General features: G+C 38.2%; 1 protein-coding gene and 1 pseudogene across 7 annotated transcripts; both read right to left on the bottom strand.

Moving 5' to 3' along the window:
* Nucleotides 1-7,139: 7,139 nt before the first annotated feature.
* On the bottom strand, nt 7,140-24,783 carry LOC109254665 (DNA-directed RNA polymerases I and III subunit RPAC2-like; annotated as a pseudogene).
* A 54,692-nt stretch (nt 24,784-79,475) lies between these two features.
* LRRN1 (leucine rich repeat neuronal 1) lies at nt 79,476-116,890 on the bottom strand. Of its 7 annotated transcripts, none has more exons than XM_019428750.2 (5): nt 116,417-116,890; nt 104,608-104,707; nt 103,619-103,692; nt 86,544-86,619; nt 79,476-84,509 (listed from the first exon to the last, which is right to left on the bottom strand). In XM_019428750.2, exon 5 carries the CDS (start codon nt 84,230-84,232, stop codon nt 82,082-82,084), a length of 2,151 nt encoding a protein of 716 aa, XP_019284295.1. In that variant the 5' UTR covers nt 84,233-84,509; nt 86,544-86,619; nt 103,619-103,692; nt 104,608-104,707; nt 116,417-116,890; the 3' UTR covers nt 79,476-82,081. The 7 variants fall into 7 exon arrangements, with proteins under 7 accessions (XP_019284295.1, XP_019284296.1, XP_019284297.1 ...); XM_019428751.2 differs by having other exon boundaries at nt 104,608-104,691; XM_019428752.2 differs by lacking the exon at nt 103,619-103,692.
* Between the last annotated feature and the right edge of the window lie 27,289 nt (nt 116,891-144,179).

Here is a 144,179-nt window from a genome sequence, read left to right as displayed (position 1 = left end):
ACTTATGACCTCCCAGACGCTAAGTCACTCTTGCTGTCGGAACACAGTCCGTCAGGCCCCTCTGCTTTTGCCAGCCAGACTCGGGGGCTCTGCTTGGCCCGCAAGCCGCCCCTCCGCCCCGGCTCCCTCCCGCCAGTCCGTGGAGCACGCACTTCCTTGCCGCCCTTCCTACCCTCTTCCGTGGGCCTCTGGTCTGCGCTTGGCTCGGGAGACTCCGTTCTGCTAATCCTCTGGCGGTTTTCTGGGTTATTTAGGCAGGTGTAGGTGGAATCTAAGTGATCAGCAGGACGCTCGGTGAGCCCAGCGTCCTCCTACGCCGCCCTCTTCCCTCTCCCTCTCCTTACTGTGCTTTTTATGAAATGTGGTTTACATATATCCTTATATGTATGTACACACACATATATATCTTTATATATAGATGCATATAAATATATAGTTAGACATAAATTGGTATGTATATATATATAAGGCATATATAAAGGTGTATATATTTATATATAAGGTATATATATAATATATAAGGTATATATACACATATATGTATTTCTATGTATATGTATAAACACACATACCCTTTTATAGCTTTTTATATGTATATACCTTTTTATGTGTTACTCCTTTTTTTATTTATTTAAAAAAAATTTTTTTTAACGTTTATTATTTTTGAGACAGAGAGAGACAGAGCATGAACGGGGGAGGGTCAGAGAGAGGGAGACACAGAATCTGAAACAGGCTTCAGGCTCTGAGCTGTCAGCACAGAGCCCGACGCGAGGCTCAAACTCACGGACCGTGAGATCATGACCTGAGCCGAAGTCGGCCGCTCAACCGACTGAGCCACCCAGGCGCCCCTGTGTTACTCTTTTAGATAGGGTTTGTTATGTGACCTTGCCTGCCTATATGCAATAATACAAAGAAAGTATCTTCAGTAATAGATGTGTCTCTCTTTTGTCTATTTATCTTTTGCCTACTGACCACTTGGAGGTCAAAACTACTGAGCATTTCCTATTATTAGTAACAGGTCCTTGTCCTGTTTTTTTTTTTTTTTTTTTTTTTCACTATCTGGCTATGTGAACTTGGATGAGGCACTTTACTTACCTGGGTATTTGCTGCAAAGATATTTTCAACCCTAAATATTTTACACTCTCAGAATTTTTTACGTCATTCTAATATGAACACCAGAAATATTTTGGGCTGGAAAGTGTTAGCATTCATATTACTTCAGTTTCTTTAACATAGTGCTTTTGCTTAATTATCTAATGTTGTTCTCTATACCTTTGGGGAGCTGGGTGCACCAACATTAACATAGACACTCTAACTAGAGAGAAAACTGAGTAATGAATCTATCATTCTGTGTGTTTACAAGGGATCAGAGCCTCTTCTGAGACATTTTGTTTACTTTTGACAGTTGTCCTTCATATAACTCCCACCTTGAATTCTCTTGCCTTGGTAAGATCCAAATTTGAATAGTAACAGGGTCTTTTAATGTTGCCACTTGTTATAGAGAGAGACCGTTTCCTGACAATAATTTGTACAGATTGGTGACATGTTTGAAAATAACATAGCATTTCCTAGAAGAGTTGTATTTTCTGATTGTGTCATTGATTTTTTTTTCTTCCTCTCATTCTGTTTCTTATCAAGTATACTGTGAATTTCTTATCAATATTATAGGGATGTATGAGAAACCTAGCATTCCTCTGGGAATATTATTTGTGTTGTCTCTCTCTGAAAACACAATGGAAAAAGAGGTTCTAAGGCAGAGTTAGAATCCTAAAGAGTTTTAGCACAATTATATGTACTAGCTATAAAACAACCACTTGATAATTTTAACATTAATTAATAATCTTAAATATTAAAATAAAGGAGAGACACTTTCAAAATTAGTATCACGAAGTTGGCATCATAAATTAGTAATTGTGACTTCAAGGTTTGAAATGATACATATTTGAGGACAATTAATGGACAAAATCTGTGTATTCTATGCAAGAGTTAATATTAGTAAAGATAATTCAATCGCTGAAGTAGGAGCTTTACTTTCATCAACATTTGGTTTATATTTAGAATGCTAAGGGGGTTCCTGGGTGGTTCAGTTGGTTAAGTGTCTGAATTTGGCTCAGGTCATGATCTCACTGTTTGTGAGTTCAAGCCCCGCATCAGGCTCTGTGCTGACAGCTACCTCAGAGCCTGGAGGCTGTCTTTGGATTCTGTGTCTCCCTCTCTCTCTGCCCCTCCCCTGCTAGTGTGTGCTCTTTCTCTCTCGCATGCGCTCAAAAATAATAAATATAAAACATTAAAAAAATAAAAAATAAATGCTAAGACTAAATAAGGACCTTATCTAATTTCTGTGTTTTGTAGATGAAACTGACCAAGGAATAAATGATTTGGCTAAAGTGAAATAGTAATGGAGGTAGATAAGCTCACGATCTCATAATAATCACTTGTTTATTAAAAATAACTCACAAATGAAAAAAACAATTCTTCCCATTCTTGTAACATTTTAAATTATGTGTCTTTGGAAGTCTACTTTATTTAATATTGTAGTGATAATTTCAAAACAATAATGTTTAATTCAAAGCTAAACAAAATTAGTTGGTAACTAAGCTAGCATAGACACCAATCTAGGCCAGGTATTACTTTTTTTATATGCCTAGAGCTCATGTGTTCAAAAAGGAAAGCAAGAAGTCTTTGGCACTTTTTTCCTCCTTAAGTTTATTTATTTATTTTGAGAGAGTGAGAGAGTGAGAGAGCGAATCCCAAGCAGGCGCTGCACTGTCAGCAGAGTGAACCGTGAACCGTGAGATGGTGACCTGAGCTGAAATCAGGAGTCAGGTGCTTAATGGACTAAGCCACCCAGGCGCCCCTATAGCACTATAAATTTCTTTTCCCTATATCTAGGAAGGTTGGTCATATTTCTTTAGGTCTATAAGTGCTGACATATATTTTAGTGATTTGGTTCAATATGAAATAACAAGGAACGAGGCAGTGGATCCTAAAGAAGGGCAATTTATAATATATAGACATAAAAATTACTATTTAATAAAGGCATCTTTAAATGTTCATTTGTTTATATTGTGGATATTGTTAATTAGTGCTTTATTTTTTAGCTTGTTAATTTGGTATAGTATTTAAAATCATTTTCTGTCTTTTTGGATTATCTGTGCATAGATGTGTTTTTATGTAGGATCTAACTGTAGGAAACAAAATAGCATATACTTCAAAAGTACAAAAGTAGCCTAAATATTTTTCTAAAGTGCAAATGAATTTTGACAAAGTGAATACACCCATTTCATTACCATCCAGATGAGAATAAAACATTATTACCATTCTTAAACCTCTCCTCATGCACCCTCCCATGCCCAGAATCAACAATTATTTTGACTGCTATAATCATTAATTAGTTCTTTCTGGTTTTGGCCATTAAATGAATGGAATATTACCCTAAGTACTCTTTTGTGAAAATATAATTTATATTATATGTGTGAAATTCATTCATATTGTCACATATGGTTGTAACTTGTTCATTCTTATTGTTGTATAGTATTCTGTTGCATGAATACACAATGATTTATTTCTCTTCTACTGCTGATGGACATTTAAGTTATCTGTTTATGTAAACAGTCCTGCTATGACCATCATCTACAGGTCTTTTGGTGCGCAAATATGTATGCGCATTTGTTGAGTAAATACAAAGAAGTGAAATTATTGGGTCATAAGGATAGGTGTATGTTCAGTTTTGTAAACACTGCTGAATAGTTTTCTAAATTTATACTTCCCAACAGCAATATGAAAACTGTGGTTATTTCTCAGCATCATCAAACCTTGGCATTATCAGTCTTTTAAATATTGCCATTCTGGCAGTTATATAATAATATTTCATTGTGGTTTGAATTTTCATTTCTTGGTAGGTAAAAAAAAAAACACCTTTGTAAACATTTATTAACCATTCATAATGCTCTTTGGGAAAGTGCGTGTTAAAGTTTTGTGCCCATTTTTTCTATTATCTTATTATTATTCTTTGTAGAGATAATCTTACACGTATTGTTTACAATTATATATATGATATATATGTGATATATTATATATATGAGATATATATATATATATATATATATATATATATATATATATCAGGCAAATAACTTTTTCTGCTCTGTGGTTTGCTTTTTAAATATCTCTTTGATGGGGGCACCTGGGTGGCTCAGTTGGTTAAGCGTCTGACTTCGGTTCAGGTCATGATCTCATGGTTTGTGAGTTTGAGCCCTGCATCAGGCTTTGTATTGACAGCTTGCTCAGAGCCTGGAGCCTGCTTCAGATTTGTTTCCCTTTCCCTCTGCCCCTTCCCTCGCTCACACTCTGTCTCTCTCAAAAATAGGTAAACATTGGTGCAGCCACTCTGGAAAACAGTGTGGAGGTTCCTCAAAAAATTAAAAATAGATCTACCCTATGACCCAGCAATAGAACTGCTAGGAATTTACCCAAGGGATACAGGAGTGCTGATGCATAGGGACACTTGTACCCCAATGTTTATAGCAGCGCTTTCAACAATAGCCAAATTATGGCCTATCGTAGCCTAATCATAGCCAAATCATAGCCTAAATGTCCATCAACTGATGAATGGATAAAGAAATTGTGGTTTATATACACAATGGAATACTACTTGGCAGTAAGAAGGAATGAAATATGGCCTTTTCTAGCATTGTGGATGGAACTGGAGAGTGTTATGCTAACTGAAATAAGTCATACAGAGAAAGACAGATACCATATGTTTTCACTCTTATGTGGATCCTGAGAAACTTAACAGAAGACCACAGGGGACGGGAAGGAAAAAAAAAGAGAGGGAAGGAGGCAAACCATAAGAGACTCTTAAAAACTGAGAATAAACTGAGGGTTGATGGGGGGTAGGAGGGATGGGAAAGTGGGTGATGGGCATTGAGGAGGGCACCTGTTGGGATGAGCACTGGGTATTGTATGGAAACCAATATGACAATAAATTTCATATTAAAAAATAGGTAAACATTGATTTTTTTAATATCTCTTTTGGTGAACAGAGATGTGTAATTTTAATATAGTCCAATTCATCAATCTTCTTCCTTATGGTTACTGCTTCCTTTATATTTAAATTTATATTAAATCTTTGTGTACTACAAGATCATGAAAGTATTTTCCTATGATATATTCTATACCTTTATTGTATTACTTTTATAATTAGATCTACAGTGAAATCAAGTGGTCACACAAGTGTGAGACTGTTTCTATTCTCTTCCATTGGTGTATTTGTTTATCCTTAGGTCAAAGAACACTATTTTAATTACCATACTTTTTCATAGGTCTTAATGTCTGGCAATATAGATCTTCAAGCTTTGTTTTTCTTCAAGATATTCCTGAAAGGAGCATTCTGGGATGATGGCAGAGTAGCTAAACATCAGGAATCTGTCTCCTTGTCTAGATAACAGTTGTACTGGTGGAATCTGATGTAACTGCAGACATATCTTGTTTTATTATGCTTTGCTTTATTGTGCTTTGCAGGTACTGTGTTTTTAACAAAATGAAGGTTTGTAGCAACCCTGAGTCAAGCAAGTCTATTGGCATAAATTTTCCAGCAATATTCTGTCACTTCATGTCTCTGTGTCACATTTTGGTAGTTCTCACAATATTTCAAACTTTTTCATTATGATTATATTTATTATGGGGATCTGTCATGTGAGATTACAACTCACTAAAAACTCAGATGTTGGTTAGCATTTTTTAGCAATAAAGTATTTTAAAAATAGGATATGTACATTTTTTTTAGTTTTAATGCTAATACACACTTAATAGATTACAGTATAGTGTAAACATATTTTTATGCATTGGGAAGCCAAAGAATTCATTTAATTTACTTTTTTTGGTAATAGTTGCCTTATTTCAATGGTCTGGAACTGAACTAGCAATATCTCTGAGCTATGCCTATATTTTGGAACTCTATAGTGTGTTGAAGGCTTGCAACCTCCAAGCTAAGTCTAAGATGGTAAATTGGGGTTAGTTTGATTCATTTTAGCTCTCACCACAGTACCAGCTACCCATCATTCATTCCTAGTCATGTGGTAGGCAGCTGTGCGTGTGTTCCTGGAGCAACCTGCACATGGCCCACAGGAGCCAGGGTTGGCAAAAAGGACACTGTCCTCCAAATGTTAGGCATCTGTACTCTGATCGTGACCACTGTTTGTGATTATAGATGTGCCAAGAGTCAGGTGGCCGTTGTTGCACCTCTCCTCATTGTTATAAGCCCTTCCTCCTCTGGATATAGTGACTTCCAGGGGATTTCAAGGACCCTTCTCCTGCTTTCATTTTTCACTTTTTCTGTGTTTAGGAGCCAGACCCTAAATATTAAGACATTTAAAAGCATATGTGAGGAAAATTAGGAAGTGATTTCACATGCTCAGGGAAAGATGCTCCTTCATGAAAGATTTAAGAAGACTTTAAGTTTGCAGTTCAGGCTGATCCTTGGCACAGAAGCAGCCTACAACAATAAAAACACAAACACAAATATGCAAAAAAAAACAGCAAAACTTGGAAAGGGGAAGAATATGATTTCTGGAGTTACCACATTGATAGATTCAAATGTCCAGTTTTCAACAAAAATATCACAAGGCATACAAAAAAAATAAGGAAGTATGGCCCATTCAAAGGAAAATAGCAAATCAACAGCAACTGTCCCTAAAGAAGATACACCTGGATATTCTTGGCTTTTTGAATTTCCATATATAATTCACAAGCAACTTATCCATTTATGTTTTTAAAACACTTGCTGAGATTTTGATTAGGATTGCACTGAATCTATAGACTAACTTAAAGATAATTAATATTTTACTATATTAAGTCTTCCAGTCCATGAGCATTGTATAGTTCTTCATTTAATAAGATATTCTCTTTTTCTTCTTCTTTTTTTTTTTTTTTTTGAGTTTAAATAAAAGAGGGAATTGTATTTAGATGAATACAAATGTTCTTGCAGGGCTTCTAACAGCTGTAATGGGTTAATAGCCAGAAGCACATCTTTCTGAAGGACAAACCATGTTGTGATCACAAACTTCCACATCTGGGTTTTGCAAGATCATGAAGAGAATACCCTAGAGGATAGTCCTCCCTGCATAGTGCATAAGGGACTAGAATGTGGATTCATTTCTGCTTGCTTTTTGATCTTTATGTTCATTTATGCTGGCCTCACATTTGTCTGGCACATTTCGGCAGATATTCCTGAGCTCACTCAGGCCTCTGAAATGGCTCAACAGCTGGAAGAGCACCTCGAATCTGAATGTATAAATTAATTTTTCTGTCTGAAGGATGGGTTGTAGTGTAATCCCAAAATTCCACTTCCAAATTCTTCATGATCATGTAACCAAGAGAATTTCCTAGAGTATCATCCCCCTCATGCGTACAAATGTCATAGTGTCTCTCTGTTCCAGCTGCCTGAACCATTTCCAGGGCTGTCTTCCTCTTGCCTTCAGCCACTGAGGTCTTCAATCCCAAGTATTTTTCTCTCCAACTCCTGGTCCTCTTCTTTTGTGGGGAGAGGCTTCTGGGATCTTCTGGTGGTGCTTGCTGATCAGAGGCTCTAACCCATATCACAAAACATTCCAGCAAAGCAACTAATCAGATTTTATCTCACCTATTTTTAATAGGATTTATTTTAGAATATCTTTAGATTCACAGCAAAATTAAGTGGAAAGTACAGAGAGCTCTCATGAATCCTCTGCCTCCACACTCACAACCTCTCCCATTATCAACACTTTCAGCCAGAGTGGTATATTTGTTATAACGGATGAACCTACATTGACCATCATTATCACCCAAAGTCCATAGTTTACATTAGAGTTCACTCTTGATATTGTACATTTTGCAGGTTTTAACAAATGTACAGTACGTGTGTCCGCCATTATCCCGTCCTACAGAAAAGTTTCCCTGTCCTAAAAATCTTTTGTGCTCTGCTTGTATCACTCTCTCCCTTCTAACCATTGGCAACAACTGATCTTTTTACTATTTCATTGGTTTTGCCTTTTCCATTATGTCATATAGTTAGAATCATAACCTTTTCATCTAGCTTCCTTCATTTAGTAATGTGCATTTACATTTCCTCCATGTCTTTTCATGGCTTGATAGCTCTTTTTTTTTTTTTAAGTGCTGAATAGCATTCCATTGTTTGGTTGTACCATAGTTAATTTATCTATTCATCTACTGAAGGATATCTTGATTGCTTCCAATTTTTGGTGATTATAAAGAAAGCTGATATAAACATTCATGTGCAGGTTTTGTGTGGATGTAAGTTTTCAACTAATTTAAGTAAATATCAAAGAGCATGATTGCTGGATCATATGGTAAGAGTATGTTTAGTTTTGTAAAAAACTGCCAAACTGTCTTCCAAAGTGTCTCTACCATTTTGCATTCCACTCATAACAATGAATAAGAGTTCCTGTTATTCTACATCCTCATCAGCATTTGGTGTTCTTGTTTTTTTTTTCCCCATTGCATTTATAGTGTATTACAGTGTTGTTTTAATTTGCAATTCCCCAGTAAAATATGATGTTAAGCATCTTTTTGTATGCTTGTTTGCCATTTCTGTATCTTCTTTGGTGAGATGTCTATTGGTTTATTTTTTAATTAGGTTGTTTGTTTTCTTATTGTTGAATTTTAAGAGGTCTCTGTATATTTTGCATAACAGTCCTTTTTCAGGTATGTTTTTGTAAATATTTTCTCCCATTCTGGGCCTTGTCTTCTCATCTTTTCACAGTGTCCTTCTTACAGTGCAAGTTTTTTATTTTAATGAAATTCAACTAATCAATTATTTCTTCCATGGATCCAGCTTTTGGTATTGAATCTACAATGTCACCACCATACCCAAAGTCATCTAGATTTTCTCCTATGTTATCTTCTAGGAGATTTATAGTTTTGCATTTTACATTTAGGTCTGTGATACATTTTGAGTTAATATTTGTGAGAACTGTTAAGATCTGTGTCTAGATTTTTGGGGGGACATGTGATTTTCAGTTGTTTCAGCACCATTTGTTGAAAAAATTATCTTTTCTCTGTTGTATAAATTTTGTTGAAGTTAAGTTGACTATATTTATATTTGCCTATTTATGGGCTCTCTATTCTGTTCCAGTGATGTATTTGTCTATTCTTTTGTTAATACCACACTGTCTTGATTATTTTAGTGTAATAAAAGATCTTGAGATTGGGTAATTTCAGTTCTCTGACTTTGTTATTCTTCTTTAGTGCTATATTGACTCTGTTGAATCTTTTGCCTCTCCATATAAATTTTAGAATCAGTTTGTCAAAATCCAAAAACTTGTTGAAATTTTGGTTGGGATTGCTGTGAGCCTATGGACCAATTTAGGAAGAACTGGTATCTTAGCAATATTGTCTTCCTTTCTATAAACCTGGAATATTTCTCCATTTACTTAGTACTTTAATTTCTTTCACCAGAATTGTGTAGAATATCTCTCATAGATCTTGTATATATTTTGTTATATTTATACCTAAGTATTTTATTTGAGGGGATGCTAATGTAAATGGTATTGGTTTTCATTTCAGAGTTCACTTGTCCAATGCAGTTATATAGGAAAATGATTAACTTTTATGTGTTAATGTTAAATCCTGCAACCTTGCTAACATAGCTGTTTAGTTGCAGGAAATTTTTTGGTGTTTTTAGTCTACTTATGAGCCCATCAAAGGCATTCTTCATTTCTGTTACAGTGTTTTTGATCTCTAGCATTTTTAAATTTTTTCTTTGAATTTCCATCTCTCTGCTTAAATTATCCATCTGTTCTTGAATGTTGTCTGCTTTTTCCATTTATAGTTTTTAATATGGTAATCATAGGTATTTTAAATTTTGCAGTCTAATAATTCCAACATGTCTGTCATATCAAGTCTGGTTCTGATGCTTGCTCTGTCTCTTCATACTGTGCTTTTTGCCATTAGTAGGCCTTCTGATGTTTTGTGGAAAGCCAGACATGGTGTATGGGTAAAAGGAACTTAGGTAAATAGATGTTTAGTGATGTGGTGGTAAGGTGTGGCAAAGGGGAAGTGTTCTTTAGTCTCATGTTCAAGTCTCAGTTTTTCAGCCAGCCTGTGTTGCTGGGCTGTGGACTTCACAAGTTCTTCTCAGTTTCTCCCAGTTAGGTGAAACAGGATGGCTAACGGGGTTTGGAGTTGGGTATTTTCCTTCCTCCACAATAATAATGTTATGTAGTTTTTGGTTTGGCACAATTGCTCATTTTTAATAGATTTATTTCTAAATAGTTGATTTGGGGGGGCTGCTATTTTAAGTGGTCTTCTTTTTATAATTTATTTCTCTGTTATTTTTCTATGGATAAAAGTGCAACAAATTTTTTTCACTAATGTTGTTTCCAGTGAACTTTCTAAAGTCATAAAGTAATATAAAAATTTCACAAACTTACTTGGATTTTCTATGTACATGATCATATATCATCTGCATATAACAATTTTTATTTCTTCTGATCAATTATTATACCTTTTACCTCTGCCTTAATGCAGTGGTTCGGACATCAGAAGTGATGATAGCGAAAATTCTATCTCATTGTTGATTTCAGAGAAAAATCTTTCAGTATTTTACCATTAAGTATAATATTAATTGTAGTCCCCCCCCCCAACAGTTTTTGGTAGATAATATTTATCAGATTAAGGTTATTTCTTTTTATTCCTTGTCTATTGAGTTTTTGTCTTAAATAGGTATTGAATTTTATAAAAGGTTTATCTGTATCTCCTGAGATGATCATATGATTTTGTTTTTCTTTTTAATACGGTAAATTTTATGGATTAATATCTTGAAAGGTAAACCATATTTGCGTTTCTGGGAGAAATTCAACTTGATCATGATGCAGTAGCCTTTTTATGAATGGCTGGATTTAATTTGTTAATATTTCTTAGAATATATGCATTTATGTTCTTAACAGAGATTGACTTGTGTTTCTTTTTGGGTCACATTTTGGGATAATATTATGTTGGCCTAATATACTGAGTTGCTATTTGTTTCACACTGTTTCTAATATCTTCAAGTTTGCTAAGATTGATGGGGTTCTTGAGTAAACAGCTAAGGAAGAATTCTTGAGACGTCTTTGGTGCAAAAAGGTGATTTTATTAAAGCATGGGGACAGGACCTGTAGGTAGAAAAAGCTGCACTGGGCTTGTGAGGAGTGACTGATTTTATACTTTTAAGTTAGTGGGGGTTAGGGATAGCATAAGTCTCTAAAAAATTTGGAAGCAAGGCTTTCAGGACCTTGAGGGGCTAGCTGCTGTTAAGATAAGGTTACTTTTAGTCTTTAATAACACAAAAACATGAAGGAAGTAAGACAGCCATGAGTTCCTTGAACAAGGTCATGCTCTGCATGTTTCAGACATCTATCAGTGGGCTTCAAGCTGTAATCAGATTTAATTTAAACTACATTGCTCCTGCCTTTGTTTCCCTCATCAAGATCAGTATTATTTCTTTATTAAATGGTTATAAAAATTCAACAGGGCCTGGAGATCTCCTTGTAGGAAGATTATAAACTATGGATTCAATTTTTGAAAATATAAAAAGGGAAACATTTACATTTTTCATTTCTTCTTGAGCAGGCTTTTTTCCAAGTTACTTTTGTTTTTTACTTTTTTCTTAATTTTTATTTATTTTTTAGAGAGAAAGACAAAGTGTGAGAGGGGGAGGAACAGAGAGAGAGGGTGAGACAGAATCTGAAGCAGGTTCCAGGCTTCCAGCTATCAGCACAGAGCCTGATGGGGGGGCTTGAACTCACAAACCGTGAGATCATAACCTAAGCTGAGGTGGACACTCAACCGACTGAGCCACCCAGGTGCCCCCGTTACTTTTTTTAAAGATAAATATTATTGAAATATAGTAGCCTATTCATTTCATGTGTGTATCATAGTGATTCAATATTTTTTATCCACTACAAAATGATCCTTTTAGTGTATATACTAAGCTGAAATCAAGAGTCAGACGCTCAGTGAACTGAGCCACCCTGGTGCCCCTGAACCTTGGTTTTAAATATAATCTATATGACAGTGACAATGACTTTCTAGCTCTAACCTCTCAATTTAGCTCAAAATTCACCTATCCAGCTATTTACTTGACATCCTCATCTGTGTGTCTACAGGTTTTTTGATATGAACTTGGCCAAAAGACTATTGGTTTTCTCCACCCTGTAGATCTTTCCTTCTCACAATTTTTCCTATTTCAGTAAGTGGCATCACTGTTATAGAATGAATTCCCCCTTCCCCAAATTCATATGTTGAAATGCCAACTGCCAATGTAATGATGATAGGAGGTGGGGCCTTTGGGAGGTGATTAGGTCAAAACAGTGGAGCCCCCCTTGAATGAGATTAATGCTCTTATAGAAGGAGACACAAGAGAGCTTACTTTCGCTCCGTCCTCTCTGCCATATGAGGATACCAGGAAAAGACAGACATCTGAACACAAAGAAGAGTGTCTTCACCAGGCACTGGCTCTGATGGTGCTTTGATCTTGGATTTCCCAGCCGTTAGAACTGTGAGAAATAAATGTATGTTTTTGAAACTATTCAGTCTATGGTATTTTTGTTACAGCAGCCCTGAATGACTAAAACAACCAATATGTGCATAGTTGATGAAGACAAAAACTGAGATCAGGATAATATGTCTACAAGCCAAGGGTGCTGAAGATTGCAAGTAAACCACCAGAAGCTAGGGAAGAAGCGTGGAACAAATTCTTTTTAACAGCACTTAGAAGGAACCAACTCTGCTGACACTTTCATCATGGACTTCCAGCCTCCAGAACTATGAGACCATAAATTACTGTTGTTTACGCCATCCAGTTTGTAGTATTTCATTACAGCAGTCTTAGCAAACTAATGCAAGTCTTCATCCTGCCAAGTTATCAGGAGGTTCAACCTCAACCGTTAGAGGCATTCTCTCTGCTCCCACCCCCTACTCTAGAAGTCTTTTCAGGTTCCAATGTAAAGGCCAAGCCAAGATAAAGAGCTGACTCTGGGGAAAGTGAGTCTAGGTAAAAGGTCATCCTCTGACCAGCCTACCTGCAGATTCCACAGTCTGGACACACCACCAATCCCTTCTGAGATCCCACCACCTGGCACACAACTAAACTTTAGGGTGCTGGTTTCTGATGTACTTGGATCCACCATCCTCCACCCCATTCTCGCTCTAGGGAAGTTCACATCTCTCTCTTGCTTCTGCTTCCTCTTCCTCAACAGTCACAAAAGCTAAGTGAAACACTGCCTTCAAACAACTTCTATGTTTGCCCTAGGAAATGCCCTTGAGACAGAGAACACAAAAGACTAGGCTACATTGTGAAAAAAGAGACCATCATTTGTAAATATCACACATCTAGCTCCCAGTCATACCAATTCTTTCACATCAGCCATAATAAAACAAATTAATGTCTCACAAATTTATCCTGCCAGAGCAGAGATGTCCAGGCAAGACTTATTTAACCAGATAACAGCTTTGTGATACAGGTAATATACCAAGATGATCACCCTGTGATGAGCTCACAGCTAGCATCCAACCATCTCATAATCAGAATACCAACCAAACCATGCAGGAAATCCTTGAAAGGATTCAACAAGCTGCAAAGCAGAAACAATTCAAGTTATTTCTGTCTCCTTTTCTTTCATCATTTCTTCTGTCTCCTTCCATACTATTTCCTCCTCCCTTATCGTCTCATTTTGAACTTTTAGCAAATAGAATACAATTATAAGAGGTCCAATGGCATGCTTTACATCACTAAGTTCCTTCAGCTGTTTTTATTCTCTGCTAACAGAAACATTCTACTTACTATACACTGCAAAGCTCCTGTGTTTCAGGAAATAAATCTGGTTGCTGCTTGATGGCACATCCATTATAATGGATAAAGGGGCTCCACGGTAATTAAATAAAAGCTGGGTAGTTTTCTACTGAAACAGAAATATACAGCCCACTGTTTCTCTATCAATAGAAGAAATTTTTCTTAATAAAATGATTTTGTAGGGATGCTGTGAGTTGGGACCTTGTCATGCTCATCAGTAATCTTCAGAATGGAGATGATTATTTCCTTTCCGCATGTAGGTACTTGGTATTCAGTGTTACATAAGAAGTTAAGATGTATGTGGTGTTCTCACACAGAAAAAAATATCTTTCACACACACAAAAAAAATGCGGTTAGTAGTTTTACCTATAAATGTACTATAACTACAAAGAAGCGGGTAGCCTCTTATATTTTATGAGTCTTCTTTCTACTTCTGATAAGGAACCGTGTAATACCTGTAAAGTATATATTGTATTATTTCACTTAAAAGGAATTATTAATTGATAGATGAGGAAGGGAAGATTACTGGAAACTTGCATGTTTTCCTACACTAACTTTTCGTAGTAGCCAAAAGTAATCTGCATCTCAATCCCCCAGCCTGCAGGAATGAGCTGCAGGAAATCTAAATATTATTCCTACTACATGGAAATAAAAGGAGGAATAAATTTTGTTGATTTGATAATAGGCAGAGCTGAAAAGTTGCAGTATTTTAAATTTAAGTGGTCCTCATATTAGGCCAAAACTGTCACAGAAGTTTTAAGAATTTCAAACTCCATCATCCGCAGAGTTAAGATGAATTTTCAAATGCCCTTGGTTGGAGACTGATCACATAATACTAGAAAGATGGGGAGTCATGTGTCTAGAGAAGAATTTAAAAGCCTTTTAATAAAAAATCAGGGATTATATTAGCAGGTTTTCTTTTAATCATCAAATCATCTCCGAGGTATAAAGAGCACATTGTGGAATGATGAATTTCCAGCATCAACTAAAAATATATCCTTAGATGTTTTACTCTTTGCTATGGTTGAAGCTTTACATTTAACAAATCAATGAGAATACAACAAAATTAATAAGATTTTTTGACATTAGCATGAGTGTTAATAATAAACATGGGTTTCACTTCAGACTATTCTCATCAAAATAGTGTTTTCAGTTATTTCAGACTGTTTCTGTGTGAACACAGCCCACATGCTGCACAGCAGTGATCCATAACCATGCTTTTGCTTTTCATGTGTCTGGATCCGAGTCCATCTTCAAAGTGATATTGATGAGATCTGTGATGCATCACCACTTTGGGAAAATGTTGCAAGCTCTAATGGTATCAACACTGGTTGCCGTCTTTGAAATGACACAGCATTGAGCAATAATAATGTAACTTAACTGTTGGTGTAATTACCAAAGCATTAGCACGCCCAGTGACTCCCTCCATCTTTCACATTAGTACCCTGCAGATAGAAGAACTCTATCATCTTCTGTAACTAGAGAGACACACAATGTCATTCAGAGGACAAAATTGTCTTATAAAACTTTATAATCTTCCTCCCGGTGAGTATTTCCTCCTGACCATCACTTCCCAGGATAGTTGACACCCCATAATGAACGTATTATTATCCTCAGTTTATTGGTGTATAAACTGAGGCTCAGGACTGTGAGATAACTTACGGTGACCACATATAAGTGACAGAGTCAGGATTAGAACCTAGGTCTGTCTTTCAATAAAAGTTATTAATTTTAGACTATTCTAAGCCTCCTACTATATTTTATGTCATTTCATGCATTGTTGCAGATGGGATGGTAATAAGCATGAGAGGTAAAACTTGTAAAGAAACACATTTCATCCTTTCTCTATCCATGGCCACTTTCGGATTCTCTAAGCCTGGATACTCACCTCTCCTCATCTGATCCACTCTAAGAAAAAAAAAATATCTGCCATTTAAATATTAGCATTATTTTCCATCAATAATCCAGATTTTAGAGCTGCAAAGGATGACAGAAATCACTGTTTCTAATCCCACTCATTTTAGAGATGTGGAGACCCAACCAGAGAAAGGTTATGTGACCTCCCTGATTTCACAAAATTAATTATCTGCAGAGCAAAGACAAAAATTCTGCTTCCTGACTCCCAACTCAGGACTCTTTGCACTATATCTCTACAAGGGTGTTTTCCCTTGGAGTTTTTCTTTACTTAGCAAAGAAAGGGCTCTGACCTCAAAGGAATTTCAAACGCCAAGCACTAAATGGAGAAAGCGAAAACCCATCGAAAGAAACTCTGCATGAGTCCCTTTTTTTGTTTGTTTTGTATTTTGTTATATTTTATTAGTATTGAAACTTATTTTTGTTATTTTTTTCTGGCATGAAAAATCCATAAATAAAGCATAAGTAGTAACTTTCTTCATTTAATTAAATTTACAATTTTGCACACAAAAATCATCCATGATGTAGCCACATAACTGGACCGTAACTAATATCCATTTGTGGAGTTTTTTTTTAAATATGAAATTTATTGTCATATTGGTTTCCATACAACACTCAGTGCTCCTCCCAACAGGTGCCCTCCTCATTGTCCATCACCCACTTTCCCGTCCCTCCCACTCCCCATCAACCCTCAGTTTATTCTGTTTTTAAGAGTCTCTTATGGTTTGCCTCCTTCCCTCTCTGTAACTTTTTTTCCCCCTTTCCCTCCCCCATGGTCTTCTGTTAAGTTTCTCAGGATCCACATAAGAGTGAAAACATATGGTATCTGTCTTTCTCTGTATGACTTATTTCACTTAGCATAACACTCTTCAGTTCCATCCACGTTGCTACAAAAGGCCAGAATTCATTCTTTCTCATTGCCAAGTAGTATTCCATTGTATATATAAACCACAACTTCTTTATACGTTCATCAGTTGATGGACATTTATTGTTTCCATAATTTGGCTCTTGTTGAAAGTGCTGCTATAAACAGTGGGGTACAAGTGCCCCTATGCATCAGTACTCCTGTATCCCTTGGGTAAATTCCTAGCAGTGCTACTGCTGGGTCATAGGGTAGGTCTATTTTTAATTTTTTGAGGGACCTCCACACTGTTTTCCAAAGTGGCTGCACCAGTTTGCATTCCCACCATCAGTGCAAGAGGGTTCCCGTTTCTCCACATCCTCTCCAGCATCATTAGTCTCTTGATTTGTTCATTTTATGAATCCCTTAAACAACCTCTGCAGGTGGTTGCTAACCCTCTTGTGTTAAGAGCAGCCCAATGGAAGTCCTTGGAGAGTGTGGGGGGAATCTCTCGCCTGACAACTGTATGCAGGAATGTCCTCTGTGTCACAGCCTCCACAGTCCTCCTGCTTCCTTTTAAAACAGAACACATCTCTTCCATCTCTTCTTTTCCCAACAGCAATCAACATAATCATTGTGTTAAGGCCCCATTGGAAGCCACCACCGTGTGAAACAACAACAACAATGTAGTTTAAAATTGATCATTTCTAGTTGCTAAAGGAAGAAGAGAACAGACTTTCCCTTCCTAATTGTGTTCATTATCATAGATTTCAATTTGTCTCAAGTTACAAGGAAAAGTAGATTGAAATCTATAGCTGGATCCCCAGGTGTAACATTCCATTTTTTTTAATCAATATGAAATTGAAGCCATTTTTTGTTGAGTATTTTTGGCTCCAGCCCTAAAGTACTAAGTCTATTATGCTGTGTTTAGCCAACCAGATAGTTGATTGTATTTGGTCTATACTTGTTTTTACTCTCAATCTTTATGTCCTACATACACATGAGGCTCTGAATATCAGTGGTTTTGAGAGCTTCTGGCATGTCAAAATAGCCCTGTGTAGTCTGCTCAGGGCTGGGTATATCTCCTTGTTTTTCTGGGTCCACATCTACAAGGACCAACCAAGGAGAAATGTGAGACAAGTCATCTGGAGGAAAAATATGGAGAAAAATGAATAAAGGTGTTTAGGAAAGAGGGAAAAACCACAAGGGCCTGTATGTTCAGAGTGGCCATCCTCATCATTCTCATTTCATGTGTAATTATTCACAAATATTCTGAAACAGTATGAAGAATTACATAAAAGTGAGAAGGAACCTGATAATTCAGAGTTAAAATAAACTAAGTAAGCAGTTAGTTCAATGTCCTTGTTTTACAAATGATGCATCTAAGGCCTGGAGAAAGGAAATGATTAAGCCTATTTCATAAGTTAACTCTAACACCCAGTTTTATACTTTATAACATTGGTGTCTTAGTTTAGGTTTTCTCAAAAGCAGAATCAGAGAAAAGGACTGGGTATAGGTGGCTTATTTTGGAAGTAATCACACACACACACACACACACACACACACACACACAGGCTATAAGGAAGGGAAAAAAAGAAAAAGAAGATATAGCAATGATCTTGTTACTTCCATGGGTCCCTAGAGCCCAATCCCACTGGAGATCCTCTGGAATTATAGAAAATGTGTCTAAGAAATGTGCTTCCACAGGATGTAACACCAGGACACTTTTGTACCCATCCCTCTAGAAGCTTGACCTCAAAAGCATGAACTTCTATGAAACCTAGTGTCTTGAGAGAAATCCCAGTGACAGACAAGCAGAGACACACAGCAGGATGCTTGAGTTGGGCAACCTTAATCAACTTTACATCACAGCTGCAACTGAAATCAGGCAGAAGAAGTTATGTCATAATCTACCCAAAAGGTTTTAATCTATGTTGCCTAGAACTTTAGGGTTGTTCTGAGAAAAGTCTCCAGGAGTTGCTGAGGGAGGCCTGGGAAAAGCCACATGGTAAGATTCAAAGTTTTCTATCTCTGTTCCATTCAGAGAAGACCTATAATTATCTATTTTATATGTTAGGGGCACTGCATGAGATTATCGTTTGGAAGAGGAAGTGGAAGTTTTCTTGTGTATTAGTCAGGATTCTTTAGTTCTAAGTGCAGAAACTAAATCAAACTAGCTTGAGGGAAAAAAAAGTTCACATAACTAAAAAGTTAAGGACTAATCTGAAGCTTTAGGCACAATTGGATTCAGGGTTCTTACAAAGTTGTCTGGGCTCTATCTTAACCTTGTGTCAGTCTCATTCTGTCCCACTCCATAGGGACTTTTTTTCTACGAAGTAAAATACAATGGCTGTCAACAGCTTCAGGGTTATATCATACAACCTTAGCAATGCCACTAGGAGAAGAGAGCTTCCTCCTTCTAGGGTTCATACAATCATAGAGAAGAAATCAAATGTCCTCCTTAGTTCATCTGATCATCTCTTGGACCAATGACCATTGCCTAGACAGTTATTCTAAAACTTTATCATGCATCAAAATCACCCAGGGAATTTGCCACAAAACACTCACAGTTCCCTATCATCTCGGTTTCTAATTTAGTAGATTTGGAATAAGGCCAAAAATATGCATTTTTAACAAGTTCAAGATGATGTTTTTATGGCTGGTCCAGGGACCATACACTGTGTACCTGCTGCAGAAATGAAGCACTCATAATTAAATCACATCACAGGGCCAGTCCAGATTACAAGAAGGTAAGGTCATAGGAAAAATAGATTCTGCTCCTTGATGGGAAGAGGGGCAAATAACCTGGCCATCTTTAGTATGCTATAAGGGACATGATGAAGAGGTCTGATATAAGGGTAATTGTATCTCAGAAGGGTAGAGGAAAGAGAATAAAGTCCCAATGTAAAGAGATGATGGCTGAGAATTTTCCAAAAGTAATGGAAGACATTAATCCATAGATTTGAAAAGTGTTATAAACTCCCAGATAGATAAGTATGAAGAAAATCTCACCTAGGCAGCAACACAATAAAACTGTTAATAAAAGAGAAAAAGCAAGGAGAAAATCTTAAGAGCTTCTAGAGAAAAATATTACCTTCACAGAAACAACAATAACATTGAAAAGTGACTTCACAAAGTAAGTGATAAAATCCAAGAAAAAATGGGATGACATACTTGAAATGCTAAAGCAAAAGAACTTACAACCTCAAAATCAATTCAGAGCAAAAACATCCTTCAAAAATGAAAGCAAATTAAAAACATTTCCAGACAAATAAAAATTATGTAGAATAAAGCTGTATTCAGAAGAAAACTTTTTAACCTTAGAATGCATTTATTTGAGAAGAATAGTAAGATTCTCTCTCCCTCTCTCCTTCTGCCCTCCTCCCCAGCTCATGCATGTGCTCTGTCTCTAAAATAAAATAAAATACAGTAAAATAAAACAAAACAAAAACTAACAAATAAATAACCAATGTCCAGATGAGATCATTTGGGAGAATGTATAAACAGAAAAGAAGACCAAAGACACATTTTGGTGTACTCACATTTCAGTGATTGAAAAGAGGAAGGAGAACTAGCAAAAGTGTCTGAGAAGGAATGGCCAGTGAAATGGAAGGTAAATCTGAAGAAATGAAGAGATGGGAATATTTCAAAAAGGAGGGAGTGGACAACCATGCCAAATGCCATTGAGAGGTCAAGCCAGAGAAGGATAGAGAAACTATCATTGGTGTTGGAGATAAGCAAAACACCTTGCTAAGTGTGATTTCAGTGGAATTGGGGGGTGAGGTGCAAAGCCTGATTGTAGAGGATTAATAGAAAGATAGAAAGTGAAGAAATAGAAATATATTCAAATAGACAGTTTTTTCAAGAATTTTGCTAGGAAGTAGAGCAGAGTAATATGGATGGGGAGAGGTTAAAGGGGTTATACTGCAATGAAAACAATGAATGCAATGAAAAAAAACAATCAAAATCATTTTTTAAAAAATTGATTACATTAATTCAGTAGCTAGAGGTCAGCTATGGCCATATACCCCGAGTCTTCTGATTTCTGGACACAAGCTGACAGTGTTGTCCCAAACTTGGGCATGCTCCTTTGATGGAAGAAGGAGGGAGCAAGTGACAGAACTCTACTATGCACTGTCTCAAATCTTCTGCTTGGATTTGCCATAGTTGATGTTTGTTCACATCCCATTGGCCAAAGCCAATTACATGGCTAAGCCCAATGACAATGAGATAGACAAGTACACTTCTCCAGAAGGCCCTGTACCTCACATGGTAAAAGGTAAATATGTGTACTTAACATTCTAATGAAGACGTAGTGAATACTTAGAAGCGGTAATGTAATCCAGCCCCTGAATCCTGCATTACATACCCATTTTTTCCATAGGTAACATAAAGCATGTTTGTATGCTATTGAAAATAATGCAAGAGAGGGACACATTGATTCTAGAAAAAAAGTCTATGAGAAGGTGAGGAAATAGGTTGTTTGTTTTTAGGAATGAGGACGCTTTCTTATTAACAGGAGGAAAGGCATACAGAGAGTACAGATATTAAAATGTTGATAGTTTTTCTTTCTAAACTTTGGTTCTATTCTGACCTCCCAATAACTTCTAATATCAGGATACCTGGGAGGTGTATTTTGTGAAACGTGAATGTTCAGAAATCTTCCTTTGTTGCCTTCAACAAAAACAAATAGATTGGTCTAGAATTATTTTTCAATCTCCAAATGTCTTACAGCCATTGTTACATTGTTTTAGTAATTAGTACTAGAGAGGAGTTTAGGACTAAGATCTCATTATCTCCAGGACATGCCTCCTGCACGTTATAGCAGCTTAGTACTCACTTATTAATGAGTGCATGCATGAACCTCACCCATCACATTTTTCGGGCAACTTGTTAATGACTAATTCTTTAATATTTTAAATTATATCATCTCTTTTAGCTCTGGGAGAATGAAACCTAATTCCCTTTGATGAATACAAGGTATGAAAGGAAAAGATAAATCTTGTAAGCATATGACTTGAGAGTGAAGTCCTTTAAATGTAGATAGATCAAGTACAATTAAAAACACTTATATGGAACTTGTAGCCTCAGTTGCGAGACCACAGGAAGAAAAGTTACATATCTATTAGGGAGATACCGTAGCAGGGCTTTAAGAGTGAAACTTGGATCTTGTATAAAATGTATGTATAAAGAACATTGATCTTAGTAATAACTTCTACTAGATGAACAAATATGAAGGATTTCATCTACCTAGAGTTAATAAATGAACTCATTTCCTTCTCATAAAATATTCTTTTCTCCATATCAGCGGTATGAGTAGTAACTCAAGTAATTATCACTGAAGAATGAGAACACCTACTTAAAGTGCTCTTGTGTAGATAGTTTTCTTGCTCTCTTCACTAAGCAAAGCCTTTGGGATTGGAGAAATGAGTAAGAATGCTCAAGTGTGTGGGCACTTCAATATGCAGTAGAATTTTCAGCAGATTTTGAACTATTGAGTTGCCACTTGTCTCCTCTGAGAATCATGCTTCTTAATTATGAGAAATCCATTTTGACAAAGATTGAGAGTGGCAGAGACTTACGTGAGAAAGTTAGCTGTCAGAGTATCATCTGTCCCCCATTTTTCTGAGTTTGGGAGAGTATTTGGGAACAAAGTCCCAATTTCATAGCTATTGCTCCTTAGCAGATAAATTGGCAGTGATTTGGGAGAGAGGCCCATGACATTTCTGCCTGATATTTTTTTAATCGTTCTTTAAACAACAACAACAACAACAACACTTGGTTCATTTTTGAAACGTAGGCATTTGCTCAATCAATAGCAAGCTCAGAGATTTTTCTAGGAGACAGCAAATCTTTTGCTACAGTTTGGACATAAATTGACCCAAGTTTGAAAACCAGTTCTGTCATTTACTAGCTGATGAACACTGGGCACATTATTTTACTTTGCTGAAGCAGGTTTAACTCATCTATAAACAAGAATACTAGTATTTGTCTTCCTAATTTATTATTTTATTCTTTTAATAACATGAATGACTTATATTCTCATTCCTGGGTTGTGGATACTAGGGGTGCAAATAATAATAACTAATATTTGGTGAGTATTAACCAAACCACTCTAAATATATCTCCTTTATTCTTCCAATCAGTTTTATGAGAGAAATAGATACTCTCATGCTCACTTATCAGATAAGGAAACTGCACTTAGAGTTTCAGTAACCTATCCAACTTACATAAAGTACAAAGCATGAAGACTAAGTTCAAACTAAGAGAGCTTTCAGTTGAAAATATATTCTTAATCACTAGGCTGTAACCACTGGAAAGATGCAAAGATACAATCCCTGCTGCTAGTGTGAACCCATACAAGAAAGTGAGAAGTTAGGGGTGCCTGGTTGGCTCACCCTGTAAAGCGTCAGACTCTTGATTTTGGCTCAGGTCATGATCTCAAGGTTCTGGTTTGTGAGTTTGAGCCCCCTCACATCAGGCTCTGCACTGAGAATGTGGAGCCTGCTTGAGATTCTCTTTGTCTGCCCCTTCTCCACTCTCACTTTGTCTCTCAAAATAAACAAATAAACTTAAAAAAAAGTGAGCAGTTATAGTAACTGGACATGCACAGTATTCAGATATTGTGGAAGAACAAGCACTTCATTCCCTGGGATCAACCTTGGTTTGAAATCTAAGATCATGATGATGCTACAAAAGTTTTATCTGTTTTGTTTGGATTATTGCTGATTTCAGAGCCACTGGTATTTTAGAAATGTCAATATTTATCATTTAAAAGTCAGTCTCTCTATAAAAATTCATGATGTCCCAGTGGTAAAGTACCACAAGTTTTACTGAATGTCTGCTGTCTAGGAAATACTTAGCCTAGGCACCATTTACACTAAGAGGATGATGGGACTATTTAAGAGATTCTGATTTTGTTAATAATGGATACTATTAAGAATTTGCTTTATGGAAAATATGCTAATATTATTTTCATTAATCAAGTGCATATTTTAATAATAACTGAAAAGTGATTTTTATGAGCATATTATAGGATGATGTGATGTGTGAACTGTACTGTAAAGCCACCAATAAATCAGAACAGAATAAAATGAAAATGGTACATTTTTAATGATTGAAGTTTGGGGCAGATAAAATGAAATTGGGCAGTTTTGAATTAATAGCATACCATAAGCTTGGAGACTTGCATGCAATCCAGTGTTTGTATATATATATGCTGTGTGCTATTAACTTGAAAGCAAAAATGGCTTCTGTAAAACATTGGTTTTTGTTAATTAGACAACTTTGAGCCTTTGAACATGAATCATTAACTGCTGATATTGCCCAAAGGACAAATGTTTGTGATCTCCTGGGGCTGTTAGAGATAAAGAAGAGGAAAAAACAATGAGGAAAGGAAAGTGCTTATTTCTCAGTTTTAGATTATCTAATTATTTCAAGTAGAGAAATATCATTAATAGCATCACTTAAAATAGAATTAAGTGGGAAAAAAGGAAGAAAGCACAACACTTGCAGGCATGGAATTTTATGACAATTAGAAAAAAATAAAATATATTGAAGAATAGCTATTAATCATTTTAATGGTGACAGGAATCTAATGCATTGCAAGTTTATATATGTGAGGAAAATGTGACATGCACCAGTAACATCTATATTAATACAGACTATGGGACTCTGTTTGCAAGCAAACCCATCAGCCATTATTAAAGAATCCTGTGATGTTCTTGGCAGAGACTAAGTAGACTGAAAGGGAAATTACATTATATCTTTAAACATTTAAATATTTGGATTTATAGTTTACTGATCTTAAGCAGCCTGTCATTTTGATTCAGGTTTCTTTTGTTCCTTGGGTCTTTGTTGATGGTGACTTTTATATTTATTACCTCACATGGAGGGGCTTTTTTTCTCCCTGCATATACATAGATCTGCTTCCCATGTAGTGTTTTCATCAGTGATGCTGAATGCTTTATTCAACAACCCAGACTATGTGGCAGATTTCCTAGGAACATTCGCAGGATTAACTATTTGAAGCCATGGTGTCACTCTCCACTGCACACATGGTGGGGAAAGGGACACTTTCCCACTTTATTCTGCAAAACTATATATAACCAGGCCTTGCCTTCCTCCCTCTTCTCTTACATCTCCTCTGTGGGCCTCTGCTGGTGTAGAGACGGTAGGTGGGAACCAAGGTGTTGGCCATTCGCTGGTATTAAGAGATATCAGCCCTCAGTGACTATAGGGAGTACCTAAGGAGAAGCAGAGTAGGGAGGTCACATCAGGGAAAAATGGCTCTTAAACACTTTGTAATTTGTAAAATGCTTCATTTAAAGATTACAAATATTATTATTGTTTATTGCTTTGACAGCTTAAATTCCCTGAGGTTTCTCTGAGATTATTGGAGAGACTAGGCTACATTTTTCATTCTAATACTTTTCTCCTCCCTTTCTTTCCTTCTCTGGCCTCTTATTGCTGTACCTCCTATTCTGGGTTGGTAAGTGGCGTTTCAGAGGTCTGGGCAGAGCTACTCCCTGCCCTCTCTTTCTGTTCCCCCTCACCTTCAAGCCATGAGGAAACTAATGGCAGCATGTTTTGTATCACAAGAAAGGAAATACATTGCAAGCAGAATGCAGATGCCCAGGCATGTGAATGAAGCCATCAATCAGAGGCCACATCTCCAGTAGAAAAGGTGAATAAATGCATAAAGTGAGTTTTGCTTTGTCTTTGTGACTTCTCTGTGCCTCAGTTTCTTCACTAGTAAAATAAAGTGTCTGAATTAGATCAATATTTTAAACTTCATCTGTGCATGATAATCCCTTGTTGAAGTATAATGTCTGGACTCTATCACCAGGAATCTGATCTGGGGGTTCTGGGTGGATATTAGGAGTCTGGCCCATAGGTGATTCTGAGGCAGGGGGTCCATGGATGATGTGTAAGCCCTTATTTACCTTAGAAACTTTCCTTCTACTTGTCCCAAGGTGTTGACATCTGGTAGAAGTCCTTGGTGTCTTCATGAAATCATCATTATGGTGTTGCTCACAACTCATTACTCCCCCTACAAACTCAGAAGTTCCAATCTTCAGCATCTCTATTGAGCAGAGATTTTCATGTTGAGCTACCTCCAGAAATCAATGGCTGGTCTGAGAGTTGACTGCCCTTCGGTCAAGTTCAAAAAGTTGTAGCTAGAGTGAGACCAGAGTTCTCTGTACAGAAGATGGCCTTCTCTGCTCAAGAAACTACTTCCATCCAAAGGGGCTGTGCATGTAGGAAGCATTGTGAATGATCTAGTCAGGACAGTGCTATCCAGCTTTGCTCCCATGTGCTCATGTCTTTTTGGAGACTGCCCTGCTCAAGGTCACTGAGATATTTCTGGTAGAGTTGAAGCTACAATGAATTTAGCTGCTCCTTGTTCCAGTGAGGAACATCAGCTTTCAAAATGCTATGCTTATGTTAGCATAGCTGACACACTTTATGTGAACCTTTGCTGATGTCATTGTTGAAAAATTGGTACCTGTTTTCTTCTCTCCTAAATCCCTTTTAGTGAGAAATATTCTTTAGCCAGGTTTATATAATGTGGCACTCCTGACTTGAGCTCCAGTATATATGCCTTGAGTAAAATGACATTTATTTCCCTTCTGTTTCATTTTTACATGATTTTTATAGGAATACATTTTATAGTTTTTAGCAAGAAAAAGTGAATAAGCACAGGTAAACCTGTTAAATATCTCTCTCCTCTAAGTGCAGTGGAATTTCTTTTAAATCTGGTAAGTCTTTCCCACCAGCTTGACATCTCTTCAATCTCTTCCTTAGGTCACTCTTACTTTCTGGTTGGTAAAGAGTGTCTGTAGCATTCTACAAAATAGCTCTCTCATAATAGGACCTCGTGAAACACATATTATTGTCCTTTGGCTCAAATTACAAATATTGTCATAAGAATTCATTTCCATCATACATATTGGAAACTAGTATGATGCGGAAGCAGTGCTTGGCACATAGTAGATCCCATAAATGCTGTTGAATGAATGGATTAATGCTTGGATGCTGGGTGTCAAGAAGTTTAAGGTTCTTGTTCCTACTATGCTACTTATGCGTTCTGTTTTCTCAGGCAACTCTCTCAGTCTTTGTGAGCCTCAATTTCCTAGTCTCTGATTAAGGAACGCAGTCAGAATAGATGGCTTTTTTCTTTTTTTTCTTTTTTTTTAATATATGAAATTTATTGTCAGGTTGGTTTCCATGCAACACCCAGTGCTCATCCCAAAAGATGCCCTCTTCAATACCCATCACCTACCCTCCCCTCCCTCCCACCCCCCATCAACCTTGTTTGTTCTCAGTTTTTTTTTTATTTTTTAATATATGAAATTTACTGTCAAATTGGTTTCCATACAACACCCAGTGCTCATCCCAAAAGGTGCCCTCCTCAATACCCATCACCCACCCTGCCCTCCCTCCCACCCCCCATCAACCCTCAGTTTGTTCTCAGTTTTTAACAGTCTCTTATGCTTTGGCTCTCTCCCACTCTAACCTCTTTTTTTTTTTCTTCCCCTCCCCCATGGGTTTCTGTTACGTTTCTCAGGATCCACCTAAGAGTGAAACATATGGTATCTGTCTTTCTCTGTATGACTTATTTCAGTTAGCATAACACTCTCCAGTTCTATCCACGTTGCTACAAAGGGCCATATTTCATTCTTGCTCATTGCCACATAGTACTCCATTGTGTATTTAAACCATAATTTCTTTATCCATTCATCAGTTGATGGACATTTAGGCTCTTTCCATAATTTGGCTATTGTTGAGAGTGCTGCTATAAACATTGGGGTACAAGTGCCCCTATGCATCAGTACTCCTGTATCCCTTGGGTAAATTCCTAGCAGTGCTACTGCTGGGTCATAGGGTAGGTCTATTTTTAATTTTTTGAGGAACCTCCACACTGTTTTCCAGAGCGGCTGCACCAGTTTGCATTCCCACCAACGTGCAAGAGGGTTCCCGTTTCTCCACATCCTCTCCAGTAGATGGCTTTTTTCTAATGTAGCCCAGAGCATAAAAGACACCCTGGGTAGGTGTGGTTGTATATTGAATATTTCTTGCCCCTCAGGATATTTTCACTTGCAGATTCAAAATAATAAAATCTCAGATTCAAATGGCTTAAACAATAAGGACATTTATTCTCTCATATAACAGGAAGACAAGAGGTGGTGCAGGCTTTGCATTTCACTGATTCAACAACTGAACAATGTCATAAGGAACCTAGGAGCTTTCAGTCTGCTCAGTGATTTCCCATGGCACTGGTTTTCCTGGCAGCTGTATGTAAATTGAAGCATCATGCTTCCTTTTTTACATCCATTGGGAGAGAGAAGGAAATCTCCTAAACAACACAGCATTATGATTCCTTTTATCCAATCTGTTTGGACCAAGTGAAGACCTGTGTCCAATTTTGGACCATCTAAGTCCTAGGGGACTTGAGTGGAGTGATTGGATTGGAATGGTTATCTGGGTTGGAATGGACATTGGTGCACCAATGACAATGTCTACAGCATGTTATTAACCATTATTCGTTTGGTCTTGCAGTGCTGAGTAGAAGGCAAAATCAACTTTGAAGTCTTTATACATCTACATATGCAGTGCAGTGTTACACCTGTGACACATCAAGAACCCAGTTTCAAGTTGGCCATTATAGAGTGGGCACCTTTGGTATATTTCAATCCAACTTTGGCACCTTATAAAAGATTCAGGTGTAGTAAACAAAACACAATCCCTGCTGTTCTCATGGGAGATGTAAGAAATAAATACCTGAAAAATTAAAATAGAATACAAAGGAAGTGTATGTCAAGTGTCATAGGAACCATAAGAATAAACAGGCAATTGTTAGACACATAGTGTGCAGCAGGCATTGTGTTAGGTGCTTTGCATATGTAATTACATTTAATTCTTGCAACAACCTTATTAGATAGATGGTGTTATCACCACTTGATAAAGGAGAAAACTGAGGCTCAGATTAAATACCATGCCCCAAGTCACTTAGCTAGTTGATGCCAGGGAATTTGAACCCCAAACTGTTTATCTGCAAAGCCTGTACTTTTTATATTAAGTCATGCTTTGGACAATAAATGAAAATTGGGCCACAGGCTTTCAGCTAATTAAGCCATCTTATTATACCATCCAATCAACTATACTATCTTATTTTGGGATGACAGGCTAAAAGAGGGTATAATTAAGAGGACTAAAGTCACAGAACAAAAAGAGGTAGTTGTCACTGGTTGGGTTCTTCAGAAGATGCTAATATGGAGTTTGAGTACAAGATATTTACTGGAGATCAATGCTTGTAAAGGCTAAGAGCAAACAAAATTGGGTAGGGAAAGAAGTCAAACTGTGACACAGACACCACAAAACTGTGACTAACCCTGAGGGGAGTGCTGGAGTAAGTACTGTCCTGCATAGTGTCCTGCTCCGAGCTGAAGAGGAAGGGCAGGGCTTTCTACCTTCACTTTGCTTAGCCACTGGATACAGGCCAATCTGGGAAAAGCATGACCTCACTGAGTAGACTCTCTGGAGCTGAGGCAGGTCCTGGATAGGCTGACAGCTGGAGGCTGTCTGCTAACCTCACACCTTGTAGCTTTTCTGTGTCTGTCACAGCATCGCCAAGGGCAAATTGCATGTGTATCCAATTCTGCCCATATTCTGGTTTGTGTCCAGTGAGTGTTCCTAAAAGTGGTAACTGGGGGCCTATTTGACTAGGAGACTGGGTAGGAGACTGGGTATGATAAGACCAGAGATGCCATTTCATGCTTTTTAAAATGCTTCCAGAAGGACATCTTTCAATTTGGCCTCATTTCTTTCAAAGCAGGGTTTCATTTTACTCCCCAAAGATGCAATTTCACAAATGGGCCACATCATATCAAAAGACAGGAGCTATGTTTTCTCATCACAGAAATACATGTCACCAAATTTCATTGTTTTTCTGAAGCTGGTACATTTCTAGGATTAGGCTCTACTAAGGCAATTGCAGGATATTCCCATGCTTTTACAGGTCAAAAATTTGCTCTTCTCATATAATATGTTAATTAGAATGGTTGTAGAAAGCATTTCACTCTGTATATTTATATCAAATCATCATATTAAAGGCTGTGAATATATTTGGTTTTTACTATTTAAAAAAAGAAGACAAATATGGGCTCAAATATGGGCCATTCTTGGTGTGACTAAGAAAACAAATACACATTATGCAGTAGAGCATGGGACAGATGAGTGCAAATTTGAATTCTGCATTATCATTTACCAGTTATATGACCTTGGGAAAGTTTCTCTCCAAACCCGTGTCTTCCTCTGTAGAATGGAGTAGCTATTGCTGTTGCTGATGTTATTATATTGGTTTCCAAACATTTAATCCTATTGGTTGTTCTCTGCCTGCATTCTAGACCTTGCCTCTTAAAATGTGGAGTTCAGATGTGAATATAATATACTAGACCTAGTATGACCAAGGTGGCATATAGTGAGACTCAACTTTCCTTGTCCTAGACATTACACATCTGTGAATGCAGCACAGGTTTAAGGTAGCACAGGTGATAACCACACACATTATTGGTTCCATTATTATTGACACCTACAGACTTTTTTCTTATAAACTGCAGGTAAGTCTTGTGTCCCTATGCCCAACCCTGACTCCCATCTATCAAATACAAATGAATTAATAAAAAGTATGAGTTTATGTTTGTTTCAGCTAAAGTCTGTGCTATTTGAAAAACAAGGGAGATATTTCTCACCTATCACATATCCCCTCTACCAGTTGTCTATGGTTTACTAGTCTGTGCAAAGCAGAAAAAGAAAAGTTTATTCCTTTCATGTGAGAACCTTGGCTGACCTCCTGACTCATCTGCAGTGGCCTTAGTTAGCCAGATGACCTAAAGATGTTTTCATTCCCATACTGCCGACCTGCACTTTGGTGTCACAATTAAGAGATATAAAAAAGTCTATAACACATTAATATCCTTATAGAACAGGGCTGGAGGAGAGGTACGGACTCCACGTTCTCACTCAGATATTATATGAAATAATGTTCCAACTTGCTTTGCAATGGCCAGATGACTCTGGACTAGTCCTTCCTGGCTCTCTAAGATGCTTGGCTAACTTGAACAGGAGGCCAATCCTGCACAAATTAGTGGGGATATTTGCAAACAAGCAGCTTGTACCTATGAAACAATCCTTCCACAAAGGCTTTGAGGCTGCCAATGGATTTAAAAAAAAAAAAACCCTCCCCCTTTCCTGCCCAGAATGTGGTATTTTCCTTCAAAGGCCTTATCAAGCTCCTGGGCTTGCTGGGTGGGCATGAGAGGCCTTGATCTACCCTGTCTGGTCTCCCAAACATCAAGCCCCACAGTGACCACAGCCAGTGGAGGAGCCTGGCGTTTGGCAGGTTTCCACGTCAGCTCTATTGGAGTGGTAATTGGAGGGGCTGTCATTAGGTACCTTTTAATGGCTTTCTTGAATGTGCTGACTTAAATTTATTTAGTTCCAGGGGTTCTCTGAGCAGTCATAACTATATTTCAAATAGTGATTTCTATAAATTAGAAATGCCATTTTTCTTCAGCCTAAGAATTTCAATGAACCAATTATTCAAAACCAAATTTAATCAAGTACATTTTTTTCTCTTTCCTTCTGCAAATGTATGTTCCTTGGGCCTGTAAAGAAATGTGATGTTGCCATCAGATTGGCTGTACAGAGCTGATAGATTGGACTGTCAGAATTTATTGCTAATTTGGCTGTTAGGCCTTGGAAGGACTTGACAGCGCTGGTGCCTTCCATAATGATATTTAATGTCTGGTCTTGGGTTTGAACTTCACTGTGCCAACTATTGGTAAACACACAGCTTTGCTCTGTTTTGTAATATATACTTTCATGCTTAGTCCATTTCCCTTGGTGGAGAACAATTTGAAGGTATGTCAACAGTTCTAGTACATTCTGTCTTTGTCCTAATTATGCCCATGTGCTGACTTATATTGGGTGTGTTTATGCACATGTGTTTCAAGTGACCACCTCTGACTGTGGCATTGAAAGCCTAGGATATGGAAAAAACAAAACATGCTTGAAAAGCTAGATTATGGAAAAAGTAAAACATGCAATATCCTACTTTTACTCCCTTGGCTAAGAGTAAGAGTTCTAGGCAAAGGAAAAGAACTGTGACAGTTCGCCAGAGTAGTTTAGTATAGTAAAAATTAGAAATTCGTTTGTTACATTTAGAGACCCAAAATGTATTTAGAACATAAGATTGAGTGTTAAGAGTCTATTGCCTGGACCTGAATCCTGGCATCATTACTTACTACTCATGTGATCTTGAGTGAATTACTTTAACTGTCTAAGCCTCAGTGTTCCAATCTGTAAAGTGAGGATAATAATGGGAATAATAATAATATTTTTTTCCTCCAGAGTTGGTATGAGGAGATAATGTTGAGTGGTTGCCCATTGCCTAGAATGGCTAGACTAGAAAGTGATGACTAGAAAGTGCTCACTTCATGTTGGCTTTTGTTACCATCAATTCAATGGTAGAAGGTACTGTTGAATGATTGTTTCACAGAATTCTTGGATAAAGGTAACCTCATGTGACCAAAACATGCCATAAAGGCCAGTAAATGATTCCCTTCCCATTTTCCACAAATATTCATTGAGTTTGATAGGTGCATAGTACTGTAATGGAATTTCTGGCCCTCCAAAAGCTAACAATAATAAGGGAGCAAGGCCTTGTTTGAGGATTCTATAATCAAGATATAATTAGAATAAAGATATATAAGGTGTTTTTCAGTGTAAAAGTGTCTGCTTGGGCGTCTTTTCACATTCAAAAAGGGTGATTATTATCTTCTAACACCTCCAGGGAATGCTAGGATGAATCTAATAGTAAAGTGTTTGGTTTGGGGTTTGAGAGTGTATTTGGAGGAGTTTTGGAAATGCAGCCAGAACCTACCCCTCATCTCTACCTCAGGCCTTCAGGACAAATCTCTGTCCTGGAGCTAAATTGAATGAGAGAAGGATTTCCCCAGGTAATATGGCTAACTTCTCAGCGACCTGATAGGATTTGTGTTTCAGGGTGTCTGTCTACCATGGATAATCATTCCAATAGCTAATATTTATTGGGCACTTACTATGTGCCAAGCATTGTGCTAAGTACTTTATGTGCATGGCTTATTTAATGCTTGCACTCGCCTCACAATATAGGCATTTTTAGAATCCTTATAATTGCCTAGCAGGAAATTGAAGCTAAGTGGGATGAAATCAGTGGCTGAATTGGAACATCAGTCCAGATTGCCTGACTCCACATCTCATGCTCTTAACCATTGTGTACCATGCTTTTGGTCTTGGCTCTGCCTGGTACCATCATGGTGGCATGGACTCATCCTTTCCTTGCTCTTGTTTTTACCCTTCTCATCTGGGAACTGAATGTACTGGGCTCTAACATTCTTCCATTTGTAACATTTTATGACTTTGGATGTTTTGAATGCTTTGTATCAAATAAAATATTGATAGCATCCACAAGCATGTAACTCATTTTCCTCGTTCTTCTCTCCTTTGACTTTCCCTCAAATCACCTGAAGATGGATTGCAGAAAAGTATTATATATCTGCATTTCCTTTCCTTTCCTTTCTTTTTCTTTTCTTTTTTCTTTTCTTATCTTTTCTTTTCTTTTCTCTTTTTTTCTTTTCCTTTACTTTCTCTTTCTTTCTTTCTTTCTTTCTTTCTTTCTTTCTTTCTTTCTTTCTCACTTTCTTCCCTTCTTTCTTTCTTTCTTTCTTTCTTTTTAATTAAAACTGACTTGGGTCACCTGGGTGGCTCAGTTGGCTAAGCAACCAACTTCGGCTCAGGTCATGATCTCACAGTTTGTGGGTTTGAGCCTCGCATCGGGCTCTGTGCTAACAGCTCAGAGCCTGGAGCCTGCTTCAGATTCTGTGTCTCCCTCAGTCTCTGCCCTTCCCCCGCTCATGCTCTGTCTCTCTCAAATATAAATGAACATTAAAAAAAATTTTAAAAACTGACTCAAATAGGTTTCCAACACATTTTGGACATTGCTGGTCTCTGTTTCTGGTTCTAGCCCTGAGAGACATCCATTCTTGCCTATAGTGATATTTGAGAGCAGGTCTCTGGGGACATTTGACAAGTCTTGGATGAAGCAACGTAGTGGTTCTATTTGATAGAATGTTTTCAGCCAAGTTAGAGCTGAGACATGAGGAGAACAAATGACAGCTGACCTTCTATCAAATAGAAAGATTTGAGAATTTGGGAGTACTTGGGAATGTGTGATAATAAATATATGATATAATTTTACTCAGATGTAGCCTATTGCCCCTTCAGCTTTGGTTATTAATGAGGAGACTCTGAACGCTGGAGAAAGATAAAGGTATCCCTGCTCTCTAATAAATGAAATGTGGAATTGAATAAAGTGTAAAGACACAGCGAAGAGAAAGGGAAGGTGAGCTAGAGAAGCTTCTGCTCTAGTCCTTAGAAATATTTAGTGTAAACCTTTAACTTCTCAGAGATTTTTGTCTCTTCCTTAAAGCAATAGATAATATAAATGTAAACTTAATGACCATGTTTATGACTAAAACAGCATTACATTTTTTTACCTTTACCCAAGAATTAGTGGCTTAAAATGGGTGATAAGAACAATTCATCTTTAGTTTATAAACTTAGCTGTACATTCAGTAATTTTAACAAATTATCTGAAGCTCAGCTCCTCTACCCTATTACCACCTAGATAATTCCTCCCTTTGGTCTGTTTTCAGTTTAATTGTTTCTACTTGGTTCCAAACTGTATTGGTGCCTGTGTCAGGTGTTCTCAAAGGTATTCAGCACTTCTCTTATAATAGCACTTTGTAGGGGCACCTGGGTGGCTCAGCCGGTTGGGTGTCCGACTTTGGTTCAGGGCATGATCTTGCAGTCTATGAGTTAGAGCCCCGTGTCAGGCTCTGTGTTGACAGCTCAGAGCCTGGAGCCTACTTTTGATTCTGTGTCTCCTTCTCTCTCTGTCCCTCCCCTTCTCACTCTCTCTCTGTCTCTCTCTCTCTCAAAAATAAATAAAGAATAAAAAATATTTATAATAGCACTTAACACATTTAGTTGAAATTGTTTATTTCTCAGCTTTTGGCATTTTGCTCAGGACAATTATTCATTGTGTTAAATCATCCCATATGTTGCTCAGTAAATGCCAGATTATCCCAGTCATTGGACAACCCAAGATGCTGCCAATTATATGCAAAGGCCCTATAGTGGGTGAATGTTTTTTCTACTTGAGAACCAATGGAAGAATATAAATTGTAAGAAGGCAAGCATCATACACGTCTTGCTCAATATTGAATTCCTTGTACCTAGCATGGTACACGGGACACAAACAGTGCTCAATAAAAGAACATTTTATTGAATGAGTACATGTTGAGACTGGTGTGGAAAGAGGGAAAGTTGATAAAGTTGTCTGAATTGCTGATTGAAAGGATGCTGTACAATGCTGTCTGCCAACCAGTTACTGCTAATTTTGTGTTTCTAAATCTTTCTTTGATTAGGTGATAGAGGAGGAAGAGTGGTAGAGAATAATGAGGTAAATGCTATATTTTGAATTAAGATAGAATAGGGGGCTTCTGTGTATATATTTACTCTCCTACCAATTTCATTGCATCTACCCTTTGGAAATCTGAAGGTAAAATTTATGAAATATTGAAACATAGGGAATTTTTAGGAGTCATACTAAAATTTCCCTGTTGACCACTACTTGTCCCACTTAAGAGAGTAACATCTCTACTTCAGCCTTTGAAACACAGACACAATGCCTGATGGATTTTTCAGCTCTCCATCTGTGTGTGGGGTCAGAATTGTTCATGTCGGATTGTGTCTGAACTTTGGACAGCTGTTTGGTACTTTTACTTCAATTGTTTCTTCATGAGATAAATTAGAAATTCCTAAAACCCTAAGACCTTGACATTTGAAGGCCACCATAAAAATATTTGAGAAGGCAGATTTTAGGAGACTCTGCTAAGCTGGATGTATTTGTTTCTTGGCTGCCTGACTTCAAAGACTGAACAACCCATTTCAGGCACCTTCTGAAACTTATACACAGGACATTTAAAAATAAGGATGGAGAACCAGCAGAATTCTAACCATTAGAATTATCATAACTGCTAAACATTAAGATTTGGCTAAGACCTTCCTGGTCACCTGGACAAAAATGGCAACTCTGAAAATTCTAAGGTTCTCTTTTTTAATCAGTTTTCTTGGATAGAAAAAAAGAGAAACATCCATGTTTATTTTACCTCAGGTGATAAAGACTTTAGTATTAGAATATTCTAGAAGGTAAGGAAAGAGTAGAAATCCTGTCAGTAACTGTATATCCATGCCTCACTCATAGCTCAAATGTTCATAATAGCAGTTTTAATGACCTAAAAACAAACTTGAAGTGAGCTGCCTTCATGGCTCAGATTTTTTCTTTCCCTGTTTATTTCTACTTCCTTATTGAGTGGATTGCCAGTTCTGTATGTATATCTTGCACTCCATTTCCCAGGAAAGAAAAACTGATTGGGACAGTTGGTTATTCGCAATATGGAGAATCCCTATCAGGAAGATTTCTCAAGTCAAGTCACCCCAAGAGATCACTTCCCACTATATAGAACTCCATTTCAACTAGTCATGGCTAATTTGGCCTGGGCTAATGGAGAGAGTATGCCAACCTCTGGGTAAGCATCTACCAGTAATAGTTTTCTCAGAAGAAACCAGTGTAACTGGCAGAAACTCTTAGGCTTCATGACCATTTGATGCACTCTCCTTGTTAGAAAGGAATAAGTCTGTGTTAACCCTCTACTCTATGTCTGGGTTAGAGACACTGTCCAGTCCTGGGACATGGTAAGACTAGGCTGTACAGTTGTTCCACTTCATCCAACTCATTCAGGGTGCCCGGAGAGTCAATCCTGAGCTCCTGGGCCTTTGTTTCAAGCAGTCGTGCTAAAAAGTAGAATGGGTCAGAGAATTTGAATAAGCAACTCTGTTATTTTTTGCCACAAGGATCTAAATAGCACCAGTGATAGAAACAGCAGGCCTATAGAATGTAGAGATCCACTTGATGGTTTTAGTTCAGGTTAACTTTTTTGTTCCTAACTTAAGTCTTCTCCTTCCTAATATTGAAGTTTGGTTTATCTTCCAAAATCCTTCCTAGACCTTTTCTTAAGATGGAGGCAATAAATAACTTGTGGCTCCACTTCTAATTACTTGTTGCTTCATGTTATGGACTGAATGTTTGTGTTCCCCTAAAATTCATATGTTGAAACACTACTCCACAATGTGCTGATATTAGGAGGTAGGGCTTTGGGGAGGTGATTAGATTAGATGAGGGTAAAGCCCTCATGAATGGGATGAGTACCCTTATAAAAGTCATGAGAGAGCTTGCTTTCTCTCTCCGCTCTCCATCATGTAAGGGTACAAGGAGAAATCAGCAATCTGCAACTTGGAAGAGAGCCCTGACCAAACCCAATGATGCTGGCACTCTAATCTTGGACTCCAGAACTATGAAAAATAAATTTGTTGTTTACAAACCATGCAGTCTATGGTACATTATTATAGCCGCCTGAACTAAGACACTCACCTATATGTGAATTTTATTATTTTAGTGCCAGGACAAATAGCAGTGAGATATCCACAGTGAAATATTTAGCAAGACACATTTCCACTTGTTTGACTTCCTACTATGTTTTTGGTTCCTCCTTACTCAAAAGAATGCAAACAATTTCAAAGTTTCTCTTGATTTCCTTTACTATATTATTTCCCTTTTTTCATCATAATTTTTGCTTGTGACCTGAATTTATTTACTTTTTGTTTTTACTAACCAGCTTTCATATTTTTCTCTCCCCTGCTATAACTAGTTCCCCCTCCATTGATAATATTGTCCACTCAATATGTAACACTTTTACAGAGAAACAAAGGTTTTCTTGGAATCAGTTTTGAAAATAAGGTTCTGATTTGGACTCTTTATGGGGGTTCGGTAGTGCAGTTGAACAAATGGTGATGAGATATGTAATAACAACATTAACACAGTTTAGCTTTGGGCAGCACCCAGTATTCCTGGGCAGAGAGCTAAGGAGTCATACATGAGATTCCCAAGAGTAGAAATATAAGAGTTCCACTTTTTGCAATTCTTTTTTGGTTTTGGTCCTACATTTCCTGCCTGTGACAGATTTATCACAATATCTCCCCTTTTGTTGTTGTTATCCAGGATAGTTTCTCAACAGTGTGACACGAGATGATTGAGTCAACTCTTGACCACCAATGGCATTGTCAGCCATGGCTGCTGAATTAATGAGGAAAATTAAAACTCATTTGTCAGAGGTCAAGAGAAGCTCACTTTTGTAATTTGACTTCGCATGATTGATGACCATTTTTCCACCCTGTATTTTAACATCTTTGATATTGAAAACTACCTGCAACAGAACACCATTTAAGATCAATGACCAGTGTCAGCAACACTGTTCAAGTTTGAGAGGTGGCAGCTTAGAAGGAACTGGGTTTCAAACAATCTATGTCAGAATCCCAGCTGTGTAACCTTGGGTATATCATTGAAATTTTTAAAGCCCTTTTTTTAATCTATAAAAGTCAAGTCGTAATCTTTTTATTTCACTGATCAAATAACACAATCAATGTGAAAACTTGCAGTATATATGCCACATTGCAAATCTGTATATGACAATGTACTTAGTTTTTTTGTTTGTTTTGCTTGAAATTGTCTATAAAAACATTATTGATCTAATTTTTCCTAAAGATCTCAGTCCTATATTTGATCTGCTTTTGGCAGGAAAGTGCTATTAAGGTGTATTTCATTAGAAATAGGATACTTACAAACAAAAGACAAGAAAATTTTCCTTTAAACATAAGGATTCACTAAATGCCAGAACGATTGTCCAGAACTCTGAATAGATGTACATCTACTTAAGTGATATGACTGTATTAATTATCTTTGCTACATAACAAATTAGTACAAACCTAGAAGCTTAATACAACAAATGTATATCATCTCATAGTAGCTCTGGGTCAGAAATTCTACTTAGTTGGGTGGCTCTGGCTCAGGATCTCATGAGGTTGTAGTCAAGAAGTCAGTTGGGGTTAGAGTAATCATCTAAAGGCTTGAATGTGGCTGTTCGCAGGAAGCATTCCTTCCTTGCTGGTTGTTTTCTAAAGGCCTCAGGTTTTTCACTTTATAGGCCCATAATTAAGGTTGTTTGAAGGTCTTCACAAAATGGCAACTGGCACTCCCAGAGAGAGTGATACAAAAGAGAAAGAAGTAACAATGCATTTTATGACCTAGTCTCTCAGACCACACATACTGCTAGTTCCATTGGTGTTGCCAGCTACAATACAATTCAAATTAATTCAAATTAAGATGTGATTTTCAGGTAAACAACAAATAAAAGTTTTAGTATAGCCCATGTAACATTTGTCATATATGTATACTAAAAAATTCGTTATTTATCTAAAATTCAGATTTACTGGGCATCCTTTATTTTTTCCCCAGTTCATAGTACTTTTATTTTAGATAACATATTGAATTAGACCTATTCCTTCCTTGCTCTGTGTATTTCTGTCCTCCACTTGAAAAAACATATAGCTAAATCTATCTTTTGCACTCTGTCAATGAGGTAATAAGCAAAAAGTATCACTGGTTGCTTCAAAAAAGAAAACGATTTAGAGTCAAAATCCAGGAATCTTAGTACTATTTCCATTTTTTGCCCCTCCTTGCTTCACTTGGTATGTCAAACTCTAGCTTTTCTCCTATGCAGATTCTAAATCATTAGCTATCAATCTGAGGAATTCTTTCTTCTGCTGCCACCTACCAGTTTGTTTCTCTGCTGCAAGTAGGCTGGGGCTGTGCCTGAATCCAAACCACTACATTTACCATTCTCATGGGAATGCTGTATTATTAGAGAGGGAGAGTTTATAGGGGCACTGACCCCAAAAGTTGTCAGTACTTCTTACTCATCATCAGGAAATGGGAAGAAGGGAAGGTTTTTCTCTGGGTATTATTTGGTTTGGTTTTGTTTTTATTGGCCCCTGAAAAGGGATTTTCTGAGAATCATGTCAAACTAGCCATATAGGCCATCAACCTCAAAAAGAGTAAGCCAGGAGAAAAATAGGATACCAGATTTGATTTCACAGTGTCCCTAAGCTTCCCAGACTCCAAATTGCAGATTCACTGAATAAAGAGAATTTGCTTTTTCAAACAGAGAAAGAAGAGATGATTTTAAAAGTCAATGACTTCTTTCAGTGCCTTTGATAACTTCTCAAAATCTGATAAACTGATGAAAACAAGTCTCTTGTTGGGTTTTTCTAATGTTCCAGGGTAGTTTTCTTACTAATAGGATATAGAGAAAGATTTCAAAGGTCAGCAGAATAAAAGCCGGAAAAAATGACCAATTAGAGGCACCAAAAAAGAAAAAAAATTGATTAAAAATTTAAATAGAATTGTTCATACTTGTGTGTCTATATGTGTGTGTATCCCAGTTTTCATTATGGGTAGCATAAAAACAATATCAGTATTACTTTTATAATACAATTCAGAATTGCAATTTTAACAATACACAAAAATTTTTACAATAATTCAGATTTTGGCATGATAATGACTATACATATTTGATAAATACATTTTTATTTCTCAGGAAGATTATATGAAAGTTATTAAACATTTGTGAAAGCATATTTAGCTTTCACTTAAATATCTGGGCCGTTCATTTAGTTTCTTTCAAAATTATTTGTTCCTATTCTTTACCTTAATTCATGAGGGAATTTAAGAAGGTATCCATGTTTTTGAAGTTTAAGGTGACCATTCCTGCCCTTTCCATATGATGCATCCTATTTTTATTTGTTTAATCTGTCACCCTAACTTTCATTTTACATTATCTGTTAGAAATTAGTCACCAACTCAAGAGAAGGGGAATTAAGTTCCACCTCTCAGGAGTGAGAACTAAACAAAGAATTGCGAATACATTTTTTAAGCCACCATAATGGCATAGTGGAAAGAATGTGGACTCTTAAGGCTGAGAGACATTGGGTTCAAATCCTGTTTCTTCTACTCATTAGCTCTGTCACCCTAGGCAAGCCATCTCTCTTTTCAGAGCCTCTGTTTCCTAATGTGTATATTGGAAATAGTAATACCTTCCTGCTCAAGTGTTACACAAAAGCTATTCCCAACATCCTCTCTTTCTAGATCCCACCACAAAGACTAAAAAGGTTAATTCTCACATCTCTAGCATTTTTGCAGGTATGGATGGCTATATGCCTCAGCTGTCGTCCATGGAAAATAATAGATGTGTGCTAAGATGGGGGCTTCTTCAGGAAAGCTTTCACTTTTCTCATATAAAGGGACAGACCTCTTTTGGCACCAGCATCTAATTGGCAGACTCAAGGCTGCATCCCAGTGCCCTAGTGAGGATATCGACAAAGGTATCTTTTGTTAATAAGGTGACTTTTTAGAAAGCCCCTGACCTAAAAATGGGGGCTGATTGCCAGGGAGAACCAACCAGGTGATTAGAGGGTTGGCACTTTCAGTCCCACCCTCTCCACTTTACCTTTCCCACATCCTGATCTCTGGGGAGGGAAGAGGTGCTAGAGACTGAGTTCAGCCACCAATGGCCAGTGATGTAATCAATAATGCCTATGTAATGAAGTGTCCATAAAAATCCAAAAAGGTTTGGTTCAGAGAGCTTCTGGGTTTTTGAGCATGTGGCTTTTCAGGGATAGTGGTGTGCCTGAAGAGGGCAGGGAATCTCCTTGCCTTTTTCCCATACCCTACCCTGTGCATCTCTTTCATATGCCTCCTGCTGAGTTATATCCTTTTCAAAAAATTGGTAGTCTAGTAGGTAAAATGTTTCTTTGAGTTCTAAGAGCTACTCTAACAAATTAATCAACCAGAGGAGGGGTTGTTGGAACCTCCAGTCTATAGCCAGTTAGTTAGTTAGAAGCACAGGTAGCATCCTGCACTTGCATCTGAAGTGGTTGGGGTACGGGGAACCTTGTAGGACTGAGCCCTTAGCTTGTGCGATCTGACACAGTCTTCAGATGGATAGTTAGAATTGAGCTCAACTGTGGGATACCCAGCTGGTGTTGGAGAATTGTTAGGTGTGGGGAAAAGCCCATAGTGGAATTGGGTGCAGAATCATTAATATAAAATTAATTTATGTTTTTAGACTTTATAGACACTCTGTAGTTAAATGTCAGACAATGTAAAGAAAGAATAAAGACAATCAAGATATAGAGATAATTAACACTAGAAGAAAAAGCAATTTTCTTTGAATAAGTGATGCACATTTCTGCCAAATTAGCCAATATGAGTAGTTTGCCTTGATCACAAAAATGAAGTCAAGGTGGAGGTATAGTATAGCATAGTAGTTAAGGGGATAGCCTCTGTGGTTCCCATTCTGGTTATGTGACTTTGTACATTATTTATCTCTTAGGACCTTGATTTCTTTATCTGTAAAATGGGGTTTTCTTTTCTTAGCGTCAAATTTTCTATATAGTAAGAGCTAAAAAACTGTTAGTTGTAATTATATAGGAATGAATGAAATATACAAGTAAGAATTGTTCCCAGTAGAGGAAAAGTCTGTGTTTAAGTAGATAACCACAAAGAACCATTGACTTCTATATCTATATGTCTGGATTTGATGTGCTGTACATGTGAGGGATGTAATTTGTCTTCCATGAAGCCCTGGCAGGTCATCAACACTACCCTCTGTCCTACATGTGGTAAGTTATCAGAAGTCCAGTGATGAACCACACATTAGAAAACTTGGATTTGGGTGTCTCAGGCAGCTATTGCTATAACAGCGCAGTATGACAAGCCACCCCAAAGTCAGTGGCTCCAATAATTAGCATTAATTTTTGATTTACACATGTCTAGGTTAGCTGGATTCAGATCTGCTCCATGAGTTTCTCATTTTCCTTGGGTCAGAAACTTATTACTAGTGACTATGGTATTTTCTTCTCATGGCAAAAGCCAGAAGCATAAGAGGACAAACCCAAACAAACAAACAAACAAACCACGCAAGCACATTTCAAGCCACTGATGGTTTCATGTCTGTGAACATCTTGTTGGGTGAAGCAAGGTTCATGGCCAAGTCCAAAGTCCAGGGACAGAGGCATTACACTCTCTTGCTACAAGGCCATAACAAGGTTGTGGATGTGCAATACAAGTATAGAGTAGTGAAGAATCGAGTTCAGTGATGGGATTTATCGTAGAATCAAAGCTCTGTTTTGAGATTTTGGTTGTGTATTCATGGATAAGTCACCATACCTATCTGGGCCTTAGTTTCTGTATTTGTAAAGTGAAGAGGATCAATTTGATCAGCCCTTATCAGCCTAAATTAGAATCACCTGGGAAGCTTTAAAAAAAAAATCACCACTTGCCTGGGCGCCACCCAAGACTAAAGAAGTCAAAATCCTTAGGAGGGAAGGCTCAAGCATTGACATGTTTATAAAGCCTCCTAGGTGATCCTACTGTACCACCAGGATCAGGAACTACTTTCTAATGTTTTTTCCCTTCTAAAACTAGTTTAGGTTCTCCTAGGATTAGTTTATTGGCCATCATGATTTGTTCAAGATTGACATGTTGACTGGTAGAGTAAAAATGTTTGTATCCTTTAATAATTGCTGAGTTTTCTTATAAATAGCAGCAACTATATTTTCTCTCAGTTTTTGCTTGAACACATACCTGCTTTCCCCAAATGTCTTCTTCCTTCTCCTCTTTTCCCACCTATTGCAGCAGCTGGAAACTTTTCTGAAATAAATGAGAGCTCTTCTTCCTCTTCTCTGTCATTTATTTTCCAGATATTGCTTAAATTATACTTCAAATGCTACTTTCCCCCTTTGCCACTTAGAACTAGTAAGTGTCACCCACCTTCCTGTCAAGGTTGGCAGTGATGATTAGAACACCCCCACATGCTGCCACTCTTTATCCACCTACCCTAATGTCAGCCTGTGCAAGAGAATTTACATTTCTACAAGAGCAACTCTAAGACCTGTTGAAAGGGGCTCTGGAATGAAATGCAACAACTGTGCGTTTCAGAGTTGCTTTAAAAGAGATACTTGTGATGGGTGGGAGAGGGGAAAAGTGACCAAGTAGTTTTCATTCCCTGCAAGGACTCTGTGAATATTGTGGGAGATAGGTGGTGATTAACCATGATGATATTTTATGATTCTTTATTGGTTCTCTTTGGCAAATTCCTCATTTTCCTCCTCACTAATAAGAATTATAATTTGGGGTATGTAAGTCAGTAAGTCAATCAGAAATTCACAGATAGGTCTGAGGTCCCTGAAAAATTAATTTAATGAGAATTTTCTTTTTTTCCTTTTCCTCTTCTCCCTCATATTTTTTCTAAAAATTTTTAAATATTTATTTTAGAGAGAGAGAGCGTGAGAAGGGGAGGGGCAGAGAGAGAGAATCCAAAGCAGGCTCCAGGCTCTGAGCTGTCAGCACAGATCCTGACGCAGGGCTCGAACCCACAAACCACGAGATTGTGACCTGAGCCGAAGTTGGACACAACCTACTGAGCCACCCAGGCAGCCCTCCCTCATATTTTATCATTGTACTATTTATTTGAAACTATTATATGTCATCAATTTTAAGGTGCATTTTCCCCCCTGGATTTTATCTCTGCAATATGGATGTCTCATGGTTAATGGAGTCTTACAAATGATTGGTAAATTTTTTTCCTTCTTGGAGGCACGTGCAATAATGGTGCATCTTATAATAGGTGATGTCTTAAAAATAATGAAATAAGGCATTGTCTAGACTTTGTGCTAAGTCCCTTGCATACATATTCTCATTTACTCCTTATAATAATCAATTAATTTATCAGTATATTTCTTCCTATCAAAAATATTTATTGAGCTAATGTAATTAATAATTAACATGTATTGAATAGGCATTATGTAAGATATTTATAATACTCTATGTACTTAGTACTTACGATGACCCTGCAAGGTAGGTATTGATGTTATTTGCATTTTATATACCAATAAACAGAGGCATTCAGAGGTTAGGAAACTTGCCAAAGTCATAGAGTTGGTAGAAAGTAAGGCAAGACTCAAACCCGTTGCTTTGCCTTCAAAGCCTGTGCTATTAACCACCACCCTACATTGCTTCAAATGTTTATTACTATTATAATTATCATTGGTGAAGTACTTTGCCATTTACAGTAAGCTTCTCAAGTACCCAGTTTTATCTTAGCCTAATAACTTGTCAAATGCAAATTCTTACATATATTTTTCATTTAAAGATTTAAAACACTGCTGAAATACATTCTTAAAAGCCTATTTAGAAAGGTATTAGCTAATCAAAGAAACAGCAAAGGAAGCCAAAAAGATGAAACTCTTCACTTCATTAGGGCCAAATAAATAAAAGTTGGGTCAGAGTTCATGCTCATTAGTATCTGAAGGACAGTTGTCTACTTGGTTATGGAAAGGCAAATTATCATGAAATATGAACTTTTAGTCTGAGATGTAATTCTGCATTTCTAACTAAGTAAGGAAAATACTATCCAAACCAAATGGATGAAATAAATAGATAAAAACAATGGATAACAATAGTTTGTAAAATGGATCACTAAAGTTGATAAATATGATAATTGAGCTTAGGCTGATAACTCTTCCATATAGCTTCAATTTTATAGGGAATGACCTGAAAATTCAGAACATTAATGTACTTGAGTTAGGTCTATTGTTTTGTTACTCTAGTGATTTATGGCTGATGAAGAAGTCTTCAAAAAAGGGACTGTGTCTGAATAGACAGAGGAATTAGATTGACGTTGCTTTTAAATTCTACCCCTTTCATCTATTAAATAACCTAGAAATATCATAGCCACAGAATCATTGGTTTCTAGAGGTAGAAGGCCCACAGGGGGTTAAATATTTCCCACTTACACAAATAGAAGCATGAACTTGATAAGACAACAATCACTGTTTCACTTCATTTCCTCTTTGCTGGATGGCTTCTTTAATATATTTTGTTCTGTTGTGTAAGTCTTCATAGGTATCTGACCTGTGTTTATTAGTTTTGTAAACTCTTATTTTTTTGAGACTACCACCTTCTAATCTCCTTCTGGCTAGTGAGGGTAAAAATGTGATATCTAGCTTTAACAAAGGGCTAGAAATCTCGCTGTTTCGAAAACTGGACATCATTTCCAAAAGTACCCCATGATTTATGCCAGAAATGATCTATGCTTGACCCTAGATGATTACCTTTTAGTCAAAGATCTCAGGGGTGAATGAAGTACCAAAGGGTTAGTAACCAAAATGAGTAAATTAAGTTTTCCTTTTATCCAATCCCAAACTTTTCCTTCTTCCTGTCCTTCTTTTCTGTGGTTTAAAAACTGATCCCCACAAAAAGCCTTTATCTCACAAGACAGACAGTAATTATTTATTTTTGCTTTGTACAATACCAACATTTCATTGGAGTTCACTGTAAAATATTTTGCTTTTTAAAAAAATAACAATATATTTGTCAAGGAATTACCATAGCTCTAAGGCTGGAATGTACCTCAGAGATCATTCATTCCAATTCTCATATTTGCAAATGGGAATTTTTGTTCCTAGAGTGATTTAATGCTTTGTCCAAGAGTGTATAGCCAATTAGTGGCAGACATAACTAGAACCCTGGTCTCCTGACTCTCAGCTTAATCCCTCCCCGCCCCCAAATTTTCCAATTAATATTGGTAACTTCCTGCAAATGAGAGCAATGTCCATGAAACTTTTGGAGGTGGGGGGAGGAAAATAGCAAAAGACCCTGACAGGTTGCAAGAGATTTCTCTTTAAGACAAGGCTTCAGAAATGACCTTTGAGGGCATTTCCCGTTTTTCTGATTAGTAGGTGAAATAACCTTTAGCTGAAGAAAAGGGCACCCAAAGAGCAGAGTAATAATAGAGGAATTACTTTAGCAATTACTATTACAATTACAAGTGCACCTTTGAAAATAAATGGAGAAACCAGTAACTCAAAGAACATCACAGCCCATGAGAACAGAAATATCAATATCAAACATCTAGGCCATTCCTTTGACTTCTCTGGTGGAAATATAATCAAACCAAACAAACAATGCCCTTTTTCCCTAATAAATGCTATTTTCTACATAGTTACATGCTATTAAACCTGAAGAATTACTTGGTTTCTTTTCATTACTATGAACCAGAGCCTCATCTCCTCTAAAATAGAAGTGATATAACCTAACCAGCCTACTTCATGTGATAAACATAAGTTCAATAAGTGATCAGACTGAGAAACCATTCTGGCTTTGAGTGAAATGTCTGCACTCTGTTGGGGCTTTCTCATAATGAGAGTAGCTTTTATTTGCAACTTTTTAGACATATTATTTAAGTGTTGGCCCCAGCCTCCCAGGGCTCTGTAGGATATGGAGGAAGACAAGAGTACATTGCCTGAGATCAGAAAAACCTTAAGGTCACCTTTGTGTAACCTATTCAGTTTAGGATAACTGGGTGAGAGTAATTAGCAGATGTCCATACGAGAATGCCTTTGACACTTCCTAGAACACAGCCTTTGCTCTGCTCATGATGGCATCATAAACAAAGCCCATCTTAGCATAGCAGAACACTGACTGGACCTATTCAACTCTTCATTGGAGCAAGTGAAATTTGCTTTCACTTCCTTTATCTTTCTTAAGAATGCATTGAGAAGAAATTTTTTAAACATCTTCTCAGATATCCACTTTACTAGATACTCAAGTACCTGATTTTATATATATATTTTTCCAGAATTAAGAATTTTGGGGAGTGCCTGGAGGCTCAGTTGGTTGAGCATCTGACTTCAGCTCAGGTTATTATCTCATGGTTCGTGGGTTTGAGCCCCACGTCGGGTACAGTGCTGACAGCTTAGAACCTGGAGCCTGCTTCCAATTCTGTGTCTCCCTCTCTCTCTGCCCCTCCCCTGCTCATGCTCTGTCTCTCTCTTTCTCAAAAACAAACATAAAAAAAAAAAGAATTTGGTTTGGGTGGCATGGAATATCAGTGGGTAAAAAAGGTCTTCACAACTCTGCCCACTGTCATTCACAAACCCACTCAGGACCATGACAGTTTTCTTGTGCTCCTTCTGTATTTCCTCCTTGGTGGAGAAAAGCCGTGTCTTTTAACAGTTTACCCATTACGGATATCCTGAGAATAAATGAAGCTATTCCATTATGCGTCACGATAATCCTTTAAACAAAGAACCTAGATAATGCTCAAAATTTTAATACCTAGTCACAGAGTCCAAATTTCCTCACTCTCACTGAGGTTTTTGAACCTACAAAGGTTTTACTCTGAGTTCTGTCATTGGTTCAGCCATAGGGCCAGCTGAACACCATTTCTCAGCTCTGTAACAGGCCTTTCCTATCTCTAAAGTAGGTATTATCTTTGACGTCTTAAGCAGAGCTTCTAAGTAATTCCCACATCCAATTTAGAATAGGATTCTACCTACACAGATGATTTTATAAGTCATATCAAATAAAACTATTTATGCCTGTGTAGCATCTTTTTAAATATAAACAGATTTCCTCATTCATTGACAGAAAATTAAGCTAAGATTTAGAGGATATGCTTTCTCCAAATTTGAAGTATTCTTCATGAACCAACTAATAAGGCATCAGCCCAGCTCTGTTCCTTGACTTAAAGTTTCTGTTTCAGTTTTCCCCTCTGGGGTGAGGACTAGAGATTTTATGAGAATAATGAAGGCACCACTGGATTAAGATAATCCCCTGGACCAAAAATTTCCTTCCAAATAACATTAGTTATTCTGTGGACTTTGTGTGTTGCTGTTCATGTATTTATGCATGAGCATTTTTATCTCTGTTTCCCTGGGCACTCCTTCATTAAATTAAATTGTTTTCATGTTTGTTTGTTGGTTTTTCTTTTAGTTCCCCTTGACCACATCAAGATTCTTGATTTCATGCTAAGGCTTTGGGATTTTGAGAATGAGTTTCGCTACCTGGTATAAATGGGGGTTCCAGTTCAATCTAAGAATTTCAGAAATTGCCTTCAGCTGTAATCAGAGCAAAGGAGCCAGTGTCAGAATATTTCTGTCTGTAATGGAAATAACCAGAGAAATGAAGAAAATCTTTCTCTACTCTGTTTTAACCAATTCTATTTTAGATTCCAAGGCAACTGTCTATTTAATATCAGGGCCCCTTTAAGCAGAAGTTTTGACTTGCAATGAATTTAACAGGCTGCGGGCTATTAAATGACTGACTCTTCTTATAACAGCTCCCTCTCTCCTTTGTTTAAAGAGTTGAAAATGGAAATCACATAGTCTAAAGTTTCTGATTATTTTACCTTTCTAACCTCACCCCTTTAACCCATTAGGAGAGAAACAGTGTTTCAGGAAGAATGTCTCAATTTTGGTTTCCCTAGAAGCAGACCCTGAGAAAATAATTTATGTGCAAGTAGTTCTTTTGGGGGAGGTAATCCCAGGAAATACCAGTCCAGGTGTGAGGAAGTAAGACCAGGAAGGAGTCAACAAAGGCTATATGATTAAGTAAATCACTACTGTGGGTAACTGGAGCTTATTCCCACTGGGCACCTCTTGCAACTGGTATAGAACCCATAGCTCCAAGCTATCTTGGGGGAGGATGAGAGAACTAGGTATTTATATAACAACTCCAACAACTGCCACTGGATTTTGGTTGAGAGCTTCTGGTGGGAAGAGTGTGCAACTTACTAGTAGTATGTCCTTGATGATGTCATTTAAGTCATCTGAACTTCATTGCCTCATGTGCAAGTTGGAAATGAATCTTGCTTCACAAGATTGTGCTAAGACTTCCACACACTAGTATATTAAAGGGCTTTTTAAGTTACACAGTTACTATACAAATGTTATTTTACAGATAACAGATTACTGTTATTAATATAAGTAAATGCATGTTCTGTTTCCTCAAGGAGTATTAAACTTTATGAAGAAGTTAAGCCATATCACAGATAAATATCAAAAGCAGTTCATGATGAATGCCATTAAAGAAAAGAAGTCTTCCATGATAGCACAATGAGTTAGGTGTCCAACCTTGGCTCTGCTGCTTATTAGCTCTAGGACCTTGGAAAATTTACATACCTTCCCTGAGTCTCATTGTTCTTTTTTTTTCTTTTTAATTTTTTGTTTTTAATGTTTATTTATTTTTGAGAGACAGAGAGACAGAGTGAGAGCAGGGGAGGGGCAGAGAGAGAGGAAGGCACAGAATTTGAAGCATGCTTCAGGCTCTGGGCTGTCAGCACAGAGCCCGACACGGAGCTGGAACCCACAAACTGTGAGATCATGGCCTAAGCCGAAGTTGGACCCCGAGTCTCATTGTTCTTATCTATGAAATAGAATCACAAAATTATTCATGGAGTTTTTACAAAGGTTAAATTAGATAATGCATATAAGGTGTTTAGTACTTATTAAATGATGGTATTATCATCATTACTGTCACTATTATTATTTTGGCTACTGTTCCTTAATGGGGTTCAGAGGAGGGAGGGTCACAAGTAATTTGGAATGTGATAGGCTCCAGAAGAGTGTTGTTAAAAAAGATAGTGGATGTGAAGGCCCTTAGTTAATTCTTCCTATCATCAATTTTAAGGAGTGATTATTTATGGGTAAGGTTGTGACTTGGGCATTACAGTGGGCAGAATTATGCCAGGCAGAGATGAGAGCAGAAAGGCATTCTAAGTGTTAAGAAACAGCATGTAGAAATGAGTATGGACAGGGATGTGATGAGCAGGTTTTGCCAACACTGAGCATTGTGGTTGAGTAAAAACGTGGGCCATGATCAGAAGAGGAAAAAGAGCTAAGTGGGGGATGGAATCAGAGCATGTAAGACTGTGAGAGTCAAGCTAAAGAACTGGAGACACAATGAATGTTTTGAATACTTGAGTGACTGGGAATCATTCCTTGCTGGGTTGTGCTCCTGAGCCTTCAATCCACTCACATGCTGCCTCTTCAGTCCTGAATCCAGGGCTGGCATTGTCTTGCTTGGTTTTAATTTCCTACTTCTTACTCTGTCCTTCATGCTCTTCTTCCCACTCTTCCACATCATACTCTTCTCTTTTTTCATCTTTTTTTATGCTGAACCTATCACCTGGAGTCCCTTTTCCCTATTCCTTTTATCCTTAATCAACTCTGTCCCAGCCTGTCATGTGTTGACCAACCTGCCTATAGTGATCCCTTCTGCCTTAGCACCTTTAACACTTTTTTTTTTTTGTCTCTACCACCCAACTGATCCATCACTCTATAAGAGTAAGGCCTTGGATAGCAGAATATGTGCTTTCTTTTTTAATCTTCCACACATTGCTGAATGTGCAGAAAATGCTCAGCAAGTACTTGGCTGATGAGATAAGTAGCCATAAGATACTCAAGGGTCTCAGATTGTGTCCATAATGTCAATGGTGTCTTTCTCTAATATGCCTAGTTACAGTTGATGGAGCAAACTATGACAGGCCTGTAATAGCCTCTTCTCGGCAGTGTCTGGTGATGTTGACGTTACATGGCTGCTCTGTGAAATGGGAACTGTGAGTTTCCAGGTAGCAATTTGGGAAGAAAATCTGATTTATTCTATAATGCTTCAGATATAGTTGACTTGTGTGCCATTAAATTGAGTTGCTTATGAGTTGAGTTCTGCTGAGCTATAAGTCAAGAGACTTAATTTTAATTCCAGCATTGTCATTAATTAGCTGTGTGACTTTGGGCAAGTGTTTTTTTCTCTCTATTAATAACAACCATCATTTATTGGACACTAAGTGCTAGGTACTCTGTGAGGTACTATACATCCATTATTTCATTTAATCTTTACATCAACCCTGTGAGGTGGGACCATGACTATTCCTATTTTCAAATGAGGCTTAGTTCAGTGATGTATTTTGCCGAGAGATACAGAGCTAATAAGTGACAGAATCAGAACTCCAAATAGGGATTGTCTGATTCCAACACTTATGAGCATAACCATTATGTTTTACTTCAGTTTAAGTCTCAGCCTTAAATGAAGAGATGAAATTGGTATCACTAGAACGCTTTTCAAGTTTATTACTTTTCTGTAAGGATGCTTTTCAAGTTTATTACTTTTCTGTAAGAACACATGTTATTTTAGGTGTGAAATTGACACCTGTTAATTTGTAATCTAGCCACAATCAACCCAGTTTCTGGCTAATATTACTCTAGTTTCCTTGAAGAAACTCTCACTTCCACTCATACCTGGCATAGTTTTCAGGGTTTGGTGGAGGAGGATACCAGCTTATGACCCAGACTAGGCAGGTTTCACATTTCATCCTTGGGTTGGTGCTTGGTTCAAATGTTGTTATGTGACTTAATTCAAGCTAGCAATAACCAAGCTTGGGACTTATACTCTGACTTTTAGGGGAAAAGAAGTATTCAGTAGCATTGAAATTGAACTTGGTTGGCAATCATCCATGTTGGTGGCAGTCACCCATGTTGTGACTTAGAGAACCTGAGGATTAGCCAACATTGGGCAGAGCAAATAGCGCAAAGATAACATTGTGTTATTCCCTGAACCTAGCCTCACCTGAAGCCAGGCCTAAGCCTGTACTCACCAGATAATTGAGTTACTGTTTTCCCTTTTGGAGGTTCAGTTTTCTGTTACTTCTATCAAAAGATAATATGCGACTTTGGCTCTTCTTTTTTTTCACACAAACCTACCAAAATCTTATTGAACAAGTAATTTCTTCAGGATCAGGCCCTGCCATAGTGCATCAGGCTTTGAATCATCTTTAATTATTTTAGGAAATATATTATTTCAGTGGATGTAAAGGTACCTAATTTATCATGTGATAAAATATCTGTTAAGTGGTACAATGAAACTTTATGACTCCCTTTTGCCAAAAGACTTCCAGATCATTTGCTTGTTTCCAGAAGATGTTAATTGCTAATTGTCAATGTGCATTTCAGGAAAGTGAGCTATTGCCTGTGATGTCTGTTAACTTTAACTGGCAACTCATTTTTGTCCCTTCCATTTCTTTGTAATTACATTTGAACTTTGCAACCAAAAATCATTTAGGTTAAGGCAATATGACTTGATTGAATGAATTATTTCTGCACTTTTACGTAAGTCATTGTATTTCATTGAAGAAAAGTCACAGAGTTTTAGGGTTAGAGCAGACTTTTAGAGAAGAGCTTTTTCAGCCCCCCTCCCCCCCCCCCCCCAATTTAGTAGAAGAGGGTAATGGCAGGCAGACATTGGCACAGAGTCATGTAGTAGTTGGAGGTTGTCACGAGCTAGAATCAAGGTCCCTTGACCTCAAGCCAGGATGATTTTCACCACATGACACCACTTCTCCACCCTGTCCTCACATATTATGTGAATATAAACTACAAAAACTTGAGAGATATGGCAAGTAGGTACAAGTCTGCCAAATGAGAATTCACCTCATTCAGTTTCCACATTTTTTATTCCAACCACCTTTATTCTTTTTTGAGACAGGCTAAAGGGAGCAGCAATGCCACCTGAGTGTCCAATCAGGAAGGTTACCAGGAAGTTAATGTACAGTATGGTACATGTTTTGTTTTGTTTTGTTTTATGAGAGAGAGAGAGAGAGAGAGAGAGAGAGTGCATGCACATGCATGTACGCAAGTGGAAGGAGGGCAGAAGGATAGAGGGAGAATCTTAAGCAGGCTCCACTCTCAGCACAGAGTCTGATGTGTGGCTTGATCCCACAACCCTGAGATCATGACCCGAGCCAAAATCAAGAATCAGACGTTCAACCGATTGAGCCATGCTGGTGCCCCAAAGTATGTTACAATCTTGGGCATTTTCCCCCAGAAATTAAAGAATTTGTAAGGGGTATTGTGCTTGGAAAAGAAAATAATTTTCTAGAAAACCACTTATAAATACAGAAAATTCTTCAGTTTTAATTAGTGGAGATTTGATCTATAATTCTGCTTGGCAGTACTGTTAGAATTTCAATTAGTTAAATATCCTTAAAAATAAGAATATCGCAAATATTCATTACACTCTGTAAGTTTATTTCTCCATTTCAAATTCACTCTGTCCATCAAGATTTGAACCATGTAAGGTTTATTGCCAACAAGAGAGAATATTGAATTTATTTTAGTATTACTGAGTTCACTATAGATTAAAGCCACTTGGCAGTTAGTAGAGAGGCAGGAATATTATCCTAAGTTTTCACCCTAAGGGCTTTTATTTCTTTATTTTTTCCCCCAGTAGAAAGTTAACTTGTATATTGCTGTCAAAGATTTGTCAGAAATAAGAAAGCAGAGGGGAATTGTAAGGGAGACCAATAGGAGACTTGGAAGCCCAGATAACTTATTTGGACTATAGGGACACGTTTTTAAAGGTGGCTTTCACTCTAGTGACAGTAAACAACTAGAAGTCCCTGAGGTTGGTTAACCAAGTCATGGGCTATCACACAGTCTTTTGGAGTGAGAAGGGACAGTTGCAGAAATTGCCTTTTGAAAATGGGTAATGTAAGTGATGGCCCTTTTCTATTGTCTCCGAAAACTGACTTACATTGCAAGTCATCAGTAGAGCACTAAAGACACAGTTTAGGATCTCTGAAATTTCCAGCTTTTAATAGATTGACTTAACAATAGAAAGTGAGAGCCTCAGTTCAGAATTAGAAACAAATTAAAGGTTTATAAAGTAAACTTTGATTTTGACACCAAAAACATATCAAAAATATGTGTTCAATTATTGCTTATTGTTAGTAGCATTAAGATAAAAATAAGGAAGAAAAGTAACTTCGGGACATATGAAAATAAGACCCTGTATAATTTTTCCTATAGTAAGATGATTTGGAGGTGGCTTTACATTTCTCTTAAACAAAAAGCAAGTAGTACTATTGATCCCAATAAGTTGGATTTTTAAATGAAGATAATAATCTTAGGATCCAGTTTTATCTTATTTAAAAATTGTTTGGAGCTTAGTGAATGCCTTTTAGAAAATGTTGAATCCCTGTAAACAATTCTGGCAAGCAAAGAGGAAAAGTCCCCACTCTCTGCTAGTAGTAAAGGATACTTTATGGACTCAAAATGTTAAAGGTGAATGGACAAGTTTACTGCTGATATAGTGTCCTGTCTCTGTTATTTTCTAAAGCTGCACATAGTAAAGAAAAGAAGGCCTGTTAACAGGAACTGCCCCCTTGGAGATGTGAAGCAGGAGACCGGGCGAAGGGATGGCCATTTAACAGAGTTGGCAGATGTTATGAAGGTGACTGTGTTAAAAATGTGAAAAGGGCCTCCAGAGCCTCTTCACAAAACCACTACAACAAAACAACTACCACCACAACCTCTCAGGATAGTGAAAGAGGAGAGAAGAACCAGATGGTAGGTCCTTATCACATCTGATAGGCAGGAATAATGTCAGCTCTCCCTGAGCACCCTAACACCCCCAGGGCCTCATAGGGTCCACAGTCCTACAAAACCAAGTCACACAAGAGTTGGCCTTTATCTGATGTCTGTGCAGTTATGTGGATCCATATATGAACCCTTTTTTAAGAACTGAGAATGCCTAAGTTTGAAGAGATCTACCATTCCAATTAATTTTGAAGATTAAATAATTAATGCAGTCTTCAATAGATACTTACTGAAACTTTATTGAATGTCAGACTTAATTGGTCATAACTCAGAAAGGCTATCTATTTATTGAGCAGCAACTATGTTCCAAGCATGATGCTAATTTGATAAGATGGACATAGGCTCTAACCTTTGGGAGTTTTTAGTCTAGTGAGGAGATAGGCAGCAAGCAAATAAATGAAGAATGTATAAATTGTTGTAATTACAAAGAAGAAAACAAACAAGAACAGTGTAAGATAATACTAGGAAGAAGAAAAAACCTGAGCACAAGAGGTGGATCATGACTTGTTCTAGGTCACTCAAGAAGTTAATGGCTGACACTCAAGAAGTTAATGTTGAATTGATTAAGTAATTATTGAACTTTTGCTATGTACCAGGTACTATTCTAGGCACCAGTGATATAACAGTGAAAACAAAACAGACGGAAGTCTCTAACTTGATGGACCTTAAATTTTATTTGAGGAGATAGACAACAAATAAATGAGTATATGAAACATAGTATTTTTGAAAATGGAGAAATTAAGAAAAACAAAGCAGGAAAGGGGGGGTAACTGGATGTGGAGTGACTATATTAAGTATCTTGATCAAAGAGGCCTCACTGATAAAGTGACATTTGGGCAGGTACCTGAAAGAGGTAATGGAAGGAGCCATGTGAGAATGTCAGAGAAGAACACATTAGACAAACTCTAAAAGTAGGCACTAACTACAGGTGGCTGTTTACATTTAAATTGATTAAAATAAATATAATTAAAAGCTCAGTTTCTCAATTGTCCTGGCCACATCTCCAGTGCTCAGTAGCTACATTTGTCCAGTGGCTACCATAGTGGAAAACAGAGGTTTAGAACATTTCCATCGTCACAGAAAGTTTTATTGGGTAGACAGAGGGATTCATTTGAGTGTATAGACTTTCAGAAGAAAGAGAGGGTCTGGAGTGTTTGAACATAAGCAAAAAGACTGGTGTGGCAGAAGCAGAAGATTGAGTATGAGTGTAGGAGTTGGGGGAGGTCATGGTGGTAGTTGGCAGTGATAGGAGCTCATGTTGAGTCTTAATGGTAATTGTCAGCTTTTCACTCTGAGTGAAATTGAGGAAGCCATTGGAGGAAATGGAGCCAAGGAATTAGGTGCTCAGTTTTATATTTTGAGAGATCATTCTAGCTATTCTCTCAAGAATAGCTAGAGCAATTCTTGAGCAGGGAGGCTGATGGGCAGATTCTTGCAGTCAACCAAGGAAGAGATGATAGCTATTTGATTCAGGTGAGAACCAGTCAGACTTTAAATATCTTTAAGATAGACCTCATAGGACTCACCAATAATTCATGTGAGAGGTGATGGTGATGTGGATTGGGTTTGTATTATTAGAGGTAGCAAAAGTAATTGCATTCTGATTTTATATTAAAGGTAAAACCGACAGGATTTTCCAGTAGAACATGTAAGTGGTGTGAGAGGAAAAGAGGAGTTTGGGGTGATTGAAGTTTTGAGGTTTGAATGAATGGAAGATGGAGTTGCTCTGAACTGATATAGAGAGGATTTGGGGTACACCATGTTTAGGGGAAAGATCAAGAGTTCAGTTTTGAACAAGTTAACTTTAAAATGCCTGTTAGGCATCAGTATAAAGATGTCAAGTAAATAGTTGCATCTTAAAGACTGGAATTCAGGACAGAGGTCTGAACAGGAGATGAAATTTTATAGCCATGAACATACAGATGACAATTTAAGCCCTGAGACTAGAGTGGGGACGTAAAGGGGTGTGAGAAATGAGCCGTTGGGAAGTCTACTGTGAAGAGGTCAGGGAGATAAGGAGACACCATCAGGAGAGACTGAGAAGGACCTGGGGACTTGTGGAAAACCAAGAGGGTTGGTGCTATGGAAGCCAAGGAGGAAATGATTTCCAGGAAGAGGAGGTGACTATTAGAAGGTGGAGGGAGAGGGACTGTAAAGAATCTTCCAAACTGAGGAGCTATTTTGAGATAGGAAAATGAAGCAGGCAGCTCCATACAGTTTACACAGTTCTTTTCAGGGTAGCTTACTGACAGAGAGGGTCAGGCACATGATGATCCAGACAGCTGTGCAGTTGTTCTCTGCAAAGCCTAGACCTTGGTCTACAGATTTTATCCAGCAAGAAGATGTACAGGAAGTTGTTGTGGTGAGGTCAAAGGATCTTCATACACTTAATTAATAGCTCACACTTATGGACCTTGTAGTGCGTCTGTGTGTCAGGAGGGCAAGAAGCAGAAACTACATTATCTCTACTAGTTATCTGAGCAAATTTAGGGAAGACTTAAGAGCAAGCCACCCTGCATTCCAGTCAGGGCATACACTAACCTCCAAGGGAGCTGGAACACGTAGTCCTAAGGGAGGTCATCGTGCGGTCATCATGTGGACATCATGTGGCACCAGGCCAAAGATGGCGTCCCTATTGTCAGAATTCTGATAGTGATCGACTGTGTCAAATGCCTCTCACCGTTCAGGTAAGATGAGGTGTTAAAAGCAACCATCTGATTTAGCAGCATGGAGGCCATTGGTGTCTTTGTCAGGACTGATTTCAGGGAGGTGGATTCCAAAGAGAATGAGAGGAGAGAAAGTGGATAGGAGTTTTGCTATAAAGGACAGCTGAGTCAGAAATGAGGCTGTTGGTTCTCAGGGGGAGAAGTGGGTCAAGATTGTTTTATTTTGTTGAGATGGAAGAAATTATAGCAATGATAATTCAGTAGAGAGGGAATTCTCATCATGAACAAAAGAGGGAGCAATTACAAGGAAAATATCTAAAAGTAGGCAAGAGGGGATTTAGTGTATGTTAAGGGGAATGAATATAGGTAGGAGCAAGGACAGTTATTCCAGGAAGCAAGCAGGAGAAACAGGAGAGAAAATAGGGCATCTGGACAGAGATGCAGATGAATATGTAGGTGTGGTAATGAGAACATATGGAGATTCTCTTCTGATTGGATCTGATATCCCAGCAAAATAGCGAGCAAGAACATTAGCTGAGAGAGAGAGAGAGAGAGAGAGAGAGAGAGAGAGAGAAAAGAAGAAGAAGAAGAAGAAGAAGAAGAAGAAGAAGAAGAAGAAGAAGAAGAAGAAGAAGAAGAAGGAGTTGTTGTTGTTGTTGTTGTTGTTTGGGAGTGGGGGAAAGAGATGACCACCAAGGCCTTTTTAAGATTAGTAGTTTTTCTGTGAAAGGGAGGTATAATATGCAAATGACTTCCAAAGTCCTATGGAGCCATCAGACTGATGAAAAAAGCTGACAAGTCCAGCTTGACAAGAAATGGCTTATTAAAGTGATGTCCAGAAAGACACGTATCTTGGGTGGCTGCAAGACCAATAGATCTCCATGACCTCACCTCCCATTAGACCTACTTTTATAGCCCTAGATGCTGGGGAGTAAATTTCAGGGAACTATTCACAAGGAAATGTTTGAGAATCAGTCATATATCCAGAGCAGACCAAGGACATTATGTCCCAAGGGTGTACTTAAGGGTGAGGTTAAACAAAAGAAAGAATGTTGGTTTCAGGGTGTGCTCAAGAAGGCTTTAGGTCACAGAGTGGTCATCAGGGAGGGTATGTCCAAGATGGTATTAGTCTGGTTCAGACAGTGGTCATGAACTTAAAGGCAGAGGATTTCTACAAGTTAGTTTTTTCCCCAGATGTGTTCAGCTACACAGGTATAAATTCAGGTTGTAAATAGTTGGACTTAGCTAGGGTAGAGTTTAGGTAGAAAGTATGAAAATAAGAAGAAGGGACAAGGAGATGGGTGTTGTGTGTACCTCAAAGAATGTAATGATATATCATGAATGCAAACTGGGTACGGAGGAAATGACAACATGGGAGCTGTAGGGGATAGGAGAACAGCATTAGGATTAATGGATTGCTTGTCCTGGTTGTGGACAAAGAATAATCAGAGTGAGCTGGAATGATAAGAGGTGGTAGGTGGGGAGAGGGATATTTGAAATTGAGAGGATGGAGATTGTTAGGAATGACAAGATCCAGAGTATGCCTGTGGGGGTGAATGGCTGAGGTCATGTGGGGCACAAAGGCATTGGACGAGAGGAAGGAAGTCAAGGAATTAAGATGCTATGCGATTGAAAGAGTTATCTACATGGATATTAAAGTCTTCAGGAATTATGAGAGGAGTTGTATTGGAGAAAGTGACGAGTGAGTCAGGACCTAAAGTCTCCAAGAATAATAGAGTTACCTAGGGGTTTGTAGAAGCATTTAACAAGGAGAAATAGTAAGCAGTATAGCCATCAGAGGAAGTGAGGGCCTGTTAGATTTCCCAGATAGACCTTCTCCCCAGGCTGGCCTAGCTGATTATATGTCCTGTATTCAAGATTCAAGAATTTACTTGTGACTTTGACCAAACCACTTAATCTACTGTACCTTAGTCTTTGTGTCTGTAAATTGAGGTAATAACATTTCTTTTACCTGATACAGGGTCATATGAAGAAACAAATAACAAGTGTGAATTACAATGTAAACCATATTGTTTATGTAATTATAAAAGCTTTGTGTTACTCTTATTACTAACACTAGTTTTTCACTCATTTTTCATGAATTTCCCCCCAAATATCTACCTAAACTCATGTTTTTCTAACTTGGGCTCATCAAATTTTGCCCTTGTCCTCTTGTGAAAGTTTTCTCTTGTGAAAGAGATCTCAAATAGACAAAATCTCTGATGGCAACCTTGTAACTAACAGTTCACTAGAAGGCAAGTGCCATGACAACAGAGACAATGTCTGTCTTATTCCTCATTTTATTCTTAGTGCTCAGCATAATATCTGACACATAGTAGGTACTTAATAAATATTTGTTAAATCGATCAGTCACTAAACCAATCAGTCATTTGGTCAGTACTTGAAGAAAACCTACCTCCTTTCAGCCTGCCTCCTTTCTAACTGTTCCTCATTTGCAAATTCATGCTCTTGTCAGGCCAGACTATTTGCATTTCCAAGAACATATCATTTACTTTTACACTTCTGTACTTTGCTTACATTGCTCTGTCAACTGGAATTTTACCCCTGCTTTTCCAAATGGCAAAATTCTACTTTGCTTCAAGGACCAATCACAAAATAACATTTTTTTATGTATTATGGAATGAGATGGGTTTATTCAGACACTTCAAGACTTAACAACAGCAACAAAAACTATGTATAGTTTCCATTGTATACAAAAAGCTACAGAGGGAAATGAGGTGTAAAATAATATCTCTATGTGGTTAGCAGGTTAGTCTTTCAGGATTATTGATTATTCCACTAAGTGGGGAATGAAAATTAAAACCAAAGAACTAAATATCTAACAAACATGTTTATTTGAAACTTTATAAAGCAAAGATATTAAAACATCTTCTATTCTTTAGAATTTCTTTGAAGGGAAACTTGGTACATTGACCTCTTCAAATTTATAGACAAACACTCACTGCCCCTGGAGAGGAAAGTAACGGGCAGGAAGAAATAAGACAAATGTCATCAGATCCAAATTGTGGGGCCTGATTGTTGCTCAGAATCGTTAAGAGATTGGCTTGTTATTTTATTGCAACTATCACAGTTAAAGAATTTATGTTGAAATTGTGCAGTCCCTAATGGAAGAAAAAATTAAAGAATTTCCTAATTAAATAATGGGTAAAGGTGGGGACTATGGTATTTAGAACAAGAAATGGTAGTCATAGGATTAATCTTCATTTTGAAACATTCTCCACTGTCTTTATTAAAAGTTGTTCACTCCTTACTTTCTCTCTCCAAGGTATTCTGAACATGCAGTTAGGCTTATATTAACCATATGTCATATCATAGAGGGGGGCAGGGAATAAGCATTTTCATTGTTCTTTATGGGCAAAGATGAATCTTGTTATAATTATATTCCCAATGGCTACTGCAGCCTCAAAAGTATTCAAAAGTAGTATATGCCTGAGAAATAGTTGCTAGGTATATAGGTTGCAAGTAGGCTCTGTGTTGACTATTTTAAATGTATTTCTTTTCTTTTTTTTTTTTACATTTTTACAGTAGTTTCCTGTGGGGGTAATTACTATTATTATCTTCATTTTAAAAATGAATGAAAAAACTCGAAGAGGTTAAGTTCTTGTCCAAGGTCTCGGTTAGTAAGTGGCAGAGCCTGTATTTGACCTTAGACAGTTTGACTCTGGAGCCTCTACTTCTGAGAACTTTGCAATTAAAATAAGGGTTTTAAATACAGCACTCTCGTCTTGAGCATCTCAAGTTCATGTTTCAACTGCCAACTTTACACATCATTTTTGTGAAGAACAGGATTTGCCGAAACCGTATAGCACAGAAGGCTGCTGTCTTCTCTTACATGGCACAGTTATTGCGGCCTCTCAACTTTATTTCTATTGACAAAATTAAGTCACTTGTTTTAATCTCTTCTTGAAAACTTAATTTTCAACTCCCAGAAGTTCTGTGTTTCTGGAGAGTCAGGAAAAAAGAGCAACGTATGAAAGAGGAACTAGAAGAATAGGGTAATTAAACCGAGTGATGTGTGGCTGGGCCTATTTCTATGGGCGCAGTTTGGTATGGAGCAGATCTTAGTGGGTCATAGATCTTGATTTTTTTTTTGCCTTTCTGAGAAATTTTCTCATCCATTCTCTCCTTCTTTGAACTCCTGATGTAGGAATCTAGATTATGCAATTTAGTATTTGACTTTGTATTGTGTAGATGTTTCTTAACTGCAAAATGTTCTAAAATTCTAAGATTTTCCAGAGTCTCAGAGAATGTAAATGACTTGCCTAAGGTCACAAAGCAGGCAAGTGACAGGGCTAGAATTGGAAGGCTGGTCTGCTTGTTTTTAGATTAGGAGTATAGCCACCAGATCAAACTGCCTCTTGCCCTTTACATTGGATTTTTAAACATCTCTGACAATATTTATTATTGCACTTAGCTAACAGACATTTATAGAATGCCTCCTATGTGCTGTGAATGCAGTAGATATTGAGGTACAAAGAATAAGGTACAAAGAATTCAGGCATAGAGACAAAAAAATTCTCTGAAAACACATCCTCACAGGTGGTGAGCAGGAACAGAGATGTGTAGAGAATGCTCCCAGGGCCTCTCTGTGTGCCCAGATGACTCCCTGGGCAGGAGTTTCCCAGGTACAGTGGGAGGTGAAGAGCACACTTCAGAGGGATGGGCTTTAACAGTGGCTGCTGCCTGAGAGGATGGTGTGAGGATGAAGTGGGCCACCTGGAAGGAGGCAGGTGCTTGGGGAGTGGTGGATGAAGAGGCTGAGAACTGTGGACAAGGGCCAACCTGTGAGGGGCTTAATATGGTATACCCTGAAGGACAGCCTTTATCCTCTTGGCAAATTACTGCCGGGTTTTAAGCAGGAAAATATGATCAGGTAATAAATATTCCCTCTACTGTTTCTGAAATCCCCCACACAGAGTCAGGTTGGTGCTGGGAATATAAAAATATGAAGCTGGGATGCCTGGGTGGCTCAGTCGGTTAAGCATCCAGCTCTTGATTTTGGCTCCAGTCATGATCTCACAGTTCATGAGTTTGAGCCCCACATCAGCCTCTGTGCTAACAGTGCAGAGCCTACTTGGGAGTCTCTCTATTTCTTTCTCTCTAACCCTCCCCACCATTTCAAAATAAATAAATAAACTTAAAAAAAAACCATGAGACCAATTAGCTTTTTTAAAGAAGTATAATGTATTGAGGTGGCCAATTAACTTAAAACAGATATTAGATTCAGTGATAAGTTTTCAATCACATATGGGCTTTCAAGAATTTCTGGAAAATTGCATAGTTCATTAAAATTTAGCAGTGTGTTGGACAACTATAATGCTTTATACATGTGGTGGTTGCTGTAAAAGTTACAGCCTTTAAGGGGTACCTGGGTGGCTCAGTCCGTTGAGCATCCTACTTCAGCCTCAGGTCATGATTTCACAGTTTGCGAGTTCGATCCCTACATCAGATTCTCTGCTGTTGGCACAGAGCCCATTTCAGATCCTCTGTCCTCCCTCTCTCTCTGCACCTCCTCTGCTAGCACTTTCTCTCTCAAAATTAAATATATAAAAAAATAAACTAAATAAAATAAAGGCATAGCCCATATATTCTGTCTCTTATTTTTTTTTACATGTTTTTATTGAGATGTAATTCAATACCATAAAATTCACCCTTTTAAACTGTATACTTCATTTGTTCTTATTTTGCTATATTCATAAAGCTGTGCATACATCACCACTAATTCCAGAACATTTATTCACCCCAAAAGAAACCCTGTACCCATTTAGCCGTCCCTTCCTATTCTCTGCTCCCTCTTTCTATCTCCTGACTATCACTAAAAGTCTGTGGACTTTTTTCTAAAAGTTAGCTTATTCTGGACCTTCATATAAATAGAATTACACAATATGTAGTCTTGGTGAATGGCTTCATTCACTTAGCATTAATGTGTCAAGGTCCAGCCATGTAGGAGCATGTATCAGTAATTCATTCCTTTTTATGGCAGAATAATATTCACTTGTGCTTGTGTGTGTGTGTGTGTGTGTGTGTGTTTGTGTGTGTATATGTAGCTGACCCCCAAACAACGTAAGTTTGAACTGTGTGAGTGTGCTTATCCATCCTTTTTTTTACGGTATGGCACTAAATGTATTTTTTCTTACGATTTTTGTAATAACATTTTCTCTTTTCTAGCTTACTTTTTGAAAAGAATACAGTATATAATACATGTAACATACAAAATTTTGTTAATGTTTATGTTATCAGTAAAGCTTCCAGTCAACATCAAGCTATCAGTGGTTAAGTTTTGGAGTACCAAAAGTTATACATGAATTTCTTACTGTGGGAGGGGTCAGTGCCCCTAACCCGCATTGTTCAAGGGCCACCCGTGTATGTATGTATGCATGCATCTATGTATGTATACCCACACATACCACATTTTGTTTATCCACTCATCAACTAAAAAAAAAATTAATGTGTATTTATTTTTGAGAGGAAGAGAGACAGAGTGCAAGCAGCGGAGGTGCAGAGAGAGAGGGAAACACAGAATCCGAAGCAGGCTCCAGGCTCTAAACTGTCAGCACAGAGCCCAGTGCGGAGCTCAAACTCATGAACTGCGAGATCATGACCTGAGCCAAAGTCGGATGCTTCGACTGAGCCACCCAGGTGCCCCATCCACCCTTCAATTAATGGAAATTTGAGTTGTTTTCACTTTTTGGCTATTATGAATAACATCACATCTGTGTATAAGTTTTTGTGTGGACTTATGTTTTCAGTTCCCTTGGGTCTATGCCTAAGGGTAGAATTCCAGGATCATATGGTAACTCTGTGTTTAACCTTTCGAGGAACAATTTTACACATCATCTGTATCATCTTACATTTCCACCGGCAATATACAAAGCTTCCCTTTGTCCATATTCTTTGTAACACTTGTTATTAATTTATCCTTTCTTCATGTGCAGTCGTTCTCCATTGGGCACAAACACCAGAATCTCACTATAATACTGCCCTACATACATGCACATATATGAAGTAGAAATGTAGAAAGAGGCAGCATGGACTAATTAGTGGAAGATGCTCAAAAGGAACTTGAGGGATACATACTGAGCATTTAATTATCAGAGGGTGACAGTGGATATTTCAAACTCACCTTGTCCTTCATTTCTCTTTGGGTTATTTCCTTATATATTGCTTATATCCTACATTCCCTTCTATAGATAGTGCAATATAATAACATTCTCCAAAGATTTTTTAAGAATACTTTGATAGACTTCTTCTGGGTTACAGTATAAATTGAGATTCTTTGCTTTTCTTCGGCTTGCCCCGTAGATGTTTGTAAATTGACCTTTTGTCTTATCTATGATTCTTGGATATTAAACATTGCAAGAAGATATCGTGAAGCTAAGTTTTATCAATGACACCACTGTATTATAAGCCTCTGTCTTTATCTGGGGGGCCTTTTCAGTGATAATAGACAGGGCTATGTTCCCAAATTGCCAAGAATCCATAGCAAGAAAGTAACATTCTAAGATGAGATTCACAGAGACATGTCAAGGTATGACTTTGTCTCTTTCAATAATACTCCTCATTGCTTATTTAAATGATTGAATTGCTTTGGCAGAATAGAGGGTGTTTGCTGCTCTGGGAGGAGATTAGGAAATAGGTTGCAGTTTGGAGATATAGTAGAGGCCGTCAGTATTCTGTCCTTATGTTGTTAGATGCACACCAGCCCAAGGTGTAGATGCCTACACCTGTGTCTCTTTGCCTGAGGCTTTTCCTACCTTAGTACACTGCAGGCCAGAAATACCAGAGAGTTAACACTTAAGGAACAGTCCCTAACCAATGACTGATAAGAGTTGGTGTTGTGTATTAGTTTCCTCTTGCCGTTACAACAAATTACTACAAACTCAGCAGTTAAAACAACACAGATTTATTATTTTATACTTCTGGACATCATAAGTTCAACACTGGTCCCATGGGGCTAAAGTTAAGGTATCAGTAAAGCAATGTTCCTTCTAGAGGATCTAAGGGAAAATCTGTGCCCTTGGTTTTTCCAGCTTCTGAGATTGTTTGGCTGTGGTGCTATATCACTTTGACTTCTGCTCCTAAGGTCACATTTTCTTCTCTAACTCTGATCCCCCTGCTTCCCTCTGATAATGCCCTAATGGTTACTTTGGGTCTGCCTATAACCCAGGATAATCTCCCCATCTCAATATCCTTAATCTAATCACAACAGCAAAGTCCCATTTGCCTTGCAAGGTATACAGACTCTGGGAATTAGTATGTGGATGTCTTTGGAGGTCATTGTTTACCTCAGTGTGTATACACCCCTGTTCCCTCACTTTTTGAGTGTGAGAACTCTGAGCATATGTTCTACACAGTGCCCAGGTATTCCCAGTGAGATTTAGCTCTAGCTATCCACATCGGTTACTAGTTTGATGACAAACCCTTTTCTGGTTTCCTTCCCGTTCTTGTTTTACTGCTCCCCTATTTCCTGGAATAATCTCCCAAATTCAAATACTTGCATTCAAGTCTGCTTCTTGTAACTGGATAGTTTAACTTCTGCCAGCCCTTAGAAGAGTGAGTTTCTTTGAGTTCTCCAAGAATGATGGAAACAGGTTAAAGGACAGAAGAGCCAGCTTGAAGGAACTCTTACTGATCAAATCAGGGACAATTGGAGCATCAAAATAAATAATGAGCACAAAGTATTATAACCTATTGGCTAAAGTAAGAATCCAGGAGTCCATTAATACATAAAAACAATAACAACAAACAAGAAGTGGAAGCTCTTTGTTACAGTCAAAACCCAACTAATAAATAAATGTAGGAGGGAGGATGGAATCATAAATCATTATTTGGAAAACATAGTATAACTGATCCAGTCAAGAATAGTCAATTCAGCAATTTCCTTGCTGAAACCAGGAAGTGAAAGTGAGAATAACAGGAATTAACATAATCTCAAAGTATTTTCCTACAAGATCATTACAAAGGGTAAATGAGTAACTTTACAGTGGAAAAACCTGATAGACATTACCTTATCCAAATGACCTAATTGGTTGATGGGATGTATTCATAACATATGCCTTCTGATATGATATAGAGAAGAGCTCAACATCACTTCTATGGTATTCCAGCCCAAAGTGTATAACTTGGATCTAATCTTGAAAAGAAGTGTGGCAAAACCAAAGTGAGGCATGTTTTATAAAATAACTGGCCTGTTTTCTTTAAAAATGTCTGTGTCATGAAATACAAGGAAAGATTAAAGAGCTATTCCAGATTAAAGATAGGAAAACCTAAATGAAACATGTGAGCACGTGGTCTTGTATTTTTGTTTTCCTCTGAATAACATTATTGGGGCAATTGGAAAAATCTGAGTAAGAGCTACAGAATATATGATAGTATTTTATCAATATTAAATTATCTTGATTCTGTAAATTGTACTAATGTCATGTATAAGAATATTCTTATTTTTCTATGTTTAGAATACCTAAAAGAATATTCTTGTTTTTAGGAAACACATACTGAATTATTTAAGGATAAAAGGACATCACATCTGAAACTTATTCTTAAAACAGTTCAAAAAAAGGGGACTGGGATATAAAGCATATATAATAAAATGTTATCATTTGGAGAATCTGGATAAAGTGTCTGGGAATGCTTTGTAGTATTCTTGCAACTTTCATGTATGCCTTAATCGTGACAGAATTTTTAAAATGTAAAAAAGCGTAAGTGATTTAAATCCTTGAGTTATTATCCTGCTTGCCTGCAGGGTGCTATCTTGTCATTACAAGTAAAATGTCCTTAGCATTCTTTTTTTTAAATATATTTTTTAAAGTTTATTTATTCATTTTGAGAGAGAGAGAGAGAGAGAGAGAGAGAGAGAGAATGGGGGAGGGGTAGAGAGAGAGGGAATCCCAAGCAGGCTCTGCATTGTCAGTGTAGAGCTCGATGCAGGGCTTGAACCCAGAAACCACTAGACCATGACCCAAGCTGGAAACCACAAGTCAGACACTCAACTGACTGAATCACCCTGGTGCCCCTGTCCTTACCATTCTGAAGCCACAATGTCCATGTCTTTCCTGTGTCCCAAGGATGTGTTGACTACTGAGTAGAGTTTCTGATACCTTAGCAGAGCACTGGATTTAGGATCAAGAAACTGTAATTTGAGTTCTGGCTCAGAAGTTGTGAGACCTTAGAAAAGTCATTTTAATTTTCTTGGCTTTAAACCACATCTGGAATGGTAAAGGTTTGAATTAAGTGATTCTTCTTCATCTCTTCCAGAACAATCATTTATGATTGTCTCATGTCCTTTGATTATTTAAGTAACTGAATGTATTCTTCTGGATGTGGTTCATGATGACTCTTAAAATAAGTTCCACTTGATGTGACTACTAGAATTTCCATGAAAGAAATTTCCAACGTAGGGTTATTTGTTTGTTGCAAAGAGGATAAAGCTAGCTGAAACACTCAACAAAAGTATTCAGTTTGTGATTCCATATACTAGATTTCTCGCAGGTAGGAAATTTTATAAGTTTAGGTAAGCAACCTTCATATTAATGACTATTGGGAACAATTTTCTTGGTGTAACAAATAAGCCGTTTTGCTGAGTTGGGATTAAGCCAATTTGCTTCCAGAACCTCCAGGCAAGCATGAGTTGCCAACTTATGCTGAAAGATAGAATGAATGGTCTAGTGGAAAAATCTAGGAACAGGGGGATCTGAGCTCAGCTACAGCATCAACCCCACAGTTGCTTTGCTCCTTGATATTTGGCTGGGGGTAATTCTCTAGTCATTGCCCTTCCTCTTTCTCAAATAGAGGTAATGAGGCTTGAACCTCTCCTTGGCTCTCAGGAGTGCTGCAGTGATGAATGAGCATGCCATTTGCAAACTGCTATGAGTCCTCTGCTAGGGAGATATTTAAGTAACAAGGCATCCTCATCAGAATATAGTTAGGTCTCACTACAAAGCCAACGCCAAGAGATTTTTCATATTAGCATGATCTAGAATATATTGTAGATAGCCATGCAGGGGACAAGGAATGGGCTGCCCTCTCTCCACACCAGTTATTCTTATCTCAGTACTTTTATTTTCTTTATTGCACTTATCGTAGGTATAATCAAGTAGCTAATTCTTTAACTTATTGATTCCAGTTGGCTTTGTTCTCCTTGTGTCCCCAGTACCCAGCATGGTGCCTGACAAATAGTAGAGGCTCAATAAAGTCTTATTTAGTGGTAAATGAAAGAATTATGTAATTCATGATTTGATCTCTCTATTTCTGTATGACCAGATTTGAGGTTTCAAATTCCAATAACCAAATAGGCAGTTTCCCATTTATGTGGTTTTAAAGATACCAGCTGTGGACAACAAATCAACAAGGTGACACATGATACCTACTATGTGGGTCTCTCCTATATCAATGGGCACTTCTTAAGGAACCTAAGCCTATATACCTGGTAGCAGTGAAATAGATAATTCAGAATGTGGATTCTTTTTTTGTTTGGAAAGTAATTTGTATTATTTTTTTTATTTTTCTGGTGAAGAACCTCTCACATTTTATTTTGTTAAGTTGCTGTAAAAAGTACATCAGTTTTATGTTAGTTTTGAAAAGCTAAATAACTAACACCACTAAAAGCAGAAAGGTGGTGAGAGAGCGGTAGGGATACACATTGGGTTTAATCACTTGCCCTGGATAATTCCAAACCTGTATCGTTTTTCTATGCGTGACTGATTTTTGTTTCTATACGGCTTTAAAAGATGAGGCAGTTTGTGTATTTAACCTTTCAACAACCACCTGTGAGGATCTGAGTCATCTGTCCCCATAGCTTTCTTTCTTCTGGTGACCAAAGCTTGATGACCTGAAGCCATGCATGAAATGGGGGTGAGGAAGGACTTCATCAATTCCTTAATGGTAGTTGAGATTAGGAAATAGCCTTTGTTCTTGAAAGCTGTGCTTCTTTTTTTTACTCTCTATATAAATTCTACTCTCTATATAAATTCTATATAAATTTTTGTGTATATTTTGGACACATGATCTATGACCATAGATCCCTTTGCATTCCTGAAGAATGATGTTGATTATGTCATTCTCATCATTCAAAACCTTTCACTGGCTCCCCAACACTCACAGAATAAGATCTCAGGCTTTTATTCTGGCACTCAGTTTTCCTCCTAATCAAATTCTAGGATAGTATTGTGGTTATGAGCATAGATTCTGGAATTAAATATCTTGATTCTGCCTCTTGGGGGACCTTGAGCACATTGCTTAACCTTTCTAAGCCTTCCCATTTTCTCATGGAGAAAATAATGGAATCTAGCTCCTGGGGTTGTTTTGAAGATTAAATTAAATTATGCACATAGAATGTTCACTTTTGTGCCTAGAACACTACAAAGGCTCAATAAAAAGTTATTTTTACCACCTCTCTCTCCTGATCCAGCAACTGAACTAATTACTGTCGCAAACAGTATTGTCAGTACCCCATAATTTACATTTTCTTTCAGATGTCTTTTGTCTGTGCTTTTTCTTACTCCTTCCCCACTTTCCCAAGTTCAAGTGTTCTTCATTCTCTGATGCCCTGTCACAGTGTTGTTGTCTCATCTCTAAATGCTTCCATAGAAGTAATTCCTACTTTCCTGCTCTACGCAGTTTTAAGTGATCTCTCCTTTCTTTAAATTCCCTTGACATTTTTTTCTGAGTGTGAAAGTGGCAGCCACTTGACTCAAGGATGCTCTTCTGGACTCTCACTTAGGTAGTTGAGATCTGGAGCAAATTTCTTCCTTTTCATGCATCTCTAGAATGAGGTAATATCAATCCTCTGTCGCATGCTACCTGACCCTAACTAATAAACACAACCACTCTGTGACCATGGACAACGTACTGCAGATGCTCAGTATTTGTTCAGGGAAAGGATCTTAGGAGGTGAAAGGAACTTTCCGTGACGACCACCTATGTCACTCTATGAGAAGACCTTGTTTCAGCCTAAATTGAAATTTCTCAGGAAGTGTTTATAGTGAGATTCTAAGAGCCTTGGAGCCTTGAGCCTGGGAATATTTGGTGACATGTTAGATACATTTTATGATTCATGAATTTAAGTTGATTTTGGGGATTCTATATGTAAGAGCTGAGTCTTTTTGGATTAATAGTTCTTTTCTCTATGACAGCTATCATTTCCAGTCATGGCCCAGGTTAAAAATGACTGCATGGGAAGCAGAGGGTTTTGGTATTTGAAAAGATTATGATGGATTATTTCTGTCTTGCCATTGTTTTGCTTCACAAGATAGCAGGAAAAAATTAAGTTCCTATATTTTGAATAAATGTCTCTTTTTAAGAAGAATAGATATGGCCTTGGGGAGGTGCTCCCTGTGTTTTTTCTCCACATACTGTATTTGGGTAAGATGTTGGGGGATAAAAACAGAAAGGAATTTTCCACATAATTATAGGAGCTAAAAGTAAGATTTTCATAATCAGAACTAAATAGGACCACAGATTATTCATCCTCAACAGACTAAATGAAATAAACCTGAGGCAATTATCCTGGTAATGCAAGGTAGGAAAGTCTGGGGGCAAAGCTTAAGTTTTCCTATTTCTGAAAGTCAGTTTCAGTTTCTACACTCACTGCTTGGGAGATCTTGGCCAGGTTGATATCTTTTTCAGTTTATCCATCTGTAAGAGTGTTAAGCTAAATGATCTGTGAAGGTTCCTCCAACGTTCATTTCTCACTAAGCCTCTAGGAGATGCCATCAGGTCAGAGGCACCCACCTGATGAATGAGGAAAGCAAAACTCACTTTGTATGTCAGTGTGAAGAATGTGCTCTACCTAGAGTTCACAGTGACAGCTGGCTAATTGTATTTATCCATCTAAGCAAGCCTCCCAAGGAGGACTGTTGTGGGCTGAATTGTATATCCCCCAAATTCGAATATTGGAACCTAACCCCCAGTCCCTCAAAATGTGGCTGTATTTGGACTTAGGGCCTCTAAAGAGGTAATTTAGGGTGAGCCCTAAGCCAAGTATGACTGGTGTCCATATGAAAAGAGGGATTTGGGACACAGACACAGAGGGAAGACCATGAAAAAGACACAGGGAAAAGACAGCCATCTACAAGCCAAGGAGAGAAGCCTCACAGGAAACCAACCTTGCTGACACCTTACCTCAGATGTCTAGTCTCCAGACCTTTGTGGAAATAAATTTCTGCTGAAGCCACCCAGTCTGTGGTTCTTTGTTATGTCTTTCATGGAAAACTAGTACAAAGACTCTCTGTGCTCTCTAAAGAAAAATAGAAATCCTATTAGGGGGTGGGGTGGGGGCAGAATTTTAGAAGAACTGGAATAAGTGGAAAGAGTTTGAAAGGCTACTCATAAAATTTTGTTTCCTAAGTGCTCAGTCCTTGGGGCAAAAGTTGGACATATATTTACTCATTATTTGGTTGGGGAGGAAAGGAGAAAATAACAGTTAAGATTCTGGAGATGCATTAGTGAATAAGGATATGGTTCCTCTCCTGGTATTTTCTCTTGGTGGTTGAGGTCAACAGCCTTCACAATTGCTAAGAAGGGAAAAACAGGCTTATGAGAGAAGGTATAACAGGCTGAACTAACTTAATCTGAGGGTTTGGGGGAGCCTTTTCTAAGGAAGCTGCAAGGAGAGAGTGAGGATTAGGTAAGGAAAGAAGAGGAGGTGTTCTAGGGAAGGGAAGGTGGAAATGTATGATCAAGGATCTGAAAAGCATTGTAGTGTGGCCACAGTGCTGAGAGGAAGCAAGGATGTAAAAATTGAAGGTTGTGAGTTAGAAAACATAAGAACTTAATGCTTTTCATAGAGGAAGCATCACAAGACTAGGGGTGGGATTGAATCATTCAACCCATTTGGCTGTGACTGCGGGCTATACTAGACCCTGTCATTCATTTTCTGACCTCTGAGAGGAATAGCCAAGGGATACCTATGCCAACCATGTGCAATTTTTTTGAATTCATGGAAAGAACTTTTGCTCTGAATTTTCCTTTTCATATTCCCCGGGGAACTGACTGGGACAACTTAAAAGAGAACCTGCCTCCACTCTTCTAGGTCTAACCTGGAGTTCTCTTGACTCCCCAGAATATGTGTTGCCTGTGAGGAAGGGAACCCAAATGAGACAGGTTTGGAGTAATTGCAGCAGTGTCAGAAGCTTTGCTTAGAGGAAATGAGAAATGGAAAGGGAAAAGATCAGTTTAAAAGGTTCTTCTTTTAGCAAACTTTGATTTGTCCTTTCTCCACTCCTGCCATGGTTACATGGTAGAGAGCTTTTAGGGAGGGAGGCAGATGTCTGTGCACTCTGCACCTAAGCGGTTTTCAGTCTATACTGTCCCCAGTGTCTAGCATTTCTGTGATGGCTGTGTGACTTTTTTTTATTTTTTGATTCCTCTTTTGGAAAAAAGTGTCAATACTCTTTCCCAAACACCTCCTCAGTGGAGTCATTGGTAGTTATGGAACATGAGGGAGTGCAAGTTCTTCTTGCAAGTTTTTCTGGAAAAAAATAAAACAAAAAGGATGGCTGTGCTGTTTTGAATAAAGGTTTCAGAGTTTCCCAATCCAAAGGGATTGGGAAAGTATATTTCACTAAACTATAAAGAACACGTACGCATCTGCATAGGGAGTATTTGAAGCTACTAAACCCAATGACAATTGTTATATACCCAGAAGAATGTGAGCTGTTTTGTTGTGTGTTCAGGATGGCAGCTTGGGGCTAAACACAAATCCCAACAATCCTGGGTCACCACAAGTAGCTCAGCGTAAGCAGATGTCCTTCAGTTGCATGATTTCCACAAATTTGGAATGACGTTAGGGGAAAAATTCCCAGGCCTCGATACAGAAGAAAAAAAAAAAAAGAAAGAAAGAAAGAAATGCTATCTGTTTCCCAAATCAACCAAATGCCAGCTTGCTGTCTGCAGCAGTCTAAAAATCTATTACTAGACAAAACAAAATCTAACTACGAAGATGAATCTGCTTCTAGCAAAAACTTGTTATTCACTCCACAGTCAAAGTTATGAATGACTTCATTCATTCAATAAACCTCTATTGACTTTTGGATTGTCCAGGGTTTTTCATTGTCTACAACACTGCTTGTCTCAATATATGCTTCTAATGGGAAGCTAACTATAACTTACATTGTCTGTCTGGGGAAAAGGAATGGAATGAAGCTATCTGTAGAGTGGTTATTTGAATCTTTGTCCAGAGAGAGACCAATAATTCACAGGGTGGGTTGATGGATTCTGAAAGCAGCCTGGACAAATCTCCCAATGATAAAAACACCATTAAGTATTGTGTCCACAAATATACTTGTTAAAAGCAGAATTAGGGAAAAGAAACATTTGTGCTAATCCTTCTTGTTATCATGAATTTCTATTCTCAGGAGTTAACTAAATTAAGAATCCAAAGGAAATCCTGTAGGAATAGATTCTACATTCATAACTATTTTGTGTTAGGTTACACTACAATGTCTCTCACCTTTTTTACTTTTGGGAACAAAGAGGGTGAGGTGTGTGAATTTGGGAGTAGATGTATCAAACTATGGCTTGTCCTTTATTGCTATTCCCAGCATGAGATCTTGTTATAACACTAAAAACTCAGATTTTTTTTTCTAAGCAAGTGAACCAGAAATATCTGTATTTAGTGGGCAAGGAGCAAGTTAAACAGAGGATTAATTTGTACTTTAAAACCCCACATAATCAGTTTCCATTTTCTAACCACACACTTCCTATTTCTTTGACACCACAGACACCAAAGGAAACCTGTACTGACTGCAGGCCACTGACTGGGATCGAGGTAAGAAATTTGTGCTATCTCTCATTTGTTTAAAACTTGGGTTTTACATATTACCACAGCTCAGATTCCACATTGAGGCCCCAGGTCATGGGAGGTTTATCTAGCTGCTCTTAAAAGTTTCTTTTATCTCACCAGGAAAGTACCTCCCCAGGGATGACATGGAATGGCTACAAAAAATTAAATCAGAAACAAAGCTCTTTCTGGGGCCCATAGCATCCTTGTATTACTCAGCCTCTCCCTCTCACCTTTGCACAAAACCTTGCTATCTCTTCTCTCCTACCTCAGCATCCTATTTAGTTACTCTAAGTTTTTGGTAGGCTCTTCCCCATCATTAGAATGCTTTCAGAATCCCCAGTTTTTCTGGAAGCTTTCTGCCAGGTCCTCGGACACTCTGCAGTCAGGGGGATCTGCCCCCTCTGCCTGAGATGCCCTCCCTTTGCAGGATGGCTTGTTAAACACTCACCTCATCTTCTAAGTTTGAGCATAAATTGTGAGATTTGACGTTTGAGTTCCCAGCCTGACCGAGGCTCTTCTTCCTTGTGCTTTTGTGCCATCATTTCATCCTTTTGGTGGTAGTCCTCATCCTGGGTAGTCATTTATAGAGATGTCCATCTTCCTCTGTGACTGTGCCTTGGGAAGCAAGAGCACAGTAGGCTCATTTTCGTGCCTCTGGGGCTTGACATAGAAGAGGTGAAATGCCCCCCAAAAGAAGGAATTGTTCAATTACTGGATAGCTATATAATAGATCATTACATAGATTCTAACATCATGCTTTCCAGAAAATTTTAATAATATGGAAAAATGTTTACTTCTTTGTGTGAAAGAAAAAGAACCCAGTATACAAATTATATATATCACGATTCTAATTCTATATTCATAAAGATGGGTATATTTATAATTATAGGTATGTATTCATATATGAATATATGTGCAGATGGGTAAAAGAGTAGAAGAAAGTACACCAAAATCTCACTTGTTTTGTTTGGAATTATGGAATTATATGCTGTTTTTTTCATACATATTTTTCTCCAGATTCTCTATAGTGAACATATATTACCCTTATAATTAGAGTAGAAAACTACCATTTCAAAATGAATGGCAGATAGGACCTATTTTCTGATGTGGAGGAGGGGAATACACCTAACCCGGTTAAAATAAAATTAGGTGAAATCAAGCATTGTTTTAAGTGTGTGATGTTTTAACAAGAAGAAAAATAACATGGGAGCATGTTTTTTAGTTAATAGTCACAGTGGCCTTCTTGGCACAATTTCATCAATAGAATGGGGACATTTAAAACAGTTTGCCTCTTAGAAGATAGAGAGTAATATATTTTCTTTTTTTTTTTAGTTTTTAAAAATTTTTATTTATTTTTGAGAGAGAGAGAGAGACAGAGTGTGAGTGGGGGAGGGACAGAGAGAGAAGGAGACACAGAATCTGAAGCAGGGTCCAGGCTCGAGCTGTCAGCACTGGGCCTGATGCAGGGCTTGAACCCACAAACCATGAGATCATGACCTGAGCTGAAGTCAGAGGCTTAACTGACTGAGCCACCCAGGAGCCCCAGAGAGTAATATATTTTGTAATTAAGGGCTATAAAGATCACAAAAATATGGGATTAGGTGTAAAGCTCGTCACTTTAACAGTTCTCTAGGGAGGGTATTCTCCCTGCACCCCATGCCCTGGAATGATTTACAGGAAAGTTAAGATTAGATAACCCTGGGCGTCGGAACAAGTCTTTGCTCTGAACACTGTGCTATAGCTTTAAAAAACAGATCAGAGAGATGATTAAAATGTGACTAACTTTACAGGTTACAAAGGAAAAGGATTGAGTAAGGATTTTACCTCTTACCTAACTCTGTGGCATTAATTCTATGTTAACAAACATTTTAAGAAAAAAAAAAAAAACCCAAAAAACAAAACATGTTTTGTAGGAAGGTCCATGAAAGCTCCTAGACAGGTCAGGAGTTTCTTCTTGCTCCTAACTCTCCTAGAAGAAATACATCAATAAAGCAAATGAGATGACCAGCCTAGTAGTTTGAGTGCCTATTAACTAGACAGTAGTCTAGTGTTTAATCTGGGGCCTTGGAATCTGACAGCCAGGGTTGAAACCTTGACTTCATCACTAATGAGTGATGAACTGAGGCTGTTTCTCTACATGAAAAATATACCTACTCATAAAGTTATTAAATGTTACATGAGATGATATAGGTCAAGTGCTTAGCCTATGTGGAACATACCAAGTGTGTAACACTTATGGTAGCAACTTATGATACCTACTCACACTTCTAACCCACTCCACCATTTTTATGCAGATACTGCATTTTATTTGTATGCACATATTGTCACACACTTTAAATAGTTGTCCTTTATCTTTTCCTTTCTTTGGCTTGCTGTTATTTCCATGTATTGATCTCAGGTTTGGGCCTTAAATTAGACCCCTGGGACTCTGAGGCCTCACTGCTGGGCATTACCTCCCTTTGCTCCTTTTTTCCCCTCTGTCTCAAGGCCAAATTGACTTTGGGGCTCTCTTCTACACTCCTGATCCATATTTAGCTTGCAGACCATTTTATAAGTGAAATTCCGCAAGTTTTAGTCATAAAGACCTGGAATTTAAATTCTGCTTCATACCAGCTGATTTCAGGTAAGTTGCTTGTGTCTCTAAGGTTGAGTATACATTTTTATCATCTCTAAGGACAATAGTACTCACCTCCTGGACCAAATAAGAGGATTAAAAGTAAATGATCTATGTGAAGTTCTTAAAGGAGACCTATATACACAGTGATTTTTCTCCTTATTCCTTCAGAAGTCACTATTGTAAATGGTTTGTTTTCCTTTCCTTATGAGTATCCTGTTTTCTGTTTATATCAGTGAGACATGCTAACATGAAGACTGATGCATTAAAATAGTACTTAATTCAGGACATCCCCCTTATTGGGAACTCATGACCATTCTCTCAGGGCCCAGGATGAAATTTACCTTGTCATTTTAATCCTCTGGGAGAATGAGGCCAAGGAAGAAAGGAGAAAAGTGGCGATGTCTGACCCATCTTGTGCCCAGAGCTACTTTAGTGAGGAGCATGAGACTGGTTTTGGTTCATAAAAAAGTAGTATATAACGAACAATGGGACATGTTGGGGAGGCTATTGCATTTATTAAAACAAGAAATGGAAAAGACAACTTTTTAAGGCTTTATAGTTTCCAGATGGACTATTTGAGGGAAGTTTCCTGGATATAAATATCTCACAAATTCCAGAAACTTGGGGATTATACAAAAGCCATGTGTTTCTAGGTATGTCAGACACCACCCTTACAACTGCCCAATTACATGAACTTTACATTTCCCCACATGAGCTTTTGAGCTAAACAATGAATTTGTCGTTGATTTTACATTAGCCTTCTATGGTTTACTGCTAAGGAATGAGCTTTGAATCTCCTGTACAAAAATGTTTAAAACTTTAATTATGTGCGCAGGTAACAGAGAGGAGAGTATAGGGAGAAATGAAGATTAGAATTAAAATTTAGCCTGCTGCAAACAGTTTTGATGTGTAGTTCACAGATCTCCAGCACATAAAGCTTGTTAAGGGAGAAGGGACAAGGAAGGAAGCAGGAAGCAGAGAGAAGCACTTTAAGACATAAAGCTTTCAGTGTCCTCTCTTATTAGCTCTCCTTTGCTTTCTTTCTCTGCCTTACTCACCGTGTGCCCTGTGACCTCTGGTCTCTGCCCTTTCAGATGCTTCTCTCCCCACTTTAGAAGGGGGTTGGACAGGGGAAGAGGAAACAAGAAGCGAAGAGCCCCATCATGATCATCCACTTTATGGTGTCACACAAATGACTACGCCAGGGGGCCTTAGTTTCCTCATCTGTAAATTGGAAAGAATAATACCCAATTCACTTGAATGATTTTGGGGATTAAGTTAAATCCTCAACTTCTCAGGGTCTTTAGGACAGAATAGTACCCTGAGATATGCCAGTGGTAAATGGCTGTGGGAAATGCTATGTACTTTATATTAGTGCCATCAAGTCTCCGAGGAATTCTACAATACAAAAAACCCCATTTAGTTCTGTTAACCTGTGCTGGGTAATGCTGAACCAGCAAGTACAAAAATAATGAGTTCCATTAGCATCTCCGTATTTTTACCATAGGTCCTAAGTTCCCGACTTACAATTCAGAGAGGAGTTGACCAGTGCATATGGGGGGCAGGAGGAAAGGACAGAGAAACCCTGCCCATCTCAGATGAAAGCAGAGATTTTTGGCCAAGATCATCCCACAGCTCTGGAGGGTGATCCTAAAATTCATCTTTAAAGAAACATTTTCCCTCCAGTTAATCCTAGTTAATAAAGTTAATATTTGCAACCTGGGTAGGAGGTGAAAGAATTGAGGTGGAGAAAGCATTGTCACTTATAGTTAGGATGCGTCAGAAGTAAATTCCCCTTTTCAATGGCGAGTAAGGCAGAAAGTATGGTTTTCCTGCAGATAAAAAATGTTTTTGTCCCCCCACTAATAAAAACAGTAATGAAGCAAAGAAAATGCTTTGGAAGATGAATGCAGAGATAGAAAGCAAGCAGCAAGTACAGTTGATTGTGGTGTTTTTAGCAAATGAATAAATGAATAAATAGAAAACCACATGAGAAAATAATGGACCTTGGTAGTATTCGTTTTGCTAAAAAATGGATGGAGAGGATTCCTTTTTGCTAAACACACAGCCAAATTAGAAAAACTGATATTCAAACATTGCATTTGTTTTTATATTCATGGCATCAGTTCCATTTGTCATTAATTAAACAGGCAAATTTGAGAATGTCTGTTTTAAGAAACTCCAAAAATAACCTTGTAAAATCAGGTTAGAGATATATTAAATGTCCTGAGGGCAACAGGAAGCAAAAAGGAAAATATGAAATTAGAAAGTGACCTGTAATAGTCAGTTCACTGGAGGTGATATAACCTCCATTATCAATTAGGAACTACTTGGATGCCTAATTTCACCGGCTGTCTAACTTATCAAATTAAATTAAGCACAAATGAAGAAATACTTGGCTAGGGAAAAAAGTACCATGCCATTTTGCTTTTTCTCATCTGAAAACCAACCCAATTAGCACAGACAAGGAAAAATAAGCTCAAAAATATTTTATTGGAGGAGGAAAAGTTAAAAGGGATTATTTCCCCCAAGCTGGCCTGGCAAACATAGTTGACCAAAACACTTGGATTCCCTGCTGCTTGGTATATATTCAGAGTAGAGACATGGTTGTTTTCCTTCATATATTCCACTAATATTTGAGTGCTGATTACGTGCCAGGTTCAAATCATTGCTTTATAGTACCAATTATGCCTCCTCTTTCCTCCCTGCTCTAGGCCTAATGCTTTAGTGCCTCTCCCTTCATTGTTTGCAGAAGTACCGGAGAATTTGTTAGATGGTGTACTACTCTCTATAGATATTTGAAAACAAGATTCCCCCAACAGGAAACTCCCCAACTTTGGTTGCATCCCTGGCAACTTCACTTCTCTGTCTCCTACGTGTACTTGGTAATAACAACAATGTAGAAGCTTTCTGGACCTCCCGGTTCTGCCCTTGTGCTGAATTTTGTCCTGAGTAAATGAGAACTTGAGGATATAGTGCATTTTTGAAGCCATATAGCACCAGAGGTTGTTGAGAACTGTAAGCGATGAGCTCTGCAGAGGAATCTGGAAAGCTGCTGGACCCAGAGCAGTAGAGTTCTCAGGGGGCAGGAGAGTCTGACCAGGGCAAGTTACAGTTCTGTGGGCATAGATTTTTCTCACCAAGAAGCAAAGGCCGTGGGAAGAGATGCTTGTAGCTCAGACACTCGTTTTTCTGCTACAGCTCACTTGCTACAGCATATGAAAAAGTACCCCCCCCCTTAGAAATGGGGGAAAAAATGATGATCTTTTTTTCTAAATGATTCATGAAACAAGGAATGGTACAAAGAAAGAAATCCTTTCAGCTTGCTTCACTTGCGTGTATTTTTCTGCTCCCTTCGTCTTGCTTTTGCTCAGCTGGCACCTGCTGGCTCTCTGTCCCTTTTTACAATCTTATCATTCCTGGTGTGATGGCGTGTCCTGGAAGCAGGTGCCATCTGGAGAAGCTTCTCTTTATTTCTCTGCATTATTAATCTGCATTCTCAAATGGTTTCTTTCTCTAACTATACCTTCAATTCCCGCCCCCCCGCCCCCCACCCCCGCCTCCAACACACACACTTTGTGGAACTGACCTTTTACCTAAATCTAGCTGTTTCTGTCCTAAATTTCACACACACGTTTTCCAGATACACTTAATTCTGTCAAACTGTCTATGTTAGTTGGCTGAAAAATGCCAAATGTACAGAAATTGTTCTGTTTTCTAGTAATCATTTACTTGTCTCAGCAGATTTTTCCACATGGATATATGGGTTTTAATATGGGTCTAAGCATATAGATAGCCATGAAAAAAGGAATAGCATGTAATACATTTTGAAATACTGCATAGCTGCATATTTTAGACTTTGATGGAGAGCATGGAAACCAGTAAAAAAATTTGGATTTTAACAAAACCCTTACAAAAAAAATGTGACATATCTATCACTTCATCAGTGTGTATATCTCTTTTTTTTCAAATCACCTTTAGTTACGTATTGGATACAGTAATATGCCTTTTTGTTCATAAGAATGCTTCCCTCCATTAGTTCTGATCAGTAATATTCAAGATATAGAAATCCTTTTCATTAAAATATCTTCACTAAAATAGATATTTCTTCCCTTAGAAAAAGAATTCAAAACTTTTAGGGCCTAGTTTTAAAAAGCATCACACTATAGTTGATTTATTTTGGTTGTTTGTATTAGGGATGTGAAAAATAATCACCACTGCCAATAGCAAGAACTATAAATGATATATTATTGCAAGTGTTCTAAAAAAATCAGAACAAAACTAATTTATTATAGTTCTGTCTTCATTATACACCACATGTTGGTGAGTTAAACACAACAAAATTGTCTTTTCTTTTAAAAGTGTCTACTAAAGATAAAAAGAATAAGGTAACAATTAACATGTAGATTGTTACATAAAAAATCTGATATACATATTTCTATTGCCTGTTAGCTTGTTCTAAGCCTCTTTAACTATTACAAAAAAGGAAAAGTCATTGTTCAAAGGCAAACATTCAATTCAGTTGATACAACATTACAGTACAGTCAACTAACATCATTCAACGAAGGTAACAAGTCTAGCCTTAGCTTCTTGAGTTAAAAAGTCTGTAGACCAGATTGCTACAAAAGGTTCAATGCTGCTTCACAACTGTGTTAGCTTTTTGGAGGACTTTGTACTTTCTACTGATGGCTTCAGAAGGGGTCATGCTATTGGTAAAAGCACAGGGAACCCCAACCTGTCATTAATCATTTTATTGAGCATTGTAGTTAGAACAGCATTATTGAGTTTAGCACAACAACTAAAACAAAATAATAATAATAATATAATAATAATATAATAATAATCATAATAATGATAAGAATAAAAACCAAACACAAACTGGAAGCCTAGAGATGCTGCCAGCCGTGTCAAACCCTTGCGATACGCTATACTAAAAAAATTTGAAATATCCACCCGTCCTCTCCACTCTGCCACAAACTAGCAAAGTCAAAAATACAAAAGTCTTCAACTTGTTACTTTTGCAGAATAAAGCAAAAACGTCTTTGTGCTCCTTACTACCAGAAGCAAAATATCCACTGAGTTACCACATGTAATAGCTTCTGGATGTGTCAACCTGGGTTGGCTTGGTGTCTGCAGAACCATCTTTGTCTTTCTCACTGTCACCTTCCCAGAGATTAATGAGTGGTGGGTACAGCTCATTTAGTGGGATTGAAGAAGTTTTTTGCATATACTTTTTTAATGAGTGGTGGTAGTTTTTTCTCTTAAACCTTTTGGCAATGTACACAGCAATAGATGCAAGGCTAATGACGGCAAACATGGACCCCATTACTGCAGCAAGGGCTGTACTTGTTTCTTGATCAGAAATGTCCAGTGCAAAGGCGGCATTTTTAGTTGTGACATTCACACATGACTTCTGAGTCTGCTGATGAATATTAGACACTGTGAGACACACTTCATAATCTGTAGAAGGCTGCAGATGTGTTAGGTTGTACTCATGAACATCTACCGGGACCCTGGCAGTATAGGTTATGTGAGGATTGTCAATCTTCATGGTGGCAGATGACCATTTTAAGTTTGATGTCATGACATTGGAATTGACTTTCCAGGACACTAAGATGGAATGAGATTCTGTCTGCTTGACATATATTTTCAGCACCTGGGTACCATCCAGAAGGGTTCCATTAACCTTAATTGTCACTACACGTGTGTCAGCCCCTTCAACATTCTGGGCGACACAAGTATATCTTCCTGAGTCTTCAATTTGTATGTTAGATATTTCTAAAGTACCTTCGCTACTTAGCTTGTATTTATCTGAAAGTGTATCCACAGTTATCTTATTTCCAAGAGGAGTGACCCAATAAATTTCGGGTTCTGGCTCAGCCATGGCCCGACAATCTAGGAAAACTGTTGTGCCAATATCCATGTTTAAATGATTTGGGAATGTGTCATGAGCTATCATTGGGAGGCACTGTTCACTTGAATCTTGGATTAAAACTTCCTTTACCTGCTGCCCTCTATATTCAGGTGGCATGGCACAGAACATGGACAAAGGCTCCATGAAGCGGATGTTTGTTTTGTTGGAGTTAATCCAGTGGATGACACAGTCACACCTCAGGGGGTTGCTATGGATACTGATCTCACGAAGATTGGGAAGGGATTCTACTGTCTTTTGGTAAACAGCATTCAAGGCATTGTTGTTCAACATCAAGCTTTCCAGGGCAGGAACACTTCGAAAAGCCAAGCGGTGGATATAAGATAATTTGGGGTTATTGGTGGCTTCTAACTTTGTGAGTTCAGGCAAGTTATCAAGGGCATAGCGATCCACAGAAACAAGTTCCCCCATATTGTTGATTCCTAGTTCTTTTAGCCGAAGCATATTTTTGAAGTCCCCTTCTTGGATTTTGTGGATGGGGTTTTTGTTGAGGTCTAAGAATTTTAAATTTGGAACCTTTTGCAGGGCAAGTTGGGGAACCTTGACCAGTTTGTTATCATAAAAAGACAGGCTTTCAAGGCTATCCAAGCCCACCAAGGCATTTCCAGGAATATCGGTGAGATACATTCCTGCCAAAACCAGGCTTCTCAAATTTGAGAGGGGTTTAAAGTTCATATCCAGAATTCCAATCACAGGGTTTTCCCCAATCATGAGAATTTCCAGGTTGGGTGTTGAATCAAACCAGCGGCTATCAATAATTTTCAATTTATTGGAGTTCAAGTGGAGCCTTAAAAGATTTTTTAAGCCTGAAAAAGCATTAGCAGAAATAGTGCTAATCTGGTTATGGTTGATATAGAGTTCTTGAAGGTTGCTGAGGTCCTGCAGACAGTAATCAGTCATTTCCGTAATCTGATTTTCCTCCAAATGTAGAGTAGTGAGCTGGGTCAGGTTTGCTAGCCCAACCTCCTTAATATTTGTGAAGTTGTTTTGGGAGAAATCTAGCTCAGTCAAGTTGAAAAGCTGCTGGAGCTCATCCACGGTCTTTGCAATGTTATTGCTCTGTAAGAGAAGCACTTGAGTATCACTAGAAAGGTTGCTGGGAATCCTTGTTAAGCGGAGATCATTGCAATCAACAGTGGTGGCTTCTCTGTATGTGGATTGCGGGGTGAACCAGGGCCTAATTTCACATACACAAAGTTGTGGACACTCACTATTTTGTAAGGAGTACCCAGTTAATGAAGTCATTAGCAAGCCCAGCACCAATTGGCAAGCTGCTAACACAAAGCTCATTCTAGCCATGCTGGCTTGCTGAGCAAGCTCAATCCTGACACTCCTAAATTTTAACAAAAGGTGAATGCTAAATAGTGATAGGTAGAATAGGAAGCAGAAAATGTAAACATTCAAGCAAAGTCTTGGTTGAGATGGGTACAATTCTGGAGTCTGAAGGGATGGTTTTCAGAAGTTTTCAAAAGGCAAGAAGCAACTGGGAGTCTTTTAACTGTGTTTCTCAATCCCAGGCATGCCCACAGCTCTGTGGTAGAAGTTACTTCAGCCAAATCAAAGTCTGGAGATGTGCCTGAAAATTAGATTAGGACAGATGTTATGTTTTTTCCATATACTTGCTACATTACAGCCTTTCTTTTGTCTACTAAAAAGGCATAATCACAAATCTATTAACAGAATGTTCAAAACAACTACACAAGCTTTTAAATTACAGTATACTTTCCTATATTTTCCTTCTTACACTAAAATTAGTTACCACTTTTACAATTTAATTGGGTAAAACCCTCAAACACACACACACACACACACACACACACACACACACACACACACCAGGGACACTCAGAAAAACACACAGATATCATTTCTTTAAAAACAAAGTTGACTTGAGAAATTGCCTATTTAAGCCTCCAAGAAGAATCAAAAGGTCAAATGCAAAACATGAAAGGCAGTTTATAAAACACTCAAAATTCATTTTTAGTTTTTTATATTTTAATAGTTGTTTTTATTTGTTTTCAGAAGTTTTTCTTTTCCAAATCGTATACTCTGAAGACCTATCAGTCAATGCTATTCTAGCTCAATTATTCTTATGCAAAAAATTAATCTAACTCAACTACAAAAAGAAAATATCAGGGGCACCTGGGTGGCTCAGTTGGTTAAGTGTCCAACTTCGGCTCAGGTTATGATTTCACACCTCTTGGGTTCGAGTCCCACATCAGGCTCTGTGCTAATAGTACAGAGCCTGGAGTCAGCTTTGGAATCTGTGTCTCCCTCCTTCTCTGCCCCTCCCTCACTCACACTCTGTCTCTCTCTCTCTCTCAAAAATAAATAAACATAAAAAAAAGAAAATGTCAGTTTTTCTTATATTCTAATGGTCACAGCTAATCTTGGACTGAATAAAACAGTCAAAGGACTTTACCCCACTATTACCACTGGTCTTCATGAAAAACACAAATGTATTTACACATTTAATTTCACCAATCTCATGGGAATGTCACTAGCCACTTAGGAGTTATAAAGCATGGATATACTGGATATGTTTCTTTTAGTGGAGGGGATATGTTCTTTAATACATTGAAGCCTCAGCTTCTTTATATAAAATGGGTTTGGTCATTAGGATTATTGAGAGAATTCAAGGAATTGATATAAAGCTCTTAGAGTAGTGCTTGACAGATATTAAATGTTCACAGAAGTTAATTATATTTATTGACATCTTACTATACCTCTTATCCATATTAGTTCTAGCTAACTAGTGGTTGTTGGAGAATAGGTAAATGAAGGAAAGCTGGGGACATTTGACTTATTCTGTCATAATCTAATGGTTTGAATGAGGTCTTCTGAGGTCAAGTATGTATTGCTTACCTGCTTATAAAAGATAATATTAGCAGTTAATGGTTCTAGTTTTCTGGATTCCAATCAGGTATAAAAAGCCACTGTGGATCCATGGTCTATCTTGCTTTCTCAAAACTAGGCAGTTACTTACTAAGATATTAAATGTACAGTTACATGTTTCCTGACATTTGTTTTTCTATATTGAACTTCAGCTTTAAGTATTGAAGTACTTTAGTGGCTGGTGTTTTCTTTAGCCTCCTAAAATTACTGTAAGGATTCAATAAAATACAGCACATAATGTACTTGAAGCCTGGTGTCCAACACATAGCAAGCTTTCGGTTTGTATTTGGTGCTATTATCTTTGAACTTTGCAAAATACAGTTTTCTTTGTGATTGACCAAGAAGCAAACTGATACAAATAGCCAGTCCTAAAAGTTCTGTTATTTGTCATATTTTAGTAGAAAGAAAGAAAAGTGCTATATTTTTGTTGTTGTTTTAGAAAATATGCAAACCAAGTTACTGGTCTAACAAGATGGTATTTAGAAAAAAAATCACCTGATCCATATTTGGCATTTGGAGGTAGGAGAAGGAAATGGATGTGTTGCATAATGCTGATGCTGGATACTTTCTCTTCCGTGTGGAGAGGCAACACTGGCATTCCCCTCACCCTAATCTGGTTCCTTTACCATATATTATATATGTACAAAACTTTTCAACATTATAAAATTACCTGATTCTGACTTTTATCAGGAAAATCCATAAAATAAAAACATACCTCAGAGAGCAATAATTTTCCAAATATCATTGCCTCCACAAATTTATTCCTCTTTTTGTTTCCATTCAGAGTAATCCTAAAAGAGGTACAATGACCACAGTAAGTTTTCTGTTAAGTAAATTTCTGCCACATGTTATTGCTTAATCTTAATTCAAAATAGAAAACCCAAAGAATAAATCTACTTTTCATAACTCTGAGATGGAATTTCAATTAATATTTATGTTTTGACTGAACTTAAGGAAACATAGCTAAAAGTAAATATGTGCTGAAGTTGTGTGAGTCTCCCAAAACCATCTGTTGCTACTGAAAAATATCTTTAATGGGGCTGTACTTCGATTATTGTCACAAGTAATGTCTCCATTTTAGTTTAAATTATATGGTTTGAAGTAATTGCATTGCAGTACTCAAATCTGTTTGACATACACATACCTCTTTAAACAAACAAACAAATAAATAAACAAACCACACAAGTTGAGAATGTTAAATACCATATCAAACATAGAGGGAAGACTTTTTCCTTCCCCAAACCTGCATTTGGCTTCTTTGAGAGTGGAGAATGAAACTTCCTTGACATAAAAGGAGGTGTTTTAAGATGTTTCTAGTTGTGTACCATTCTGAATTCTTTTTAACATATTTTCCAGCCTAATTTTTGAACATGACATTTTTAGCCAGAGAACAAAGCTTAAAAGAATGCTTAAACCATTTTATATGTTTAAAACATAAGGCATGTCTCAGGAATTATTCACTAATGGTGTTTAAAAGTAAATCCATTATCACAACAAGAGAAGAAAACTACAGACCAATGTTCCTGATGAATATTGATGCAAAACTCATCAACAATACTAGCAGATTGAATTCAACAGTATATTAAAAGGTTTATACACCATGACTAAGTTGGATTTATACCCAGAATATAAGCATGGTTCAATATATGAAAATAATTCAAAGTAATAGACCATATTAATATAATGAATGACAAAACCCACAGGATCATCTCAGTTGAGGCAGAAAATGCATTTGGCAAAATTCAACACCCTTTCATGGTGAAAACACTCAACAAACTAGGAATGAAAGAAAACTGCCTCAATATACTAAAAGCTATATTAAAAGCCCACAGTTAAAATCATATTCAATGTTGAAAGAGTATAAGCTTTTCCTCCAAGATCAAGAACAAAGTAAGGATGACCACTTTAACCATTTCTATTCAACTTAGTATTGGAAGTTTGAGTCAAAACAATTAAGCAAGAAAAAAAATAAAGCATCCAAATTGGAAATGAAGAAGTAAAATTGTCTGCAGATGGTATGATTTCACATGAAGAAAATCCTAAAGATGTCACAAAACCCCCCTAAACTGTTATAATAAACAATTTCAGTGAAGTTGCAGGACACAAAATAAATACATAAAAATCAGTTGTGTTTTTGTATACTATTAATGACCAATCCAAAAAGGAAATTAATAATCCAACCTACAATAGCATCAAAAAGAATAAAACACTTGGGAATAAATTTAACCAAGGGGATGATTTGTGCACTGAAAACTACAAAGCATAAAAGAATAAAACATAGAAATGAATAGAAATATATCCCATGTTCATGGATTGGAAGACTTAATATTGTTAATATGTCTATCCTACCTAAAGTGATCTACAGATTGAATGTAAGCTGTGTTAAAAGCCCAACAGCAGTTTTGGCAGAAATAGAAAAAAAAAGTCTTAAAATTCATATGGAAATTCATGAGAACCTGAAAAGAGCCAAAACAGTCCTGAAAAAGAACAAAGTTGGAGGCCTCATCCTTCATGAGTTCAAAACATACAATAAATCAACAGTAATCAAGATGGCATGGTACTGGCATAAAGGCAGACATATAGAAGAGAGCACAGAAATAAATTCTCCTGGACATGATCAAATGACCTTGGAATTTTGTGCCAAGCCTACACAATGAGGTAAGGATACTTTTGCCAACTGTTATTGGATATCCATATGCAAAAGAATGAAGTTGGACCCTTACCCTCCATCATATACAAAAAGTAACTCAAAATGAATTAAAGACCTAAATGTGAGACCTAAAACTGGAAAACGCCTAGGAAAAGACAGAGGGGAAAAGCTTCAGAACACTGATTTCTTAAACACCAAAAACAAGCAATAAAAGCAAAAATAGCAAATGTGACTAAATCAAACTTAAAAACTGCACATCATAGGAAAAAATCAACAGAGTGAAAAGGCAATCAACAAAATAGGAGAAAATATCTGCAAATCATATATCTGATAAGGGACTAATGTCCAGAATACATAAGGAACTCCTATAACTCTGTAACAACAGACAATTCTCCAAAGATATCCAAGTGGACAATAAGCACATGAAAAGACGCTTAACATCACTAATCATAAGAGAAATACAAATCAAAACTACAGTGATGTATCACTTCATACCCATGAGGATGACTACCATTAAAAGAACAGAAAATAACAAGTAAAATGATGCATCCACTATAGAATGTAGAATGGCTGTTCTGCAATAAATTAAAAATATAATTACCATATGATCCAACAACCCCACTTCTGGGTATATATTCAAAGGAATTCAAAGCAAGATCTTAAGAGATATTCACACACCAACATTCAATGCAGCACTGTTCACAATAGCAAAGAGATGGAAGCAATCCATATGTCTACTGGTGGATGTATGGAAAAAGAAAATGTGACATATACACAAAATGGAATATCATGCAACCTTAAAAAAAGAAGGAAATTTTATCACGTCTATGATGTGGGTGAACTTCAAGGACAGTATCCTGGATGAAATAAGTCCATCACAAAAAGACCAATACCATATGATTCCACTCATATGAAGTATCTAAAGTAGTCAAAATTATAGAAACAAAAAGTAGAATGTGGTTGCCGAGGGTTGTGGGAAGGAGTGGGGGTATTTGTATTTACTGGGTATTTAAGTTTTATAAGATGAAAAAGCTTGACAACTTTGCTAAACAACAATGTGAATATATTTAGCACTACTGAACTGTATACTTAAAAATGGAAGATGGCAAATTTAATGTCATTTTTTATCATTAAAAAATGTAAAACCATTATACTTCAGGCCTACTTTGTCACATATATACCAATTAATTATCTTAAATTCTGCAACAAATTGAAAAATGGCCAGTATAGATTTTTTTAGTGGAATTGTTTTGTTCTAGGGCTTACTGGACTAAGTCGGTCAAATGTGAGAAGAAAATGTCCTACTAATTACCAGAATGATGTTCCACAAAGAAGTCTGGCAGTTTAAAGAAACAATTCCTTAAGTGAGAAACCATGGTTTTAAAGGCCCAGTATTGGCAAGGGATGCATTTCAAACAAACAATTACATAATTACATTTGATACTTCTTTTTCCAATAAGATATGTTTGGGACACTCTGCACTGAATATAAAATTCCAAGGGAAATGGACAGCATGGTCATAACCATCAAGTGAATTTGGCACTGATCCCTATTTTCCCATAGAATCATATGAGATGGGATGTCAGTTTAACAAAATCACAGTATTTAGTATAACTTGGGTTTGGTTCCTTATGCATTAAATTCTTACAAAGTTGGGTGAAAGAAATAAGCAATCACAATAACATGATGATTAAGTTAATTCTAGTTATACTAAAACCCAGATAGCTCTCTGTTTGTAGAAATAATTCTGTGTTGGGGGATCCAGTGATCTGTATTCAGATTCTGACTTATTCACTTATTAGATGTATTACCCTGTGTCAACTATGAGAATTCTGTCTCACTTTCTATGCCTAAATTAAGGCTAATTATACATACTTCATATATGAAAATTATGATAACTAAAGAGCCTGGGAAAGAGTCCAGCACAAAGTGAGCCCTCAGATACTTATTTGAATCTCTGGAACCTCATCAAGTTTGCCATTAAATTTCATTCTCACTCTGCAGGGGTATTGGGAGGTAATGAATAAGCAAATCTCTTTAAGACCTTTGGGCATGACAGGTGTTTGGAAAAAAGTCATTGTTTCTTTTTACCATTTCTGTTACATTTTCAACCAGTATTATTGGAATTAAGTGTTAGAAATTCAGAGACCAAATATGGCCCTGTGCTAAATTAAAACCCTATGTAAGCAAGCAAATTATGAAATACAAACCTCCAACCTAGAAATTAACATCCTTTTATAGACAGTAGTCACAGCAATAAAAAGCTAAATTTTTGATCCCCTAGAAAATGAAAATGCCCTCTTAGGACATGTGCATTTATGTATACTTTTTTTGGTGGTCAAATTCACCCTATATATGTAATGTTTAAAGAAATCATTTTTTAGCTCTATTGGTCCCCAAATAGATCCAGAGCTAATGCAGCATTCAAATTTGCTTAGCTTCTTTTGGGCATGGCTTAATAATAGGACAATGGGATTTTTGTTCAATGAAGCTTTCCTTCTGGTTAAAAAATACATTGTCTCCTTATAAATTCTCCCTGTAGCCACTCTTGTGGGGGGAGGGGAGCAAGGTAGAGCTAGGTAGACTCCATTCACTGGATTGACCTCCCAAAGGTAATTTCCCTGTGTGGAAGGCCAGCATGACTTTGCTTCAGGTGCACATGGCTGATTGTTAGGCTCAAAAGGCTATATTAGCTTTTTGAAAGAGGAGTTTAGCAATAGAGTTAAGAGTGTGGCTTCTGGAGACAAACCTGGTTTCAAATTCAGTTCTGTGACCTTGGGCAAGTTATTGAAGCTTTCTTTCTGAGTCTCAGTTAACTTTTTTTTTTAGAAAATGAAGATCATAAAACCCACTTTGCAAGGGTGGTGAGAGAATTAGAATGACAAGTTAAATGTAAAGCTTTTGGCAGAGGGCCTGCCACATAGCGAGTGCCTGATAGATGTTACACATTACTATTTACAGGTTTGATGTCTCATTGGATCTGAGTCTTTTTAATGGGTTTGAGTATGAAAGAAAGGAGTAGGTAGTTGAAATCAATAGAGGGTACCTTTTGTAACATCAGCAACTACGAGTTCTGAAAACAGCCTGGCCAGAGACAGAGAGAAAGAGAGAGAGAGAAAGAGAAAGAGAGAGAGAGAGAGAGAGAGAGAGAGAGAGAGAGAGAGAGAGAAAGAGAGACAGAATGATCACAGCAAATTCTTTATGGTGGGTATATTTCATCTTCCTTGGGAAGGAAATAAGGCATTGCAAATACATTCTGAATATTGAAACTGCATGGACTATTTTTAATTTTTTTAATCATTTTTTAAAAGTAATCTCTACACCCAGCATGGGGCTTGAACACATGAGTCCAAGATCAAGAGCTGTGTGCTCTACTGACTAAGCCAGCCAGGCATCCCTGCATGAACTATTTTTAAAGACATTAGTTTCCTGGACTTTTATCTGGTCCCTGGCCCTTTCTGAATCTTAGATTTCTTTCTCCAACCATTTCCCAAAATCACGTTCCTTGTTCACACATTATCCCAAGCAAAACACCCTGTAGTGTGTGTTAGTGATCACAGATGGAGGGTTCGTATGGGAGGAAGAGCTATAATAGTCTCCATAATGCATTAAGGAAACAATAAAGTCTATCCCCTTGCAAGGACATAATGGAGCTTGGTGAAGCTCTTTTGCATAAGGAACTGTTCCTGAGAGTCCACATTATTCATCAGCAAGCAGTGCAGCAGCATGTCTGAGTGGGCCAAGCAACAGAATGAGGACACCAGGGAAGAGATTCTTAATTTTGGCTTCACCACCAATTTCCTAGGTGACCTTGAAAGAGTCTAGTAACTTTGTGTTCTATTTTATTTATCTTACAGTAAGTAGGTTGAGAGGAAAGGAAGTCACAGCTTCCCAGGCTAAGAAACACCTCAAGAAGTCATCTTACCAACCCATTCTCCTGGTGTCATGGAAAATTCCTTCTAGCCATTTTCTGAGATGCAGCAAGTTTGATTATGCCAAGGCTCTCAAACTCCAGTGCTTTCAGGGGCTAGGTAGGTGAAGTCAACTGAATCTAACACAGTCATGTAAAAAGCTGGAGTGTGCCTGCACTCCAAAGGCATCCAAAAATGTTAACTATGCAGGCCAAACAAAAACCATCTGCTTTCCAAGGCCTTTTGTGGCCTGTGGCCAGTTTGCAACCTCTGAAATACATATAAATGTAATAAGCATCATATCAGTTATAATGCTAAGCTAATGGGAGTATTTGATAAGTAGATGATTAAATATCAACTTTAAAATATTACTGGCAAATACTCCACATGTGAAAGCCTATAATTAGAGATTCACTATATTACAGTGTGAATCTTTGCTCTGAAGAAAACTTGAGCAGTTAAAAAAAAAGGATGGCATTTAGAAAAATTCATTTTATACTCCTTTCTTTTGGAAGACCTACTTTTAAAGGAAGGCAGAACCTTAAAGGTCCCCTAAGTGATCAAAGATGACCTAGTTAATTGGCAGAGAAACAAAATAAAACCCAAACCCCTTGATCCCTAATTCAGCATTTCCTAATCTGACCACTTTAAATATTTATGGTTTTCCTGGTTCCCAGAGAAAAGTTTGATTGTCCTTTCTCTAGTTTATTTTATTTTCTTTTTCTTTCCTTTCTTGTATTTATTATTATTATTACTTAATAAAGTCTCAAAAATTCTCTGGTACACTTGGGTGGTACAAATGCACTACTGTGCAAAGAAGAGGATGTACACAAGTGATCTTTTGATTCCCCCTCATTTTCCTTCCTCTTTTGGGCCAGGGCAAATCCATCACACTGCAGGTGCAGTGTCGGCCAACATCTCTGGGAAAAACCCAAAGGCGCAGCTGGTCTCCAAGCTAAGCATTGAAGCTGGGGTCACAATTCATTCAGCTCCTAAGAGGACTAGGCATGGACAGCACATTAGCCCTTGCAGGAGGTTTGGCCAGGCACGGTAAACAGAGCAAGGCTGGACTAGATGGACTGAAAAATTACAAAAGAAAGTTTAGAAGGAAGGAAGGAAAGAAAGAAAGAAAGAAAGAGAAAAGAAAAGAGAGAGAGAGAAAGGAGGGAGGAAAGGAAAGGAAAGGAAAGGAAGAGAGACAAGAAAGAAAGAAAGAAAGAAAGAAAGAAAGAAAGAAAGAAAGAAAGAAAAGAGAGAAAGAAAGGAGGGAGGGAGGAAGAGAGGGAGGGAGGAAAGGAAATGAAAAGAAAGGAAAGGAAAGGAAGGAAGGAAGAGAGGAAGGAAGGAAGGAAGGAAGGAAGGAAGGAAGGGAGGAAGGAAGGAAATTAAAAAGCCAAAAGCCCAGACACAGCCAGCAGGCATGAATCCAAATCCAAGTTGGTGGCTTGGCATGGTGAGGAAAGGTGCTTGTGGAAGAACCCTTGGGAAGAACATCTACTCCAGATTCTTAATTGGCTTCAACTGATCAAAGGCAAACAAGCTAGCCTCCCTGTGAAATAAGAGAAATACAAGCTGTGAAAGTTAGAAAAGGCCTTAGAGATCACCTAGCACATCTAAAACAACTTCTCATTTTATAGAAGGTACCTCAGAGAGGTGAGGTCACATATTCCGAAGCCAACTTGACTCCATTTCTACTCTCCAAATGCACAATCCTTTACACTACAGAACCCCATACTGCTTCACTTAGTGTAGGATTAGTTGAAATTTATATTCTTGATCACTTGGGCAGGAACTAAACCTCTTTGAAGGATGTTAGCCTCTACTACTCCATAATCAATTATCATTTATTAGAAGCATAAGAAAACATCATTCAATTTAGGGAGAGTGAAATAGCTTGTTTAATAACCTCCATCTTGACCTTTGATTAGGTAGATCAGGGATAGCTCAATCAATCATGCTGATGCCTAACTTATTTCAAAAAATTAAGTCAGGTCAGCTTAATCATGTTCATTGATTTTTTTTTTTAAGTGGCAGTGAATTGATCATAGTTGACCTATTCTACATAAGCATGGCCAAATCACAAGTATAATTTTTAGAATGCATATATTAAGCTTCTCTTAATTTGATAATGGATAGTTTTGCACACTCTGTAAGGGCAGAGAAATTCAAGTGTAGGAAATGTAAAGTGTATTTGAACAATTAGTAGGAATTGGAAATGGGCATTCAAGATAAAAGAGGCCTCATGAGTATAAGTGTAGCTAACTTTAGTTACAGACTTACTTAATGAAAGATTTACTATGTATTAATAGCTATAGTAAGTGACTATATGTGTATGGTGTAAAGTGTATCATACCTGCTTTTCACTTTGTTCCAAGATCTTGAATAAGATAGCAAGTCAAGGACATAGGGCTCATGCCCTAAAGCTATCTAGCTCAGAACCCCTATCTGATTCTCAGGTAGTTTGAGAAGCAATATGGTAGAGAGACTGAAGTAATGAACCAAGAGTTAGGGGGTCCTCATTTCCCACCAACTCAGATCATGCTGTCTATCTTCCCTACCTGTAAGTGTTGAGGTTGGGCTAAATCTAGATGATGTCTTAGGGCTTCTCCAGCTCCAGGATTTTAGGCATTTGATGATTCTTTTCTGGGTTTCTACTTTTAAAGGCGCCCATGTAGGCAGCACTCCTTATGGTTGAGAGCAAGACACTTGATCACGGCTTAAAAAAAAATTCTATGTTTAGTATTTTTTTTTTTTTTTTAAGAAAAGTTATGGTCTCAAGAGGCAGACAGAGCTAAGTCCATATCCTGGTACTACCTATGGTGCCTTGGATAAACTGTCCACCCCTCGGAGTCTTGGTTTCCTCATCTGTTAGAAGGACATGGTTATATACCTACCTCATGTGGGTGCTGTGCAGATTAGATGAGAGTACAAGTCTTGAGCTGCAGCTGATACATAGTAGAATCTCAACAATCATAAATTTCCTTTGGAGTTCTCAACTTAGAAAACTAGAGTCATGTGCTAAAAATGTAAGTTAATGTTTGCTCTTCCAACAAGGAAATTAATGGTTTTCTTGAGAACTATCTGGAACAGATTTCCTTACCTCCCTCCCTTCCATCATACTTTCTTTCCTTCCTCCCTTCCATTCTTTCTCTTTTTACCCCCAACCTTTCCTTCTCTTTCCTTCCTTCTTTCCTCCCTTTCTCTCTCTCACTCCATTTGCCCCTCCCTTCCTCCCTTCCTCCCTTCCTTCCTTCCTTCCTTCCTTCCTTCCTTCCTTCCTTCCTTCTGTCCTTCCTTCTTTCTTTCCAAACCCAACCCTCATTTGGTGCTTTCCTCATAACATCCCTGAGAGGTAAGCTGTTTGTCCCTTCCATACGGAGGAAACCATGCATTGAAATAGTAACTTGCCCAAGACATATAGCTAGACAGTGATGGAACAGGACTCAGAGACAGCCTGGCTTTAAAGCCCGTGCCCTAAACACTATCTCCCACATGTTACCGAGGCTCCCAAAGAACCCCCCATTTTGAATCGATAAATGGGACTGTCAATTAAAGTATCAGAAGTATAGTATAGACTGTGTGGCTGGGAGCATTTATAGCTCTTGAAAGCAATGCAGAGTCTTCCCGAATGATTGGAGTTTAACAAATCATAGTGAATATTTAGGGATGGTTCCTCTCTGTCAAATAGCTTGGTTACCACTGAGACATCCTCTATCCTTCAGGTAATAATAGAATAGATTTCCTTAATATGAGAAATGAGAAAGCAAAAGCCCAAGAAGATTTCTGCAGTTTGGTTTACATTGAATTTTATGGGAGAATCTGGTAGGTCCAAGATTTTTATTTTATTTTGTTTGAATATGATATTCAGGTACATAAGCAGGTGTCCTCCAGCAACAATGGGCAGGGCTCAGAAAGACCTGTAACTACAAACTCCCCAAGTATCACATGACTGCCTTCAAACTTTAATCCCCCCTTTTCCTAACTCATTTCCAGGAAGTATTTTCAAAGGCAATGTCATTTTTGGAAGAGAAAAGTCACACATTTATTTTAATGAGACCATGCTAATTAAATCTTTGCATGCTAGTTACTTAGGATTTCAATTTTGCAGTTTAATGGTAAGCCTCTTTAAAGGATTCTCCTTTGCAACTATGTTAAAAAGTGCATACCTCTCTCACTAAGAGGTTGAATGACCCCCAAAGCATTTCTGTTCCTGATTGTCTTGGAAAGAAGTGTCCCAAATGAATAAGATCTTTCACCAAGAAACAATGGGCATTTAGCAACACATTTCAATCTTAGTTACTCTGGGTACAAAATATAAATAGTAAGCAAAGGGAATTATATTGTTAGGCCAAGAAAGACAGGAAACATCCTTTCCAAATAATGAAGTATTTTCTACCCATATAAACACTTCTCTCTCTCTCTCTCTCTTTTACATTTAATGTTCATTGCGGGGTCATTCTGGCTGGGTAGTAGTCATGAGAATAATAGCAGTTAGTACTTACTAACAGCACTTAGCTCTTACTATGCAATGTGCAAGGCATGGAGCACTTCACATAAATTACTTAATGCTCACAACCCCACGAGGGGGGAACCATTTCCCCCCTATTTTCCCCAATGATGAGATGGAGACGTAGGAATAATGAATAATGAAGGTCTTTGAGCCAGAAGAGTGGTGGAGGTTCTATGTGATGGCAGGCATCTGAGGCCAGAACCTAGATCATACTCCTCCCATCCCAGCCTGTCTGGGCAGGGGGAGTCCTTGCCAAAATGTTAATCTGCTAGAACTAGAATAAGTATCACAGGGCAGGCCCTGTTTCTGTTTTGTTCACAATGAGTCATCCAGGGCCAGGCACTGGCTTGGCATCTTCCTCGCAGGCACTCAATAAATAAATAAATAAATAAAATAACTGAATCAGTGAAAATGTGCTTTCCAGGTACCTAAGCATAACAGTAATTTTAAGCTTGCCAATAAAGTCCTACTGGGTCTCTTCTATATCCGGGGTGATACAAAACAAAACAAGACAAAAATAAAACAAAACCAAAACCCTTACCATTTAGAACATATCTGCTCCCCATACATCCTAATCCTTGTGACTTAGGAAAAACCTGCTCTCTCATTCATTCTTTTCTCCACACTCTGATGAAATCTAGATTCAGACTAAATGCAAAATAGATCCCATAAACTAGTGCCTAATTTAGAGTAATTAAATACTGATTGCGTGTTTACGGTGTCACAGGGCCAGAAAGACCAGACCCTGTCACTGAAGAGTTTATAATCCTGTAGGGAGACAAGAAGACAACTACCCAAGCAACTCCATAAAGGAAGGTACATGTCAAAAGGGAGGGGTGAGTGAGCAGATGTGTGGATCCTTGGGAAGAAGAGCAGAGAGTTGCCAACCTGAGCTGGCTCCATCAGCATTTGCCACTACAACACTGCGAAGACAGAAATGTTCTGTGTTGACATCGCCCTACAGGGTAGTTACTGAAGCAACTGAGTACTTGACATGTGGCTGGTGTGAATCAGAAATGGAATTTAAAACTTTTGGGCCGTGAAACAATATATTTCTGTTGTTTAAGCCAACCAATTTTTAGTACTTTGTTGCAGTACTTCTAGGAAAGCAATACAGTGCTCTGTGTGTATCAACTACTGCAATTATTTTTTATTTGAATGCTTATTGTATTAAATACTTAAGGTGCTGACTCTCCTCATCCTCTTTCTCCTTACTGCATACCTACTACACGTAAGAATTGATTATGAAAGGAGATGTTTTCTACCATTGCCTGTAATCTTATGGATAGTAACATACGCTTTTCTTAATTTTAAAAGCAGTTAATGATCTTTGCAGCTTCTTCTTTTAGGACGTAGCAAGCAAGACTAATACTTTTTATGAACTGTCTCAGCTCTTTGCCAAAATAATTTTTCCTTCAATATTTTAAAAGTCATACACACCTGGAGTGCCTCGGTGGCTCAGTCAGTTAAGCAACCAACTTTGGCTCAAGTCATGATCTTGCGGTTCATAGTGTGAGTCCCTCATTGGGCTCTCTACTGTCAAAGATCCTCTTTCTCCCTCTCTCTCTGCCCCTCCCCACTCATGTTTTCTTTCTCTCTGTCTCTCTCTCTCTCTCTCTCAAAAATAAATAAACATTTAAAAAGTCATGCACCAGATACAGTTTAAAAGATTCTTGAACCTATGGTCTTTCAAATCCCTTTTAAAAAACCCAAGATTCAAAAAATAAATGAAATGAAATGAGATGAAATGAAATAAATGAAATAAAATAAAATAAAATAAAATAAAATAAAATAAAATAAAATAAAACAAAACATACCTGAGATTCTATGACAGGCAAAGTAGGACCAGGAGAAAAATTTTGTTTTGTGTTCAAATCACTTGTAGGATCAAGAAAGTTTGAATCATTTTCTTTCTTTGTAAGAAATTTGCTATTTGCATAGCTGGAATCGTAAAGTAGCAATTTAACATTATTGAACTGAGAAAGTGACAGAAGGCTAAACAGAACAAAACATGAATGAACAACTGGGCTATTTTTATTGCTCCTTTTTAGTACCAGCAAGTGTAGTGATATAAAAACTACCATGAAATCAATTACTTTTATTCTTTTTACAAATTATTTTAATTCTCCTCCCATAATAGGTCTATATGAAGTAATTGCTTTGTAATTACCGACATGATTAAATGTTAAATAAATGTAAAATCTTCAGTTTGGCAGCCTTAATATGCCTAGAAGGCTCAGTTTCATTACTTCTTTTTAAGTACTTCACAGTATATTGCTTAGTATTTTCACTGCAGACATAGATTTCACCATGCCACGTTAATAAACGTGTCATAAGGAGCCAGTTGCTACAATGGTTCTTGATTATACATTCAGAACTACAGATAGACCCGTGAAAAACCAGACTTGTCCTAGTTGGTACTCAAAGTGCCAATCTGTAGCCTGCTAATACCAATACCAAAGAGTTTTGGATGCTAACCCAGCAAAGCAGTTCCATTAAATTATACTAGATTTGCTTTTGCTTCCAGACCAAATTAAAGTTTAGTTCATAATACTGAAAATAACTTCTCATCAAGAAAATGGCAAACATGTTCACATCATTTTCAGAATATTTATGGTTTTTCTTTGCTCAGAAAGAGTTCTATACCATCTTTTGTTATATTTTTTAATCCACTAGTAATCTTTATTAACTATCTGATATTTTAATGAAATTTTTACTTAAAAAAATAAAATATCCAGTGTCCTTAAGATGGGAGGCTATACTTTTAGCTCTGATCTATTGGTATTTCTCTGAAGAGTCTGACTGCTTAGTATTTGCCAATTAGGAGACTAAGCACTCTTCAAGCATTAGACTAAGAAAATGTCAAAAACATATTCCTTCCACATTAAAATGTTCTTTTAAAATGTGGAGACTGATACATGGAAATGTACATATATTTAGCTTTAAAGTTCTTGCTACTCAAGGTTAAAGACAGCCCTGTTCGGGTAAATGACAGTATTTGCCCTTAGACTTGATAGACCTCAAGTATGTTGTATCTCTACTGAATGTCATCTCTTTTAAAGAAGGAAAATAAAGCCATCTGTCCCTGAACTCTGAAAATAAACTTGGTGTCAAGTTGCTTCTCTCAATTCTTTTTATATGACTGTTCTAATAAAGGAGTTAAAGAACTTGATTTTTTTTTCATCATCGGGAGAGAATGAATTTAGTAAAAAGTGTGCCTGCCTATTTAAACCTTCTCTCTGAAAGCTTGGGGCTGCAGTCGTTCTCTGCGGGAGTGTCACAATTGCCAAAAGACAGGGATAGAGAGAGGATACTAACAAAAGGGGCAGTGCCAGGCAAAGTGCTTTATGTCCTCACAGCACCCAATGGAGGTAAATGTGAATATTCTGATTTTACACATGACTTCAGGGCTCAGAGATTAAGTGACCTATCAAAATTCCCACAGCTAATTGGTCAAAGAGCAGAGATTAAATGTCAGTTTGTCGTGTGCTGAAGTCAGAGCCTTTTCTGTGATACTACCTGCTTCAATTGTTTTATTGGATCTCCAGAAAGACTGTGAGTGCATACAGCATTCTCTTAAGTACACACAAGAAAACTAACCTGAAGAGTAAAACCTGGGTTAGCTGGAAGATTAAGCTCAGGGAATTTGCACATTTAATTTTCTGGGTAGCTGAAGGTTTCCTAGAAATCTTTTAGTTTCAATCTTTAGTATCCATTTTCTTGTCTTTGATAAAGGTACTTGTGCTTTAGGTTTCTTTAAGGCATTTTCCTTTAAACCCTGATAATGAACTCCTATTGGAAATCCTTTTTTTTCCCCCCAAGTGTAAAGTCTTGATTATTAACTTATTTTCTTACAATTTTCCCTTTTCTCCTAGAAGTGCACTCCAGAGGAAAAAATTCCAGTTAATTAGAATTTCTGGTAATCAAGGTTTTTCAATTGTTTTGGTAAATGAAAATCAGGTGAAAGCTACCTCCCTGAATTTGAAATTGCTTCTTCTTATAGGTTCTTCTTGATACCAGCATGTTCCCCTATGTTAGTATGCATTTGAAACTAATGGTCCAATACTCAAAGTGCTCAGATCGTTCATGACCTGGACGCCATAAATCCACCAGAGCACATTAGTGGGATGGTCCTTAATTACACAGTTTAGGCTTTGTGTAATCAAATGGTGCAAAAGAACAGCTGAGAACATTAAAATGCCAGCAGGCATTATAAATCATAACGCTTTCTATAGTCTTTCTTCAATTCACGTGTTTTGTTAAATTGAAAGTAAAAATAGAATGATTTTTGAATATCCATATTGGCATTTATAACCATTAAAACATAAATGATTAACATAACACATATTAAAAGATCATCTTTATTATTTTACCTCCTAGTTTTCTAATAGAAATTGCAGTTATTTTTTTAAAACTTTAACTACAGGAATCATCTTGTTAATGAAATAAAATTAAAGTTATCTCTTAGAAAGGTAGATTACACAAAAAGCCTATTTCTTAAGAAAATACAATTTCAATAAATTGCAGTGCAATCTTTTCCATCTAGGACTAACATGCACCTTAAAAGTTTTCTGTAGAGTTTTAGCTTTAAGAGGACACAATTTAAATTGTGGAATGTTCAAATTGTTATAATAGAAAGGAAATCTATTTAAATGGTGGTTTATTACTTCAAATTATATTTAAATGAGGATAATGAAGACCACATTTGAAAACAAGACCAGCAAATGAGAATCAATTTCTTGGAGCATTAAGCAACTTTAAGTAGTAAGCTTTGACAACTTGGCATAAAATATACAGCTTATTTTTGCTTCAGGGCTTTTAAATCTCAAAAATCTAACTAGCACCCATGTCAGCCCTCAAGATTAAGAATTATTACCATCAGCATGGCTCATGATTCAGTACCATTCCAAATGCCCACAGGAGTGACAGAAATCAACCAGAATGGCTTACTGAGCAGCAATTCTATGTAAGGCCTGGGGGGTCATGGGGTAGGAAACAGGGCATCCTTGCTGAAGGGGAAGGTGTGTGCAAAGCAGTGGTGTCCTGAGTCAATTGTGAGCTTTCTTTCCAAATCCACGTTCAGAAACATCGTGTTAGTCACTTAAAAACTGGTCCTGGTTGGGTGTATTTACACCACAGGAATTGGTGAACACTACAAATCAGAACTTATCTTTTTGGAAAGCTGGCTGTCAAACTTTTACAAGCACACCCTGGATGTAAAGGCACCAAAGCAGCAGAGCTTGAATAAGTATGTGGAATGGGAACTATTTCATTTTGAATGGGATTTAAGGTCTGCCAAGCTAGGAAAAGAAACCAAAATAGAAAGGTTGGATGGTACCTAGATATGGAGGGCCTTTCATGCTTCACTAAGGAGTTTTCTTTCATTTCTTATCCTTGTTTAAGACCTAGCAGAAAACAGATGGTGCATTCAAAAAGGAGTTTTTGAAAAGGGAGTTTTGAAAAGGGACCATTTACAGGGCATGGATAAGGTTAAGGTACCGACTCACACCCCTCGGCTAGCTGCTGCAAGAAGCAAAAGCCAACAAGAAGCCAGATGGCAAAGGACCCATTGATGCAGTCCATCTGAGTCTGATTCCCAGAGTACAAAGCAAAGTGGAGAAGGGTAGGGTGGATCTGGAAGGGTATAGAAAATATCCAGCACAATCCCACAGCAAGTGGGTACCACTAAATGTCTTGTAATGGGAACTAGGGAATCATGTCTATAATTCAGAAACACTGATCCATCAGCTGTGTGTAAGACAGACTGGAGAGGGTACATAATGGATGTAGGGAAACCCATTAAGAAGCACTCGCATTAAGCTAAAGAGGCAATGGAACTGCGATCATGGTGGTAAGAACAGAGAAGGGCCATGTTTAGGAAACAATAGAGACTGACAAGTGGAGAGGTAACTATTAGATATACAGCTAACTAGATGTAAAAATGGGGGAGGAAGAGTTAAAAATAGTATCAAGGCACTGAGCCTGTTTGACTCTGATGCTAGTGATTGCCAAAGTAAGACAGGGGCATGCAAGAGCAAGACCTCACTTTGAAAGTGGGTTGACTTTCTCCATTTATGTGATTGGGTGGGAAGAGAAAGGTGAGAGCACTCTCTACCAGTTCTCTCTCTGCTGGGCCAGTTTGTGGAGGCTTTGTTCCTCTGCACAAGGCTATGGGATACTCTCATACAGCCACAGCTCATTCTGTATCCTAAAAACCAGTGCCTCCCTTTTAGCTTTCTGGGATGTGATTTTTAGGGTGAAAATAGCCAGCAGGCATTTGGAGTTTGGGAGTAAAGTTATAACCAGAGAGAAGTTGGATGTTTGTCTCATAAAGGTCTAGTATAGAAGACTTAAGATCTCAAGAGGCATAGAGACAAAAATGAAATGAAAGGGCTCAGTGGAGCCAGAGATGTACTACCATAAAACACAGTACAAATGGAAGGTTAACTCTGCATCTTACTGAAAAATAAGTGACTATCTCCACTATTATCTCCTTGATAACTGCTTGGTGATAGTGTCTGAATTTAGTTATATGTCAATACAAAGATGGAACTAACACAAATTATTATAAGGGCATGCATTAGCAACTCAGTGTTGAAATGATCTCTGCATTATGAACCATAATGATTGAGATGAGGCAGAAAAGTAGATCTCTCCATGGAGGACAAATCAATAACAACTAGGTTTTATGGTCATTATGCACTAATGAAATTACTTACCATCTAAATCTCTTGGAGGATCTTGAACACTCAACATCCGTCACCTCTTTCATGTTAACACCAGCCAGATGTGGCTGTACATAATGGAGATCATGAACAAAAATATTTCATACATGAAGCATTTGCATTCCAAGCAAGAGGGATTTTTAAAGGCATCCCCAAACTAGTATTAAAAAAAAATTCCATCTGTGGGCAACACAGGTGATGTGCTATCAATTAGCTAGTGCCCTAATCAAGAGTTCATCTATAATAAAAGGGGATTGTATTACAAGGGAAAAATAAGCAATAGAAAGCAGAAAATAAAAAGAAGGTAAACTAAATTATGAGACATTATGTGCCACTTTCACATACATTATATCTTTAACCAAGAGTCACACAGAAATGAAGTAGAGACTTTCTTCCTATGTGCCCTTTAGCTCTTGGAGCTTGGTGTGTGCCAGTCCAAACATGCCATGCACTAGCACGCCATTCAATTCAGCCACTCCTGAATCCCTGCTTATGTGATTTCTCTCCAGATATTCAAAGCCTTCTGTCATCATCCCCCTTCCTTGACTAAATTCAACACATCTCATCCCTTCCGTGCATAATGCACAGTCTCCTTTTGTCAAACTTCATATTAACTAGTAATTCTGTTTTCTCTAAACTCCAAGTGTACTTTGGAGGAATGGGCAAATGAAAGTTTGAGATTTATGATCTCCCCCCCTTTTTTTCTTTTCTAAGCCACACTGGTTTTCTCTGTCCCTCAAACCCATCAAGGTCCTTCAAACCTCTGGGCTTTGGCTTCCAAAGCTCTTCCCTTGCACTCCCTGTGCCTCCATAACTTTCACTCACCCTTGAGATTTTGGTTGAAATGTCACTTCTTTACGAAGGACTTCTCTTAGAATCCTCCATGTAATATTCGCTTTCGGCCTTGTGCACTTCTCTTTCACTGAACTTAATACAGCCATACTCCCACAGGTACTTGTGGATTAATGGATTAATGCTGTTACCTCTATCAGATGGCAAGCCCCACGTGGGAATGGACCACATTTCATCTGTCTTGCTCACAACTGTATCACCAGCTCACAGAAGACCTGCACAGAGGTGGTGCTGTTGATATTTGCCAAATGACTGAAGTGAGTAACCGTCATGTTCTAAGCACTGTAACAAGCTTTCCCACACATTCTTATAGCAACCCTGTGGATTCATATTATTCCTCCATGGTGTAGATGAGAGAGCTTGGGGGTCAAATAAATTTGAGTCCTTTAACCAAGATCGCACAGCCAGTATGTGATAGAGTTGAGATTCATACCTGGAACCATCTCATCTAAGCTCTGTTTTATTGTGGAATTTCCACAGATGATCACTTAATCATTTTCTGTCTTGTTTCTATTCATTCTCTCTCCCCAGTGAGTCTCAAAACTCACTTGGGATGGAAGTTAACACCATGTACATTTTTTTTTCATCCCCCACATCACCCTTCTAATAGCACTTGATATTCTACATGCATTTAATGAATACTTTTTGATTAATAACACTTCCTTGGCATTAATATCATAAAAGCATCCCCAAATGAGTTCAACTTTTAGTAATAACCTCTCTAAAATAGTAAGGCAGTACATCTCTGATAGAATACTGGTTTATAGTCTACTCGTTTCTACCAAACTGCATAGGAAGTAATTTTGTAAAAAATTTTTAGAAAAAGCAGTATGACAAAGTGAAATAGATATATGGAAATCCCTTTCCTCTTTCATTCATGGACTATTTGCTAAGTGCATTTTCCATGTGCCAAGTGCTCTTATAGGTGCCAGGGATCCAAGTCTAAGTAAGTCAGAGTCTTTTCCCTCAAGGAGCTGCTGTTGATGGTGTTATTAAAGAGTGAAAATAAATAATCCTAAAGTATATACTTGAAGTGAGGACAAGCAAACGTGTGAAAATCAAGGCCAGTGTGACAAACTTAGCCTGGGGGAAAACCAGAGTGAGTACCTGGTCCTATATACTTTCTAGTTTTAAGGTATTGGGTCAATTCCTTGTCTCAGGGTTTTTTTGTTTGTTTTTCTCTTTTAAAGTGGGGATAATACCTCCCAGAGTTGCTGTGTACTCCTCTAAGCACACTAAAAACATGCTATTTATTGGCGTACAAGGGTTGCCGGAGGTAACTAGTGAGGTGGTGGTTCTAGCTATCCCCCAGAAGTAAGAGTACAGGTATCTTCAGTTACCCCTAAATGCAGTCACCTATCAATTGGGAAACTTTGATGAGGAAGGTTAAACAAGACAGTGAACATGAGGTTCTTTGTTAAAATTATTATTTCCAGCTCCCAAAGCATTCAAAGAATAATGAGGCAGTTAATGCATACTCTCAACTTTGTCCTTCAAGTGCATATGACAATTTGCTAGCTGTAACAGGGTAGAGGCTAAGTCATAGCAACCTGTCCCTGTTGTCAGCCTACCAGGGGTCTCCTTAAGGGTTACCTGATTTGGCTTGCCTGGTGATTTTTTCTTGCTTTGTACTAACCCAGCAGCCAAGAGGACTCTTGGTTATGCCGCATTGGGTTCTCATCTTGTCCCAAACAGGAGCCTTGCAGTTTGGTCAAGAAGCAAGAAAGTGATGTTATGTAGATGATGATACCAAAAATCAATAATATCAATGGTAGCAGCATGATTTATCGAGCACTTACAAGATGCTAGCCATTGTTTTAAGAGTTTTATGTGCCCCCAACTTTATCATATAACACTGCATCCCGCAGAGTTGAAGCTTATGGGTCTGTTAGTTCTGGCAATGTCTTGAATTCAGTTCCTCTTTGGAGAATGGTAGCTCTGAACTGAATCTGTTCTTTCTGGTTAGAAAATGTGATTATATGAATTATGACTTTGGGGCATTGTAATATTTTCAAAGTGAGAAAAGAGAGTGGATACAGAACATAATTTGGAAACAAACAAAAAAGTCTCTAATGTATTCATCTGTCTGCCTTTTCTTCTAAAGCACATAAGCTGATATAAGATTTCTTGAATGTCTGGGCAAATGTAAATCTCTCTTGGGGTCTACCACAAAGGTAGTCTACAAAGGTAGACTACTTATGAACTACTGACTTTCCAAACATCTGGTCTGAATCTTGTTGTCTCTTAAAGTCCGTTCACTTGCCTCTGGGTAAGGATCCTTGGAATGCCTACACCATTTAGTCAGAAATGTTAGATTTCAATATAATACCACTCCTACCCATTACTACTGTTTACTTACCTTGGGGTCCAGGAACTGTGCAAAAGGCTATATATGCATGATTTCATTGAATAAGTCCAGTGATTCTGTAAGGCAGGGTCTGTTATTTTTCCATTTTACAGATGAAGATACTGAGGTTCACTGAAATGACTCCAGACCACAGAGCTAAGATGCAGTTTTGGAAGTAATTCCTCTCAACTCTAAGTTCTGTCTAGTTATCCACTCTCTTTGCCCTGCTTTGGGCTATACATCCTATAACCCTTATGGTAGTGACTCACATTGTTCTGATGTATCACCTGCATGTCAGAAAGATCCCTTAAAGCAAAACACTCTTTAGAAGCAAATCTTAAATAGTTTTCATTATTGCTAGCAGTTTTAAGCTCTTGTAAAAAATCATTCAATACTTTTCATAAGATTCAGCAATCTGCAAATATCCAAGACAGTAACTTTCCTCAAAATTAATCATTTTACTTCTGTCTTTTTTCCGTGTAACAAAAAGATGCTTTTCGGTTTTCAGAAACCCTCTAAATTCAGACACTGATGATATAACAATACACAGTGTGATGGTAATGGTTAGGAGAATGCAATCTTTAGGTATTTCGGCTCATTAAATTTTTTTTTTACCTTAAATATGACTTTAAAATATGCTGTTAATAACACCAATATAATTTTAAAGAATAATTCAGTGATTGGCTAAATAAAAATACCAAAGTTGACTCAAAACTTAAATAATAAAATGGGGGCACCTGGGTGGCTCAGTTGGTTGAACGTCCAACTTCGGCTCAGGTCATGATCTCACGGTTTGTGAGTTCGAGCCCTGCGTCAGGGCTCTATGCTGACAGCTCAGAGCCTGGAGCCTGCTTCAGATTCTGTGTCTCCTTCTCTCTCTGCCCCTCCCCCACTTGTGCTCTGTCTCTATGTCTCTCAAAAATAAATAAATGTAAAAAAAAATTAAAAAGAAACTTAAATAATAAAATACATCATGTTTTATTTTATAGAAACTCTACTTTAATAATGGAATTACAGACTTTTTAGGGCCAAATGGGCTATGAGAGCTAGTCCAATCCAATCCTTTTGTTTTATAGTTGCAAATAAAGATGAAGAAACACAGCCCAGTGCTTTAACAGTGCAGGTTCAGAGTCAGACAGGCCCAACTTCACATTCTTGCTCTGCCACTTACCAGCTCTGAGACTATCTGTCATCCACAGTCACAGAGCCAGTTCTTGAAAGCACCTTGCCTAGGAAGCAGGGCCGCTGTAAACTGAGCATTCAAATAAAAGACTTTCACGTCTAAAGCAGATGCTTATTCATTCATTCATTTGACAAATATTTACTGAGTACACACTACCATGACCTTGGGCAAGTTACTTGTTTTGTGCCTTATTCCTGAGCTGTAAAGTGGGTATCCCCGTTATACAGTTTTTGCAAGGATTAAATGAGTTAATGCATAGAAGGTGCACGGGATGGTTCCTGGCACAGTGGAAAGGCACACACAATGTTGGGTATCATTACTTTTCTCCTACTGTTACTACACTCTGTATTAGGTAATCTAGTGGGGCTCTGGGGATATAATTCAGGAGCCCTATGTAATATTTTCCTCCTAATTACTAAAGCATCTCTTGTGTATGGAGTGAATCTCTCACTCCATTGTCACTCCTGAGGGTGAAGCTGCTTGTAAGCTTATTTACAAGGGTTCTATTTTGACAGTGCTATCCTTCATGCATGAAGGGAAAAATATCTCACCTGCATTTGCTCATGTACTTTGTGTTTTTTCCTTCAGATGGCTTTGAAGACACTCAAGTTTTTCACCTGGTCTCCCAGGTGAGAAATGATGAGTTTGTGAGTATGTGAGGAGGTTGGCTGGGATTCCAGAGACAGGTTGTCCCCACAGGACATAGCAGAACTAACTAGTCCTTTGGGAGTGTTAAACTTTACATGCAGTCCTTACTGCACAGAACCATAATGAGCTGGAAGAACAAGCAGAGAAATCCAGTTAATTGCCACTCCAATGTCTTCAGTGGTTCTATCATGGTTGGATGAGTTACTATAAATTCCATCAGTGTTCTGGAGACATGAGCTGAAGTCCTATATAACTATAGCACTCATTGAAATCACAGAATTATGAAGGTGAAAAGGACCTTAAATGGTCATGTAGCTTCTCACAAGAGAACGTTACACTATCCCAGAGAAGTGAGAAGTTACATCTTTAAGAACTTGAGAAGGCTCTTTACAAAGCTCATTTTGATGAACAAGTCTTATTATTGAAACAAAAACATACGCTTCTCAGTATGAAATCAAGTATGTCTCCTGTTTGTGTGTATGTGTGTGCACATGTGTGTATGTATATACAAAGTTAAAATACCCCTGCCAAACAAAACCAGAAAACCATGCCACTATCACTTTTCTTTTGTAGGCAGAACACCCTCAGTTCTCTTTCATCTTCTGGGCTATCTCATTTTCTTATCCTAGCCATCTTTAGCCTATGAACCTTTCTTCCCAGCTTGTCACAAGTTATTTTTTTAAGCCTCTAAGGTCAGTTTAAGGTAAGACATTAGAGAGAAAGTCTGATTAGTTCTTAGGTGTCTGGGAAACCCAGCTTAAATTTCCCTGCATGATACATTTTAACTGATACGTCCCAGGTCCTTGCTCTCCTTGGTAACCCAAGAGCTAAAGTGCTGAGTCACTGTCATATTACCTGTTCTGTCACCACAGTTCAGGAAACAGGATTGGTACAAGCAAGGAGCCTCAGGTCTTATCCCAGAATGTATGATCTTACACAAGTTCAACTTAAGCTAGGAAAAAGAAAATTGCAACCTTTTTTCTTTTACAACTTAGAAATGTATTAAGTGACTTGTCCAAGGTCACACTAAACCGCTCCATGGCTCTGGTCCCTTAGTTATTGAAAAAAGAGAGAAAGAGTGATATTTGGTGTCTCAGAATAGTAGAGGTCAAATGAGATACATATTTAAGGACTCTGCAAAATGTGAAGTTGTAAAACATGAAGCACTATTCATTTTGTCAGTGCAGCCCATCTTCTTTTTATGCAGCATGTGCTGTTACATGTTTCTTGCAACTGACTTTGATTATGTTTCTAGCCTCCTCTTCTGCTTGCTCAAGACACTCTGAATTCTAACCAATTCAGAGGCGTCTACCCTCTCTAAAGCAACCATCCCACTCACTGGTGTTCAGTGAGGCTAGATTTAAAATGGTCTCCTGCCAAATACTTGTGTTGCAGGTGATAGCCTGTTCTGTGAATTAACCAGAAGGTTTCTTAAAGCCTTTGCCAATGGCCAAAATCTGAATTAACGCTCCTGCTTCTGTACTTTTGTAGCTCACACTTTTGCCATTTCAGCACACTTTATTGTACTTGTCACTCTCCTTTCTATAACACCAAATAGACATTAACTCAGGGCAGAGTCAATGTCTGTTAGAACAGGGTTTGTCAAAACTTTGGTACTATTGACACTGGACCAAATAATTCTTTGCCGTGGGGGGACCATCCTATGCATTTTAGGATGTTTACCGGCATCCCTGGCTTCTACACATTAGATGCCAGTAGCATCCCCCACCTTTAGTTGTGACAACTGCCAAAGATGTCTCCAAATATTGCCAAGTTCCTCCTGGAGGTAGGGATGGGTGGGGTGGGGAGGTCAAATCACCCCCAGTTAAAAACCCCTGTGCTAGATCTAGCAAAGTGCCTTCTTCACTCTATAACTATTTGTAGAAGAATATGTGACTGATGGAAACAAACTGCTTCTGATGGATTTAATGTACAAGCTGCAGAAAAATCAAGCTAATTTCTTTTGGTTTTAGTACCTCCTATAATGCCTGGCACACAGCTGGGGCTCAGTATATATTCACTGGGTGAACGAGTGTTCCAAGAAAATAAACAGCTTCCTGTATCCCAGGTAAAATTATTTCCCTCAAGAAGACCCAGGTGAGGTGATAGGGAATTATCACATTAGGAGGAGAAAATTTTTAAAAGAACAACAAAAAAATCTCTTAGCTGTGAGATTAGAAGCCAGAAAAAATACCTTGCAGAAAAGAGCATCATGGCTATGTTCCCCAGACCTTTAGCTCTCCGTCCAATCGTGGCATTTAGAGCAGAAATAAAATTCTTTGCAGTGCTAATACTAGACACCTCTAGCATTTCTGCATCCTTTGAAACAACTCAGTTAGGGACATGAAGTACCAGGTGGGTTGCAGGACATCTAGAAGGTCACACATTCAGGCATTAGTGTCAGAGCGGGGAAATGAGCCTGCGCCTTCCTGACTCCCTGGACAGTACTTGATTACAGTGATTATTATGGATGCAAATTAAGACTTATTACTATTGTGAAATAACAATGCAGGTTAATGATATTCTTTATTGCCACACTAACATTTTTTTCTAGAGGGGAAAATTATAGGCATGAAACCAATTAAGCAACCTTTCTTTCTTTGTAAAGCTTTTTAGTGTTCCTAAATGAAGATTCTCTCTTTGTGCTTACTGCTTAATAGTGCAAACTGATTTTTTTGTCTCCTAGGTCTTACTGAGATGGATGCTAATACTGGTGCTGTCTTTTTTTCCTGTATGAATTGAAAATGACTATGCTAATACATTATCTCACAAAGGGCAGTCATAAATAGGAAGAGCAAATATTTTGAAATGAATATTTAATGGACATTCTCCTATAGAGGTTAGGCATTGTTGGAAATGCCTCCCTTGGAAATCTTTGTTAGCCGAAGTCTTGCAATTGCCCTTTTCTGGACACCACTGAGGGACAGCTCTCCTCCCGTGATTGAAACAAGTGGCTCCAGAAAACAATGGCAGATTAATTTATGTATCCCCCAAACTTTACTTCGTTGTCCTTTACTCCCAGTTCTACAAAACACAAAAACCTTTCCCGTAGAAGGGCGTCATGTCACATGTATATTGTTACTGTAACTATGGGAACCAAAAAATGCCACCAGTGTGTCTGTTTCATACACAAATGAGGGGACAGCTGTGGAGTCCACATGTCTGCCAGTGGTATAATAGATGAGAGGCAGGATGGCCTGGGTCAGAAAATTACGACTCATTTATATTAATCGAAGCTTTCAAATAACATTCCAAACCCTTTGCAATAAAGAGTGTAAATGGAAGGCAATAAGCCACATAAAAGCAGTTTCATCCCATAGCTTTCAAAACTAAGTGTTGTAAGTAGATGCACCAGCATCCTAAGTGCAAAATGATGGAACTTCAGTGTGTATCACTGAAAGTTTAAGCTGAGTTTCTCTGCATGTCAGGGATGACGGTCAGTCTGGTAAGTACAGTGGTTCGATCCAAGTTCAATGTTTGTTAGTTATGGCATTTGAAGCACAGCTTCCTCAAACCCTTTAGCAGTTTCACTGAAAGTTAGTCCTTCCAGAGCTATTCACTCAACATTATCACGTTACAGGGTGGGCAGGGTTAAGAAACAGCTAAGATAACCTAGCTGTGACTAGACAGTAGCTTGTTTCCCAGCTAAATAACTAATAAAATTGCTGATAACATTCTACCTTTGCTAGACCTTTGGAGAATATTCAAAAAGTAAAAAAAGATGTAAGCCTACATGTTTCTTTTTCAAAAAGCAATGTACCACAAAATAGTATAGACTTTAATTATTGAATAATATGGGTACCAGTTCTGTAGGTGCCATGGCACCTGGAAACATATACTATAATATTTTATCACGTGTCGTAAATGCAATGTCAATGAACTATTTATAACATGTCTGTCTATGGTTTAACACTTGGAGGCCACAGTCTGTAACAGATCTATAAAATAGGTGAACGGTAATATCCTAAAAGAAAAAATTAAAAAAACAAATTTCATTTGAGAAGACTTGTAGAGCAAAGGGTTCCCTTGGACAGTAACTATTGAATTTTACATATAGGGTTTAACTTTTGTCTCTATCCTATATTTTAAGCCAAAAACAAGAGAGAATACGGGTTTTCCTGACTTCATCTATATAATTATATTTTCACCCTGAATAAAATATTAATCAAAGCTATATTCATGAGTCAAAGAAACTTCCATTGTTCCCAGAAACCAAAATATGATTCTAAAATGGAATTTGCTTTATCTCCAGATTGGCTTAACCCCAAGTAGATATTCAGCATAATAATTTTGAAAAATTAAATATAATAGTTAAGCAACCTTACATTAGTGCTCAAGTGAATCATTCAAAGAACTATTATTTTGTAGCCTAAAATAAATTTTAAGAAAGTATTATGAAAGTCTAGCAAAAAATGACATGCAGATCCTATAATTTACCATATTTTATTTATGATATATGATTATTTATGGTGGCATAAAAAGCCCACCATTCTGTTTATTTATAGTCATACCCAACTGGCTTAGAAAGTAGCACTATAACTCTGTAGAGGCAGATTTTCTTTAGTACCTACCAGTTTGTTGCCATGAGTGTCACTGCTTTAGGATATGTGGTAATTGCTCTAGCAATTCAGGTCAAGAAGCTAGCCTTAGCAGGGCCCAACCAGAGAGAGATCAATGGGTGAGTTTTTTCTTGCTGTTTTTGAATTCCAGACACTATCCAGAGCTCCGTGTGTTATTGTTCAGCGGCAGAGTCTGCAGTTAGATCTGGTCAAAGATTTTATTTAGCACAGTGATTTTTTTTTACAATAATAAGTACTTTATTACTTTTATTTGCCAAGGACTATGCTCTAATCTTCCCTTTCATTAGACTGGCAAAGATTTCACATAGGCAGGATAATAACCAAAGAGAATTTCTTACAAATGTGAGGCTGCGGTCAGTTTAAAGTTACCAGGTTTGTTTCAAAAATACCTAGATAATTTACAGTAAAATAGTTTACAGCCTAATTTAGAAAAGTCAACTGTATTTTATAGTTAACTCTCAAGTCCATAATGAAGACCGAATCTCAGGCTTAAATCACATATGTGTGTATTCTAATGATTTGTTACTTTCTGAATTCTTGATAGCATTAAGAAGTCTTCTTGATAGCATTAAGAACATAAAATGAAATCTTGGCTTTAACATTTTCTTACTTAAATTTGACTCAATTCAGTTTTCCCCTCCTGGGAAAAAAACTGCCTTATGTGTAAAAGTCACTGAACCAGCAAAAATAACTTAAAGGAAACATGTAAAATAGCAGACTAACATCTGTTGTGCACCCCTCCCCCACAAACACTGAGCCCTCAAAACAATGTTGTCTTGGGGTGGGGGGTGGATTTTAATGTCCCTTTCAGTGAATATACAGAATACTGGGCAAGCACTGTTTAGTGAATAGGTTCTTTTTTCTCTTCAACAATGTTTTAGACTGACAAAAGAAGAGGCCAAGGAGGCTGGCTTGTCAGTAGGTATAATCCCAGGGCTCACGTGCAGCCCACACCGCTGGCCTTTTGTTCAGTAGTCGCACTACTCTAGGAGGTGAGCAAGCAGTGGTCTATTAGCTAATGTTAAACAAGGCAGAGATTCCCCTAGTTTGGACTGCCTTCCACTCATGGTTTTGTCCTGTGGCCCGAAAACCCATCAGGTGACTAGGAACATGCTGATTTCATCACCTTCACTTCTACAAGTTTGATGCCTTAAGAACTAAAATAATTTTGCTTGAACAGTGAACATTCTAGTGAATGTCAATTACAACTATTTCTTCCTAATTGTTTTAGCTCTGAGGATGGAGAGCAAACGTGAGCCGGAGATAAAATGACTAAAAGGAAAAGAAAAGAAACTCTAAAAGTTGAAAGGGCAGTTCAGTAATCACCTCAAACCACCAGAAGTGGATTAAAGTTACAGCCTACTTCATATAAATATTTTCCTCATTATCCAACTTAGAACATGCAGCTTCAATGTTGCACAAAAATACACAGCCAGGTAAAGAGCAAGTAGTACTTTGAGCTTTCAACACAATAGCACTCAGAGAATTTGGCTCTTGAAGGTGTCAGCAAGATATGAAATTCCTAAACAGAAAAACTCACACTGCGCCTTTATTCCATTTTCTTAAGGTCTATTGTTAACTAAAGACTCCTTGTCTTTTCAAATTCCTTCATGTGAATGGATGAGGCCAGACATCTGCCAGGATTCGCTCACATTTGCATGCAAATCAGAGACTTCGGGACACTCATGGCCAAGAAGCCAACAACACCACTTTTACTCTAGATTTATACTGATCAAAGTGCCTTCCTGAACTTTCAACATTTCTAGTTCTAGCTCTTAAAAATGAAGTAATAAGCATATTTGAGTAATATTATTTAGACTATCGTGCCAAAGCACACTGCCAAACAAAACAACACACCGTCTTTCAGAAAATCCTACAAGCAAAAACCCAAATCAGCAATACCTGTTCCCGCATTGAATCAAGCCTTTGCTTTACTATGTAGGTCTGGAAATGAAAATGCTAATGGTGACGTGAGATTTAGGGAAGGATCCATTTTCTCGGACTCTTGGCTTTTGCCTGTGGAGTTCAAATGCCTCAAAACTATTCACACCCTGGCCATTCGTGCATTCATTCTTTCATTCCCAGGCACTGTATTTGGCCACGGGGATACAGCGGTGAACGTAGCAGGTAAGATCCCCCTCACCCAGAATAGGTACCACCTCCGAGTTTCTCACTCCGCATATCTACCTCGACCCCTTCGAAAGGGTCCCGGGACGGGTTTTCCACCGGTCCTGGGCGCGTGGCGCCGTTCCCGCGGTTGGATCTTTCTTCACCACCCCAGCCTGCCAGGCAGGGACTCCCACCGCGGGAGGCGGTCGCAGCAGGTCCCTTGGAAACGCCGAGTGGGGGGCTGCCCACACCCCTCTCCACGCAGCACAGAGGATACTCGCTGGCAAACTTTCCTTGCTCTGACCCCGGCCGAGCGGGAACCCAGCACCTATTTGGTTCCTGGAACGGACCGAGGTTCCCTGACATTTCAGCATCCCTGACAAGCCTCCTGAGGCTGCTACCCCTTCTGGACTCAAAATATGTAGGGTAAGGTCTTTCCCCCAATTACACTGCCCGAAAATTGGGTAGGTCCTTCCGAATGCTCGGGCTTCATTACACTTCAGTGCTTTGTGAATTGTGTCCCTTGCCCCTTTCTTTAACAACAAGGCCACCACCAAGACATGCTTCCTCTTAGCTCTTCCCACTACCTGCCACCTTCCTTCCCATCTCTTCCTTTCTCTTTCCAACTCCCCAGACCCCCTTTACGCGCTCTTCTCCGGCCCCAGCTGTCTTACCCGTTCACATCCCAGCAGTCCTCCTTCCTGTGGATCGCCGGGCGACACCCTCCCCCGCGCTGGTCCCTGAAATTCAGCGGGCTCGCCTCCTGTCACTGCCTTTTGCCCATTTCTGCCTCGCCTTCATTCCAAACTATTACTCTCCCCCATCCCTGTGGGGTATTTTGGGGAGGGGGGCTGGTGGGAAGATGCGAAAAGGGTTACTAGATTGCCATTTCCCCGACTTGGTCATTTTCTCCAGCTCCGTGAGCCGCGCCCCCTGATCCCCCGTAGGCCCGCGATCTTATCCCGCAGTTCCCCATACCCTGTGGGACCCGCCACGCCGCCAAGTTTGCCTCGACTTCCCCCTTGCAGCCGCCCAAACCTTCCGCCACCGCCCGGCTAGGCGAGCGCACTTACCCCGAGGCCCGGCTGGCGGGGTTGTGGGGTGCGCACGGACCCGCCGCGGCAGCAGGAGGAGGAGGAGGACTGCCGGCTGAGCGGCGCCTCCCTCCCAACCCGCAGCGCGTACTGGCTCCTCGGGGGGCTCCCAGCAGAGCACCAAGACAGGAGGCGAGGCAACGACACGAGCAACAGCTGCTGCGCGGGCCTGGGCTCAATCCGACTCTCGGGGGTCGGGGCAGAAGCAGGCAGGATTGGGGAGGAGGGCAGGGGAAGTGGGGTGCAGAGGGCGAGGCAGAGAGAGGCCAGGTCCCGAAGAAGGCGCCCGGGGCAACTAGGGATGCCACCGCGCGGATGCCGCCGCCTGGGCTAACGCCACCAGCCCTCTCCCCACGCGGAGGGCGCTGCAGGCGCGGGCGCACGGGCCTCGCCTAGCTCTCCGGCTCGCTGCCGGCGCCCTCGGTGCGCCCCGCTTTGTGCTCCCCGCAGCCGGCGTGCACCTGGTGTAAGCAAAAGCGGTCAGCTGATGGGCTGCACGCCTATTGGCTGCTCCGCGGTCTCCTCCCCTCCCGCCCGACCCCCTTCCTAGCCTCCCCCTCCTGGCCTCCAGCCTCCCGCTCAGCCCCTTGCTGGGGCACCATCTGTAGCCCGCCCAACAAAGGCGCAGCGCCACCGGTCTCGGGTGGCCCGGCCGCCCTGCGCCGCCGCCGCGGCCGCTGCAGGGAGCGGTGGGCCGCCGCTTTTTGTCTGAGGGACGGCAGGCTGCGGCTGGGTTAGGGAGGCAAAGCATAGTGCCGTTTCTTAGCAAAAGAAATACCAAAAAAAGAAAAAAAAAGAAAAAAAAAGCACTTGCTGGGAGACCAGTAAGGTACAATGGGGCCCAATCTCTGCGCAACATAGAACTTGGGCTCAGAGACAGAGAAGCAGACAAAATTCAACCCGAGAGAGAGCCAGGTTAAAGTATGAAATCTGACCTTCGTCTTAAAATGCATGGTGATTACTTGGGCTGTGTGTTTGCCTACCTAGGTGGCTGTGCAACTGGCTGGTGCCCTTGTCGCGGGAAGTAGTATTTGCGGACACTTAAATGAATGGTGAAGCCACTTCCGATTTAAGGAAAAATGATTCTGAAACTTTCTAATTACAGCCTTTTGATTTGTTACGTGTGAAACCGATTGGGAATGCAGTGTATTCGGAGTGGGGGGTGTCTGAGAGCAAGAGGTGGAAATGGGTCTTTGGAAACTGCACGTGAACCTGAATTTCAACTTCCAGAGTCCGGTTTAGAACCAGGCTGGAGAAAAGCCTTTGGTACTTGTCGCTGAGGAATCTGCTTTAAGCTAGGCAATTATTAACCCCTCATTACTGAACAGCTTTGGGTGCGAATGTGGTAACATTTCCTCATCATGTTCAAGCTTAGAATTTGTGGGGAATTTGGAAGGACACATTATTACAGAATCTATCTTCTGAATTCCTTGAAGACATAGTGTAAATTTAATAATAATCGTATATCTTGGTCTTTATTGCATTTCTTGATGTCTTTCCTAGATGTCTGATAAATACAATGCTTCTATATGTCCATCCCCTTTATGTTATCCTGAAACTATCATGTAGTTTCCAGTGGGTCACAGTGTGCCTTAGAACCTTTAGGGAAAGAAGATATTAGGATTGTGGGCAGAAGGTAGGTAAAGAATAGAAGAGCTATGCAAAAAGGCTCATTGCAACTAGGGTGGGAGAGTACTGCCTCTAAGTGAATAGGATTTAAGAACTTTCCAAGCAAGTTGAGTCTTTCTCAAGATTCACATTTTTGTCTCTTTCTCCCCTTCGGATACTGGTTATACGCAGGTTAGAGTTTGTCTGAAAGAAGGCAGGGCTCTGGTGAATCATCAGGGAAAGATAGAACACAGGTTTCTTAGGGAGTCTCCCTTAGGTTTTCCAGCTGTCTTTCTGGGAGAGGAAGGGAGTTGATGCTGCACCCTGCATTGTGGGGCTTTACAGAGATGTGTCATGGGAGGGGGGCAGTTGAAGCGATTATTCTTTCTGGAAGGCAGGATGGATAACAGCCTCCAGGTTTGGGAAGAGACTTCATGAGAATGGTATGAAGCCCAGCTAAGAAGAAACCAATTCAGGCATGAGTGTGTGAGGCCAACATTGCTTTAAATCCCAACACTGCAATTTATGAGATGTGTCCCTCTGGGAGCAAGTCACTTTACCTCTCTAAGCCTTAGTTTCCTTGGCTATAAAGTGGGGTTAATAACAGTACCTGTCCCAAAGGGTTGTGCTGATGAGAAAGTGTAAGCACAAAAATTTCTTGGTGCAGTTCTTGGTATATAGTAAGCAGTCAGCAAATGGAAGCAGTAGGCATTATTATCCAGGTAGTGAAGACGAAAGCCAAACATCAGTTCAAACAGATGGGATAATTAATTCACAAAACTGTCACACAGGTGACAGAATATCTTAAAGGCATTAGCACTTCCAATGAGGGAAACAGACTGTCTCCCAACTCTTCAATTCATTTCTTTTAAAAACAGTATCTTTTATTTAAACGTATTTCCCTCTTCCCCAAGGCAAGAGTAAGAATGGAAGCTCTGCCAGTTTCTACTTGACCAGTGCAGTTACTTGGCTCCAGGCAGAAGGAGAATTGTCAGTAGGAAGAAATGGGACTTGGGCAGGAGGACAGGGATTGTTTGGTTTGGGGAAGATTGCTGTGGGACAGAAGAGGACAAATGTAGGCAGAGCAATTACCAAGAAATCTGAAATTTGGTCTAGTGGTTGGAAAATTTAATAAACTGCCTAGATGGCTAACTGGTCCAAATTTTAGAAACTGTCATTTTGTGACTCTTTACCTGTAGGGATGAATGAAGAGGATGCAGCTACTCAATGGCCCAGGATAACTAAACCAAACTCACTTGTTTATTTTTTAGAAGTCTGTCTGGATTACTCCTAGTGAGGTCACCCAGTCCTGGGGTTCTAAATTTATTAGTGGGAAAGGACTTATCGTAATACTTATTTATTTGGGCCATTGTAGAAGACCTTGGAGGCTTTGGAGGACAGTAGAAATGGATAGAAGGGCCTAAGAGTTCCCAAGAGAGCCAGATCCTTCTACTGATATAAGGAGGAGTTCTTGCCCCTGGAGCTGGCCATGTTGGGACCCTACAGATCCCTCTGGGCTCCCCGCAAGCTCCCCTTGAGGTTCTTTAGCTTTGGTTTGAAGAAACATTATAATTGGTATTAGCCTAATTGCAGTGATCTATGTGGTAAATGAGGGGGAAAAAAAGAAAGATGGGACTTTAGATGGTGATCATATTAGAATAATTTTTAAAAGAACATCTGTATTTTGAGAATAAAGTAATAATAAGCCATTTAAAACCACAATTTTTAAAAGTTGAAAATATGTTTCTTTCTAATTGAAATATCAATAGAGTGCTGGAGTCAAGGCTCTGAGTTAATATTATAGTTTTAAAACAAACACCACCAAGCTCTTAGAGAATGGTGACTCTACAGCTCATAATTATGTGACTGTTGTGATTATTGTTAAATTTCATACCAAATGTGTTGTTTCCCTAAGAATTTTTGACAACTGAGTAGGTTTACTATATATAATTCCTATTCTTCCAGTTTTGTTCTTCATACCAATTCATTCCAACACAATATCATCCCAACACACCACAAAACTGAGGTTTCTGTAATTTTTTTTTTTTTTTTTTTTTTGCATTTAAGTCTAATAATTTGGTATGGAACTAAGGTGACCGGTCATCTTAGTTTGCCTGGGACTATCTAGGAAATAGGCCTATAAGTCTCACATCTCAGGAAACAGCTCATTCCAGGCAAACCAAGATGGTTCTTTGTCCTAAATGGAACTCACATTAGGAAGTATATGGTACTGTTGTAATCTTAGTTGAATTATAACCTTGCAGGTACAACAAATGATGTTCTAGTGCTCGCTTCGGCAGCACATATACAACAAATGATGTTCTAGCACCAGTAAGAGGGATGAGATCAAGAATCCTGTTTCCACTTGTAGAACTTAATTGCTATAGAGCCCATTACAATTATCTAATTCAACCTCCTTATTTTATAGATAAGGAAACTAAGCTCTAGAAAGAGCTCTGCCAGTCTGCTGACAAAGCCTACACTAGAAAGCTAGACTATACTGTTTGAAGGCAGAGACCAGATGGCTAACTCCTAGCCCGGCATTCAGTATGTATTAAGTACTCATTAAACATTTTTCAATCACTGAATTTAATAAATTAAATAAATGAATGTCTTTATGTGATTGGAGCTCATTATATCACAAGCATTTCTTCATATCATTAAAGTCTTTGAAACTATAATGCTTAATGACCGTATAATTCCACAATCTTCTGTTGGTGAGAAATAAGAGCTTTATCAATTATTGGCTATAACACATTATAATAAACATACATGTAGGAAATGTCTATTTTAGTTATTGAACTATAGATACATAAACAATAGTTTGGATTAGCAATTTAACATTCAATTTTTTCTATTTTTCTTACTACTTATGATTAGACAGGCAGACCTTAATAAAAAATAAAAGGTCATTTGGGTTTTTTGCTCTTACATTATAAAGATTTTAGTTGATAAAATTTTAGAGTCAAGTTTCTTTCAATTATTTCCTCTCCATTTTGATTTCTCTTTTCTCTGTATAATAATAGCTAACATAAATTAAGTACTTTGTACTGGGTACTAAGTAATGTTTCTTATGTTGAGATAGGCAGTACAGTACAATGGTAATGAGCTAGGGCCCTTGATTCATGCTTCTGAAGTTTATATGCCAGCTTGACACAGCTGTGTGAATTTGAACAAGTTAAATTCTGTGTTTGTAACGTATCTATACCATGGGGTTTGTGAGAATTAAAGAGATGGGTATGCGCCCAGCATATAGCAAGCATTCACTACATATTAACGAATTAGTTACTAGAATGCTAGCTGCTGGAACAAATCAACAGAAGAACCCTGGTGGTTTAAATATGGCAAGTTTATTTTGCACTCATGTAAAGGAGTGTGTTCCTGGCTGGGTGGACTCCTCATGATCATTCAGGGCCATGGCTCCTTCCATCTGTTGGTTCTTCCTCCTCTATTTCCAGACTTTCTTTCCATTCACACAGAGGCTGGGGAAAGAGAAAGAAGGGACCAAATGGGAAAATTTTATGGACTAGGCTAGGAAATGGCTTACATTGCCTCCATCCACATTTTACTGTCAAGAACTCAGAGAAATAGCTGCATCTAAGAGCAAGGGAATGTGGGAAATGTAGACCATGTGTATGCCTGAAAGGGAGAAGAGGAAATCTTGCGATGTATGATGATCTATAGTAAAAATACAGGTACATATGTAAGAAATATGCCTATCTCTCCTCTGTGGCTCTCATCTTCCTTCATCCTAATCATAAGTCTGATAAGGTAGGCAGAAGGAAATGACTGGATCAGAGTCATACGGCAAGTAAGAGGCTCTCATTATAGCAAACAAAATATACTTGAAACAACTACCCAGCGGGGCTTTCCAATGATCACTTCCTTTTAAAACTGTCCCTGGGTGATTGCCAACCTGAATACCATCACACATTACCTTCCTAAAGTTCCCAGAGACCTCAAGGAGGGAGAGGAAGACCATTAGCTGCCCCATCAGCAGCTTACTCCTTTTTCTCTCAGTAATACCCTTTTTCTTTCAGTAATCATGAAACTTTAAGGTAGTTCAGAATCTTTCCTCATAAGAAAATACTTAGAGACTAGTGCACTGGAATTCAGTGCCCCTATTATCATAAATTTAATATCCACATTTACTTTTGGTCCTAGGGGCCTAACAGGCTATAAAACAAAGATTGGCAGGTAGAGTAGATACAACTGATTTATATACGTTCTGCAGAAACACTAAAGCTCACAGAATTTTCTCTGCATTTCATCTAACACCTTCCTCTGTCAGGTTTGTCTGCATTCTGCCCTCATTTCATTTTATTTTTATAATGGAGACGCTCACACTTTTTTTTATCTCTGAGCGTGTTAACAGTCTCTTCTAAGTGAAGCATTGCCCAAATTCCATTTTCATGGATAACTAAGTACCCATCTACCAGACTGATCATCTGTTGGAATCCTTATTCTCTTAAATTTGATTCACATTGTGCCCTTGACTCTGTCCCTGCCTAAAACCTTGCACTGAATGCACACTGTCTTTTGGAAAAGGGACTTAGCTTTTGAGTTTTGTGACTTTCAGAGAAAGAAAAGCTGCAGAAAGATATGTGATATCTAAATGGTGACTTATGCTAATCACTAGAAGCAAGTCCATATTGCAATTCAATTTAGCAAGTACCATCAGAGTTGAGGACTGAAAAAACCTTAGAGATAATCTGACTCAACTCTTTCATTTTACAGATGAGCAAATCCAAGTCTCAAAAACACTAACACTTCCATGTACTTGAAAGTATCTGGGAAATTTGCATAGATTTAAACCCTTACTCAAGGTCATACTGCCTGTTAATAGGAGAACCAAGCCTAAAATCTAGTTCTCTTGATTTTCAGATCAGGAATCTTTCTCTAATATTTGTGTAACCTTCCCTGGGATCCTCAGACCTTCCAGAAGTTTGTGGATATACTCTCAAGAGTATTGTGGGTTGGGGCACCTGTGTGGCTCAGTCAGTTAAGCATCTGACTTTGGCTCAGGTCATGATCTCACAGTTTGTAGTTCGAGCCCCACATGGGGGTCTGTGCTGACAGCTTGGAGCTCAGAGCCTCAAGCCTGCTTCAGATTCTGTGTCTTCCTCTCTCTCTACCCCTCCCCTGTTAGTACCTTGTCTCTCTCTCTTTTAAAAATAAATAAACATTAAAAAAAAGAGTCTGGTGGGTTGCTATAAGAAATTTATATTTTTTCTTTTTAATTTTTTTAATGTTTATTTTTGAGAGAGAGAGAGAGAGAGAGAGAGAGAGAGAGAGAGAGTACAAGCAGGAGAGAGGCAGAGAGAGAGGAAGACACAAAATCTGAAGCAGGCTGCAGGCTCCAGGCTCCAAGCTGTCAGCACAGAGCCCTATGCAGGGCTTGAAGTCATAAGCAGTGAGATAATAACCTGAGCTGAAGTCGGATCCTTAACCGACTGAGCCACCCAGGCATCCCAAGAGATGACTTAATTTTAGAAAAAAGAAAGAAAAATATTCAACTATTACATGAAATTAACCATTGAACTTGGGCTTAATTGGTTTGGTAGGTTTTTTTTTTTTCATAAATAGTTTTATTTAAGTGTAATTGCCAGTATGAGTTGAATTGTGTCTCCCACAAATTCATATGATGAAGTCTTAGCTCCAGTACTTCAGAATGTGACTTTATTTGGAAATGGGGTCTTTGCAGATGTAAATAGTTGAGTCCTACTGGAGTAGGGTGGGCCCTAATCTAATATAACAGGTATCTTTATAAAAAAGGGGAAATTTAGAACACAGACATACATCTGAAGGGAGAACACCATGTGAAAACACAGGCAGAAATCAGGGTGAAGCTCTACAAAGCAAGGATCAAACCTAAGATTGCTGGTCCACTGCCAGAAGCTAGCAGAGAGGCATGGAGCAGATTCTTCCTCGTGGCCCTCAGAAGGAACCAACCCTCAGACACCTTGATCTCCAACTTAGTTTTCAAGACAGTGAGAAATATCTGTTGTTTAAGCTTCTCACTTTGAAGTACTCTGTTATAGTTGCTGCAGTAAACTTTTATAATTGCTATAGAATAAATTACACATATCTACACATACTACAAAATATGCAATTTTGATTGTATATAGCTGTGAAACCGTCATTGCAATAAAAATAATGAACATATCCATGATCCTTAAAGGGTTTTATGTGCCTTTTTGTACTTAATTCCTTCTTAACTGCCATGCCCTTTTCTTTTCTGTCCATCATTAGACTCAGTAAACTTTCCTGCTTTCTGTAATTATGGATTAATATGTATTTTTTAGAATTTCTTTCATTCAGCATGATTGTTAGAGATTTATCCATGTTGTTGTGAGTACTAATTGTTTTTTATTTCTAACTAGAACTCCATTGTATATCTTTATCACCATATGTTTATTCATTCACCATTTATGGCCATGTGGGCTGTTTCCAGATCTTGTCTATTACATATAAAGCTGCTTTGGGTATTTGTGTTCAAGTCTTTGACTCGATATTTGCTTTCATTTCTCTTGGGTAAATATCCAAGCATGAAATGACTGGATCATATGGTAGGTATATGTTTTACTTCTTAAGAAACTGCCAAACTGCTTTCCAAAGCAGTTGGTACCATTTTTCATTCCTACCAACAGTGTGTTAGTGTACCAGTTGGCTTGCACATTAAAAACTCTTGAAGGTAAATGCCTTTAGGGAGGTAAGGAATTTTAGATGATTCAGTCACACCCTGCCTATTTGCCTTATACCCAGCTTGATTTACACACTTATGCTACCTATCTGTATTATTTTGAATGTGCAACCTCTGATTAATAAATTGATTCAGCATTGGCTATTCATATATGTGATTCATGCATTATATGCGTACAAATCTGTACAGAGTCCTGGACCAAAGTCAGAAGATTTGAGTGTACCATTGCCTACTCATATGCCTCTCAGTGTGCCATCAGCTGCCCCTTCTCTTAAATGTACTCCCTGAAAATTCGGAGTAAAGACATTTTACTTTGCCTCCTTTACTTGCCTCCTCATAGAGTTGTTTTCTGGATCAAATTGACTATTCAAGGAAGTAATTTGCAAGCTATGATGTAGACCATGTTTTCATGATGGTATGATAGTGAAACGCTCTCTGAGAGATGGGTTTCCAGAATGAAGGTCCCACAGATTGTGACAGCCTTTATGATGTGAGTGGTGTGTAATGTAGAGTACACTGACCACCTGTACTTGCTACCATCCCCCTCATTTCTGGGCAGAAAACAGGGTACCAGTAGACTTTGAGACATTGGCTAAATGTCCTACAGAAAAGTTTCTCTTGATGCCTCTAAAGAGTCTGGCATTGGAAGTCAGGAAACAATAATAATAATAAATATAGCAGCTAATTCTTATTAAACGGGTATTATATGCTAGGCTGGTTTTATTATTTTTTTATTGAAGTATTGTTAACATGCAATGTTATATTAATTTCAGATGTAAAACATAGTAATTCAACAACTCTATGCATTATGCTATTCTCACCACAAATGTAGCTACATGGTACAATTTTTGCATGAATCTCATGTAATTCTTACAATACCACGAGATAGGGAGGTATGATTATCACTCTTGTTTTTGTAAAATAATTGCGATATTAACAAAGGTAGATTTCTTGCCCCAGACACCAGAGCTCTTGCTCTTAGCTATAGTATAATCCATAGTGTCCAATCCTATCTATGCTATAATAGTATAATCTGAAAGGCTTATATCATTTCATCATATTGACATAAACACACCTATTGGGAAAGTTTTTTTAAATTAAAAAAAAAAAAAACAGACTGAAGTAGTATCCCAGGAACTGTCTCCAAATATCTTAATATTTCAGAAAGTAAGAATATGAGGAACACTACTCAGATTTTGTTAGAATAACAATGACATTCACAAAATAAGAGTTGAAAGTCCATAGCAAGGGATTTGAAAATCATTGAAATGTAAAAAGCAATGAAATTTCAATTTGTAACACTGGAGGTTTTGGACAGGTATGTATGAAGGGCCAGCATGGGCCACCTAGTTGATTCTGAAGGGCTGAGCAATCATATGGGATATAGTTTGCCAAGGATGGGTCATGGTCACTTCCTGGAAGATCACTTAGTGAGCTTATAGAGAGAATGGATTCTAGTCTAAGCTTTACCATTAATAGGTAAAGGTATCTATTACCTATTAGGTACCATTTCTTTATGTGTAATTTCTTTATGTGGAAAATGAGGTTGCTGATAAAATGTGTGGTTTTCATACATTTTATTCCCCTCAGAATTCTTTAGTTAAATTAGATCTTGAGGAAATACCACATGAAGACATAAAAGCAAATTTGCCTGGGTTCTTGGTTACAACAACCAAATCTACTTTAGGTAGTTTGGGTAGTATTAAAAAGTACTAGTTAGTCTTTGAGCCTCTGGAAGAGCTGGAAGGATGGGCAAGGATGCTGCATAGCCAAGAACAAAGCAGCTAGAGAACATGCCCTACCACCATGCACCTATTCTAGTAGAAGGAAGCACCATTGTCACTGTTGTCCATCACTTAATACCTGCCACACTATGGTTTGGAATCTAGAAACTCTATACAGCCCTCTCTTAGATGCTGCCTTAGTTCTTGCCAGATTTCAACCCCCAGCCTGTGGCTGCCTTTTCATGTAGCTGACTTGTACCTATGTGTTGCTTGACTGAACCTAGGCCTTGTGTTGAACAGGAAGCCATCTTGAGAAAGGGGTTGGACTGGGTGCTGAGTGGGCCAACTCACAGTATCAGTGAGTGCCATCAGTGCTCCTTTAAGATGGCCAGAACTCCCAGTCAACCTTCATTTGTCCCTGTTCCTTGATGATAATGGGGCCAGGTTGGCTAATCATTCGCTAAATAGGCTTCCAGCTCTCTGTAGACTGAAGTTAGAAAACAACCAAACTAGATTTTTCTAGGATTCTCTCTAGTGCTAAAATTCCTTGATTCTATTCATTTCCAAGATTAAATTAAAGTAGCGGTGCTTAAAGAAGTATTTTCCTGTAGGGCTTGGCTAATTCCAAGATATTCTCTGTAATTATTAGTAGTTAAGAATATTATACCCAGAGAGTATAGCTTCATGTACATTTGCATTTTCATTGAATTCCTCAGTTAGGTATATTAGTATAAGAACATCCAATTCACACAAAAGGAAAGGAAACTGTAAGACAAAAAAAAAAAGGAGAATATTTGACAAAGATATATAAGATTTCTTTTCAGAAGGGTGTATTTTGAGACTTTCAAGGGAAGCATTTTTAAGTTGGGAGTATTTGCAGATGCAGTTGTAGGGAAAACGCTTACAGTGTTGGCATAAGTTCAGATTTACAGAATCTAAGCACAAAGTTGCAATAATCAGAAGAGAGAGCAAGCAAACTTAAGCTGCCTTAAATTGTACAGATATCTGTTTACATAATCTTTTGCAATGTAACATCTCTCAATGACTAGAAAATAACATTCTTGTTATCATCAAGGCATTCTAAAGACATCTGAAATCAGTGAGATGCCATATTATTAGACATTGTATATCCATCAAGTGCATGGTAACTAAAGATGTACTATATCTCTGTGCCCAAGAGCTTGGGCTCTGCTTTCAGCCCCTTTAGAGGCTTCCACTTACTTACAGGATAAGAATAATGATAGTAACTGCATCATATTGCAGGTATTAAATGGGACAATGTGTGATAACCTACCGGCATGTTCCCTGGGATATAAGAAATGTTGTCTAGTATAGTCATCAAGACACATACACTGGTTTTTTGTCCTTTGCAAGCTCAACTGGTGTTGGCAGCCAAGCAGTGATTTTGGGAGGCTGCGGCCCAAGGAGAGGAAAAGCAGTTCCACCAGTTGATTTTCCAGAGAAGAGAGACATGATATTCATAAATGTGCAATCAACCCACCATCGTCCACCATCACCAAGACATAGAGATGGATCGTCCCTACTTCCCTGAGTCTTCTTTAACTATTTAAGATTGCTCTTGCCATTTGTTAGGGACTGATTTCATCTGTATTTGATTCAGCAAACATCTCTGCACATTGACTACATACATGCCAAGCACTATGGCCTATGACCTGGGAGACCAGACAAACATGGACACTGATTTAGCAAACATTTGTTGAGTTTCTACATTTGTTGAGTTTCTACTATATTCTAGGAACTGATTTTGGTTCTTAGCATTAGTGAGGCTCTCAAGGGTCTGAGGTGGGCTGAGTGGCTTCATGGGGAAATGACGTTAAATAAGCAGATATTAGGGTTGACTGTGTCCCTCTACATATGGAGAAACCATAGGTAGAATAAACAATCATCCTAGTTTGTCTGGGACTGAGGGGTTTCCTGGTGCACTCAATTTTCTATTTTAAACCAAGACTGAGTTATTTCTCAGGATATGGTATTTTGAAGCTAAAATCAGGAATGTTCTAGCAAAATTAGGATGAATTGGTTATATTAACAGGTTGTATATCCCCTATTGGACAGTCTCTCTGCCTCTGAGGAATTTAATTCCATTCATTCAAAATGAGGAACTCTGCCCTGGGATGTAACTGTGATGTGGCACAAAGAAGTCTGGAGTGGGATTGCAGAGAGCAGCTAAGAACTCGGTCCTAGCTCTTGCTATTGTGATGACCCTTGACAAATTACCTCTCCTAACCATAGCTTTTTCCTCTAGAAAAGCAAGGAGGCTTATGCCTTGGGTGTTTGAATAGGTTACATGAGATAATATATGTGCAAGTGCCTGGCACAGAGAAGAAGCACAAATTTTTTTTTTTCTATTTTTGAATAAGAAAACCTACAGTACTGGCTTAAAACTAAGAAGTTGCATATATACATGGTGGTCTACATTAGCCTTCCATCATTTGTACTTCGTGTATTGCCCTGGAAATGCTCTTTAAATGTTTCCATTGGGTGTGTTCCAAGTTACTAACAAAATTGTAAAACTCCCTGAGTGCAAGCATGATCTTTTAATGTTTTGGTTATCTCTACCCTAAAAGCTTCTAGAACATAAAACCCTAAAACCTATCTCCTAAAAGCTTCTAGAACATAGCATGGTCAGATCTTGGGAACACAAAGGGCTGAGGTTGGTTTGTAATGCCCTGGGTATAAATTAAGCGGTAAATACTGTGTTTATTTTTTACCTGCATTTTAAACTACAAATCTTCCACTATGAATGGTATGCTTATATAGATAAAAAGAGCTTGCTCAGGTCAAATGTTTTTGATGCCTCCTCCTTACCTAAATTATTGCATTTTAATCCCTTTATCTGTGTGATTTCCTTACGATGTGCAAATTTAATGGGAGGGAAAGGTGGCAGGAGAGGACAGATGTATACCTTGCGATGCTAAGTAGGCAGAAATCCCTCTGTGCCTCTGAGCCTGAGAAAACAGCTTAAATGTCAAAGCTAACACCGTGGGTCCTAGAGTTATAAGCAGCAACAAGCCAGCACATACAACCTCACATTAGCCAAATGGAGATAAACTTCTTTGTAATTTCGAATTTTCTATTAACATAATAGGTTAGTGGGTCTGCTCCTTTAGGAAATCCTAAAGAGATTTCTTTAAAAGTACCAGCTAGAAGAGAAAATGTCACCCATTATTATCTAGCTTGACTCTTCCTGTATTAATTCCCCATCTCTCTTTTTTCAGCCTCTCTCCATATCTTTCACATTAGGTAATTTCTGCCACTGTTTTCTTACCATTCATTCAGCATCTTTGACATATATTGTTGTATGATGGCTGTAATGGTCTTCACATTAGGTCTCTTCTCCTGATAATTGAATCAGCTGGGCCAAATGCTCTTATGGCTAAAGGCAGCACAGATTCTGAGAAATGGCTCATCACCAGGTCATTGGGATCAACCCCTAAACCAGACTGGAGACATCTACTCAAATCTCATTACTAGAACCATTCCCTTCTGGTGCTTGAAGGAATAGATATTCCTGAGTTTGTGCCCATAGAGTATAAGAGGTCATTCCCTCCCTAACCTCTTTTTTTTTTTTTTTCTTTCCTCTCCCCCATGGTCTTCTGTTAAGTTTCTCAGGATCCACATAAGAATGAAAATATATGGTATCTGTCTTTCTCTGTATGACTTATTTCACTTAGCATAACACCCTCCAGTTCCATCCACATTGCTACAAAAGGCCATATTTCATTCTTTCTCATTGCCACATAGTATTCCATTGTGTATATAAACAAAAAAGAGGTTAGAGAGGGAGGGAGCCAAACCATAAGAGACTCTTAAAAACTGAGAACAACTGAGGGTTGATGGGGGGTGGGAGGGAGGGGAGGGTGGGTGATGGGCATTGAGTGCACCTGTTGGGATGAGCACTGGGTGTTGTATGGAAACTAATTTGACAGTAAATTTCATATTTAAAAGAATAAAAAATAAAAAATAAAATAAAATAATTAAAATCAGCTTCTACCAAAAAAAAAAAAAAAAAAAAGAGGTCATTCCCAGTGTTTTATTTTCAGGGTAGTAGAAGAGTGGGGAGGCTTCCACAGAAAGTTTATAATTGTTAAAAGAGCTAATGAGAGGGGCGCCTGGGTGGCGCAGTCGGTTAAGCGTCCGACTTCAGCCAGGTCACGATCTCGCGGTCCGTGAGTTCGAGCCCCGCGTCAGGCTCTGGGCTGATGGCTCAGAGCCTGGAGCCTGTTTCCGATTCTGTGTCTCCCTCTCTCTCTGCCCCTCCCCCGTTCATGCTCTGTCTCTCTCTGTCCCAAAAATAAATAAATAAAAAATGTTGAAAAAAAAAAAATTTAAAAAAAAAAAAAAGAGCTAATGAGAACTCAGCCTATACTTAAAAAAAAAAGTGTTGTGTTTAAAACAAGAGAGGATAAGTTTTAACAGAACATGAGCAGCAGTCCTTAAATTAAATTATTCATTTATTCAACTAATATGTATGACACCTACTCTGTAAAAGGCACTGGGCTGTGAAAGATACAAATATAACAAGTAGCATACTAACACAAATATAGATTGTATTAAGTGATACTCCTGTGCTGCTTTTCTTCTGGTTTGGCTCATGGGACTGCCAGAATCTTAACTATGACAATCACAAACCAAGATATCTACACAAGGCTAGCTGATAAGTGAGTAAAATAGCCCAGTGCCAACTGTGCCAAATTGGATAAAACATGCCCTGTTTGAAGTGGGCAGCTGCTATTTAGTAGTACTATTAGATTGCCATCTTGTGAGATGTGGATCTGGTTTTACCAAGAGATACTGGAGATTCAGAACTGCATATGTAATACTTCATTTAAAAATAGTGTCAAAATGGTAGCTAATTCAACTATTTAAAAGCTCTGTAGAACTCTTGCCTGTCTTTGGGCTACATCCTGCTCATGGGCTTTCCATTTGTAAATTCTACTCTGATCAGTAGGTTTCATCTAGTCAAGGTATATTTGCCAAAATTTAGAGGGGCTCTTGAACCTCACATAAATAACCATTTGGTATAGATTGCTGGGATCTGTAATAAGAATGACTTACTTTACTTAATATAACCGGTAGGTGAAGATAACTGAATGACATATGTGTATTTTATAAGATTTTTGATGGAGGGAGTTGGTTCTCCACTCACAATAGAAAGTTTTAGCATATTCAGCTGCCTCTGTACTATACTAGAAGCATTTCACACTTCCACTGAGACAGGGTAAGGGGAATAAAAACTTCTGGTCCATTTGGTAATTTGAGACTGAATAAAGCTTTTTCTCTGGAGGTTTCTTAGGATGGATTTACAGTGGCCTCAGGCTAAAGTCTCTAATATCCATTATAAAGGAACGGGCTTTCTCTGTGTCCTCATGAGAGAAATGCCTGTGCTCAGTTACTGGGTGGGTACCTCTTGAGTAACTTCTGGCATTGTCTGGATGGAACCTCTGTTTCTTTCGAACAGCCAAGTTTCACCTCTTTCTCTGATGCCTGTATCATACCAAACAGAAATGCCCAAGTAAACCATGTACATGAACCAGCCCCATTAATAAGGGAAGCAATGGGCCATTTTCTTCTCAGTTAGTAATTATGCAAAATATGGGGCACCTGGGTGGCTCAGTCGGTTAAGCGTCCGACTTCCGCTCAGGTCATGATCTCATGGTTCATGAGTTTGAGCCCCGCATCGGGCTCTGTGCTGACAGCTCAGAGCCTAGAGCCTGCTTCAGATTCTGTGTCTCCCTCTCTCTCCGCCCCTTCCCTGCTTGCCCTCTGTCTCTCTCTCTCAAAAATAAATAAACATTAAAAAAAAGTTAAAAAAATTATGGAAAATACATTTACAATACCAAATCTGGTAATGGTTACCATTTAATTGTTTGCATAGAACATAGAAGGTAGATGGTATATACTGCAGTCGGCTTTTTTTTTTTTTTAAGTGAAATAAGTAGAGTAATTGTTGCCATTATAAGTAGGGGTGATCATGCATTAGTTGCAAAGTAGTGAAGGTTTGGCTGGTATATTTGTTCAGATTTGTCCTTCTAGGAGTGAGAAAGTTAAAATTCAAGCAGAAACTGTCACACAGAAACTGGCTAACTACTTTACCCATGACTCACCTGGATAAGGCTGTCCCTCATTAGCATAGGTAGAACATGATTAATACGCTTTGAGACAGGGCTGAAGGAGGGAGGAATACATTTTATACTTGGTCATGAGATGAGCAATTGAAGCAGTATTAGCTGTTGAACTTATAAAGTTTAAAGCTAAGGGTGTGAATTCTGTAGCCACTCTGTGGGTTTAAAACCAGCTTTGCCACATTCTGGCAATGTTACTCTAGAAAAGTTATCATAGCTCTGAAGTTTCCTCTCCTGTAAAATGGAGATTTGAAATAATACCTCCTCACCCAGCCTTGAGGGAGTGGCCTCAAGAGATGAATCTTGTCATTCAGCACTGCCTCAGCTCTTGGTTGTCTCTCAAAACTTTGTGCGTGTCCAAGTAGCCTAATATATTTTTAATAGTCCCTAGTAGTTAAGGATGTCCAAGACCTGTCAGCATCCCAAAAGGGAGGATCTCTGCACCTAGAATCAGGCAAGCCATATCCTCAGGCAACAAGTTTTAAAAGTATGAAAATATATACAGTCCTATGAGATCATAAGCATAAGCTCTGTTGGCTACCAGTGGCAGGCAATCTGGAGGTATTTCGTGGGTGGTAGTCCACAAAAATCAGGGCTCCAGATAAGTGTATAATATCTTTTCTGGGTAATACCAGTGAGCTGGAGCAAGGCAGAAGAAGAGCACCAAGATGGTGTTCACAACCTGTTCTTTGAGAGCAGCTCCATAAACCACAAAGGTATGCCAAACCTGAAGGCTGTCCTTTAGCCATAACTCTGGGACAAGCAAAGAGGCCTCCATCACAGAAAGGCTGAAGGATATGCCTCGGTTTTCTGTCTGTGCAGTTCTCAGGGTGGTAGCCTTCCAGGGGCCATCTCTCTGATCACCAGTCCCATGGAACCCAGGAATGCAAGCCTCCCCAGCCACCAGGGCCAGGTGCTCCGGGATGTCTCTGAGGCAGCAGCCACAAAGAATAAGGCACCAATTATAAAAACCAGGGCACCAGGCACATGTAAAGCTTCCTTCCAGGAGACATTGGCACTCTAGAGAGTGGCAGAGGATGAGTGTAAAGATGGTTTCCACCCTCCAGGTTCTCTGGGAAGCAGTACAGTCAGGCCCTATCAGTGTGTTTAATTAGAAACCCGCCCATAGGCGGGCCGTAGCCATGATGATGAGCTCATAGGTCTCCTTAACAGAAAGATCAAGTTCCCGAATTTGTTGCCTCTTGCTGTGCCCTGGGGGTGGTAGCTGTTTAAAAACTCTTTCTTTGTTGGTTGCAGTCCTGAGGGACCCACAAATGTAAGCCCCACTGGCCACCAGAGCCAGGTAATGTAGAGATGTTCCTGGTGGCAGCTGCAAAAATGGGGACACCAGATGCGTGTACAAGCTCCCTTTTGGGAAATACTGGTGCTTGGGAACACGGTAAAGACAAAGTAGGAAGATGGCACCTCACAAGTGTCCAACCTGCAGAGTTCTCCCATAGGCTCCTAAATGTGTGTGTTTAATTACATGCAGGTGAAACTTCACTTTAAGTCTAGGTGCAATCAGCTGCTTCTGAGCTGGGCCCTGGGGTAGCTCAGTCTAAGCACAAGAGACCTTTCAGAACTGTTTCTCTCAGATTCCTTCAGTATTTTGAGTCTCAGGATATGAGCCATTAGTTTTCAATGTTAGAAATATTGGGGGTTTGTGTCTCAAGTATATGTCTCAAAGGTTGGGATGCTTGCTGTAGGGTTCAAACCCTTTGCTATCTAGGGAGAAGCTCTGGGTTTTGAGCTCCCTTCTAGATGTGGTTCGTGGTACCATGGCTGGGGTTTATAGCAAGATTGTGTAAGACATATGCATCCCCATATTCACTGCAGCATTATTTGTAACAGCCAAGATATGGAAACAATCTGTGTCCATCCATGAATGATAAAGAGACTGTAGTGTATATACACACAATGAAGTATTATTCAGCCATAAAAAAATAAAATCTTGGTGTTTGCGACAACATGGGTGGACTTCGAGGGTATTATATTAAGTGAAGTTAAGTCAGAGAAAGACAAATAGTGGATGATCTCTCTTATATGTGGAATCTAAAAATAAACACAGGTATTCCCCACTAGGAAAAGTTTGCATTGTATCTACCACTGCTTTTTTGAAAGACTTCCATTAGTAGTTTTCACTGAATGAAGGAATCCAAGGCAGATTCACACTTTTGTGAAAAAAGGCAAAAAGCAAAAATAGCATTCAGCATTTGTATTTCAGTGAGTGCTTTTAGGAGCAGTGCACACCCCAAGCAGCCCGCATGGTACCACCAAACTGCTTCCCTGGGAACTATACTCGGATTCTCAGCATCAAGCTGCCTAGGTTTGAACTGTGTCTGTGAGCATCTGTGTTTTATCTCAATTTATTTTGTGCATCTGTTAGCAAGATGTGTCCTAAGGTATCAGAAAAACCTATGCGAGTTTGTTTTTTGGGTCTGCGAATGTCAAAAATATTTGCCGTATAAATTAATGGTAATTGCTTTTTTGCTTTAAGCCATTTTGGTTTATGACAGTTTTCAAAAGGAACGGTCTACTTTGGATAGTGGGAAAACCCATAAAATAATAAAAAATACCAGGTTCATAGATACAGAGAATAGATTGGTGGTTGCCAGAAGTATGGGGTAGGGACTAGGAGAAATGGGTGACCTTTCTTTCTTTCTTCCCTTCTTTCTGCCTCTCTTTCTTCCTTTCTTTCTTTCTTCCATTCTTTTTTGAGTTTAGAGCAATTGAATTTAAAAAATATAATAAAAGTGTGACTTGGAGAACTTTTACCTTTCATTGTATGTCAGATTACATTTATAATACAATTAAATTATAAATCATATAAGTGAACAGACGATAATTTCTTTATGTAAACTATCAATAGATGTCTACACATAATATGGTTTTAAAAATGAAATCTTGTGTATATAGTTGTATTCATAAAGGTAAATACACTAATCAAAAGCTATTCAACAACATTAACAGCAAATCCAAATACCAACAAAAGTATTCTTCGGAATTTTATGTTTCATTGAACATCAGAAACCACTACTGTATTAAACTGAGTTAAGGACAAAAAAAGTATTTAAAATTATATAAAAGATTTAATGCTCCCAACTCATTTTCTTTTTGCAATAAGCTAGTTTGTTATTTAATCTAAAATGCACAAAAGAATGGAATTCACTATTTACTCTGGTAATTGGAAATGAACTAAAAAAAAATTTCAATTTTTATTACTCCCCTTTCCATGTTACAAGAGACCAATTCACCAAAAAACACTGAAGCAATGTTAAGATGATAACTTATAAATTTAAAAAAAAAATGTTAGGCGCCACCTAAAAAATTATTCTCAGTCTTTCAGTTAATTTGTAAACTTCACTTTTCCCATCAAGTACCATACGTACAGACTATTTTATTTCTTTTTGTATAATTTAGTTTGTCCATAAACTCAAGGTCAAGAATGCATACTTATTTAGATATAGAATAGGCACAGGAATGGACTGTCTGATACATGTTACCTAATTATTGTCTTTTTATACCAAAATGTGATTGTCCATATACTTTCCTTTTTAACCTACTAGGCTTTGAGCATCTTAAAAGAAGAGAGATGATATCCTGTTTAATCTCATATTCCAAGAGTCTGCTGCAAGACTTAGCAGATAATAAGTGCTCAATAATGAAATTCTCAGTCTGTACGAGGGCTCAGAATAAAACATCATAAAGACCTTCGGCCCACACTTTGAGCATTTACAACCCTTATAAATGGTACTACTCCACTGTCAATTAATAATAATTTATGTTACTATTTAACCACATGACTCTGTAAATTTATTCACTGTTTTGCTTACCCTGGATTTGAATCTTATTGCCTCTCTTGCTCTCTTGACTTAGCATTAAGAAAGTCATTGTACGTCTTAGATCCTCATTTTCCTCATCTGTAAAACTGAAGTGAAACACTGACCTTGCTATACAGTAGTAGGATTAGCAGTATTGTATGAGAGACATGGTGTGTAGTGTCTATGATGGAAAAGGTACTCAGGGAGAGGCAGGTAGACTTGTTGCATGGTCGGGGTTCAAGAGGAATGCATATGATCTTGGCCTCTGTTTACTGTTCTTCATTCACACGGCCAAAAAATCTTCTGGGGTCAGATTTTGTTAAGTATTGCGATCGTTGAATTGTGTCCCTGAAAAAGATATGTTGAAATCCTAACTCCTAGAACCTCAGAATGTGACCTTTTTGGAAGTAAGGTAATTGTAGATGGAATTAGTTAACATGAGAACATACTGGAGTCAGGTGACCCCTAATCCAATATAATTGATGGCTTATAACAAGAGGAGAAAGAGACATAGGGAGGAGAATGCTAGGGGATGACAGGGAGTTTGGAGTCCCATAGGTGCAAGCCAAGGAGTGCACCAATGATTGATGGCCTTCACCCAAAGCTAGGAAGAAGCAAGAGGTTCTAACCAGGGACTCAGAGGGACCATGGCCTTGCTGACACCTTGACTTTCAGCTTCTAGCTTCCAGAACAATGAGAGAATGTATTTTAAATTGTTTTAAGCAACACATTTGTGGTACTTTGTTATGGCAGTCCTAGGAAATAAACACAAGTACTATGCTAAACTTAATGACCATGAGTTTCCAAAGTTACTCCAGAAAAAAGGAACACTTGCAATACTCCAAAAAATGAGCAAATTGACGTTTTCCACAGTCACCAGATATTTTCTATCCTAAAAATGATTATAACTGTAGAACAACTGGTAGAATTCTGGAGAAGGCGGGGGGGGGGGGGTTGGGAAACAAACCCTTGATCTACCACAGTCCTCAGAGGCTTTTGTTGTTTATTTTATCCCTGAATTTCCAAAATTTTGGTACAGAAATTTGAGTCCCTGGAGGCCCAGAAAGCTTTCAGTCGTACTTGTTTGAAAAGGTAAGAAAATCCTGTTTGCATTTACTATTTATGAGCTGTGGCTTCATATTGTCATATGGCCACGTGATGCTTGCTTTTAAGAACCTGCAGATGAGACCAGATTCATTATTTTTTAATGTGAAGAGGATGATGGCAAACTCTGCAGAGTAACATGGACCAGACTTTCACTTTTGCCCTAGAATTTGTATCAACATTGTTCATTTAGAAACTGGTAAACTACATGTCATATTTAAAACATCATATGTGACATAAAGGCAATATTTGTTGGAAATAGCATTCAAGTGTTTGATTGCAGCGCATGATTCATGGGAAAATCTTCAATTATGAATAATTTGGTGGTGCTAAAACCCAGGTGTACATTTTTCCATGTAAAGCACACATCTATAAGGAAACCTATTGGCTTTGCTCTTGTATTTCTCTTTCATCAAGGGGGAAACTGCCATTTCTGCTGCTAAATTTCATTCAACTTCTAAGTACAGGGAGAATGAAATCAGATTGTCAGAAGAGTTGGTGTAAAAACTAAAAACTAAGTGTATGGTGATCCCAAGTGTTCTAGAAAGAATTTAATTTTGTTTATTTCTAAAAAATCTTTTTTCTGCAGAAAAAAAGAAGTATTCTGTTGCAAGTCTGAAATAATGTAAGTAAGAATCCAGTTCTGTTCTGGAAAAGATGCCATTCTCTGATCTTTGCATATGTTCAACTCTCACGTATCCCTCCTGACCTCAGCTTCGAGGAAGACACTTAAGTTATGAAATGATAAAACTCCTCTGTTTTGAAGGAAGCAGTTTCACATTTCCTGGGGTGAATTAACCAAGGTTCTTGCTGCATAGTTGTAAGTTTTTGAGTGTTTTTTTACAGATTAATATTTTCCCCTGAAATGTTCCTAAAATAGCTAGGTTATTGTAGAATATGTTTTCCCCTCTTGAAGTCCATCTTCCATTGTTCCTGGTGTTATCTTTGTTCCCTAAAACACCTAATAAATCATATTCATTCATTCGTTCATTCATTCATTCATTCATTCAACTCCAGTCTGTCACTAGAGTTGCCAAACTAAAGCCCATGGCTCTCTCTCTACTATTTTTAAACTAAGAATATTTTTCACTTTTTCACAGATGGTTGAGGAGGGGGACAATGAAAGAAGAATAATATTTTGTGACGTGTGAAAATTATTTAAAATTCAAATTTTAGTATCCAAATAGAGTTTTATTGGAACACAGCCAACTCATCTGTTTGCATATTATGTGTGGGAAGTCATGGCCTTTAAGAGGCCAGTAGCCAGTCTAATACCTCAAGAGTTTGGCCTCTTTCTTCAAGTTTCAAATCCATCCGTGCCACCCTAAGACTTCTTGTTGCTGTCATGGCCTTACATCTATTTTTCTCTGCTCTCCCTCGCCCCTCTTGTGTGATACTCCAGTAGAGTTTTGCATGGCTGGATCCCAAATTTGTTCTTTTCAAAGTGTCTCTGCAGGCTCTGATCTAGCACCACCCACCTCTGATTTCAGCTTATCTGTTTAGTGCGACATCTGTCTAGTCAGCTGGGGCTGCTATAACAAAATACCAAAGATGGGTGGCTCAAATAACAAACATTTATTTCTCACAGTTCTAGAGGCTGTGAAGTGCAAGATCAAGGTGCTGGCAGATTCATGTCAATGGAATGGACTGGCTTCCTGGTTCACAGACAGCTGCCTTTTCAATATGTCCTCACATGATAGAAGAGAAAGAGAGAGCTCTCTGGGGTCTCTTTTATAAGCGTACTAATCCCATGCATGAGGCTCCTTCTTCATAACCTACTCCCCTCCCAAAGTCTCCATCTATGAATACTATCACATTGGGGGTTGAGATTTGAACACATGAATTTGGGGGGCACACATTCAGTCCATAGTAGTATCCCCCATACTGTCTTGTCCAAAAGGGGAGCTTAGATGGTGAAGACATAAGAGTCATGAATTTTTAAAAAAGAAATAGCTTTCAAGCTGGGCTTCTCATCTTGCATTTGTTTACTTGTTTCTTTTCCATTTTTTAAAGCTTAAATATAAGAATCTTCTTTCATACTTGTTATATTTCTTCTGACTGATTTCAGCCCAGCATTGCTGCCTGCAGAGATGGTTCTGAAACTTCATTTTGTCAGCCACTGTACTGGTATCTTTGCCAGAATTGTTTTAGTCTAAACATTTTTTATAGACACATGTTCTACATTTTAATCAGATGTACCGATTACAATATTCAGGAGAAGTAGACTCCAAAACAGAGCTTTGTGGCACTATTCTAGGGACCCCTCTCCAATTCAGTATTGATCTTTTAAGTAGCACTCATTGGGAATGGTTTGAATCATTTCTAATCCTTGTAACAACAGATGATTATGGAAGACTGTGTGAAGTACTTTACTAAAATGGGCATGAAATGTATCTAAGCCCTTCCCCTGATTCAGTAGCTTAGAGGTTCCTATCAGAGTAAATTTATCATCCTATATATTTGACTTCAATTCCTTGGCATCAAATTTTTTAATTAAAAAAATTTTTTAATCTCCTATTTATTTAAGTTCTTAAATATTACTGATGGGCTTTTCATTTTCAGACCCCCCATTATGTAATTTGCAAAAATATGTGGATATAAACATATGGGAGCAACCAGGTATTTCTATACCATCTCTCTTTTGCAAGGCTTCTCTTCAGCTGACAACCTTGATTTGGGGTAAAGAACTCACAATCAGGAATAAAAACATCTAGATGCTAGTACTTAATCTGTTCCGTAACTAGCTATGTAACCAGTGATATACCCTCTAACCTCTCTTAGTATTAGTTAATTCCTCTGTAAATAATAGGTTCTACTAGACGATTTCCATGAGTCCTTCTTGTTCTGGAAACCATAACCATAATCAATCTATTGAGCACAAACAAGAAATCCTCAGAGGAGTTTATAGGGAGGGAAGATGAATGGCACCCTTCAGTGACTACACAATTTCAAAAAATTACGGTAAAAATAAGGGTAGCATATAACATCTGCCGGAATTTGGAGAGGAAAAAGAGCTGTGGGTGTCAGACTGTTGGGGGTGGATTTCATGCATGCAGTCTAACAAAAGGAAGAACAGAGGTAAGAAAGGGTTAATGTCTGACATCTTTATTCTTCTTTTATTTTATTGATGTTTTAATCCTCTCCAAGGTCACTGTCAGTGCAAGATACCTTCCCACTATTCTTTGGAATACTGCCTTGACACTTAATCAGGAGTCCTAATTTATACTTTGATTTCAGAAATGGACAAGATAGTACCAATTATTTACAAGCACACCATTTTGAAGTGATATATTATTTTATTTGGAGTGAAATAACATTCGACATGTAAGAACTCATAAAACTAGGCAGAGCAACTTAGAAATTGTCTTCTGGCCTTAGCAGCATTTAGAGGGAAACAACCCAGATAATTGCTATTAGTGTTTGCTTTTTAATGTTGAATAAAGGTTGAGAGAAAAAAAAAAAAGTGAATAATAGATGGCATCAATTTGGCTTGTTCTTTGAGGGATGAAGTAAACTGTGATGGTTAGGAATATAGGAATATATGTCTGGAGTCTGACTCCAGATCCATCGTCTGTGGCTGGATGAGGGTGCAGATGTTACTTAACCCTTTGTACTTCAATCTCTTCCTTCATAAAATGGCCTATGGACATTTTGTTTGGGTGAAATGTATTAGCACATAAAGAAATTAAACTAGTAGCTGGATTGGAGGAAATACTCACTAAATGTCAATTATTATAATTATCATCATTATTAGTGTTTTTATATTCTCCCATACAAGCATACACATTATTAAAAGGAATACAGGATGGAAACAGGACATGAAATGGAAAAGAGAAATGAGAGAAATTCTGAGTCATGAATTCTGAAAGCATAAACTATAATAGGTAGATCCTTATTTAGTATAAATTTTTTTTATGAAATGATCTCTCAGACAGTTGGTCCCTTCATGCCTCTTTACTCTTGAACCCAAAATTGTTGCAAAATTAAAGAAAAAGATCTTGGAACTTTGAGTGATCACTCAAATCATGCCATGTGACTCTAATGCGGCATGTGACTTCAAAATCATGCCATGTGGATCTAATCTGTGATCTTATCGTTTAAAATTCATTTATTTGTTATCATTAAAGTATAATTAATTAAACATGGCAAGAATGCAACAATATCAAAATCTCAGCATTGTGTTGCCTAACCTGAATTCATTTTAATGATTAACTGTAAGAGAATTTAACTATACAATAAAATAATTTAAAAATCTATGGAAAATAATTAAAATGAATAACTCAAGATAAACACACCCTTTTAGGAATTTTTGGCAGAAAAAAATGTATTCTTAATGGTGAAATGGCTATAATCATTACTCCTCTTTCAAAATGTCTGTGATTCTTTTTTGTTATTTTTTTTAACATTTATTCACTTTTTTTTACATTTATTTATTTTTGAGAGACAGAGAGAGATAGAGCACAAGTGGGGGAGGGGCAGAGAGAGAAGGAGACAGGGAATCCAAAGCAGGATCCAGGCTCTGAGCTGTCCCTTAACTGACTGAGCCACCCAAGGGCCCCAGTGATTCTTTTATCTTGAGTCAACTCAGTGGTGGGAATCAACACCTGGTGAATGTAGTTGGGTGAGACATTACTTGTGGGAGTGAAGAAAGCATAAAAAAAACATTAAAAATTGGGGATACTAAATAGGAAACTCATCTGCTCCTGTAGAGGATCAGCTAACTGATGATTATAAAGCACTTTATGCATTCTTAATTTGGTAGCAGAGCTAAAACCTATTTCTTCAGCTATGTGTGTCATTTCTTTTCAAAGCCGTCTGACAATTCCCTCATTTTCTCCCTCTCTTCATGCCTACTTTTGTTGTGGACAATATGGGTGCTGGAGGGAAGCAGCGAATAGAAACAGTGGGATGAACATACTACAGTGTATACTTAAAGGTAAAAAAGGACACTTCTTGAACAACGAGAGGTCTTAGGCAATAAAAGACTCTTTGCTTAATCTATTTAAAATGAGACTAAGCAAAGCAGTAGAAAATACCCACCAAGCAAGACTGCTGCTTTGTTAGGAAGATGGGTTAGATGCCTACAGACTTTCTTCACCTTGGAGTTCTCTATTTTGGTAGAACAGACATCATCATTCTGAGTACTGAGACATTTGTTTGCTTCTATAAAATGTCTAGATTTAGGCAAGTGAAAACAAAGCCAATAAAAAGCTGCAAGACAAGCCTGGTGCATAAAACCAAATGATACAGGTTTCACAATGAGCCCCTTGCTGAATGCAAGGTTTGGTTTTCTTCCAGGTAAGTCACCTATGAATCTGTTGAAATGCAGACAGACTCAACTTTCCTCAAAGAATTCAATTAGACTGTAGAGAAGACACAGGCAATGTTTGTCACCTAAGCATTTCTTTGTCATTCGCTCTCTACCATTCCCATTTTCTTTGTTCATGAAATACAAGTTGACCCTCCTCTGCAAAACCTATTTTTTTCTACTTCATAAAAGATATCGTGTTTGAAATGACAAAATGTGTGCTTGTGTACTGTCTCCCACAAAAGGATTGAAAACCATTGAGTATCATGGAAAACAAAATTTTTTAACCTTTTCAAATGTTTTGACTTGTAACATTATGTTTTCACCTCCTGCCTGATCATCACCTCCTGCCTAATCATCACCTTGACAGGGCATGTGTGTTCTCTTCTGTGATCTTCCCTTCTAAAATGAGTATGAAAAGTAAAGGCCACCTGTTGCCATTTAAGAATACAGTTTTTCTCTAAATCCACTTGACATTTCAAGGCTTCACATCTGCTACTTTGTGATAACATTTTCCTTTATAGACCATGTGGTTTCTAAAATGGTGTCACATGAGTCAAAATCTAGCCAAGAATTGTGTTTACAATGTCTAAGTTTAAGGTTGTTTTAGGATTTCATCCCCAATAGGCAAAAGGGTGCATGGGGATTATTTTGGGCTCTTATCTAAAATATATGAGCACATTTCTTCTCATGTACCCATTCTGATCACTTGAAAGTGACTGCTCATACTTGGTTGAGATTTGCTACTTATAGAAGCCCAGGTAAAAAGAGTCCTCACCAATTTGGGACTTCTGTGTTAGGTGGGGGATTGGGCAGTGTTCTGTACTGTCCATTCTTTCTTCAGAGGCTTCTTACAGGCAAGAGAAGGCTGTCACCTCTGTTCCAAACATATTTACATTTGTGGCTCAGACAACCAGGTGGCCACAGGCATGTGGCAACAAATTTCTACCTATCTCTACTCCCCTTTCTCCTTCTCTCTTAGTTTGACTTATATTCAATCCCTGTGAGTTTTCTGAACAAAGAGTAACTATTGCTGGCCTCGATTAAAAAGTCTAGGCGGTGTGATGTGTGCTCATCAAGATAAACATTTATCTGCAACCCTCCTCCCTGGGCCTCAGGAGGCTCTTAATCACCAAAGAGGTTCGGGTTGCAGCAATATTTGCTCTTGGTGCATTTTCAGAGGACAGGGTAATTCCATGGCCTGCAAATGAAGATAAGAGGCGGGTTGCAGAGGAGGCAGTGGTTGCCGGTAGATAAGAGCGTATTATTCCATGCCAGAGGTTAATGGGAATTGTCAGTGTGGTGGTGATTTTTCCAATCCTTTGTCT

This window comes from Panthera pardus, unplaced genomic scaffold (assembly GCF_024362965.1).
Source record: "Panthera pardus isolate Hobbes unplaced genomic scaffold, ASM2436296v1 HiC_scaffold_8, whole genome shotgun sequence".
NCBI classification, from domain to species: domain Eukaryota; kingdom Metazoa; phylum Chordata; class Mammalia; order Carnivora; family Felidae; genus Panthera; species Panthera pardus.
The sequence above is the reverse complement of the archived record's forward strand: the minus strand, read 5'-3'. Positions and strand labels throughout refer to the sequence as shown.

Coding starts and splice junctions, on each gene's coding strand:
- LRRN1 (XM_019428750.2), bottom strand. CDS start 84,232: ATGGCTAGAATGAGCTTTGTGTTAGCAGCTTGCCAATTGGTGCTGGGC.